Source organism: Vigna umbellata, chromosome 1 (assembly GCF_029865625.1).
Source record: "Vigna umbellata cultivar VRB3 chromosome 1, Vumbellata_1.0, whole genome shotgun sequence".
NCBI lineage: Eukaryota > Viridiplantae > Streptophyta > Magnoliopsida > Fabales > Fabaceae > Vigna > Vigna umbellata.
Window position 1 is genome coordinate 51164744 of NC_142165.1, and position 144179 is coordinate 51308922.

The 144179-nt window shown below is 33.1% G+C and overlaps 8 protein-coding genes and 1 long non-coding RNA gene across 14 annotated transcripts in view; 2 read left to right on the top strand and 7 right to left on the bottom strand.

Annotated features, from left to right (window-relative positions):
• Positions 1-2165: 2165 nt before the first annotated feature.
• On the bottom strand, positions 2166-3628 carry LOC124841570 (non-specific lipid transfer protein GPI-anchored 14-like). The gene is made up of 3 exons (XM_047317863.2): positions 3123-3628; positions 2918-3016; positions 2166-2565 (listed from the first exon to the last, which is right to left on the bottom strand). Exons 1-3 carry the CDS (start codon positions 3448-3450, stop codon positions 2429-2431), a joined length of 564 nt encoding a protein of 187 aa, XP_047173819.2. The 5' UTR covers positions 3451-3628; the 3' UTR covers positions 2166-2428.
• Positions 3629-3886: 258 nt separating this feature from the next.
• Positions 3887-5059, top strand: LOC148205687 (uncharacterized). The gene is made up of 2 exons (XR_015783312.1): positions 3887-4482; positions 4781-5059. It is a non-coding gene; the product is annotated as an uncharacterized LOC148205687 (long non-coding RNA).
• Positions 5060-15951: 10892 nt separating this feature from the next.
• On the bottom strand, positions 15952-19292 carry LOC124842134 (FHA domain-containing protein At4g14490-like). 3 transcript variants are annotated; one of them, XR_015783313.1, is made up of 3 exons: positions 17837-19292; positions 17572-17664; positions 15952-16312 (listed from the first exon to the last, which is right to left on the bottom strand). XR_015783313.1 is itself a non-coding variant. In XM_088103676.1 (2 exons), the coding sequence occupies exon 1, from the start codon at positions 19210-19212 to the stop codon at positions 17845-17847; it is 1368 nt and encodes a 455-aa protein (XP_087959802.1). In that variant the 5' UTR covers positions 19213-19292; the 3' UTR covers positions 15952-16312; positions 17837-17844. The 3 variants fall into 3 exon arrangements, 2 of the variants coding, with proteins under 2 accessions (XP_087959802.1, XP_087959801.1); XM_088103676.1 differs by lacking the exon at positions 17572-17664; XM_088103675.1 differs by lacking the exon at positions 15952-16312 and having other exon boundaries at positions 16329-17718.
• A 3984-nt stretch (positions 19293-23276) lies between these two features.
• On the top strand, positions 23277-81279 carry LOC124842130 (vacuolar protein sorting-associated protein, putative (DUF1162)). 3 transcript variants are annotated; one of them, XM_088103677.1, is made up of 47 exons: positions 23277-23698; positions 24887-24964; positions 25189-25298; positions 25495-25588; positions 27365-27408; positions 28887-28955; positions 29071-29129; positions 32573-32780; positions 34047-34115; positions 34228-34307; positions 36629-36778; positions 38809-38872; positions 41015-41116; positions 43535-43726; positions 44105-44232; positions 44831-44981; positions 45369-45464; positions 45577-45678; positions 48646-48704; positions 48793-48895; positions 51710-51895; positions 51997-52113; positions 52549-52829; positions 64585-66152; positions 66272-67431; positions 67668-67796; positions 67893-68048; positions 68578-69150; positions 69252-69323; positions 69420-69824; positions 69939-70122; positions 70202-70934; positions 71280-71396; positions 71929-72202; positions 73835-73948; positions 74022-74105; positions 75213-75263; positions 75351-75530; positions 75606-75925; positions 76036-76392; positions 76486-76549; positions 76805-76951; positions 77328-77432; positions 77520-77630; positions 77719-77823; positions 79937-80006; positions 80154-81279. In XM_088103677.1, the coding sequence occupies exons 1-47, from the start codon at positions 23608-23610 to the stop codon at positions 80855-80857; spliced, it is 10416 nt and encodes a 3471-aa protein (XP_087959803.1). In that variant the 5' UTR covers positions 23277-23607; the 3' UTR covers positions 80858-81279. The 3 variants fall into 3 exon arrangements, with proteins under 3 accessions (XP_087959803.1, XP_087959805.1, XP_087959806.1); XM_088103679.1 differs by lacking the exons at positions 23277-23698; positions 24887-24964; positions 25189-25298; ... (3 more) ...; positions 29071-29129; positions 32573-32780 and having other exon boundaries at positions 34089-34156; XM_088103680.1 differs by lacking the exons at positions 23277-23698; positions 24887-24964; positions 25189-25298; ... (5 more) ...; positions 34047-34115; positions 34228-34307 and having other exon boundaries at positions 36652-36778; positions 38751-38872.
• A 12545-nt stretch (positions 81280-93824) lies between these two features.
• LOC124822340 (NAC domain-containing protein 73-like) lies at positions 93825-97087 on the bottom strand. 2 transcript variants are annotated; one of them, XM_088103681.1, is made up of 4 exons: positions 96905-97087; positions 96544-96779; positions 96183-96372; positions 93825-94646 (listed from the first exon to the last, which is right to left on the bottom strand). In XM_088103681.1, exons 2-4 carry the CDS (start codon positions 96703-96705, stop codon positions 94048-94050), a joined length of 951 nt encoding a protein of 316 aa, XP_087959807.1. In that variant the 5' UTR covers positions 96706-96779; positions 96905-97087; the 3' UTR covers positions 93825-94047. The 2 variants fall into 2 exon arrangements, with proteins under 2 accessions (XP_087959807.1, XP_087959808.1); XM_088103682.1 differs by having other exon boundaries at positions 96869-97087.
• A 9028-nt stretch (positions 97088-106115) lies between these two features.
• On the bottom strand, positions 106116-107433 carry LOC124822348 (serine/threonine-protein kinase-like protein ACR4). Its single transcript, XM_047294343.2, has one exon. It carries the CDS (start codon positions 107273-107275, stop codon positions 106268-106270), a length of 1008 nt encoding a protein of 335 aa, XP_047150299.1. The 5' UTR covers positions 107276-107433; the 3' UTR covers positions 106116-106267.
• Positions 107434-115209: 7776 nt separating this feature from the next.
• LOC124822341 (receptor-like protein kinase HSL1) lies at positions 115210-119511 on the bottom strand. The gene is made up of 2 exons (XM_047294335.2): positions 116351-119511; positions 115210-115900 (listed from the first exon to the last, which is right to left on the bottom strand). The coding sequence occupies exons 1-2, from the start codon at positions 118959-118961 to the stop codon at positions 115509-115511; spliced, it is 3003 nt and encodes a 1000-aa protein (XP_047150291.1). The 5' UTR covers positions 118962-119511; the 3' UTR covers positions 115210-115508.
• A 14460-nt stretch (positions 119512-133971) lies between these two features.
• Positions 133972-135248, bottom strand: LOC148205688 (serine/threonine-protein kinase-like protein ACR4). The gene has a single exon (XM_088111670.1). The coding sequence runs from the start codon at positions 135088-135090 to the stop codon at positions 134083-134085; it is 1008 nt and encodes a 335-aa protein (XP_087967796.1). The 5' UTR covers positions 135091-135248; the 3' UTR covers positions 133972-134082.
• Positions 135249-143019: 7771 nt separating this feature from the next.
• The window catches only part of LOC148205689 (receptor-like protein kinase HSL1), a 4299-nt gene continuing 3139 nt past the window's right edge, over positions 143020-144179 (bottom strand). Inside the window, exons 1-2 of the mRNA XM_088103683.1 lie at positions 144158-144179; positions 143020-143710 (exon numbers count right to left, since the gene is read on the bottom strand). The exon at positions 144158-144179 is cut by the window's right edge and continues 3139 nt beyond it. Of these exons, the coding sequence (XP_087959809.1) occupies positions 143319-143710; positions 144158-144179 (414 nt within the window). The 3' untranslated portion in view covers positions 143020-143318. The remainder of the gene's footprint in view (positions 143711-144157) is intronic.

Here is a 144179-nt window from a genome sequence, read left to right on the forward strand (position 1 = left end):
AGAGACTTCTATCAATATACTTATGAATAATGATCATAACTTTTCAATTCAGAAGCTCTCATTCTTTTTCAACATTCTTCATTAGCTTCATGTTAAATGATCTTCAATAATGGATTTTCAACGTAGCAATAATCAATCAACATGAACATATTTTCATTGTGTGAAATGACTCATTTCATGTAAATGCCATAAACATGCTCTCTAGTACCAAGAGAGTTTTGATACCACTATGGGAAAATGGGAAACAAAAGTTTCTCACTATTTATATAGCTTAAAACAAACTTATAATATAATGAGGACGATAATAATAATAACAACAACCATGATGATAATTTTAAGAGAATAAATAACATTTTTTTAATGTGAAAAACTTACTTAATGAGATAAAAATAAATCATGAAACCAATAACTAAATGTAAAAGTAGAATCATGAAATGATATCTTTAAATAGTACAATTTGATACAGATTTATCTTTCATTATTAATTTTTTTACTCATAAGATTATTTATTAATTTATGAATGTCTAATATACGTTAAAAATATATATTTTAAGATAAAATATATTTATTGCATCTTACTTCAATTATCCTTAAACTGATTTATTAGAAAAATAGAAATTTATTTGAATATCTTATTGTTATTTAATTGGAAGTTGAGAGAATTTGGTTTTGGTGATATAAGGAATGGATGGCTTGGTTGACGGCTAAATATTATGTGAGCAGTTTGGGATAACAACAAAATGAATGATAGGAATTGATAGAGTAAGTAAGACTCTACGATCAGTTGTAGGAAAAAAAAAAACTCTTAAAATATGATAAAGATGAAAAAGAAAATTATAACACAAATAAAATCAGAATTATTATCATTTTGTCCATCATTTCATACCAGAACGAAATTATTCTATTTTAGCTTCTTTCACATTTGAAAAGCTTAAATAGGTTAATGTGGACTAAATCGTATACAAGTTGCGGGCTAATAAATCTGATTTCTTCCATATCATTTGAGACCTCGAAAACAAGTCTATTAACTGACAACGTGAATTTTAAAAAAAATGAAAAAAAAAATTCTACTATTTTAATCCTAAATTTGACCATTTGATATAAACAACGATTTAGTATAATTTAACAATTATAAGAAAAAATTAAATATTAATGATTCAAACATATAAAATAATAATATATTAAAATGAATTACGAAATAAAATTTAGATTTGTATTTCTAAATATATGATATTAAAGAAATAATGAATAAAAAATTTAATAATATTCAACATATAAATAATAAAAATTAAATAAAAATGTAAGGTAGGTCTGTATGGACTCACGGACTTAAATGTCTAGCTCTTTTCACATTTTTTCACGGCGATTTTCAAGTCGACCGAGACCGATACGACGTGTCTTGTATTATAAATTGTATCGATTCATAGATTTATAAATTAGTCTATTATATAAAATAACATTTATATTTTAAAAAATATTATAACAAAATCTTAAAAAATATATTTACTTAAAAGCATGTCAAAATGATTCGACCCATATTTCCTACATAAAACCGATTTAAAAGTTACTATCCAAGAAATATAAACTATTTACCACCTCTAAACATGATTAATATATCAATTTATGCCTAATGTTTAGAGTTTAGACATCATAAAGTTCACTCTAAAATGTCAAAATCATAAAAACTAGGCAAAAGATTATTGGTCGATTTATATTTAAAATAAATAATTTAAACTCTCAAAATACACCCTAAAATGTCTAAATCCAATTTAAACACGGAACACAACAGGACCATGTCTTCGCAAGTAGGTAAAGCTCACTCTTAAGCTTTAGAAATTATGAAGCTTAAAATTTCCAACACTTATCCTCATTTTCTTTGGACACACACACACACATATATATACCATTTATATTTTAAATCACAAAAGTAAAATAATAAATTAGAAAAAAATTAAAAAAAAAAAAAAAATATATATATATATATATATATATATATATATATATATAATTATATTATGCTTTAAGTTTGTTATTTAATTATTATCACCACTATTTAAAGCATTTGACTAGTAAAATGATTAAACGTCTTTTGTAGCATTAAGGGGTGCTAACAAAAGTGTCAACATTGATTAGTCGATGGTTGCAATGACGTGAACAGAAGGTGGTAGCAGAAAGATATTTAAAACATACATGTTATGGAGGTTAAATAAGAGGTCCCTCTGAATGCTTCCATTAGTTGGAAAATTAATCACTGAGAAACAAAAGAGGATGGGCACACCGAAGATGATAACTAGAGGAAAAAGACAACACACGACCTAGCTAGCTACTAGAACCAACAAATTACATAGTGCATCCTCAACATATCTATGCACAACACATGAAACCAGAACATTAAAAGACACAACCACCAACCTTCCATCTTCATCCTTCAAACCATCAACAACACCAAATTGGATACAAACACTAAGGGTAAAATTCCACATACCACTTCTGTCACCACCCACTTCTTTCCCCACCCTCCATATTTCTTGTTCGCACCACTTGATGGTGTTCCCGTTGCAGAACCTGCAGACAATTTTCAATCCCCCCACATCGTTAAAATCAATCAAAATTATATTTTTTCAATGATTCCATGATTTTGATCCCCGTTTTATGTAATCGGATTCCAAAACTCCACACCCCAATTAATGCAATCAGTTTACTGTGAGGGTATCTCTAGTCTACATGGATCGCTAACACAGCAACAGCAAAAGCTAAGTTTTTTTATGAGTATTTTCTATTGTAATTGTGGTTGTGTTGACTGATTTTGTCTGTATATAAAGAATGCAGAAAACTGTATTCACAACAGCAACTACAGAAGAATGGGATCAAAACTGGATTATGCATAATAAAAGTGAATGAAATAGTATATATTTACCAGCAGGGCCCGAAGAAGGGCTAGTTTTGTTGGTCTGGGCTTTGTCAAAGCCTTCAAACACCTTAGCGTCGGGGGAGTTAGGTTGCAAATGCAAAAGATCTGAAACAAGAAATAAAGTTTCAAAATTTGGCAGGGGCACGTAAGAAATGAAGGGTGATTCATAGATTACAATACGTATGCACAAAAAAAAAGCGTAAAAACTGACCGACACACTGAGTTATGTTAGTGGGTGTTTTGCAAACTTCTGGGAGTTTAAGAGCGAGGGTAACGTTGATCTTGAGGCCAAGACTTGGGTCATCACGATCCTTGATGAGGACGCAGAGGCACCTCTTGCTCTTGTCGATAACTTGTTTGAGACCAGAGCAACAATCCATGGTGGGGGCTGAGGCTTCGCCACTGGCGTAGGTGAGACAACCAACGAGACCAACGAGTTTGTCCGTACAATCTGCTCTGTCTTGGTTAATATCGGAGGTTGCAAAACCGACCAAAAGGAGCAACAGGGTTGAGGAGAGTATTAGATTGGTTGAAGCCATGATTTTTTTTCTTGGAGATGCAAAAAGGAAGAAAGAAAAAACCAAAAAGAACACAGAAAAATGGGTTTGTGGTTCTCCCGTTCTTTCTAATGCTGGTGAGCTTGCTCACTGCTCTGCTCTGCTTGCTTCACTGTTGCAACTTTATCGCACCTTCGTATTACATAGCTTTGCACCCATTTACTAAAATTGAATAGCTATGCCATGTTTAATTCAGGTAATAAATGCCAACAGATACTTCTTGCGTTTAAAAATAACCCAGTAGTTTTTTTAGGTTAAGTAGGGTACATGAATGGTTGAGGATTTTTTAGTATTTTATTTGTGTTTTTTTTTTAAGTTTTGAGTATTTAAAATGTTTTGTATTCTTATATAAATAATTACCAATTGTTTTTGTTGTTAATAAAATCATCTTATTGTTATTTTTGCCTTTTATTTTTAACTCATGGATTCGTCTTTTTTTTTAATTTAATTTGTTTTTTCAACTTGTTGATCATTTTACCACTTTTTTTTTTCTTTAAAGACTAGTTAATTGATGAATTTGGTGATCATTTTACTATTTTTTCTTCCACGACTTGTTAATTCATGAATTTGGAGATATTAGAATAAAAATATATGTAAAGATATAGAAATAAAATTTGATTATTTTAATATTAAATATTTTAATATAAATAATTTTATTATTTTAAAACACATAATTTTTCTAGAAATATTTTTTTAGAGTTTTCTTACTTTTCTTTCTCTAAGTTTTTTCTCTTTATTTGTCTGATTGAAGAATCAATATCATAACATTGATTTTTGCGACGAATTCTTCAATTTAAACCAATCAATTTCTTCATTTGTGGAAGTTGAGTTTCAGTCTTTTTTCTTGGTATTTTTTGTTATTTGTTGCACATGAGTCTTCTTCTACTAACATGCATTTTTTAAGTCTTCTATATGAGTCTTTGTTGATCAGTGGTTCTAATGGTGTGCCCTAATCGTATTTGTGTTGTTCGTAAGGGATTTGGGATTTCATGCGCAATTTCATCGGTCTTTCAAGTAAGGAAAGCTAATTACATTGTTTTTAAGTAATAAATACCTTAAAATGTCTAATTTTATGATTGTATGGTGAATTTGAATGATTGATCTGTGTATGAGTGTGATGTGTTGAATTATAGTTAGGTTCTTAAATTGCATGAATTGATTGTACGATGAAATTTAGGAATGTTGTCTTATTGGTATGACATATGAGATTATTCGAGTTAACGAAGGTTGTGTAATTCGAATTTATATGTTTATTATTGGATTGAATTTATAAGGTTGAAATGACATAAATATGGAGAATTGTGTTCTGCAGATATATGCAAATTCGTTGGGCAAAGCCAAAGTCAGAGAGTTATTTGACTTGGTGGTTGTTGAACGAGAATATACTTCTTGGATGAAGTCAAAGTCAATTACTGATTTGGTGGTTGTCAAGTATATACTTGTTGGGCGTTAAGAGAGTCTGATACTATTTATATGTACTTTTCTAGTATGTTTAATGTAGGACTGTGTGATGTTAAAATGATAGTTGGTTTATCTGAGAACAGTTAGTAAATTTATGAATAAATATGCATGCGAATAATGATGTGTGAAATTGTGATGACGATGAGTTTATCAATGGATATGAGCATTATATGTGTTTGACATAATTTTATGGTGGCGTTTCTTTAGTGTACGCATTGATGCGGGAGTCTAAATGTTAGAGGTTATCTTGTTGCTCTAATAACCACTCAAGCTTAGATAGGGTAGAATGTAGTATGTGGTGAGAGGTGTAGGAGGTCCTAGTCTAAGGAGTTTTTACCTTGGTAAAAAATGATAATAAACTAGCTTTGTGTGTGGTAAGATGAAACTCATTAGCTGAAGAGTAGTAGAAGTCACCATAAGTGCAAGACGCCCAAAAATTTCACCTCAATGTTTGTATTCAAAAATTAAGTCTAGTATGAGTCTTTAGATGTGATATGATTCTTTTTCTCAATGAGTGATGTATGATAATATCTCTATATTTGTTTTATGAAAACTTTTTTGCACATTAATTTACATTGTTGTTTCTTTTAATTTTTCTTGTGTTTTTGTTTGTTTTTATTTTATAATCACTTATTAGTGTGGGCATGTGAGGGATAGGTGTTGAAACATTTATGATGAAAAACGATGCGTTATATATTTTTTTTATCATTTAATGGTTTTCTTTAATTATTTTAGATATATTTTATTATTAAGATTTTTTAAAATAATTATATTAATATTATATATATTCCAAGATAATATGTTTTTTTATCAATTTTATAATATCTTATTTTATTTTATCAACAGTAAACTACTAAAATATTACAATACACAAGTTGAAGACAAGAAAGCAAAACTAACAACTAACTTTGATAAAGAAATCAAACCATACAGTACTTGGACAAAAACAATAAATATTTCAACTAATCATTACAAATTTGTTAATAAAAACTCAATTAAAAGAATATAAATTTATAAAATATTAAAAAATTAGTTAAATTTATTAAAATTATTAAAATCTAAAATTTAAATAATTTCACATTTATTAAGTAGAGATGAGAAAGTTAAATACATGCAAGAAACAAATTCCAAAAATTGATTCAAAATTTTGAATTAAAGTATTTTACATCTAAAGTATTTTATTAACAAATTGAGACATGGGGAAAATACTTTGACACTTGATGAATTTTACATAAAAGCTGATCAATTCTATCAAAATCAATAAATAATAAGAAAGGTTATTGTACCTTAAAAATCTAGACATTGGTTGGCAATTAATATTAGATAATGAAACAGCATTTCAGCATTAAAGACGAACAAGAATAATGAAACAATAAATAAATTTAAACTCAATCGGTGCAGTGAAGGTCTAGAGAACCTCCGTCTTCTTTCCTTGTTGATCACAATCATCACCGAAAGATGTTCTTGACAAAAGGATATTAATTATGATTATAAATATCAGATTAATAACTATAATTTTATTAATTTTCTTTTCTACCTATAACTTTTAAACTCTGTTGTACAATAAAAAATTATCCGAATTTAAAATACAGAATGTTTAATTTGAGTGGGTATATTTCCAAAATGAAGTCCGTATTAATTAAAGTATGCCACAGTACAGCTACGGCATACAGATTCACTGCTGTAATACCTGTTATAATAAATGGTTGTCAACTGTAAATTACTTTACTCGCCAATATCCAGCATGTGCAGCTTTAATTGTAATTTTATACTATATATATTACTTAATTTTTATTCATGTCTAATTGTATTCAATTTTTATTTAAATATTTATAATTTGGCTTGTTATTTTGCAATTTATATAAATATTAACTCTATGATTGCATATATGTGAAGTTATTTCTTAAATGGCATGAGTTGTCATACTAGTCACCAAATCTTAGAATTTTAGAATTTGTTTAAAAAATGTCTAATGATGACTTAGGTGACTATATGTTGCTTAAATAATGAGAGTTTCTCATAAGAGAAAATTGATGTTATGTTTGTTTTGTTTTAATCCTTGACTTCGGCTTGAGTGTCTAAACTGTATCTCTAAAATACCAAAAATATCCTTAAAATTGGTTAATAAATTTTTTTTTAATAAATTTAGAAGATTTTGTGTGAGTTACTTTGGTAATTAATAGAGATATAAAATTCAATTGTTTTTTTGAATCTGATTCCTTTAATAGGTTTGAAAAGCCCTTTAACATGGAATTCACATTAATCACAAGATAGGTGGTGACATTAAAGCATGAGTGCTGTTTAATAAATATATGATCCATTCAGTTGGGTGTTAAGTTGAGCGGTGGATTACGCAAATGACTCAGAGAGATATGTATCATTCATTCATAATAAAAATGGTACCTTATGTCCACCACTGTCCCAGTTTCATTTAAGTAATTTCTTTCACTTAAATATAACAAATAAACAATTATTATATTTAATGAAGGTAGATATAAATAAATTAATTTCAATTACTTTACTTTTATTTAATATTACTGCTGTATCCCCATTTTTTTTATTATACTTTCTTATAATTTTTATAAAAATAATAAATATAGAGAGAGAACTTTTATTTTGTGTGTAAAAAAGTAAAATAATTAAATATATTATTTATTGTATATTTTTATTAAAGCTATGTTGAAATTAAAAAGTAATTATATGAAATAAAGCATTTTAAACACTTGTAGTTTAATTATGTATTTGTTTAAAATGTAAGCAGTTAAGTATTATTTTTCTAATATATGGAGAAGTTTCTTCTCTTATGCACTTTTTGTTGCTTAGTTTAATATTTTTTATTTGGTGTCTTTCATAGTTTTATATAGGAATTTCACAATATCAAAAGAAAAATTGTTATATATTATTTTTAAATTGTTCTATTAATTTTATATAATTTCATTTATATATATATATATATATATATATATATATATAGAGAGAGAGAGAATAAATATAATATATAAAATTTTAGAAAATGGTATGTTAAAAATGGTAATAGTTTAAAAATAGTGAGACTCAATTATTTTAGTGTTAAATAGTTTATTTATAAATAGTTTTGTTATAATCGAGTTTCATTATTTTAAAACGCATCATCTCTCTAGAAACTACTTTTTTAGAGTTATCTACCTTCTCTTTGAGAGTTCTAACTTTTGAGTCATCTTTTTGACGATCAGGAGGTACCTAATTGACTATGGCAACGAGGTCTACGTTTCTACCCGATCAGTTTCTTTAATAGAGCAAATAAGTTTAAGCTCATTTTTCTCTTTTCATTCTTAATTGAGATCATGCTTAATTATCTCTTGTTGCATGTGAGTTGTAATGTCCTTTCTTAGTTTCTTGTTGATCAGAGGTCCTAAAGACTCTCTCTCTGATCTTTGTTTAGTGTTTTGTAGGCGTTTCTAGAGTTTCTTGAAATCTAAGCAAGGGTTTGGTGTTTATAGAGCTCCATTACTTCGGTGTAAGGTAAGGGAAGCTAGATGTTTTATCATTAACTATAATTGTCTTGCAAGTTTAGTGGTTGTTTGCTTATTAACTTGATTGAGTATTAATTTGAGTAATTATGTTATTCTAGTTCAACTATATGTTTATGTTATTATATTGTATGATCTATGTTTGATATAATGAAATTGGATGTCTTTGTTGTCTTGAATGATGTAATATGAATTTTTTTTATGTTGGAAATTTAATTCAAAGTGTTTGAAGGGAAGATGGATCAAATACTTGGGTGATGAAGTTAAAAAGATAGGTTTTGATAGGTGAGTTTGAGGAATAGTTGTCAGGGTGAAGAAGCAATTGTTTTAGGGCTGTTATTTGGTCATTTGTAACTTGTTTGGGATGAGAATTAGTTGATATGTGTGTTAGAATGGAGTTATAATTATTTTGGAGTATTTATAAAGTTGTTTAAGTGTATTTTTGGGAGTTTGAACTAGTGAGATTTTGAATTTTAAGTCTTGTGTCAAAATGGTAATTTTAGACAGTATTGGTAAGTCATTTATGACTTGTTAGAGTCTTTACGTTAATAAAAAAATGAGCTAGAACTTGTAGAATTAAATTTTAGTCTCTAAAGTGAGGTTTAGGTTAATTTAGATTGAAATATTGTGGTAAAATAGTTTAAATACATTTGTTTAAGTCCATTTGAGTTTAGAATACAATTTATGAGTGTTAGAAGTTGAGAAAGATACATAGAATAGGTCATGAGTGGTTGAAGGGTGCAAATTATGTAGTTTTAGTGTTGCATAATTATGCAGTCTAGCTGAAGGAGTGTATTCTAGCTGAGCGAATGTAGTCACTGAGCAAGCAGAATCCATTGTTTATGTATTCACTGAGCGAGTCATGGTGGCTGAGCGAAAATATTAGATTCTCAACTAAGTTTTTATATATTTTCTTAAAGTGTGTTTAATGTATGTGAGTGTTTGAATGACTGATTAATAATACTTATGGTGAAGTATGAATTGATTTATAATATGAATTGGAAACAAGATTATGTATATGATTATGAGAGGGATATGATGATGATGAATATGTGGTTGATTGTGTGAATGGTATTGATGGACGTAATTCCATGATTTTCGTGGAGGGATTTCATGTTAGTGCCATGTATTGTTGTTGTATGAATGTATGGAGTTTTGAACTGGTGGTCTATTTCGACACTCTAATGATCATCAATTCTCAAGTAGAGAGGGGTGATACATGTGGTGAGAGTAGCGGGAGGTCCTTATCTCTAGACACCGGTCAGGACCATAGGCAACTGAAATGGATTAGCCTTGTATGGTAGCTTGGTGTCAGCCAACTATATTATCATTACAAGTGCCTAAGCTACCAATAGTTCGACATTCATACTGTATCCGGATGGTCAAGTCTAAGTTTGTGACATGTTTAGGATGCATGTTTATCTTGTGTGTGTAATATAATGTATGATGGAATTTTCTTTGATTAAGATGAATTGTTTATCCACTAGCTTACCCTTGCTTTTGTGTTGTTTGTCTTTGGGTATGTTTTCTCTTTTGCAATGATCATCTAAATGATGTGAGCTTAGGATGACATCTTTTAGAAAATTCAGAGTTTAGTTGAGAGAAAAGCAACATGATAAATAGTCTTTGGTCCATTTAGGATAAGATCTCTTGTTCTAGTAGCCTCAAGTTTTTTTGTAAGTTCCTATCTAAGTACACCTTATTTTAGTAGTTTTATACTACTAAATTGGGATGTTACATAATATTTTGGTTAAACCACTTCCGCAGTCCCTATTTATGTTGGGTTTTTCCAAATAGACCCCTTTCTTAATTTTTTTCCTCAATTGGGTCCTTAAAAGTGAAAATTTGACTCAATTGACTCCGGCCGTTAAATTGAGTTAACGGGGTAAAGTTTTTTATGACCTGACAGCTTGACATGGTAAAATTTTAATATGTGGCATTAGCACAGGTTGTTACGTGGAGTTTCAGGCATGACGTTGCTACTAATCAATGATTATTGTGTGTTCTCGATCTGGTTCCTTGCAGATGGTGATGGACATGGCTTCGTGACGCGATTTGAAGGTTCAAATGGGGTTCGCGAAAAAGGGTTCATGATTCGCGGCAACGCTCGCGAGTTGAGGTTTTTGGTTTTCGGGTTTTGTTGTGTGTAGGTTTCATGGCGACGAATGGAAGCGGTTCTTGAGGAAGATGATTCGAATGTCCGCGAATTGTTGTGGCTGCTGACGACAATGATTTGCGATGAAGAAGTTGCTATTAGAGGTTTGGTGCGTTTTGCGATTCTTGTGAGAGAACATAATTTGCTCGGGATTTAACCTCGTCTCTCTGGTTCGCGATTAGGGTTTGAAAATTTTAGAGGACGAGATGTTGATGGCAGCCTGAAAGAGATTTTGTGGCGTCCTTAGCACAAACGCAATTTAGGGTTCATTTGCGTTTGATTTGGAGTTTTTTTATTCTGCAGGTTTTTCACGAAGATGATGATTTGTGGTTGCAGTAGCGACAACATGGTGTTTGGTGGCGTCATGAAGGTTGTGCGATGGCAATGGAGCATTTACAGCTGACAGCACATTCGCGACTGACGACGAGGTGGATGAGGAATGGCGGTGAAATTCCACATAACAACCCACGTATTAAACATTTACCGCATCAAGCTGTCACGTCATCCAAAACTTAACCCTGTTAACCCAATTTAACGGTAGGAAGCTAATTGAGTCAATTTTTCACTTTTAAGGACTTAATTGGGAAAAAAATTAAGAAAGGGATCTATGTGGGAAACCCAACATAAATATAGAGTACAAAAGTGGTTTAACCTAATATTTTTAGACAATTTCAATAAAATATTCTGATTTTTATAATAAGTATATTATGTAGAAAATAGAAATTTTACTTTTTTATTTTATAAAATATAAAATGTTATAAATTTAACTAAAAATTTTAGTGAGTGTGAAATTATGTAATTTTTCTTATATTTAAGTCTACGTAAATTAGGAAAATTTGCGATGTTTTTTAATTGTAAACTTTAAAAGTCATTTTTCAGTTAAGTTCAATTTTTATATTTAAAAACGGTTTTTATTTTAAATAAATTAGTTTAGAAATGTATATAGTGTCTATATAAAATTCACAGCAATAGTAGTAATATTGTAATAATAATTGTACGGTATACGTTCAAGACCGGACGATTAACACTAAGTACCATTCGGTCCATGTGCTATATCAGTTTTGGGTCATAATTGGGTCGATGTTTAAGTTATTACTATTTAAATCATTATTGGACCAAAAGTCCAGCGGACGGTTAAAATAACCAAAGATATCTAATTAGAGATATTGATAAAGTTGTTTATGAGTAACTAATTGAATCTCTAGGTAAGCTTGTTTTTATTTGGTCTATGAAACACTTATAAATACAATGACAGGGCCAAAAGTCAGGTACGTTCAACTCACACTCTACGAGACTCAAATACTCAATTGTGATAAACAGTTCATTAAACCGCTCCTAACTTGAGCATCGGAGTGCCTTTTGTAGGTACCTCCCCCCACTGATCAAGTATACAACCGAGCGGAGCAGGCGACAATCGAGCGGAGTAGGTGACAACCGAGTAGTCCAGACTGACAGTGAGCGGTTCAGACGATCCAAGCGTTCAGAAATAAGGTGGATAGGTCGAAAAGGTTAGTCTCTCGGTCCTGAACTAATCCCTACTGAAACATTTTGGCGCCCACCGTGTGAACAGTTTTAAAGTTCCTTAATTTCCTTCTGCAGGCTGAAGACGAGGATCCTTCTCCTGCAAAGCTTCCAGATATAGTATTGATATGTTCACGAACCGAGCGGTCATGTTCATAACTCCGACTGCAGCTACGATAGTGCCTCTGATACGACCGTTCGGGGCTTCTGCACCGGGATTTTTCTCTGAGGGGCTTCTTGTTCGGTCTCTCTCTTTCTACATACTTTTGGAGGAGGCCCGCTCGGACGAGTCTCTCTATTTCATCCTTTAATCCATCGCATCCTTCAATCAACGTTTTTGGGCGTATGATTTTTTTGGACTGTAAGAAGTTTGGTATTAAGGGCTTCCTCGATAACTTTTGTCCTAGGTGCACTAAGGGTGGTATAATGATCATACCTGAGCGTCCGTTTGGAATCCCTCTAAGGAGGACCTCCATTTTTTTCATTATTGTTGAACAATCGTTTTCCTTCTTTTTTGTTCCCGTTCGCAAAAGCTTCTTGTTGTTGCTTTTTCCTCGAGCATCTTATATCTTCAATACGAATAAACTCAGCCACCCTCTCCTGGAGCTCGTCCATAGTTTTAGAGGGTCTCGCATACAAATTTTCTGAGAAGTATCCCGCTCTCAGACACAAAGGTAAATTTCTAATGATGAAAGTATGGTTAATGTCTTTGACCCGTCGAGCGGTTTTGTTATACCTTTTCATAAAGGCTCTCAGAGATTCATCCTGCTCCTGCTTGGTATTTACTAGTTTTGCGGGTGTTAGCTCTTGTATTCGACTGAATGCATACTGTCTCTCAAAAAGGGATTGCATAGTGGCAAAACAATCCACTGTATTTGGAGGAAGGGTGTTATACCATGACAATGTCTCTCCCTTGAGAGATAATGAAAAGGCTCTGCACATAACTGGATCACTGCTCGTGTAAAATGCCATTGCATTGACAAATGTCCTGATATGATCATTCGGGTCTGTTGAACCATCATACTTATCCACTGCGGGAGGATTTCTTTCCGGCATAGGAGTTTGCATGATTGCTGTTGTGAATGTCAATAGACTGGTCAGTCTTACGGTTTGCAGAGGTGTCGGTTCTCAGCCGTTCCGATTTCCATTTGGGTTACCATTTGGATTTCCGTTCGGATTATCGTTCGTGTAGTCGTTTAGATTGTCGTTCAGGTTTCCGTTCGTGTAGCCGTTCGGATTATCGTTCGGGTTGGTATGGTGGGATTGCTCTTGGTTTTGGCGAGTTTCATTATTGTTTTCGCCATTGTGGCCCCGTTGGGCCGACGACGCTGAGTGCGGTTCGGACTGTTCTTGTTGAGTTCGTTTGAATCTCAGTATCACAATCTCCTCTTCGTGTTTTTGCTGCATCTCCTACTGAGCCCGGGTTTGTGCTGCTTGCAAGGCTCGTGTCTGTGTTTGCATTTGGGCTTGCAATTGTGTTATCAGATCTCTGGTGGTCTGCTACTCCTCCATGTTTCTCGTGGTCACTATTGGGTTTCTTCAGCTGCTCTCGGCCCCACGGTGGGCGCCAAAATGTTTCGGTAGGGATTAGTTCAGGACCGAGAGACTAACCTTTCCGACCTGTCCTCCTTACTTCTGAACGCTTGGATCGTTTGAACCGCTCGCTATCAGTCTGGACCGCTCGGTTGTCACCTGCTCCGCTCGGTTCTATTCTTGACCAGTGGGAGAGGTACCTACAAAAGACACTCTAACGGTCAAGTTATGAGCGATTTAATGAATTGTTTATTACAGTTGAATATTTGAGTATTATAGAATTATAAGGAAAACTTTTCTAGCAAAGTAGTTAAAATGTTAAACGAAACTATAGGAGGAGTATTAGGACATATATGAGAATGGAGACAAGACACATAAGTACAAATTTATCTATGTCTTTATACTCAATTAAAAAAATTGGATATTATTCATGCACATACTTACTCATTCAATACGTGAATTGTTTTATTAAAATTGGAAGGAGTTCAAATAATACTCACAAAAATGAATTTATTTTTCATCCCTAATTTCACATGTCTAGAAATATTTTAATGGAATATTCTTTTAAAATATTTTAAGAATATGTTTTAGAAAATTTTCTAAAAGTTCTATTTTTTTCCAAATGTTCTAAAATGAGAAAGAGTTTTATAGCATTCTACAAAAATAATTTATTCTTGTCTATTTTGGCGTAGGCTTTTATCAAGTTCCTCTTCTATCTCATTAACTTTAGACCTTACATCCTATACGTCATTCCTTAAAAGTTTTAATTATAGAGGTGACTCAAAATAAGCATAACAGATTTATAATATGAATAGACATTTTGCTGATTTTTCGTGTCGAGATGAAGCTTCCTACTCGTATGAAAATAAAATTTAAAATTTAATCTTTTGAAAAAAACTTTAATTTTATATGTTTCAATAAAAAATATAAATATATAGAATTAGATTTTAAATAATTTTCAGCTATTAATATTTTTTATAATAATTTAATTTTAATTACTTAATATTTAAATATTTAAATATTTAAATCACTAATAATAAAGTACAGTAGAAACAGGACTGCAGGGGTTTTGGCAGTTGTATCAAAAACTGCTGTAGAGTACACATGGGTGAAGTAATAATGAACGCTGAAACTAAAAGGCGTTTTAGTAAGAAGTTTTATTATAGTATGACTCCTATTACATTATAGTGAAGAGTTTTTCATGGATATTCTAGATCTTGTTTGTAGGATCTTGTTGAAGGATCCAAAGCTTCTAAATGCAGAAAACTTGCCATAAAAATCCATCACCATGGCCTCATCAGAACCTCATAATCCTACTGCTTAGTATGTTATAGCCTTCCATTGTATACAAGATTTGGTGTATAAAACCTTGGGCACTCTTAAATGATACGCTTATATATATTGTTTTGTACTGATTAGAAGTATATAAATCAATTTTAAAGTTACCAATGTATTTTATTCTTCTACATAGCATAAAAATATGAAAGAATGAGATATTCGTTATACTAATTTCGAATCAAATAATATATTTTAGTCTTTTGCATGATTTACCAAAAGGTGTGAAATATTGTTAAGATTTTTTTAAGGGGATAATGTATTTAAACTTCAATTATAATTCACAATGAATTAAAATAGTTAATAGAATATTATCCGCTATTTTCCTTAGGCATGCTTAAAAAATCTTTTTCATTTAGGAGATAAAAATAAGAAAAAAAACTAAAATTAACTTCTTTTATCTTAAAATTAATTTATACATAATTAATTTATAACAAAACTCATTTTAATTAAGATATAAGTTAATTTTAACATTTTTGAAAAAAAAAAACTATTTTTCTCTCTACTGTTCTTCTAAACATAAAAGTTAACAACTTTCAATGCAATTTCCTCAAACATGTTTTCGAAATAAAAATCAAAATTCCAAAATGATTTTTCCGAAAAAGTTCAGTCATTTCTAACATATGAACCAAAGAAGAATAACTTTCAAGAGACTCAATGGAACTTTTAAAACAAGAACCAAAACAAAACTATAAGATGGAGCGAGAAAGTGATGACAAGAAAAAATTTAAGTTACTTCGTAAAATCTTAAAATAGCTCATGATATAACAATTCAAATGCTTAATATCATATAGATTTAAAAAGGGAAATATAAAACGGAAATAAGAGGATTCTTCAAGTTAACACTCAAGAAAGCAAAATAAATTTAAAATACGACCTGAACCAGAAAAAGAAAGGAGTATCAAAACAGGAAATTCAAAACTGATCACAAACAAACTAGAAATAAACTATAAATCATCAAATTGTACATCTAAAAAATGTAAGGTTCTTCATTTATAACAATCATCAAGCTATAACAAAATGATCGTTTAAGTTTTGCATACTCCTCTAAAACCATGATGCATAAAACACTTGACACTAAAATTTCATGGAGTCTCGGTCTCAACAGCATCTGTATTATCTATCAAAGTAAAGGGTCATCTGAATTATGCAGAACGCTACAAGACTGCAATGGCATGATAATCTTCCACCTGGTGGGTGGTGGGTATGATTACACAACAAATCCTCTGCATCATAACTCGAGCATTACCCGATGCTTCCAGTCCATCATATCTTTGGACAACTTGAGAATGAGAAATGATAAGGATTTTGTATAACTCCAAAAATTAGACTGTATCAAAGTATAAATACACATACACAAATCAGATCACTAAATAATTACACTCTAAAAAGCAATATAATATGATTCAAAATCAACAAAGAAGAATTTTAATGAATACAAAGTCTTGTAGCCAGACTTTCATATAAGTGGTGGTAGAATTTTCCACAAAACACGTATTAGTCATATCTCAGCAACTCAGTATATTTAGACTTCATCAATTGTAACTAAAATAATAAAAATAACTGGAGAGAACACACTTGCCATAGCTTCTTCGAACAACCCCTTGACTATATCAAACAAAAATGTAGTTCAGTAAAACAATAAAAGAAAGATGGAAATGGTATTAGTTATCATTAACACTCTGTCAGTGGTGTTTCAGAGTAAGCTTGGAGCATAAGAAACTAAAATTTATTATAAATTAATTTACTAACCATAACTTCTTAGTATCTCAGCAAATTACATTTACAATCAATCACGTTGAATAAATGACAGATATAGATGTGGAATGTTTTTTCTTACTACTCCGCACGCACCACTAGCATACAGTTACCGTACTTCTATGACAAATAAGTTTGCACACAACTGGTTTAGTTACAAATTACAACCTCCAAGCAATTTTGACTAAAGAAACAGGTTACAATAAATTATCGTGTAAGCAATGAAAATAGTTCACGATACAAATCAAACACGCCATAGAAAATGCTTATGATATGATAGGAAAGGAATAGGGACATCAAAAGTATCATAATATGCAGTTTAAAAGCTTTTAGTTGGTCCTGAATAACACAAGGTAATATTTTAAGGATTAAAACAAATATATGCAATAAAGCAAACCTACCATTATTGAAATGTTGGAATTTATATATAAAACCCAAATTCAAGTATTTTAGATCAGCATACACTTCTTTTTCACCGAATAAAAAATGTACAACTAAACATACATGTTTAGTCTGCTGCAGATATAGGATTTCATTTCACTGTACCAAACATTTTGCAACTCATCAAATGTATACGAAAAGCAATATATGAAGTTGTAGGTCTCAATCAACAGATAATTTGTGCCTCCGTAATGCAAAGACACTGAAACTAGAGCACAGGGACAAAATTCACTCAACTCTCTAGATAAATAAAAATATAGTAGGCAGTTGAGCAAGTCTATTTGATTTGTTGAGAACATAGTTGCAATTTGATATTTATAATAACATAGTATACAACACTGATACAAATTAATATAGAGATCTCACTCTTCCCAAGAAATAGCATTCTACCTGGTTCAAGAAAAGCTGCTCCATAACTAAAACCCTACACAAGTTAGATCCTCAGCCAGTGCAGATCATGCAATAGCAGTCCTCAAACCGTATCTAAGAATAGATACAAAATTCCATTAAGCAGCTTGAAACGTAATAGATATGTCTCTGTGACACAAAACCGCCAATGCAATAGGAACTAAACTTATGAAGACCATGCCCTATGTAAGCATACTTACAAATAAAACAAGTTAAACAAACTAGTAAAGTCGACAAGGAAACTAACATTTTGGCCTATCTCTCAAGTGCCATTTTATCCTTGGCATTTTGTCGTTGCCTCTCTGCGATGTACTCGAGGAGTCTCTCAGCTGTTTGAGTCATCGAATCAAACATTTCTTCTGTTTCATCTATTATCTGTTTGGGGAAGTGAATTTCCAAGAAGTCAAGCCACTCACCAAGTGTCATCTTATTCAAATCAGGCCAATTCCTATCATCTTCATTCGAATTCCCCTTTTCTTTCCCATCACAAGCCTCTTTCCCACCATTCCCATCTTCACCTTCTTCATCCAATTCCCTCTCTCCAGCAACAACCATATTTGTCTTCTTCTCAACATTCCCAGTTTTCGCAGTCACTCCACGCGTGTTCTTCGAATTCCGTGTCCCGCGCGCTTTCTTCGGTTCCTCCACCACCGGATCATCCAAATTATCATCACCGGAAACAGAAACCAGAACCAAACTCGGATTCCGCGTACTCTTCTGCTCCTCCACCTTCTCCGCAAGAATCAAAATATCAACACTCGATTCCTTATCCAATTCCCTCTTTCCAGCAACACCCATCTTCGTCTTCTTCTCAACATTCTCAATTTTCGCAGTCACTCCACGCGTGTTCTTCGAATTCCGTGTCCGACGCGCTTGCTTCGGTTCCTCCACCACCGGATTATCCAAATCATCATCACTGGAAACAGAAACCACAACCAATCTCGGATTCCGCGTATCCTTCTGTTCCTCCACCTTCTCCGCAAGAATCAAATTATCAACACTCAATTCTTTAAGCACACTCCGTCCTCTGTTCGACTTCCGCGTAACCCTCGCGGGAGGATCCACGCACTCAGATTCCACGTCCACTACACTCGCCTCGTTTTCATCAACGCTCTGAACCTGACTCTTATTCCCATCCTTCACTCCCCAACCTTTTTTGCGGCCGCGTTTCTTAACCGGCTGAGAAGGAGCCGGAACCGGAACCGGAACCGGAGCCGGAGCCGGAGCTGGAGCCGGATCGGTTCGACCGCGGCGCGTGGGGTTCCGTCTGGGGGGTAGAGCGTGTTGTTGTTGTTGGGAAGGGAGAAAGATGACGTGGATGGAGGTGAATTCTCCGATCTTGATGGTGGAGTCGTGGTGGAGAGCGAAGGGAGTGTTCGGGGGAATATGTGAAGTGTCCAAAACGGTGCCGTTTGAGGAGTCTAGGTCGCGGAGCATCCATTTGCCGGATTCGTTGAGAATGGAGAGGTGTTTGGAGGAGATACCAGGGTCCTTAATGGGGAGGGTGTTGCCCTTCACGATCCGCCCAATTCGGACAGCGGATCCGGGATTGAAGTCTAGGGTTTCGCCTTGGCGAGGGCCTTGCAGAATTTCCAGTCGCAGAATCGGAGCTTCTTCGTCCATTTCAAAGTGACTAAGCGATTTGAGTGAATCTGCACAAACAAAACACTCACCACACTCTTCTCCCGCCCACGCAAACTTCAAAATTATTCAAACCATTGTTTTAAACATTCTATATTTACATGCATATAATTAATATTAAGATTAAAAAATAACATGTAAATATGAAAATGTTTGTAGTAAAATATAAAATTAATATAATAATTAGTTAGTGTTCGTAAATCAAACAATATTTTTATATGATTAAAATTTAAAATTAAACTTTTAACTTATATATTATAAAGTATGTATATATTTTTTATGATAATATAATAATTAATATTATTAATGTAAACAAAATCGTTGTTAATTAGCATGTATATTTGTATTTTTTAAATCTTTGTAAATTAATTAAATTAATGTATAAGAGAAAAATAATGAAAATAATAAAAAATAATTAATTGTTATTATTAGAAACAAACTATAAATATAATAAAAAGGTAAAAAGAGAAAATAAAGAGAAACCGCAACAGTTTTATATAAAATATTTTAAAATAATAATTTTATTTAAAAAAATCAGTTAATAATTATAAAAAATAAAATCTAAACAAAAGTGAAGTAACATTTCATTTTAATAGTATAAAACTATTAAAACAAAACGTTACAAAAATGATAATAGAATAACTCGGTAAAATAAGTCTACTACAAAGAAGATGTCCACACATGTAGAACCATGTAATTATATATATATATATATATATATATATATATATATATATATATATATATATATATATATATATATATATATGTTTCATCCATTGGAACAACTGAAACCATGCCCTCTCTAAGACCAGTTAGAGTGATCATTGTAAAAGAAAAAACACAAATAGGCAAGCAATACAAAAGCAAGGGTAAACTAATATACAAAGAAATCAACATATTACAATTTAATATAAGAAATCATATATCAACATTCACAACATCCCATCACACACTTGATCATATCACAACTTAACCTTTCCACTCAATGATCCAAATCCAATTGTTGAAGGATTACACTCATGGTAGTATTTATATCTCTACAAAGTCATAAACAAGGGTCACACGACCTACTTACCCATGAGGTTAATCTTCCCTTACACGACCCAAATGGCTAGGTTAAGACCTCCTGTCATTCTCTTTGCTACCATATTCACTCAACATGAGTTAAATGGTTGGTAGAATACAAGGATACCTTCTCTCCAAATTATCAAGCATTCACCACACTTTCTTTACCATATAATCTTTCCTTGAGATTCTTCTCACAACACCCATATTTCATTCTCACAACATACTCATCATCATCATATCTATCCACCATAAACATACATATAAACATGTTCACAAATCATAAATATATGTATACACATCTCCATTAATCACCTTATAACAATCATCACATACTCAAGGTATTATAAGAGTAAAATCATTTATAATAATATGGAAATAATAATCACACAATAATACAATTTTCTTCATAGTAGTTTGATACACTCACTAGATACAGAAAATAGTCTAGAAACCCTCACCAACAGCTCTGGAAGGATCCAAAACCCCCAAAACGACTTAAAGAACATCCAAAATGGATGTTTAGAACCCCAAATTCGAGATTCCCCACAACTTAGTTATTGTTAGACAACTCCTCACCATATGACTCTTACCCATACGATCTCTTACAAGATGATCCCCTATCCTAGACGATCTCTTACCCAAACGACTCATTGTTAGACGATCCCTCACCAGATGACTCCTCACCAGACAAATTTTACCCAAATGATCTCTTACCAGACGACACTTACTTAGACGATCTGTTACCAGACGACTCCTCACCAAACAACTTTTACCCAAATGATCTATTATACCTAGACGATCTTTTACCAGATGATCCCTTACCCAGATGATCTCTTACCAGACGATTTATCAGATTTTTATACAATAAGAAACCAACTAAGCCCTAAACGACCCCAAAACAATTCCCAAAACTACAAACTTTCCCTTAAACCATGATCTTAGAATCTTACTTGTTAAAACTTTCATTTTTATGCCTATTAGCTCAAACTCACTAAATTTACATTTACAAATTCATCAATAAACAAATTTTAACAACGGCAAACCAGACACCCAACATGCATCAATTTTCAATTCAATACACCACCTTTCTTATGCACCTAATGATACCAAATTTCACAATTTAATTAAAATTCGCAACTCAATCATCACATCATCATACAAACATTAAATATTACATGCATACCAAATCCAAACCAAACAAACTAACTTCCCTTACCTAGTTGACGCTCAAACGATTTTAAGAATTCTAAAATTTCTTCAACAACTCAAAGATCTCTATTTGCTCCTACAATTCATGATAATTTGATCAGAATATACCCTCAATACTACTAATCAATAAAGAATCTTTAGAGAAGACTCAAACCCTAAAAAAAGTGAAGAAATTTAAGGAAGAATGGTAGAAACCAACTTACTCTATAACTGAAATCAATCGGCTAGAAAGGAAGATCTCGTCCCAAGGAACCCTCAAGCGATCTATGATCTTCTGATAGATGAATATGGAGTTAAGATTTCTAAAGAGAAGGTAGAAACAAATTTTAAAGAAGGGAGTTTTAGAGAGATAAAACTTCTTACATAATGAAACTCTTGATTAGAAAATTATATTTATACCTTTGATATTTTTGAAATAAAATAATGAAGTATGATTATTTAAAACACTCTACCACATCTAATATTCAATTTTTTAGGGTTTTACATTATTTCCAACAACAAAAATTTTCGTACTCAAAAATTCACTCACCAGGTATAAAGAAAAGATGCTTCCCACATCCCTTCTTATAACAAGCACCTAAATGTGACTGAGATACTACTCCAAAACAACCTGACGAACTAAAAACATTGTCTCTGCGTTAAATGCCCTAGTGTTCGATATTGTCAATTGATTTAGCCATTTAAAAATGTGGATCATTGGTTAAATGAAACACAAACATAAAATAAGATGCCATTTAATTTTACTATTAAATTGTCTAATTATTTCTTAAAATTTAATTTATTACCTAAAGTAAAATTATAAAATCACTTATTCTATATATCACATTTTTTAATTATGATAAAAAAAATATTTTTATGAACACGTGTTATTTTTTTAAATTTCATTAATTAAGAGGTTTTGTTTTGTAACCTCCTCACGTTTGTTTTGTTTTTTTGTCTAAATTTTGTTTATCGATTTTATCCTTATTAATATAAATTATTTTATCGTAGATAATTGTTATTTATTTTGTAAATAATATTTTATTAAAAATAGTTATATATATATATATATATATATATATATATATATATATATATATATATATATATATATATATATATACTCTTGAAGTATGAATACAATGTATAATATTTTATTGTATTAAAATGAAATGTGTATAATATATTATGAAATATGATCCGTGTACAAAATTAAAACAACATGAATTTAACCTTAAAGTTTTTAAATAAAAGTATATGCGCATATAGAAAACTTAAAAGGCAATGATACATTGAAATGTATTAACATATGGAATTATAAAAAAAATGAAGTTAAACTTAAAATATTATAAATAAAACTAACTTGTACATATGAATAATTAGATTAAAGTAAAATGCAAATATTGTAAAATGTAATCTCTAAAAAGAATATGAGTAATATGAAATTGAGGTAAAAAATTTTAAACAGAAAATATTGTTTTTCATTGCACATGTTATTTAAAATGTAAATAGTAAAATACTTTGTGACATTTCCTGCTACGCGGTTTAATCTATTTTTAAGAAACTAATGACAAGCCGTTTTGTCATCTAATTTTACCATAGCATTCCTTTATTTATTAACAACAATTAACAAATGTGAAACAATAACTACATATTTGGTTAGATTAAAAATTATTCATACGAATTTCAATACAAATTAGCTAAAAAAACAAAACTTATTTATCGAATAAAAGTACATTTTAAAACTTCTCTCAGTTGAATCCAATCACATAGAATGTAAATTGTTGAAATATTTAACCATTTCCCTACCCGCCTCCACCAACGCGGGGTTCCAGCACCAACGACATGTCACTCCTACCATGAAAACCCAAAAAAACCCTACAGAAAAGAAAAAGAAAAAAGAAAAGAAAAGAAAAAAAAGTAGCGTATTCCATTCTATTCTATTCCATTCGAAACTCGCACTGGCTTCGCTCCCCCTCTTTTCTCTCCCTGCTGCCTTCCTCTGCCCACAACGATATCAAACGAGAAAATCTATAATACGATATTCGATTTGTGTTTGATATGAGTGAAATCAAACTAAGGTATTAATGTTGCAACTGCCAAGATAATTCTCCCGCAATGTTTGAAGGATTGGTTCATCAGTTGCTTCTGGGTTACCTGGGACGATATTTCAAAGATATCCAGAAAGAGCAACTGAAGATTAGGCTCGGTACGTGATTTACTCCTTGTGCTTCTTCAGTAATTATATTTCCTATTGTTTTGATACTAACCTTTTAGGAGTATGTTAGTGCGTGTTAGAATTACCCTAGTGTTTACGTTGACGCCATTGCTGCTGCCCCTCATTCTTGTGAACTTGATTTCAGTGGAAACTCAGTTTGGACTTCCAATAATATTTATTTGGTCCTCTAACAATATTTTCAACAAAATATTGCCTCAGTGTATAACTTTGACACCAAATTGCCCTTTTGAAAAGCTGAATTTCTGTTTTTAAGGTTGTTGAAGGACCTCTTTGATTTTAAAAATTGGTACTGATGAGTCTTTATGATGCGCTGAGCTGTTCAAACTGATAGGACTTGTATCTTTGAAAGGCCAAAATGGAGGTTTAGTTGTTGATTCTGTCAGTCTGTGAATCAAAGTTAGCGCTATTGCATAGTGCCAGTCTCTCAGTGGCGAAAGGATGTAAACTTTCCTATATGTAAATGCTTTTTTGTGAGATTTTTCAACTTCACAGGCATTTTGAATTTCAGTAGTTATGCATGTTTGATTAAGGAGAAAGGTCAGCGTACTTACGGTGCATGAATATTTGCATCTTGATACGAATCAACGATTCATCACCTTTTCTTTTTTACTTTTCGTTCAGCTATTCTCATGAAAGAAATTGAATAGTCATGTAAACTTAAATTGTTAAATGAAAAGGAATTGAAGGAGCACAATTAAATTTTAATTAGTCCACTTTCCACTACTTCATTTGTCACTCATTCGTTCATTCAATTGGTGCACTTTATTTGGCTGTTAATTGCTTCGTTTCCGTTCTTTCAAAATAGAGGATATAACAACTCAGATATAGCTAATAATTTTGTTTTATGAGACTTAAGTTTAAGTATTTTCCATTTATTTATAGTCTAAATTTATTACATCGAACACTGTATCATCTAAATAATATACTTGAAGTTGGTTTTTATTGTCATTCGTCTTATGATTGAATACAAATTATGATACATAATGTAAAAAATTAGCATGGGGATTCACAGTTTGATAACTAAGATTGACTAAATGCATGATGTGCTTCCATTTGGCTATACTATTGCATTTTACTAATCCTTTTAATCATAAATGCTTGCACTTTAAATTAAGAATTTTGGAGAACTGATTTGAGCTGACATTTATTATTGCTCAGAGGAAGTACTACTGGAGAATGTAGAGCTGATACTTGATGCATTTGATTATCTCCAGCTTCCCTTTGCACTAAAACAAGGTATAGCAAACTCATCCTTCTACAAATATATAATAAACAAATGCAGCTCATTTCGATAAAAAATCTGGACCTGTTTTACTATTCCATTATCTTTGTCTTCTATTTATAATTATGCGGTTCTGTTTTTTATTTTTTCTGATAAAGTGGTTGATTGAAATAAGTGGGTAGGAAAATCCTTGTCGGAACTATTTTTCTTTCCTAACATAGCTTGAAAATTTGGCTAGGTCGAGTTGGAAAGTTAAGCATAAAAATTCCATGGAAAAAGCCTTGGGACCCCATTATAATAATTTTAGAGGATGTCTTTATTTCTGCATCACAGCGAGGTGATCAAGAGGTACGTCTTAATTCCAGCATTCTGTGTTCAAGCTTCTTTTTTCAAAAGCAACCTATAACCAATGACTTGTAACCATTAATGAAAAAAACATAGTAAAGGAATTTTTGATTATTAGTTGTGTCATTTGTAGCCAAACATTTTTTTATATACTTTATTTATTGTAGTCTTTATTAGCTATTCTATGCTGTTGTAATAGTGGAGTGCTGATGCTGTTGAAAAAAGAGAATTTGCTGGAAAAAAGGCGAAGCTAGCAGCAGCAGAGTTGGGAAAATTGTCCAGACGTGTGTGCGGTAAGCCATTTAACTATGATTTGAAGCATTTATGTTCAAATATATTTTATTTATTTTCTATGTAAGAAGGCAAACTATTTGTCAGGCTCCAATAAGGATTTGGATTGTATCAAACCTTGATTTGAGAGATAGGGAATTTATTTATAAGTTGAATGGAAGGCCTCAAGAAGTGTTTGCGGCTTTTTCCAAAGAAGTAAAAACTGAAATTTTCTTCTGTATGATATCAATTCTTAAGGTCTAACTTCTTGATAAGCTCTTTCTCCCTCTGCCTGTGGCTACACTGCCTTTACATATATTGAAGCCTAATTTTTTATCTGTTGGGATTTTTTTTTTCATATTCATTACATAACATAAGTTCGGTTGAGCCTTTGAGACCTGACTCATGGGTTCATATCCTGCAAACAACCTTTCTGCTTCTTGGGCTAAGGTTACGTATATCTACCATTGTGCTCGTTTTTATTGTTTACTTAATAAATAACAATAACATTGACATCCTTTTCCATTTTTCCGTGGTAAGTTTCCTTCTTAATTCCAACATATCTTACTAATGAATATTTTTAAGGACTTTTATTAAGCTTAGGTTCTCATGTTAGTGAATGAATTTCAATTTCTTCATTTATACAAAAATCATCTTGGGCTTTCAAAAATATTTGAGCTGAACTAAATGAATTCTGAATTTACTTGTATTAAAAAACTGAATTGTTTAAAATAACTAAACGGAATTGTTATACTAGTTTGATTTTTAACGATTAAATTGTTCCTAAATAGAACTGTTTGAACTAAATTGGACTGTAACTTATGAGATTGGAAAATCTATTCTAAATTAAGATGTGCATTGGTAATAATTCAAACAATTCAGATAGTTCAAGCAATTCTAAAACAATTTAGATTGATTTAATTTGATTCAATTCACTCAAACCATGATGTTATTACCATTATACTATTTAGTTCAGTTCTGTTGATTCCTCTTTAAAATTCAATTTCAGAATAATTCAATTCATGCATTTGCTTAGCCCTAAACTTAGCAGGGAGGGATGCGTAGTGATCAATTGATAGAATGGAGAATAAGGAGAGGGCGTGGAGAGTGTACTGTTGAAGGAAAAGTAGAAATTAATGTAGTTGAGTTGTTTGGTAGCTGTAGGACAGCTGTTTCAGTTGGGAACAGAGGTTGCAGTTAGGGGAACACCTGTTGTGGTTAGTGGGACAGTCCTAGTGGAAAACCTTTATATTCAGTTGTTTGAAGGGGAGAGAAATTGTAGGTTTTTTAGAACATGGTAAGCCCTGTGAGAAAGGAAGTAATTTCCTTTGTTTTTCTTGTATGCTTGGAAGATTACGGAGAAATAATATTTCTTACAAAAAATTGTTTTGTTTTGTTTTTTTTTCTTTTTTCATTTCTTTCGTGTTTCACACCTTCAATTGAAGGTTTCCTATCACTAATACATATGTTATATAGACAAGATTGAGACCATGAATTTTTATTATTTATTGGCGAATCTGTTTGTGTGGTTTTCAATCCCGATAAAACAATGATTTGGGAGCAAATGTTTTTCTGTTGTTGCATATTTTGCTACAGAGGACACTAGGATACAGTATCCTCCAATGGTTTTTTACTTTCCTCTCTTCTTTCTAACAAACATTTGAGAATTTAATAATCTTCCACACGATTAAATTTCAACTTTTGACCTGTTTTCTTGTGCTAATCCATGATCTGGTCAACCTAATATTTGGGTGAAGTATTTGTATATTTGGATTTTATTAATAGTTTTTTTTCTGCAGGTAGTCAAGCTGGACAATCGTTCATTTCTCATGTCACTACAAAGGTACCATATTTCTTTTTTCTCTAGGTATTATTGTTGTTTCTGCCTAGGCTAGTCTGTTCATATCAATCTAGTCTAGTTTGTCCTAGGTGTCAAGGACCAAGCTCCTGTAAGGTTGTGTTATTTAGTACATGCCAGGAATGATTTTCATTTGTAATGTGCCCCTCATTCAATTTTCTTAAAGTGTGGATAGAGCATTTTTTGAACCATTGGGCCCACCAGTCAAACTAGGAACCAGTTTGGTTATGCCCTCGACAGTTGGCTATTGCGAAGGAGTGTTGGTGGCAGCAATTGGAGTTTTGGTTAAGTTGATGGGAGCTTCAATGATGTCAGACGGAATGTGAGCTTCAACGACAAGGATGGTAATGGGAGAATTAACAATAATGATGGGTGTGTTTGGAGAGTAATGGGAGGGTCAGTGAGGGTGATATGAGTGTTGACGATGGCCTGCGACAGTGATATAAGGGTTGTTGGTGGCCATCAGCGGCAACTGGAGAGCAATGGTGGATGTTGCGGTTGTGTTTGCAGAGATGTAGATACGGTTCTGATTCACGTTTACGATCCCTATCAGAAATAGGCTTGTGTTTTTTAAACTCTAAAGTTGGGTAACTGAACCCAACCCGAAAAGCCGAATATGATTTGATTATTTATTTCTGTGTTAAAAAAACCAGGTCCACACAGACTCAGTTCATTATCAATTTTACTGACAATCATCCAATTTTGCAAGCAAAATCATGATCTAGCGACAGTTTGCGAAATCTCTGTATTGGCCCCCAAGTTTGCTCGCTTGGTCACCAAAACTCCCAATATCATGCCAGTTTAGGAGTATACTTGCGAATTTGACAACATTGGTTTAACCATTAAACCTTGATCTAGTGCCTTTACCAGTAAAATTTCTGGTTTATTTTTCAAAATATTGGAATAGAGAATATGTATATATATGTAGAATCATATCTGTTTTTAAACTTGATTTTTTAAGAATAATGTAGGTAGCAAGAACCAAAATACTTGGTCACATGATGTACCATGTCAATGACTACCTCTATTTGAAGCACTGTTGTTGCTAGGAAAGGGCGTAGGAATGGTTTCTAAGTTTATCTTCTAGTATTAATAAACTTCTTATGGCTGTATTGGCTAAGACTTCTGTTTTGCTTTTTTTTTTGTTGTATGCATGGTTGATTCCATTTTTTAAGTTTCTTTTCTGGAACTTGGTACTGAATAATTTAAAAAAAACAAAGGAAGAAGAAAGAGTACAATTCAAATTTATATGAAGATTTGTGCCATGATAGTTGCTATTGAGTTCTGTTTTTGTGGTTTTCTGTTTTAGTAGTCTACTTGTGGAAGATATTTTATTCTCCTATTTGTGTAATATTTTATATCTCTTCTTATCAAGTATCTTTTTCTATCTAATAAGACACTCATACTTGGTGCGACTAATGTTCTATGCCAATATTGTTTATGCCTTATTGCTTTTCTTTCAGATCCTTGACAGCATTCAAGTAGACATAAGGAATTTTCACGTATTATACAGTGATATGCAGAATGATATGGTATGTTTATGTTGCAAATATTCCCTTTCAGACCCAGGTCTTGCATGTTGCTTTCAAATCTACATATTTTAAGGATTTGCTTGACTGACAGTTGTTTGTTTTTAATGTTTTTCAGGGGCATGTTATGTTTGGTTTAAAGTTTACTAGCTTGACCATGAAGCAAAATCTTATTGGGTAATGCTCTTTTATTTTCGTCTTACTTTTATAATTAGACCTTTTCTTTTTTTGAAGATTTGTAGACAGGTTTTTTCTGGATCTATTTCGGGGCTGTGGAATATTTAGTCTTAATGTTTTCATGATTGTATTCTCGAGTTTGTCATGATATCTCTGGAATATTTGGTTTGAAAGTTGACTTCATTTATGGTGCCGTACAAAATATACAAGAGAAATTACGGTATATAAAGAATTCTGTGTTTTGTACATGTGAGTATTGTTATTTATAATGGAAAAGAGATACAATAAGAAACAAAATTAATATCTAATAATAGGAAAATATTTGGTAAGTTATTTCCCTATCAAATCATACCATATCTTCCTAGTTATTATAATCAAATCATATCTCTAATACCTCCTTTCACGCTAAAGCATATGTATCATATAATAAAAAACTTGTTACAAATGTCATTACCTCAAGGTTACTGCTTGAGAGAACCATGTAAGCCCTTTGGTTGTTAGAGCTAATGAGGTAAATAATATCTTTGACACCCAACTCAAGTTGGAGCATATGTATCATGAGTCAAACTTGTAACAAATGTTGGAGGGCATGACATTTGCATTTGAGCAAAACTTGCTTCGATATCTTCAAATCATACCACATCTTTCTATTTAATGTAGTCAAATCATAGCTAATGACATAGTGGGAGAAGCTATGCAAGAATCGTGACGAGTGAGTGAATCTTCTTTTTGCTGCAATACCTCAAACTTTTGGTTTCCTTGATGAGCCGAGTTGTATCACTAGATGAGACTTTCAAAAACCTCAGTAATTTGTAGTGGATAAATGGTATGGGCAGCACAACAAGGATGATAATGCCAGGCATCTCACATGGATCAAGAATTGGAGGGAATGAAACCACTGCATTGAAAAATAAAGGAATTAGAAACTTGCCATGTTTGGAATATGTGAGGTGAAGAGAAGAAAGGTGTTTTCATTATGGAGGGGTGTACTGCCCAGGGCACTGTTTCCCAGAAAAAAATTGAGTTATCATCTTGACTTAAGATGATGAATTGGGGGACATGACGGATGAAAAATCAAATGAGGTTAAGGAGTATTTGGAGAAAAATCAGGAGAACTTTGATCATGAATTTCAACGGTTGGACTTGTCCATCGTTTTGTGTAGGAGGTATGACCCAATCCCACACTATGAAGCTATAGGGAAGAGTGAGGGAAGACTCGTGTTGGTCCTAATTGATTGTGGGGCTAGTCACAACTTTATTTTGGTAGGTTAGTGAAGTCACTCAGCATGCAAGTGGAAACCATGCCACCCTACATCATAAGATTGGGAGATGGAGACAGAAAACAAATGCAAGGATGTTTCAGGGATGTGAAAGTACAACTGGAAGAATACAAGGTGAGAGAGGTGTTCTTTTTGTTTGAATTAGGAGGGGTGGATCTGATCCTAGGTGTAACACGGCTAGCAAAGTTGTGAAGTAGGTAAGTTGGAAAACTCTAACAACTAATTTCTGCAAACAAGGTTGACCAATTAAGATTAAGGGTGACCCAACTTTGGCTAAATCTCTTGTGACTCCACAATCTTTGAAGAAAGAAACATAAATTGAGGTTGTTTCAATCATATGGAGAATGAAGAATGTCGAGTTGCAGTCTAGGGATGAAGGGACAAACCACTTGATTGAGAAACAACAGAGTGAGTTGGGAAAGATTCTAAAGGATTGTAAGGGAGTTTTTTTTTGAACCAAAGTTGGTCATAAGATTCCGATCAAAGTTGGTGTGGATCCTATTAATGTGAGACCTTATCTATACCTATAAATGCTAAATATGAAAATAGAAAAGCTAGGTGGGGAGATGTTGTAATCAAGAATCATACGACCCAACAACAATGCTTATTCCAGTCTTGTCATCTTAATCAAGAACATAGATGGAAGCTGGAGATTTTTTGTGGACTATTGTGCCTTGAATAAAGCAAATATTCTAGACAAGTTTCCAATTCCGATCATAGAAGAGTTATAAGATGAGTTACACAAGTCACAATTCTTCTCAAAGGTAGATTTGAGGGTTGGATATCATCAAGTCTGCATGTATGAATCTGATATCCAGAAAACTACCTTTCAAACTAATCAGGGGCATTATGAATCTTTAATCATGCCGTTTGGTTTTACAAATGCTCCATCCACATTTCAATGAGCCATGAACAGCATAAGTTAACCATATCTTCGGAGGTTTATCTTAGTTTTTTTATGACATCTTGATTTACAGTAAAATGTAGGAGGATCATTTGGCATAGCTTAGACAGGTTTTCATGACACTACAACAACATCGGTTTTATGTTAATTGGAAAAATGTGAAGTTGGAAAGCTACAAATCCAATATTTGGAGCATGTCATCTCTCACAAGGGAGGGGAAACAGATTCCCAAACGATATTCGCCATCCTTCAATGGCCTATTTTGAACACCATAATGGCTTTGAGTGGGTTTTTAGGTCTTACACGCTGCTATAGAAGGTCTATATTCAATTATGGGATGATAGCAAGACCTTTGACACAATTGCTTAAAAAGGGGAATTTTTTTTTGTCTGAAGAAAGTAATTTGGTTCTGCAGCAACTTAAAGGGGTGATCACCACAACTCTTATGTTGTTACTGCCAGATTTCAGCCAACCTATCTGTATTGAATGTGATGCTTTTGGGAAAGGCGTGGGAGCAGTGTTGTCCGTAAGCAAGAAATCAATATCTTTTTTTAGCAAAGCCTTGGGTGAAGCTTCTTTGACGAAGTCAATTTATGAATGAGAGTTTATGCCTATGGTGATTGTCAATAGCGTGATGGTAGCCTCACCCGGACGATCTGATTGGGGTGGTTGCTGACCTGAACAGTGGCTTCGACGGTGGAAATGGCAGTGCCAACAACGAAAATGACGACGGAGACATCGGAAACAACGATGAAGACGGTACAAATGATGTGAAAAAAAATGTATAAATGGTTATCAAGGTACCCTGACTTTAGTTACCATATTTAATATAGTGAAAACTAGGTTTAGGGTTAATCTCCCTGGTGTAGAAAATACTCATAGGATAATATATTTTAATAATGAGAATGTGGACTAAAGCCCAAATACAAATGAATATGTAAAAATAACAAAATTAACATAAGGACTATGTTTTCTTAATTAACATAAAATGGAATATACCTAACAACGATAAATAACGGAATCAATATCTAATAATGAGAAATTTTTGGTAAGATATTTCCCTATCAAATCTTATCATACCTTCCTATTTAATGAAATCAAATCATAATTCTGACAATCAAATCATATATCTAACCTCCTTTAAAGTTCAAATTAAATTGTAACATTCTGTTGGTATGGTTAATGTTATTGTTTGAAATGTTGTCCTGTTGCAAATGATTTGACTTAGAGGTGACTTGTTTTTTCTTCCTATATGTCAGGTCTGTAAATGGAAGGATGAGAGTGGGCCAAGAACATAAGATTGTAGAAGTCAAGGGGCTGGAGTTTTATTCCAGATTGTTTCATGGCTCCTTGGACTTGGTAACTATGAACAGTACGGGTGACTCCTACTCAGCAAGCAATATTAGGTTGGAAGGAAAACATTACTATTCTATATTGGCACCATGTGATGCAACCTTAATTCTTTCGGTATGGACATCTTTAGTAGAACCCTCATTCTCCATAATTCCATGTTAACTTTGTATCTTACTAATTGTTGTTTTATTTATGATTTTAAATCACTATTAGAAAATGAACTGTACTTTATATATCTATATCTATTACAGCGAAAGAGAGACAATGTGTATGATGTCCTGCTTATGGTCGCTTTAATTGTTTTTCTTAGTTAGCAATGCAAAGTAGTTGGCATGCCCTGTTACATGATTCAATATCTTAAGTTCTAGCTGTTTTCTTTTGTAATTTACTTGTCCGGATGTTTTATCCCCATGTACTTTTCGGTCAGTAAAATTTCCTATTCTATAGTAATTGTAATCAATGTTGTTTATATTGAGATCCTACCAAGGACTGAGATGGGGTGAAATATTGTAAATTTCAGAATCCTAACACATGGATTGTAGGATCCTATTCAAAATGCAAAATTATATGCATGAAAAACGATGGAGTTAACAAAAATAACATCTAAATTACAACATTTAACTAAAATTCAAAAACTCATTATAAAAGGATCTCATGCATCGCACAACGAATTGTTATGATAACACAATTATAAATACTAAAACACAATAAAATGGTTCCAATGTACCCAAGCATCAAAACTTGAGGACATTTTTTGGCATGACAAGTTAACTCAGAATATAGATTGAGCTGAGATATAGAAACCAGATCAACATAAGTCAGAACAGCAGGTGGGAGATCAGAATGCTGATGGCCAAAATTTTAATGCAACAGCAGAAGACTGACCTGGAGAGATCAACAAGGGAGAGAGTGAGATAGATTTATGTGTGAAGAAACAGATAGTAGGGAACTTTATCTGTAACGGAACTAGAAGTATAGTTTATTTTTGCAACCTGAATTGTCGAAACCAAACACAAAACCAAGTTATTCAAATTGGTATTGGAAAGCAAAACTTGTTGATTCTATGTTCTAACAAGCAAGATCAGTGATTTCACTCTGACCCAGCATGGACAGCCTCCAAAACACGTAAGATTGTGCAATTTTATGACCTTAGCCACAATTTTGACAACCACTAACTTCATTTCTTGCAATTTTTTGCAAACACTCCAACCTTCTTTTGTATTTACTGTATATTTCCATTAATTGTGCAGTGGAGGTGTTTGCATTCCCCCCCTTATTATTTTTATGCATAACCTTCTGGTCAGTATTTGTTTAATTTATATGAAGACCATGAGAAGCCTTTCTTCCTACTTACGCTTTGCTTTTTATTTTCTTTTCCAGGACAACAGATTGCAAAAGCTTGATGACAATACTCCTCAGTATTCTGTCACTGCCGAATTGAGTGGCTTGGTTGGTACTCATGTTGTGAACTTTGTCAATTTAACTAAGATGTTGGTATTTATCTTTTTCTGTTCTGCCTGCATTGCTTATATGTAGTTCTAATATTGTCCCCATTTATCAGGTTATATCCTTAGACGAGGTTCAGTTACAGCACATGTGTCTTGTGTGGGATTATATTTGCACTTGTAGATTAAGAGAAAAGTAAGTTCCTTGCCAGAAGCTTGACTTGAAAATATGAGGATAAACATTTGTGTCATAATTGAGTCTGATTACAACAAATAAGAAAATCTCACCTAGTCAATTCTTGTAAGGAATAACTCAATCTTCATAAAGGAAAAAGGAAATAGACACATTAAGCTCATGCTGCACATGTTACAATAGCATGCAATAGTTGTTTTTGTACTTTCACATGATGCATAAATGGTTATTTTTTATAGAAACAAAATAACATTTGTCGAATATAATGAAAAACTATGTATGGATTAATCTTCCTTGTGTTGAATATATACATAGGGTACTCTATTTGTAATAGAAAAAATATTAGCTAAGTCCAAAATAAAAATAAGGAATAATAACAAACTAGGTAAAGATAAAATATAAAGATAAGATAAAAATAATATATCTAACACTCCCCCTCAAGCTTGTGCATACAAATTGTATGTACCAAGCTTGTTAATAATATAATCAATAAAGACTTATTGAAAATATCTGTTTCTGCACTTGAGTGACATTAAATTGTTAAGGTTTGGAAAAACGACATAGAAGACGAAGTACCAACTCAAAAGACTCCCCTGAGCAACAAATTTGGGAGGTTGTTCCATGTAAATCTCTTCTTGAAAATCGTTGTTAAGGAATGCATTGTTGACATCCAATGGATAAATAGGTCATTGTTGAAGAGCCACAATGATTATAAATAAACTAAAAAAAGCCATCTTTGCCACGGGAGAAAAAACATATATGGATGGGTCAAACACAATGGTGATAGAAGGGAGGTCAGAAGAGATAGCAGCGGAAGAAGTCATTGACGAATGAGAGAGAGAAACCTTAAAAATCCTACATTCTCCAATCAAGGCACCTGAAAAAGGAAAAAGAGCAACCTCGATGCTCTGAATAGCTGCCTAAGAGGAGACGGGACGTGTGACTATGCACGATGAACCTGATAGAGGAAAAAGAGCGACCTTGACACTCTAAATCGCTGCCTAAAAGGAGACGATACTTGCCACCACGCATGACGGAAAAAGGAGCAGATCCACAACTTCAAAAGGCATCGAGAGTGCGTAGGAGCTCCGATGAAGCCTTTGTTGACAGCACTGTGGTCGCCTGGCCAAGACGATCAAAACCGTGTGATTGTTGGTCGAAACTAAAATTCCGGTAGTGGCAGCGGTAGACGATAGCGGTAGATGATGGCACCACTGACAGTAGTAGATGATAGAGGCAACAAAATTTTTTCCTCAAAAGAACTTGGCTCTAGATACCATGTTGAATATAATGAAAAACTATGTATGGATTAATCTCTCTTGTGTTGAATATACACATTGGATACTCTATTTATAATAGAAGAAATATGGACTAAGCTCAAAATAAAAATAAGGAATAATAACAAACTAGTTAAAGATAAAATATAAAGATAAGATAAAGATAATATATCTAACAACATTGATATATATGAAGTGAAACACGAGGCAAGGTTAAAACACTGACAATTATTTACTGTTCACTTAATTTTTCTAAAACAATTTTAATTTTGGAAAAAGATTGTAGAAACTCTTCAGCTGATCAGAAAGGTTTGTGAATCTAATATTAAAGTAAAAAATTGTCAGTCTGTCAATTTTTCTTATTGCAGTAGTTGGAATCAGATCAGTGGATGTGAAAATATTTGCAGTTATTGACTGCTCACTTATTCTAGTATTATATCAACAGTACAATTCTCTTTTATGAATTCCGAGTATATTCATTGATTTATTCTTTTCATCTATTGTTAATTGCGAAAAGATTTATCTAGGAAGACACGTGGTTCCACCAATTGTATAATTTTCGTGTTCTGCATAAAAGCTAGATCTAACTTCAGCACTAACCATGCACTTTTCATTATACACATTGGTTATCTGAGTTAAAGCTAAAACTGGTTTCAGACTTCCATTCTTATGCGGAATAGTGTATCACAAGGATAAAAAATGAATACTTGTTTAGTGACTCAGGAGTTGTAATTTCTTGACAGGCTAAACTGGTTTCAGACTTTCAGTTGTTACATTTGATAACAGAAGTATTGTGTAAATACTTGGTACTTGCAGCAATTACTCTATGGCTCCTTCAAATCTTTGATTATCCAAATGTAATTAATTTGTTGTTTTCCCTTCCGTGAGCATTAAGTGGGGAAAATCACCTTTCTGGGATCATCCTAATAGCATTATTCTAATTTTATGTTTCCTTTTCGTTCAGTTCTTGCTTCTCCAATGATGTTGTCTCTTATGTAAAAAGTACAGCTTTATGTTTTTAAAATTTTTAATCTTTATATTATATAGGTATGGACGCTTTCGCCCTTGGCATTGTCTTTTACCAAGAAAATGTGCAGGCTGGCAAATATTTTGGTGGCACTATGCACAGCAATCAGTTCTTTATGATGTTCGTAGGAAATTGAAGAAAACATCATGGAGATACTTTGGTGATCGATTGTAAGTTCATGTATTATAGTTTTGTTCTGAATAAGGGTTGTGTTTGATTTCGTTGTGATTGGAGACCATTTTATGTCTCTCCTCCCTTGTGTGGACTCTCTCTCTCCCGTTCTAGTTTTCTCTCTCCTCCACGTTAATATGGTAACTTCAGGAATTGCTTCTTGATCTGAATTTGCTATCTTTACTTTGTCGATGTCATCCTCTGTATTGGCAAGTTAGATGGCAATAATTATGACACCTTGGCCTCTCATATCAAGGTATGGCATCAAGGACAAGATTATGGTAATCCTCATTTCCAGAAAAGATGTTTATGATGATATTATTCATAGAGGAGCAATTGCTCTTAAATACAATACATAGACATAATAACTTAAAATCCTAATTTATAATGGATATAATCAAAGATCTTGTACAATAAATATATAATATGCTGCCAGCCTATTAATTTTCCTAATTATGAAATGTAATTAAATTTCTTAGTTATGCAATTAAAATTGTACACCGAAATATTAAATGCAGCATAAATCAAGGGATTTTGGCACTGCCCTCAAGTTGGTGAGTGGATGTTATCCATTCCCAACTTGCCAACAATAGATTGAAATGTAGCACTGGTTTTCCCTTTTGTCAATACATATGCAAGTTGATTTCCTGGGGAGTGGTGTTTATATTGACTCATTATCCAATTCTGCTTGAAGAAGTGTTTGTCTACTTCAACATGTTTAGTTCTATCATGTTGCACAATATTTATCGTGGACTTTTTATCACAATACAGTCTCATAGGCTTCTTCCAATAAATCTTAAGTCTTTAAAATTATCTTTAAACTTAGTATTTCACAAATCAATAACGCCATAGCTCTAAGCTATGCTTATGCTCTTGATCTCGTCACAACATTTTGTTTCTTGCTCTTCCATGCGACTAAATTTTCTCCAAGGAAAGTGTAATATCCAGAGGTTGATCTTCTATTGTCTATAGAGCTTGCATAGTCAGCGTTTGTCTAGGCTTCAAAGATCATCTCATTGCCCTTTGTAAATAGAAGGAGTTCCTTTCAAGTATTGTAGAATGTGATAAACATATGTGGGATGAGTCTCCTTTGGATTATGCATGAACTGACTTACAACCCCTACAACATAGGTAATGTCTGCCCTAGTGTGAGGGAAGTAGACCAATTTCTCGACCAAAACTTTGATAAGATTGTCTATCCACAACTATATCATCAATTGATTTACCAAGTTTGTGATTATAATGAATAGGTGTCTCTATTGGTTTGCATCCTAATATACCTGTTTTAGCAACACACTTTTATCGGGAGATGAAAATTAACACACATACAAATATATATATATATATATATATATATATATATATATATATATGTATATGTGTGTATGTATGTATGGGATTAGTAGAGAACTTCCAAGTGAAAATAGTGAAAACATGGTATAGAGTTAACTCTCCTTGTGTAGAAAATACACATAGTGGAATATTTTTATAATGAAGAATAAGAAAAATATGGGCTAAGCCCAAATACACATTATTGTAACTAAAATAAGATATTGTAACCAACAATATCTAACAAATAGAAAGAGAGAAGATTACACTAAGATGGAGAGTAAGGAATCATTAGACCAGTAAAAAGAAAGGAAAGAGTTTGTAAAAGCAAAGCTTTAAAACCTATCAGTAAAAGGGCTGGTCACTTTACATAACAGAAATACTGATACCCTGAAATAGACCAACATTGTATCATTTGCAAATTATAAGTGTGAAAAGTAATTTCCTCAGTTCTAATATTTAGAACCTTGATTAAACCCCTTTGTATAGCTCTGGACAACATTGTCTGTCAAATTTGTTTGTTGTTCTTATTATGTAGAGTACTTGTATCTTTAAATTTATGTCTTCCTTTTCCTACTTAGAGGGCACAAATAGGAGAAATGTAGTATACCTGATTTCTTTATGATTTGTGTTGTTATGCAGTCTCTCCTTCACATTCATCTACCTCGTCTTAGTAATTCTTTAAGTTTCCTGGATGCAGAAGTTTTCGACGGAAATATATGAACTTGTACAAGATTAAGTTGGATTTTCTCCAACAAGAACAGGTGGTTTCTTTTCCTTCTTCTTTCTTTGAAAACATATTGGTGGGAACCAAATATATGTTTATAATATAACCAAACTATTTTTTTGGTATTTGGAAATATAATTTATTTTGGTTTTATTTGGTATATATATTTTTCAATCTATTGTCCTTAACAATTATGAAAAGCACGTTTTTAGTCCCTAGTGAAGAATTAAAATCATGAGTTTATTAGATGGACTAAAATGGAAATGACTTTTCAGAGTTACTGACAAAGAATTGTCATATTTTCATTTACAAGTAAATGACCTACCTTTTTAATCTCTGAAACTGTCACTCACTGTCACTTTTGCTGTTAGATTGTGAAGAAAGTCTCTGGAATTAATTCATTTAATCTAAGTCCCAAAGTTTAATCGCTTATTGTCATTTAGGTTCCAAAAATATGGTAATATTGTTACTCAAGTCACGTGTTAGACTGCTGTGATTTACATGAAAAATTTCTTTGGTTGAGGGACTATGTGATAGCACCCACCAACTTCGGAGACAAAATTGTAGAGATGCATTTAATTGCATGAAATACATTTAGGATGATGATGGTTTGACACCTCCATTTTTCTTTTACACTCATGTTACAACTTCATAAGTTATTATTTTATTTAGGTTTATATTATTATTTTACTATAATATTTTATTATAAAAGTTAGTTGTCAAATGAATGTAGATAAAAAAGATTGGTGTCCAAAAATATTTTTCCATACATTTAATTTGCGTACAATACATTTAGTGTTTGAGTGTGCTTTGAGAGTATGTAAGTAGTGTCTTAATTCACAATGTAGGATAAATCATGATTCATGGAAACACTTTTTTCCTTATCTGAATAATTCAGCATCATGACACATGGGTTTCACCCTAAGTCTTGTGTTAACATTTTCTTTTTAAATGGTATTAGTGCTTGATGCAGACTAACTTATTTAGTGGTAGGTCCTTTATTTTTAAACCATGCTTCAACTTTGGTCTCTTGTTCATGATGCTATGCAGTCATTGCAGCAGCTTGAGACACTTTTTGATCTTCATCTTTGGTTGTTTCTGGCCACAATGAACTTTCATTTGTCAAAATTTCAGGCTCACAACACCTCTGACTAATGAACCTTGTCTAGACCAGCTCTCATTTCAAATCTTTAGAGACAGGCCGAAAAAAGCATAAATATGGAAAGAAACCCTCCCCTTACGAGTACAAAACCCATCCTAGATCCATTAAAAGGGCCACCTACCTATTACCCTGGCAAAAGCCAAATAGGCTTGGACATTGGGGGTGTATTAGGAAAAAGACCATGTCATTGACTAGGGAAAGAATCTGAAAAGATTATATATGTGAGGGACAACTTTTTCCAAACAAGCCATTTTTGTTGAGTTGAGTTAGTCCCAAATCATAATTCTAACATACTTTTGGTTACAAGTTCTACTCACTTATCCCCATGGTCTGTAAGAACTCCATTTATCCTGGCACGTGCAACCAATTCATAACCTGTATCAAAGACTTCATATTTGTTATCACTTGCATTGATGGGCTTCTTTGCTCTCTATCTCAACAGGTTGGATATTTTATTTAGCTGTCCATCTTTATAGCAACCAATATCTTTGTTTTACAAGTAACTGAAAAAGCTGTAGTCAGCTGTCACCTGGCAGCTGGCAAGTCTAAACCTAATAATAAGTAGCCAAATATATTTTTCACATTCCTATACTAAAACAGAAAAAAAATTGTTCGTGTTGGGACGGCAGCTGATTGTTTAGGTATAGTTTCTAAAATGAAAAATTGGCACAGCGATAAAGACTGAATGACTGATTAAACCTTGTTTATTTAAATTATTTGTTGGATGTGTTTTAATGAAATCTTTTGGATTGGGTGGTCCTTTAATAAATTACAGATAAACAACCTTGGTAAAAATGACTTGTATTAATTGCAAATGCTAATGGAATGATGTAATTTTGATAATTAGGATAAGTTTGATATTTGCCTTATAGTTTTTCTCTAATAATTCAGCTCTGCTGTGTAGTTTAGCCACATACGGTTCTCATTACATTTCTCATTTTCTCTTTTGAACTTATGTTTTAGATTAGGAGCTTTGTAGTGTTTCCTGTTAATGATGATTAGATTTGTGTTTATTAGCTAGTTGATGATGACGTTCTTCAAGATTTGGAGCAAATGGAAAAGGAATCAGATTTAGATGACATACTGAATTATCGATCTGCTGCAGAATCTGAGATGCAGGTGAACTCCAAGTTATTTAATGAAAACTCAGCGTTCATTTGGTGGTGTTATTTTCCTTATTTGACTTGCATATTTTATTCAACTTTGAAATCTGAGGAGTGTTTGTTCTTGGGATGTTCTCTATTTCACAAGGGTTAAGTGTCTATCACCAAGTGGCAGAGTAGATGTTCTGTTTAATGAACATGGTTTTCCTTGTGTAGATTCTTTTCCAAATGCTTCCAATTCTGTTAAAGATCTTAATTTGTATTTCAGCATAGCTCTCACTCTTACACCACCTCAAAATTCTCCAGCTCCTTCACAACAACTTCTGTTGCGCTTGAGTCTTTTAATATGCTATCTATCACCTCTAACTCATCGTCTTCTGAGTCTGTTTCTGTTCCTAATACAACTACAATAGTTAAAACTCATCTTATGCAGACTACACCTATATCTGGTATTCTACAATCTAGAATTCATCCCTCATTGTTTCTCTCTCATTCTGTACCTAAAAATTTTAAGCAAGCACTTGAGGTTGCTAATTGGTTGGCTTGATGCAGCAGGAGTACAGTGCAGTCATGCAGCAAAATACATAGGACTTAGTATCTCTACCTCTTCGTAGACAAGTTGTTTTGGCTTTAAGTAGGTTTTAGAGTCAGGGAAAATGAAGATGACTCTATAAATAAATATAAATTAAGATTGGTGGTAGGGGATTACTTGAAAAGGAGAATGATTTTTATTCTTATCATTCATGTCTTTTACATTTTCTTTACACTTATTTGTAACAATCTAATCTTCCAAAAGAGGAAATAAGAAAAAAAAATATGCTGAAAAATAAACTAGAAGATTCTACAAATATTTTCTTTAACTAGGAAGGTTTTATTCTAATTACAACACTCTCTCTCAAGTTGGTAAATGAATATCAATCATTCCCAACTTGCCTACAAAATCTTGAAATCTACCCTGAGGGAGCCCTTTTGTAAAAATATTTGTTATTTGAAGTTTTGTAAGAACATGAGTTGTAATCACAAATCCTCAGTCTAAATTATCTTTGATGAAATGTCTGTCAATCTTAGTGGGTTTGGTCCTGTCATGTTGTACTGGATTATTGGCAATTCTCATGGCAAACTTATTGTCACAGTATAGTTTCACAGGGTTGTCCACCTTGACTTTAAGGTCATCTAAAATGATTTTTATCCAGAGTCCTTCACACATTCCTTGAGCAAGAGCTCGAAATTTAGCTTCTGCACTAGAACAAAATACTCTATCTTGCTTTTTGCTCCTCTACGTTACCATACTATCTCCAAAAAACACACAATACCTAGGAATAGGTTTTTTGTGACCTGAATAGTCAGCATCAGTAGTATATATTTTCATAGTCAATGTGTCTTTCCTTTTGAATAATAACCCCTTTCATAGATTTGACTTCAAGTACTGGAGAGTTTTGTCAACTGCTTGCATGTGTCTCTCTCTTGGATCATGTATAAATTGGCTCACTACACTAACTGCATAAGCAATGTGATAGGGTTTTAAAAGTATATGAAAGGAGGAAAAGAAATTAATTAGGAGGTTGTAGGCTGTTGGCCGGTTAGGAGGCTTAGAAAGTTTGTTGGATAGTTAGAGGTTGGTTAGCAAGATGAGGTGGCTTTATAAGAGGGCAGGGGTGTCTGGTGACGGACATGTTTTTGTTGCTTGATTGTATAGATAGGACCATTGTGTCCTATGTGAAGGGAGAGTGTACCCTTGATAGTGTTTGACATTGTACTCTGTATTCTTTGGTCTCAAGGTTAATAAACAAAATCTTTTCCAGTATTTTGGGTGCGTGTGAGTGTGTTTTAGTGTGGTTGATTTCTTGCTTAAAGAAATCTATCACAATGTTTGGTTTTGCGTGTGATAGATAAATAAATTTTCCTATAAATCTGTGATATTGGGTCTTCTCTACCGTAACACTTTCTTCATTTCCAATTTTGTGATTCTATTCTATAGGAACTGTTAAGGTTCTACATCCCAACTTTCCTATTTCTTTGAGGAAATCAAGTACATTCCTTTGGGAGAGGAAAATTTCATTCTTGGAATAAGCAAACTCTATTCCAAGAAAATATTAGCTCTTTATCTATCATATTCTTGTTCTTGATCAATGGGGAGATGTGCTGACCAGGCCTTAGGGGGAGAGGGAGGGAGGGAGGTTGTGTTAGAGTAAATACTGTGAGGTTGAATAATTAGTAATTGTTACATCTGTTAGCTTTTATACATGTCAGCTACTACTAAAATTAGCTTTTATTGTAAGCGGTTGCCTATGTTAATCTTCTAAGCTTCTTATTTTGTCAGAGTGAAAATCACAAATAGTGCAGTTTGTTAACTAAGTTTTCTACCATTCACTTTCTTTAAGACATTTTGTGATGTGTGATTTGTTTTCAAATGTTCTCCTTTTTATGTTTACAGGAATTTCTCTCAAGGTGTTCAACTCCTAACAATGGCAAGATTAGCACTGATATTCCCACAGAGAAGTCTTGCAATGATGAACACACTGTTAAATCTCAGGGATGGTTAAACTGGCTTTCTCGTGGTATGCTTGGGGCCGGAGGAACTGATGATTCAAGTCAATTTTCTGGAGTTGTGTCATTTGATGTTAAGGTACATGCATCCTTCAATGCGCTTGCTGTTGTTTGGCCGAAAACTTGTAGAAATAAATACTACAAAAATATGATAGGGACTTGAGTACTATTGGGTACCTAATTTTACTTCTTCTTGTATAAGATGCTTGGTAGAATATTGAAGTGTTTGGTCACCCCCCTTATGCTATTAATATTGGTTGACACTAACTGATTAAAATAAATATCTCAAATAATCAATCATAATTCTTAACAATGAGAAGCTGGGTGTATTTGTTGGCGAGATAATTGTTTTTCTTTGCTATTCTGTTAGGTCAGGGCATTTCTATATCCAAATGAATTGTAAACATCAGAATCACATATTGCATTGTGTAATTTTCTGTTTTCTGTATTTTTGCAGGATATGTCTGAAGCAACTGAATTTCATCCTCTTGTATCGTCCAGTTTTGATTCTGCTGCAAAGCATGAATTATGCATTTTTTCAATGATGTTTGAGATTGATCAGATTTCTGCTACGTTTTGTAGCAAGTATGGCGCTGTATCCTTTGTTCAAAAGCATTTTGAGATACTTTTTTCATCTAAATCCTAGGGGAATGATTTCTATTATCACATGATTCATGTTAGAGTAATGCTTTGTTCAGTTCTGTAGCCAGTCATACCGTTTATGCTGTTTAATGTAATGTTTCTTTCCCAGCTGTTAGGCCTTTAGTTGGAACACAGTCCGGAGTATGAGTGAGATCATTTACTATATTTAAAGTAACCTATTAGGAGTTCATTCTATTTAAATTTTTAAACAGTGAAATCCGTGTTTTATTTGTCTTTAACCCTACTGTTGAAATAAAGAAAGAGAAATTCATTTTCCCTCACTTTCTCCTTGATTTTTATCAATTCAGGTCTTTGTGATTTATATATATATATATATATATATATATATATATATATATATATATATAAAATTATAACATAATCTCAATTTTAGAATGCTACTCATTTTTTCATTTGCTAAACTTTGTCTCTGATATGATTTTTATGTGTGATATGAAATAGAACATGTAGCCATGTCCTTGGACTCTTAAGTTGTCAACTAATTATGTTTATTTTCCCAATCTTTTTTTCATTTTCTAAGGCGGCATGGTAAAGGAATTGCAGAAATAATTGTTGAAGGTGGAACTGTGAAGTCTAAGATCTACAAAGATCGTGGAATTGTTATATCCAAATTCAAATCTGTCAAAATGGTTGATCTAAGCAACAAGAAAGTCGTTGTACATATTGCAGGGGTATCATTCCAACTTCCTTCTGGATACATGGTTCTTTATATTTCCCATTTTTTCTATAGCCACCCAACCTGTAAGCTTTCTATTTGTTTAACAGATATTTTTGGCTGTTGGCTCTTTTACTGCTCAACAGTCATTGCCAGAGAGTAGTGTTACTTTTATGGGCATTGGATAGATTTTTCTCCAGTTTGATATAAACCTTGCCGTGACAATTTTCCTTTTGATGTTTTATTCCAAATTTTACTCACTGGATTCCGAAAATTATTTCATTTCATCTTTCACAATGTAAATAAGATAGAACAAAATGCTAGGAACTTTAACCTGATAGTTATTCGACTTCTCCTATTTCAATTTCTATTACCGACGATGGTTATATACTTTGATTTGCAGCCTGTTGCTGAAAACCATTTACTGGACAATTTGGATGATTGCTGCAGCTTTCGAGTAAAATTTTCATCCCATACAGATATGGACATGTCAGTGAAGGTATCCAACATTGTTGTAAGTGGCGAGCATTGGTATGCTCGTGTAGGTATGCATATTCAAAGCTGAAATGTCCTGCTATATCATATTTTCTTTTCCAATTTTGTGTTAACAGGGAATACTCGAACAACTGGAAGTTACAGTTGATGCAAACATTTTATCAAACTTGTTGGAGTTTTATGACGTCTTTACGTCCATCAAATTTCATAATGAAAGGGTATTAAATATTTTTACCGGTGTCCTGCTTTTATTATTATTGTCCTCATTATTAATTTTGTATACAACATGCTTTTAAACCCTATTCCCATTACGTGTCTTTTTAAAAGTGGGGACATTCTTTGCTAATGTCCAGTGTGTACTAGTCCTTGCTGAATATTTTCATGAATTAAGTGGCAACTGACTTGTGCGTGTTAAGTTGTTAATGAGAAAGGTTTTGAGAATTTTAGAGTTGAAACTGTCTGATTTTCTTGAACAAACAACACTAAGCAGTCTGGATATTTCCGTACGCTAAAAGTCCTTACAACTTGCTAACATGACAATTAAGGATGATGCTAATTCCTAAGTGCTTGAATAAGACTATTTGGGTCGATCAACTAGAAAATTAATTATGGGACTGCTTCGTAAGGGTTTGGATAAGTTTCTTTATTAGCGCTTTTAAAAAAGAAAAATAAGAATGAACTTCTCCATTAGCTAAAATTAACTTATGTATAAGCTACATTGTAGAAACTCTCATATAATTTTCAAAGTATTATTTCAACTTGTGTATAAGCTAAATTTAGTTTATGGAGAAATTATTTTATTTTCACTCCTAGAAGTATTTATTGATAAACTTATCCAACCATGTTTTATATCCAATACTATTTTGGAGCATACATGAAAAATGTACTGGGCTTTGAATAAGTATACTGAATTGAGGGTCCTTGAGAAGCTTTGAGAGGACATTTGCTAGTTTATCATTTAAACTAAAAGAGTTGGTGACGACTCTCTTAGAAAGGACTTTCTCTAGACGTAATGATGATTGATAGGCACCCAAGCACATTGGAACCCGCTCTCAAAAGCTAGCTATTAAGGAGGGAGAACCAAACACTTAAATACTCTACCAAACATCCTATAGTACTTGATGTGGGACTTAGCTACCCCATAATACCCAAGTTCCTAAGTTAGCACGGCTCCTTAGAGCCAACCTCTTGGCGGATTTCATTGAACAAGACTTCACATGGTGACATTTCTTTCAACCTTTCTCTAGTCAGAACCTTCCAATAGTCAGAACCCTCTGTAGGTAGTCCTCTCCAAGGTACTCACAACTAGTTCCAATATGAATTGATAATCACCCAACCATTTGGGGAACCCAGCCTCAAACTCGCAAGGCTGGATATTGCATTCATTGTAAGTTTGGTTGGCCAATTTATAATGTACTGTCCAAGAGAAGTTCATTTAGAAGGCAGTTGTATAATTTTGCAATACCTTGACTGGGTACCAAGAAGAGCAATTTTATATAAAAGAAATGAGAATACTTTATATAAAAGAAATGTGAATACAACTCATGAAGCTTATTTATGGTGACTATGTGGTGTTAGTAAAATTCTTTAGCAAAATTAATGAAACTTTTATTGCAAGCTGTTCAATATAATAAAAACTATGTATGGATTTAATCTTCCTTATGTTGAATATATATATAGGATATTCTATTTATAATAAAAGAAATATGGACTAAGTCCAAAATACAAATAAGGAATAATAACAAACAAATTAAAGATAAAAGATAAAGATAAGATATCTGTTTAAAATATCTAATAATCTAATATATCTAACACAAACAAACGGTGTTAAAACCCTGAACTTTTCTTGTTAGCCATAGACACTTGTATCAATTTGAGCCCTTTAGATATTTACTTTTCAAACTTCCGTTTGATTTCTGTTTATAGGTCATTTAAACTCAAGCAAGCTTTCCTTAAGTTCTTTATCTCATTCATTCTTGGCCATGTTAGATACCGAGTACTATAGATTCACTCACAAGATGTTGAATTAGCCGAAGGCATGTGAAATAATTTAGTGAGGTTTTAGAATTTGGTTTAAGAACTATCTCAGCTTGACAAACCTTTTAGGTTGTCTACCCTTCAAAGTTGGTGTCTTACCACTGCACGGTGTGATGCTTCTCTCAACCTTAGCTTGTTCATGCTTATTGCTCTGGCATTATAAGCTCTAATTATGCTTTCTCTTGAATCAATGCGGGCTCTCAACCTTTTAGACTTGTGGTCTCAGCAACTGCACAATATGATGCCACACTGAACATTTCTGGTAGCCCCCTTCCTAGATAGCCCTTTTTGAGACATTGTCTACCAACACTTATAGGCTTCGAGTATGGCAGTGCAGGTGGCCCAACTATATATAAAGGACACATTTTGATATCATAGAATTTTAAGTTTGGCTGTGTCTAATTCAATCTCATAAAATTAGTTTGTAAGATAATGATTGCTCTAGTTTTATGAGCACTTCTTAAACCTTATCTTCAGTTAATGTAGGATAAGAACAAACTCTCATACACAGTACAATGAAGGTGCTGCAGTTAAGGTTGGCCTGCATTGACCAAAACTAACCAGCTCTCCAGCATGAGACTAACTTTGAATATGTGATGCAGTACACTACCACTTATATAATAGATTTTTAATTTTTAATATTCATTATAAATAATCTTGCTTTATCCACTAGTTTGGATCAAACACATTGTCCAAATGACAATATTGGGCTGTATGTGGTAGTCGGAGCAACATGGAGGGTTGTAGTTTATCGAATCAGTCTTTATGTTTTCTCTATCTCATTGAGTTGAAAATATGAAAATGTTATTGATGATTAATCTGTGTAGGGTTCGTCCTTTTTGTAGAGGATAATTACATTAGGTGAAAGTAGGAAACCAAATTCTAAAGAGGAAAGAAAATATTACAACAATGAATTATCTAAAAATTTGCTAAAGAAAAACTGTAACAGAGTATTCATACAGAAAATTTCATAATTACCAACTATATTGGGAAACAATCAATTTCACAATCAAAATTATTAACTGAAATATTTCAGAGGATCTAGTTTCTCTTTTGTCACCCAGTCGACATATTGTAGTTCCAGTTGAGGATGATATAATTTTTTGTTTGTATTTTGGTCATAAATCTGTGTTTCTGTCAAAATGCAGGTATTATTGTCACTGAATGGGATTGAAAATGACCATACTCGACTCTTGTCCAAAGCAGAGTAAGCTGTGGTGTCATTACTCAAAATCTTTTATGTGAAATCTCTCTCAAACAATGATGGTAACTTCTGGGTTTCTTTCCATCTGCAGATATATTTCTGTAAACAATAAAAAAGTTGTGTGGGATGTTACTATTCTTGATGTTTCTGTTAATTTTCCTTGGAGAAATACAGCATCAGAGTATAGCAACTTGGTAACTTCTCTATATTACCAAACTAAATATATTGTGTCCAATATTGTTTGATGAGATCAGTGGACTAATTAGTTTAACTGTGATATAAAAAGGTATGCAGTCTTTTCTTGCACTGTGAGTAGTAGTGGCAATTGAATCCATATATTCACTAGCCTTCAAACCAACATAAATCCAACAAATCTGCTCAATCATAATCATATAATTTAATAGATTTGACTTTTTGTGGCTATGGTAAGCAAATGTGTGCTCTTCAACTTTGAGGCACTTTTCTTGGTTTGGTATTACATTTGATCATAACGGAGTGATTCAGTGTATTTTTGTTGTTTATGCTGTCAGGTAATGTATTCTGTTGGAATGAAAGGATTTCACTGATATTACTTAAATATCTGATTCCTGTTTCTATTTATCACATATTAGTTTTAGAGGATAAAGGGTATCCTTCATATCCTTAGCAATCTGAGAATTGCAAAAAATCTTATTTGATCTGTAGTTCAGTATTAATGCCTGCTGTTAGCTATTGAAGGGATCATTTATGATAAGAGCGTATATTCAAACAAAGATTTGTAATGAGTTTTAACAATTTCAACTGTAGGATGTTTGAGCAAATGCACTCTGCAGAGAATAAATATTGACTGTCTAATAGACCATTCTTCTTTATTTAATGGCAATTAACAATATTTGTATTCTTTTTCTCCATAGTACCTTACAATATTTTTTCCAGAAAAAAACTGTTTTTTTATATTATTCATAGAGGAGCAATTATTCTTAAACACATAATACACTGACATAAGAACTTAAAATCCTAATTTATGATGGATATAATCTATTCCTAGAATTCAGGATCAATGGTCTTGTACAATAAATATAAATATACTGTTAGTCTATTAATTCTCCTAATTATGAAATGTAATTAAATCTTCTAAAAGGATTCTAACACTCCCCTTCAAGTTGGTGAGTGGATCTCATTAATTGGCCAATGATAGACTAAAATGTAGCACTGGTTAGCCCTTTTGTCAATGCATCTACAAGTTGATTTCTAGACGATACAAATGGCGTACATATTGTTCCATTGTTCAATTTCTCCTTTGTGAAGTGTTTGTCTACTTCAACATGCTTAATTCTATCATGTTGCACAAGATAATGCGCAATATATATTGTTGGCTTGTTATCACAATACAATCTCATAGGCTTCTTCCAATGAATCTTCAGGTCTTTTAAAATTGTCTTTAGCTATAGTATTACACAAATCCCTGTGGCTATCGCTCCAAGCTTTGACTCTACACTTGATCTTGCTACAATATTGTTTTTTGCTCCTCCAAGTGACTAAATATCCTCCAAGAAAAGTGCATTATCGAGAGGTAGGTCTTCTATCGTCTATGGAACCTACATACTACATAGTCAACATTTGTGTAGGCTTCTAAGATCATTTCATTCCCCTTTGTGAAAAGAATTTCTTTTCTAGGAGTTCTTTTTAAGTATCGTAGAATGCGATAAACAACTCTGAGATGATTCTCTTTTGGATTATGCATTAACTGACTTGCATCCCCTAGAACATAGGTAATATTGGGCCTAGTGCCAGACCACTAGATCAATTTCTCGACCAACCTTGATTAGATTTTCTACCCACAACTATGTCTTCAATTGATTCACTAAGTTTGTGATTTTGTTGAATAGTTGTCTCCACTAGGTTGCATCCTAATTTACCAGTTTCAGCCAATAAATCCAGCACATATTTTTGTTGGAAGTTGAAAATGCCATGATGGGAATGAGCCACTTTAAATGCCCAAAGAATATTTTGATCTGGCTAACTTCTTAATTTCAAATTCTGTTGTCAAACATTTTTGTAAGGCTTCCATTCCTTCATGATCATTCCTATTACAACTATATCATCTACGTAAACATAATGCTTGACGTACATGATAATTTGTTGTCCTGAAGTCTGAGAAGATTTGGTGAGTAATTGAATGAGACTGTTATTTGGGGCAATTTTATGAGGAGAGAGGCTTGAGTTATATTTACCCAATTTTTTGTTTTGCCACCCCACTTTGTTGTGGGGTGTTCATGCAAGCTGTTCACGCAAGAAGGTTAATGAATTGTCTCTTGTTCATTGAATAAGGAGGACAATGTTTGGGTGAGAAAAATCTTTTGGCATTATCTCAACAAACTTTTTTAATGGTTGTCTCAAACTAATTTTTAATCATTTGGATGAAGGTTTTGAAAACTGGGCTCACTTTGGTTTTTTGTTTCAAAGAGAAATACCCATGAAACTCAAATGCAATTATCAATAACAAACCAATAAGCCCCAAATAGAGTAGGAATATTGGAGGGTCCCATGCATCACTATGTATTAATGCATAGGGAATAGTCATTGTATTATTACTAGGAGGAAAATTCGTGCTCTGCTAATTCACAAGTATCACAATGAAATAAAATGAGATTCTGGTTTGTGATAATATCTCATTTTCTAACAACTGTAATGAAAGTACTATCTGCAAAAGGAATTTAAGGCATTTGTTGCACAAGAGTAAGGAATATTATCTGCAAATGCTAAGGGGCAATTACCTGAGTAATCAGGTTTTGTTGATGTGGCTTTATAATTTCTTCTGTGCCGATATATGGTGGGTTGAGTTTTCTGAGTATCAGAAATCTGTAATTAAATCTCCTAATTATGCAATTAAAACTGTACAAGGAAATATTAACTACAGCATAAGTCAAGGGATTCTGACAGTTTTAAAGTTAGTAATTTTTGAATTACACTTTGTTTCATAATTATTTTTTCTTTTTATGCTTCTTATTGATGATGTTTTAGCACAGGTAATGAAGTCAAAATCTATATGTTTTAAGTCCACAAATGACCTTGTGTCTTGTTCTTCAAAAGTTGAGGAGCAACCCTATTCTGTGAAGAACTTTTTAACTTCATTATCTACATCTGGGATTTGTATGGGCATCCAACTTCAAGATCTATATCAATTTTTTGATGTTACATTCAATGATTTTATGGTAAGGCTCTTAGTCCGCATGTAGTTCTTGTGCATATTTTTACATTTGTTATCCTTTCTTTTTTAGTGTGGTAACTATTGAATTGCTTCTAATTACTTCAGATCACCATGATAAACTCTGACGAGTCAAAAAGAATTTCTATTCTTGAGAAATTTAATGTTTCGTTCTTCCTGGCATTTTGCATGATCCCAGAAGAGACCATTTTGAAACAATTAGAGGTGATTACCTTTTCAGATATGAAGTATTAGAATTGTATTTAGTTGTTCAGACTTGTATTTTGTTCTTTTCCTTTCTGTTATGTGATGTTCAGTTTACACTTATTTTCTTTTCCGTTTTTTATATAGTTTATAGTTTTCTGTAAGTTGTGGCAGTTCATTTATTTTTTGTAACTGTCCTTAACTGCTCTGTTTTACTGTAGATCAGAGTGTATGTAATATAGACTCATGTATTTTTCGTTTTTCTGTAATGATTTTGACTTAATTAATGAAACACTTTCCTTAAGTTCACATTTCTGATTTTATCAAATTCTATTATGAAGTAAATTAACTCGAACAGGCACTTAATACAAACTTTTCTCCCATGCAGTAATTTTCTGTTCTTTCTTAGTCTTCCGTTCTCCTAATCTCTTGATTTCGTATACTTCTTAATTTCAGGTTTATGTATCTATTGAATCTGTTAAAGCACACTTCTCTCCTTCAATATATGGTTCTTTCATGGAATTGATGAACCATATGAGCACATTACATTTAATGGGTGAATTTGGAGTCTTAAACTCCTCGCATCCTCCCAATACTGTGTTAGTTGAGCCAACAGATTCTACTTTTGGCATATCTATTGTTTCAAAAGTTGATTTGGTTGATCTGGAAGTTGACCTTGAATATGATGGAGATAGCCACTCAGAGATCATGGTTTCCTTACAGAAAATGGTCTTACGGTACGTTCAACATATGCATTCGGTTATCTTTCATGGGGACTGTAGCTTTGACTTCAACTTGCAATTTGAAAAATTACTTGTCATTTTCTGCATAATTTTATATTAAATTGTGACTATTGACAGTTTTACTTTGTTATTTAATACATTTTGTATGGCGGGGCTGTTCTTGTATGTCATTATTGTGTTTGTTTTATTTGAAAGGCTGTTAGGAACCCAAAATTGAAAAGAGAAAGAAGAGTAATATTCTTTATTGTATAGACTGAAAAGAACACAAAATAGAACACTCTCTCCTCCTAGGGTTTCCCCTTCACAAAGACCTAAAGCTCAATCTACAAGATTATTCCCAAAAGTGCCCTGCATACTAGGACCCCCCAACTATATAAAGAAAACCTTACTCACCCTAACAACTTAACTAACAACTACTTCTTAATCTGTTTCCTCCTATCATACACATTATATCCTATCATTACACGCTGCTGTAAAACAACCTTGTCCTCAAGGTTGGAACAGTGAAGCTTGATCCCATGGTAGTGTGATATTGTCTTATCATCGGAAGGGAACCCATTGGCTATTGTTTGCAATTTCAACTCTGGAGGCTTGGGTGGCGGTTGATATGAGAGTGGTTTTTGTATACCAAATTTTGAACCCAGTAATTTGGAATCCCAGAATCCCAAAATTCCAATGTCATTGTGTTGGAAGTCCCACATCGACTAGAGATAAGGCCAATTCATAGTTTATAAGTGGGTGCAAACCTCACCCTACAACCCGGTTTTGTGGGGTTGAGTTAGGTTTAAAGTCCACTTCTAACAGTCATTGATGTTCCGATCATTATCACATCTAAGTTCAATTATGAATTCTTATTCCTATTACACAAATTTGATTTTGGGAAAAATTGTTGCTTGGCTGCATATCCACCTTCAACTCTCTTTAATTTTGCATCCCCTTCCTCCTCCATCATACTATATTTTTCTATTACAAATCTCTCTTTTGTTTTGGTTTTTTCTTCCCTATAGAGGGTGTGATTCTTCATTACCGGCCTTTATCCCACAACTAGAGCAATTTTCATATCTCTAATCAAGTTCTTTAGATCCTGTTGTGGCAATCGATTGTGAATGTTAGATTGTAGCCCTACAAAGAAATATCCTTGCAATTGATCTTTTGGTGTTTTATTTGCTTGTGACACCAATATCTTGAATTCTTGGATGCCAAACTCTCAAGTAAAACTCTCCATGCATTTCCACCCACCGTTGGCGCCAAGAAATCAAATCCATCCTCCTCAAGAATGCGAATAACTTTATGTATATAAAGAATATCCATGTCCCATAAACCATCATGTTGCATTATTACTATGCGGCACATCAATAGCAGAACAAAATTCAGCCCTATTGTTGTTTCGCATTTCAAATTCTTGAATGTAATCTTCTACCCTTTCTTGTTGTTTAATTGTTGCCCATTTTCCAATAATGGCGCTCCATTTTCTACCCCCACACTCTCCAAAAATGGTGCTGCATTCTCTGCCCTGCAACTCCTACAGAGGGCTTTAGAAAGATCTTCGCAAGAAAGATTCTTGGATTTTTGTTGCCAAGTCTTGAACCCTTGGACTGCATTTTCTCCCATGTTATTGATTGTTGGGTGTACCTTTGTTGATCTTTAGATGTTCTGAACTTCAAAAACATTTGTTGCCCTTGTTGTTTGACCTTGGTTGCCATTCCCTTCAAATGTGAACAACTCCACTCCTTCAACCCACAGGAAAAGTGGTTCTTCCTCACCCTTCCTAGTTCCATTATTGTCAATGGTATCCTCTTCTCTTTCCTCCTCCCAATTGATTGAATTTTCTCCTCCATCTAAGGGTTTCTTTGCTTTCTTGATGTCTTGCAGACTTTTTTTCTCAACATCCATACCCATCTTTACCTCTTTCTTTCCTTTCATGATGTCTTGCAAAAAATTCCTCACTCCTTCCCTTTCTTGCTCAGTAAACATATTTCTCACTTTCTTTTGAGCCCCTTTTGTGATTCTTGAATTTCCGCATCATTTCTTTTATTTCTTGAATATCTTTTCTTATCTCTTGAATATTTCCTCTCCATTTTGCCATCACCTTATCGTGTTTGCTGGCCCTCCACTCCAAAGTATTGACTTTTCCTTCCATGCTTCCACTAGTTCTTGATCCGAGAGGTTGGACCAATTTGATAGGAATCCACAATTGAAAAGAGAAAGAAGAGTAATATTCTTTATTATATAGACTGAAAGGAACACAAAATAGAAGAGCACTCTCTCCTCCAAGGGTTTCTCCTTCACAAAGAGTTAAAGCTCAATCTACAAGATTATCCCCAAAAGTCCTCTGCATTCCAGGACCTCCTAACTATATAAAGGAAACTTCAGTCATCCTAACAACTTAACTAACAACTACTTCTTAATTTGCTTCCTCCTATCCTACACATTATATCCTATCAAAAGCTACATTTGATTAGAATTTTGTCAAGGTCCAGATCACCATGAAGAAAGGCATTTTTAATGTCCAACTAGTAAAGTGGCCAATGACGAATGGCAGCCATAGCAAGTAAAATACGAACTGTATTGGTTTTAGCCACAGGAGAAAAGGTATCACAATAATCAATGCCATAAACTTGAGTATATCCCTTAGCTACTAGACGAGCTTTTAGACGATCAATTTCACCAGTAGGACCAACCTTAATAGCATAAACCCATCGGCAGCCAACAGGCTTCTTACCAGGAGGAAGAGGAACAAGGTCCCAAGTTTCATTGTGGTCAAGTGCCTGCATTTCATCAACCATGGCTTGACGCCATCCAGGATGATCAAGTGCCTCATAAATATTATTAGGAGTCTTAAGGGAGGATAAGGAGGAAACAAAAGAGAAATAGGTAGAAGACAAACGATGATAACTCAAAAAATTATAAATAGGATATGGATTACGAGTAGAACGAATACCTTTCCGAAGGGCAATGGGCGAATTATCATCTGAGTCATTAGAAGACGAGGAGGATGAAGGATCCATGGTCTGGTGAGCTGATGGAGGAGGAGATGAGTCTAGAGGATCTTCATTGTTCCGAGCTTGAGATTGTCTTCTACGCTGATATGTGAGAAGAGGTGGAGGAACAATGTCATTCACATTTTGAGTTTGAGGTATAGAAGCAGGAATAACCAAGGGATCACACGATGGTAGAGGAAACATTTGTTGAATAGATGAACGATCCTCCACAGAGGATGAGAAAAACGATGTATCCTCAAAGAATGTGACATCAACAGACATATAATATCTCTTGGTGGAGGGAGAATAACATTTATACCCTTTCTGAAGACGAGAATATCCCAAGAAGACACACTTAATAGCCTTTGCGGATAGCTTATCAAGACCTGGAGAAACATTATGGACAAAACATGTACACCCAAATACACGTGGGGAGATATGATATAGAGTGTCATTTGGAAAAATGACAGAATGAGGAATTTTATTCTCAAGAGAGGAAGAAGGCATCCTATTGATTAGAAAACAGGCAGTAAGGACTGCATCGCCCCAGTGATGTACAGGAATATTAGTATTCAACATCAAGGAGCGTGCAGTTTCAATGAGATGTCTATTCTTCCTCTCTGCAATACCATTTTGTTGTGGAGTGTGAGGACATGTTGACTGATGTAAAATTCCTTGGGAAGATAAGAATGAAGAAAACGTTGAAGAAAAATATTCCTTAGCATTATCACTAAGAAGGATTTTAATTGTCTTCCCAAATTGGTTCTTAATTTCATTAATAAAGGACACAAATATGGACAAAAGTTCAGATCTCTCTTTCATTAAATAAACCCAAGTACATCGAGAGAATTCATCAATGAAGGTTACAAAATAGTTAAAACCAAAAGAAGTAACATGACTTGGTCGCCAAATATCAGAGTGAATAGTTGAGAAAGGAGAATTACATAGTGTCTCAGACTTTTTAGGATGAGAAGATCTAACATGTTTTCCTAATTGACAAGACTCACAATCCAAGACTTCAATGTTCTTGAGACTTGGAACTCATCTTCAATTTGGATAAACTTGGATGGCCCAACCGATCATGCAAAAGTTTTGGGGATGAAGTGGTAAAACAGGAAACTGATGAGCTATGTTTCAAAAAATAAAGTCCTCGAGACTCATGTCCTTCTCCAATCAAGCGACCCGTACCATGTTCCTGTATAACAAAGGAATTAGCAGTAAAGGTTACAGAACAATTTAAGGAACGAGTCAATTGGCTCAAGGAGATTAAATTGTAAGGACAATGAGGAATATACAAAACAAAATTTAAATTTAGCGAAGGGGATAAGGAAACTCTGCCAATTCCCTGAGATGCAACTTTGGATCCATTGGCAATAGTAATGAAATGAGGGATTTTCTGAGAGGACATGGAAGAAAATGAAGAAATAGTACCAGAGATATGGTCTGAGGCACCTGAGGCAAGGATCCATGGATTGTGGCCTTCCACAGATTGAGATACACAGGCAGTTGGCACATTGGACATGGAAGATGATTGGTCAGGATTAGAAGATTTTCCAGACTTATACTTCAAAAATTCTTGGTATTCTTCATTTGAAATTTTGGGTCCGAGATCATCAGATTTCGAAACATGAGCGACTTTGTCTGGATATCCATGTAAGGCATAACATTTCTCTCGAGTATGGCCTATCCTCTTACAATATGTGCACTGAGGAGGCATACCACGACCACCACGTCCTCCTCGGTTGCCTCTGCCTCCTCCTCTTCCTTGTGGTGCTACCATAGCTGATGTTTCAATACCACTAATTGAACTTTCGTCTGTAACTAATGAAAAGGTACCCGAAGAAGTCGAGTAACTAAGCTGTCCATTGATGGAACTTGATCACCAACTAACATTTGATCACGAACATGACCAAAATCTGAATGTAGACCTCTTAAAATTAAGACCATGTAAAACTTATCAAGCTTCTTGTTTAGGCCTTCTAAAGAATCAACCACAAAGAAATTCTTCAATTCTTCTACAGCAGCACGGGCCGTTCCTATGTAAGTAACCATATCATGATTGTTTTGTTTGAGGGAAGTCACTCTTTGAGTTGCATCAAAGAGGCGTTGCACATCGTTAGCAAAGATATCCTGAGCTTTTCTCCAAAAAGAGGAGCACGTTTTGTAAAGTCTCAAAATTTCTAAGACTTCTTGTTCAACAGATTGCCATAGGACAGCACATAGTTGAAAATCAAGCTTCTCCCATTGAGATTTCTCTTCTTCAGGAACGATGGAAACATCTTGTTCAAGATGATCATGGTATCCTTGACCAAGAAACCATAACTCCACGGAAGAAGACCAAGATAGATAGTTTTTCCAATTGAGTTTTGCAGAAGTAATGGTTGGAGTAGCAGAGAGAGACGGTGTTCCAAGACCAGCCATTATAAAGCCAAACAAGAAAAGAGGGGAAAAAGGATTGTGGGAAGAAACCCTAAACGGAGCAACCCTCAACGGAACAGCAAATCAGAGACCACAATACACTCAAGAGACGGAGGCGAAACGACCGGCAGTGGCGCGGTGAAGATCCGACACGGGAGAGGCGGCGCGTGAAGCCCACGTGCCCGAGAGAGGTCGGAAAGAAACGACGCGTGACGGTGCGTCGAGAGAGGGATGAGGCGGCGACCACCAGGGATGGGTCGCGCTCGTTGAGGCGCACCGAACCCTTAACTTCGCCGGAGAAAAGGCTGCGACGACGGCGGCGGAAGCGACGGTGCTAACTGCAAACCCTAACCTGCTCTGGATACCATGTTAAAGTTTAGGAGAGAAAATCTAATGATGAAAATATTATTACATTGTGTCTAGTTTCTATTACACATGGATGTCCTATATAAGGAACAATGGACCAACACCTAAAAGCCCAAACCTAAAAGTCCAATTATACAATACAACATATTTCAACAGACTGCATTACTTTTTCAAAGTTAATGCAAATGATCTCTTAATGGTGTTGCTAAACGTAGCAGTGCATTGTTTTTTATTGTTTGGGGTCTCCCATTCAGTGACCACTTTACCTTTTTATTGGATTACTTAGCAATGTCGATGAGAACAGATCAGATTTGTTGTTGGGGGTTTAAGGCCTAACTCATACCTGGCTAGGCCTAGTTACTAATTAAGTTAGGCCAAGGTTATTTTAAATCCCTATTTAGTTAAACATGCTAGGAATTATAGGCTGGTCTTTTTAAATAAATAGATATAATATATTTGTTTGTGTTTAATGAATTTATGCTTAATGACATGTGCATAATTTTAGACTCATTGGTCTATTTAGAACTAGGTATGTAGGCTTATTTAAAAGGTTTTCAAATAGACCTGGATATGTTCTTTTAAAAAAGGCTGCATCAATAAATTGGTCAGTGTAGTTTAACCCTATGAGAAATAGAGAAGATTGGGAGAAAATATCCCTTATGTGTTTAGCATACACATAGGGTAGTTTATTTATATTGTAAGATATGGGCCAATGCCCTTAACACAGAATAGACTAAGCCCAAATAACAGAAACACACATCTTAACATCTAACACTCCCCCTCAAGCTGGAGCATATAAATCATATGTTCCAAGCTTGTTACAAAGATAATCAATTCTAGGTCCTCGTAAGGACTTAGTGAATATGTCTGCCAACTGGTTGCTTGAGTTAACAAACTCAGTCTTGATATCTCCGGATATGATTTTTTCTCGAATGAAATGACAATCAACTTCAATGTGTTTGGTTCTCTTATGGAAGACAGGGTTAGAGCTAATATGAAGAGCAGCTTGATTATCACATATAAGTATCATGTGAGTGACATCTCCAAATTTCAATTCACTAAGCAATTGTTTAAGCCACACAAGCTCGCAAGTAGCTGATGCCATAGCTCTATATTCTGCTTTTGCACTGGACCTTGCCACAACACTTTGCTTCTTACTTTTCCAGGATATCAAGTTGCTACCAATAGAGACACAATATCCAGAAGTAGACCTCCTATCAGAAGGGGAACCAGCCCAATCAGCATCTGAATAACAAACGATTTTTGTATCGTTGTTAGGGCCATATAGCAAACCTTTTCCAGGTCATCTTTTAATATAATCCAGATGACTCCCCTGAGCAACAAAGCCAGGCGGTTGATCCATATAAATTTCTTCATGCAAATCACCATTGAGGAAAGCATTTTTGACATCAAGTTGGTAAAGAGGCCATTGTCGAAGAGCGGCCATGGCAATGAATAGGCGAATAGAGGTCATTTTTGCCACTGGAGAAAAAGTATCACCATAATCCAAACCAAAAATCTGTGTAGCCTTTGGCAACCAGTAGAGCTTTCAGATGATCAATTGTGCCATCAGGACCAACCTTGATAGCATACACCCACCTGCAACCAACAACAGACTTTCCAGATGGTAATTGGACAAGCTCCCAAGTTCCACTTTCCTGTAAAGCACTTAATTCATCCATCATAGCTTGACGCCAACCAGGATGAGTTAAGGCATCACCCACAGATTTGGGAATTGACACATAAGAAATGGATAAGAGACAAGTATAAAAAGATGGAGATAATCTGTGGTAATTAAGAACAGTATAATGGGGGGAAGGGTTACGGGTAGAGCGTATACCTTTACGGAGGGCAATAGGCAAGTCAGACTCAGTTGCTGGAGCCGGAGGAGACACATGAGGTGGCACCGGAAGTGAGTCACGAGGGAGACAAGTACGGCGACTATAAACCTGAAGGGGTGGAGGTGAAGGATGATCCTGTGGTGAAGGAGAAGACAAAATGGGTGGAGCATCACCAAGAGGATCACAGATAAGAGGAATATCAACAGTAACAGGGAGAGGTACAGAACTAGAAGATAGATGTGAAAAGTAAAAGAAGACTCATCAAAAGTGACATTAGCAGAGATAAAATGACGATTGAGGGAAGGGGAAAAACACTTATAGCCCTTTTGTGACCGTGGAAATCCTAAGAAGACACATTTGTGAGACCTAGGAGATAACTTATCAAGACTAAGACTAAAATCATGAACAAAACATGTAGACTCAAAAACTCGAAGAGGTAATGGATGCAGAGGGTCTTGAGGAAATAAGATAGAATGAGGGATTTTGTTATCTAGGATGAAAGATGGCATGCGGTTGATAAGATAACATGCTGTGAGAACTGCATCACCCCAAAAACGTGAGGGTACTTGACCATGAATCAGAAGTGTACGAGTTGTTTCAATAAGGTGTCTATTCTTGCGCTCAGCCACCCCATTTTGTTGCGGGGTATAAGCACATGAGGTTTGGTGAAGAATGCCATGAGAAGCCATAAACTGTTTAAATGGTTGAGAAAGGTATTCACGACCATTATCACTACGTAAATTTCGAATAGAAACCCCAAACTGTGTTTTTATTTCATTGAAAAAAGATTAGAAAATAGAAAACAACTCAGAACGATTCTTCATTAAAAACAACCAAGTACATCTGGAATAGTCATCATTAAAGGTAACAAAATACTGAAAACCTAAAATGGACTTAACACGACTAGGTCCCCAAATGTCAGAATGAACCAATGAAAAGGGGGACGACGCCCGTTGTGAGACACTACGAGGAAAGGAACTACGAGTATGCTTCCCTAACTGACAAGACTCACACGACAAACTTGATAATGTGGACAACCTCGGGACAAGTTGTTGTAGTTTGGCAAGACTAGGATGACCGAACTGAGCATGAAGAAGGGATGGTGACTCCATGACTACGCCAACATGTGGAGAAGGGCGGAGATGATAAAGGCCATGAGACTCACATCCTGTGCCAATCATGTGTTTCGAACTCCGGTCCTGCAACCAAACAGAATCTTTAGTAAATGAAATAACACAATTAAGAGTACGAGTTAAACGACTAATGGACAATAAGTTGAAGGGAGACCCAGGGACATAAAGTACATGATCAATGGATATGGATGGAAAAATATTAACAGTACCAATACCATGAGATGAGACTCTAGACCCATCAGCTATTGTTACCGAGGGTAAATTATCCGGACATGACAAGGAAGAAAACAAGGACTTGTTACCAGTGATATGATCGGTGGCGCTTGAGTCAAGGACCCAAGGTCCGAGGGAGTGAGTTAGACCAACAAAAGGTGTACCTGTACGTGCAACAGATGCAGATGTAGTGGAACCAGAGTGCTGATGATCCTCATACCATCTGAGAAATTCGTTAAAGATTGCAGGTTTGTCTACGGTATTAGATGAAGTAGGATGGTCTGCAGAGGGTGATCGGGGAGGTGGATCAGAATTTCCAATTGCTACAGGTCGAGGAGGACGTCCATGGAGAGCATAATATCTATCAATCTTGTGGCCTAACTTGCCACAATGGTCACATTTTGGACGTCCTTTACTTGGCTTGCGAGACCGACTTCGATCATCACGTTGAGCAGCCATAACAGAGGAATCATCAGTATGAGGGGATGTCTCAGTGACGGGTTTGCTCGGTATACGCAAAAGAGCAGTGGAAGTAATGTTGGGTATGACAGGAGAACCCAAAATCTGATCACGGACATGAGAAACATCATCAGAGTCCGTATAATGCCAACAACATGAAGAACTTTGATCGTTGTTCCAATTCTTCAGCAGGAGTGGAAGCAGGAGGTAATATATCATTAAAGTCATGAAGAAGGGCATGAATTTTACCCAAATATTTTGCCATGGGACCAGGATTGCACGGACCAATAACAGTTAATAGGTCCTGACAAACACCATAAAGACGCTGAATGTCATTTGTGTATAACAACTTCGCTTGTACCCATACTTCTGAACATGTTTCATAGGATCGAAACATTTGTTTCAGTGAGGAGTGAATGGTGGACTTTATAACAATGCATAACTGAGCATCAATTTTCATCCAGCGAGAAGTGTCATCTATGGGAGCAGTAGTCACATTTTGAGTAAGATGATCTAAGTACCCCTGACTCTTCAACCAAAGTTTGATATCACGCCCATGTTGCATAATTTGTGCCATCTAACTTGTCAATGGATAAGTGTACATTCACATAATTGGTATATATTGAGGGATCAGAAGATGAGCCACCAATAAAGGTGTTTGTAGACGAGGAAGACGCCATAGAGAGGGAGAAACCCTAAAAATTCAAAGTGCTCCGATTGACGCAACGACCACAGATCCAGAAAGAGGGCGAGGAGGCGATAACGGCGGTGCTGATCGGCGGCGGAAAGCTCTGGCAACTCGCCGGCATGCGTGGCGGCAGCGGCGACTCTTGCTGCGGCGCGTGGAGGCGCGTGGGTGGTCCGTTCGCCGCGATCTTCGTACCACGGTGGTCGCCCGACGGAGAAGATTCCGATGGTGTGGTCGCCGGTCGATTCTGGAACTCCGGCGACGGCGGCGGCGGCAGCGGCGGCGACTGCGACGACAGCAGCAGTGATGGGTGCCGGAGACCGTGGAGTTGACTGGAACTATTCCTGTGCTCTAGATACCATATGAGAAATAGAGAAGATTGGGAGAAAATATCCCTTGTGTGTTTAGCATACACATAGGGTAGTTTATTTATATTGTAAGATATGGGCCAATACCCTTAATACAGAATAGACTAAGCCCAAATAACAGAAACACACATCTTAACATCTAACAAACCCTATTAGTAAGATGGTTTATGCCTAACTCAATCCCACAAAATTGATTTGTAAGATGACGTTTGTCAACACTTATATATTGTAAATAGGTCTTCTGTCTAGTCAATGTAGGATTTTCAACGAACTCATTAACAAAAATAACCCAAACGGTTGTTTGTAGGTTTAACAAGGAAAGTAGGATTACATTAGTCCCTTTGAGAATTGATTATAGTAAATTGAATTGATAAATGTTTTGAAAGTTATACTCTGCTTTGCGCTTCCTTGATAGATGAAATGTGTTGCACAGTAGTTTATTTTAGTGTAAATGAACCGCATAATTGTGTGGATGAGTAATAAAGGGAATTTTCAAGGATTTTTCTTCTATTTGTTTGCAACTTTTGATGTCAACACCCTATTGGTGACTTTATGGCTTATTTGTAGCCCATGGGCTTGTAACCTGACAAAACAATCCCCTTCCAAAATCCTGTAGTTGATAGTAAAACTTCAAATGGCATGATGCTCTGAGAGTTATAGAGAACAGAAATGATATTGCTTGAAAGTTGTGTTTTGGAGGGAGAACAGTGTAATTGTGTAATTAAAGATCACGTGCTAAGCATCACTAAGCGAACAGTGTAATTTAAGTATCCCTGAAGAGAGGGAATATAATATACTCTTTAAGAAAAAATATTGGCTAGTTTTGGCTTCAAACAATTTAAATGAACTAGTAATAAGAATGTTCATCAGAATATTTGTACTTATTGTTTGTGCATCAATTTAAGTTGTTCACCTTCACTGTTTATATCAGGCAGGATATGCATGTTTATTGTTGTGAAACTTTTAATACATTTTTGTGTAAAATGGAATGAAGAGAGCATGCAAAGGATTCCTAATGATGGGTTCAATGCCGGGTGGATGAATTTATCCTCTCTGAAAGCAGAGGTGAAGTCCTAATACTTGGATTTGTAATTCCGTTGTAAGAATGTTTGAATCTCGCGTAAGAATGTTTGAATCTCACGGCACTGTTCTGTTTTTAGATTGGTTTGTGTATTTTTTTTGAGTGCATATGGAAATTTGTCTTAACCATTACAGCCCCAACGAAGCAAATTGTAGATGTTCCCAAAATACCAATCTTCACATTTTACTTTACTATGTGCAGGTATGTTTCTACAGAATTTGAAGAGTTTTTGGTCAGTACGAAATCTTTAGTTATTCGTGCTAGCAAAATGAAAGAAGACAGCCATGTGCTTTTATCTGGGAATATATCATCTCCTGGTTCTACAATTGGAGAAGACCGTGTTCCTGAACCAAATATTGAATTCAATCAACACTCAGATATGGCTTTGCTTGCGGATTCATGTTTTATTGTGCATTATGAATCTTCCAAAACTGATGTGGTTTGTCATAGGACTTTTATGTACTTAAGTAATACTGATATCCACTGCTATCCTCATATTACTGGGCTGCTCATTGGATTCTTTCATAGGTTGTCTTCCTATGGTAGCAGTTTTGAGAAATCCCTTGCCAGTAATACTGTTGACTTTGCAAAACTTTTCTCAGGTTTTGGCTTACAGAAGTTTGGCTTCTCAAATTATTTTGATTTTGGTTCTACTGATTCTTCTTGCATTCCAATGGATTCCTTTCCTTTTGTAACAATTCACAATTCTGGTTCTCTTGGTAATCTAGAGAGCACGCTTATACATCCCATTGGTGACTGGAAAAATTATTTTATCGGGAGGGACAGAAAAATAAAAAACTCCAACATAAACATGGGGATAGGGTCCGAATTTTTCCAAGTCTCTCCCTCTAAATCCAAATCTGATTTTGTATATTCTGATGAATCAGGGATTGTGAACGACTTTGATATTTTCCATACTGAATTACACCTATGTGGAATAAGAGCACATTTTCATGACTCATCATGCATTATTGGGACAATCACGGTGCCTACATCTAAGTCTTCTCTATTATTTTGTGAAGAGAGCATGGATATATCCTCTTCTTCTGAAGGATTGATTCTTACATCATCTTGGGGCCCACAAAATTTTCAAGATTATCTTTGGGGTCCCTCTTCACCAAATTTGTCTCCTATTTTAAATATACGGATCAGGAGAGGACAGAATATTTCTTCAACTTCTGATTTGGAAATAACCATTGGCATTCAGCATGTCTACTGCATGTTACCTTCCGAATATCTCTCCATTATTATTGGTTACTTCTCATTATCCGATTGGAATGGTCCTTCTTGTAATCAGTGTTCCTCTGGAGCGCACAAGGATATAGATGATGGAAGTGAAATCAAAATTATGTATAAGCTTGAAATCTTGGACTCTAATATAATTTTTCCAGTGGAAAGTAATGACCATCAGTTTATAAAGATTGAAATGCCACAGCTTTATTGTAGTTTCATTGAGAATTCTGGTGTTGATGATGTATTAAGGAACATCCCTCCTGAATGTTCAGTTCCTATTGATAAGCTTGCTAAAAGAAATGATTGTTTAAATGTGTTTGGGCGAGACTTGTTTGTATCATTCCTTCTTTACAAGAATGATTTTCTCGGATCAGCAACAATTGAACGGAATACAGAATTTCTAACTAGTCCTTTAATTGCACCCATAAATGCAGATGTTTGGGTTAGAATTCCATTGGAAAACAAATCTGATTGCGAAGGCACTTCCTCAATATGTTTCATGACAAGCATTGGCAGTTGTCATATTGTTGCAGAAGGTATTTTTTTCTACTTATTTTTGTCATCCCTCCATCCCTTCCTTTTTTGATTCATGTGCTTCACTACCATATTTTTTAGATCTTGAAATTGTAATAAAGAAGTTTTCTTTCCATAACAGATAGCCACTTTTTTGATGGATGTATGGCCATATGGTATGTTGTTGAGGAGTTTTCCTCAATTGATGATCAATCCAAATATTTTAAATCAGATGTTCTGCAATTCCTTCATTCAAAGAGAAGCATGGTGGCCACACAAAATATTTCTCCAATCCCGATGGCTTCGACTATATCAACAGAAGTTAAATGTTGCACACAATCTTTATTTATAAGCTTCTATCACAGAAAAGAAGATTTTGTGGAGTTAATGGCCAAGTGTGATTTGGGGTTCGTTTGTTCTGCGTGCATATTGAATGATTCATTGGCATGTTTAGATTTGCTTTTCTCCACCTCTGTGTTTTACTCTGCACATGGTTCTGTTTTAGGAAAATGCAACCCAACCTCCTTTTCCCTGTCAGTACTTGGTATCTCTTTTTCTCAATCTATTGATGGGAAAAATGAACTTGGCCTTTGTCTTTCATCTGTTGATATTTGGCTTCATTTGTCTGAGTGGACTGAGGTTGTTAAATTCCTTAATAATTTTCATGCAAATTTGGAAAAAACTCCAGGGCAAGCAATAACAAACAGTTTGCCTATGAATGCTTCTGAAAGCACCTCTGTACCTTTTACTTCAGAAGAGATTAAGAATGATGTCCTAATAATTAATTCAGAAAATGTGTGTATTACATTTCACATCCCTGTTTTGGTTGGCGAAGAAGTTTGTGTGGAATTACAGCATGCTGAAGGTCTCAATGTGAAACCTTCGAGTGTATCTTCTGATATAGTTGAAGCAAAGGATGTGAAACTTGTTAGTGTTTCTTTCAACATGAATGGTTTTGAATTAGTCATAAGAAGTGTAGATATCCAACTGAAGTCTAAAGTGGATAAAATAAGTAGTGTATTAATTATAGTTGAGGACGGAAAGCATATGTCTTGGCCACTTCTAGATGTAATTCAGGTTGATGTGGTTGCTGTACTCTGTAAGAATCATCCTAATGGCATTAAGCTCAATGTGGAGATCATATGTGATATTGCCAATATATGGATTTCACATCCTGCAATTTATTCATGGGATGCTGTAAAATTTGATGTTCTGGAATCTGGATCTTCTCAAAATTCAACTAGCGCCATTACTTTCAAATTCTGCATGAGGAAGGTTTCTATTCTCATAACAGATGGAAGGGTATGCTGATATCAGCATATACTACTTTGCATTTCATTTTACTGACATTTGTTTCATCAATTACTAATTGTTTGATTCTCGTTTGGGTTTATCAGACTAAATTTTTAGTTTATACAATCAAACTCTTAGTTTTTTAACTTTTGCTGACTGGTACTGATTGAAATTGAACCGTGGATCCAAATACAGTTGATGTTGGGCCCAAAAGTCTCTTATTAAGTGTTTTGTGTTCCTTGTAGTGGAGCCATAATGGGCCTGAGCTTGAAGTTCTTGTCAGAAACATCTCGTTTCATATAGCTGCGAGTGGAAAGCAGATGGAATGTTCTGTCAATGGTGTCCTTCAAGTCAACTACAATAACATAGAAAAGGTGTATTTAATAAAAATTCTCTCTCAATACATACCATTGTATTGTTTTAATTATTTTGCATTAACAATTTGCTTGTTGTGCTATGCTAAATTTAAGGTGTCATGGGAGCCTTTTATCGAGCCTTGGCAGTTTCTGTTGACATTAGTCAAGGAACAAGAAATGAGTGTTCTGCCGAACAGGTCTGTTTCGACAAATATTGTTCTCAAATCTACAACTCAGCTGAACATTAATATCACAGAACCCTTAGTTGAGGTATATAATATTTTGTTGTCCGTTTTTAGGAGTTTTTCTAGAAACCTGTTATTTTAAGTCTTTCTAGATCATTTCTTTCCAGCCAGTTTATGGGCCACTATGGAAATAACTAGTTCAGGTTCTTTGTTTTTGGTGACTGATCATTTTGATAGGCTTACAATGTAATTATTTCTGTGACTGGAAAATTAATTTGAAGCATCAGTCCATACATTCTCCCAGTAGTATAATATGTAATACTGTCCACAAATATTAATATATTTTCTTGGCATATCAAATTTATAGTGAACATTTCAGTTCTGTTTGTTTGTGTTTTCTGTTCGTGTTTACTCCAGCTAATTTGTTTCCTTTGAATGGGTGAACAAATTTGACTTAAAAGGATGGTCCTTACATTCTATTTCTAGTATATTGATCATGACAAAAGGATGGTCCTTACATTCTTTGATTACTGTTTCGTCTGATTTTTCTTAATGTCTATTATTTGTCAATAAAAAATAAACTGAATTTAACCTTTGAGTACTTCTTTTTGCAGTGTTTTTCACGTGCTACAGAGATGTTCTTTGATGCTCCAGGTCTAATGGGATTGGATGATCATAAAGGCAACAAACTTTTGCATTCACCATGTGCAGAATATATGTCTGCTAGAAAATGTGGTGCTCCTTATGTTTTGCAAAACTTGACTTCTTTGCCTCTTTCTTACCATGTATATCGTGGGCTTGTCAATCCTGATGAACTTTGTGGTTCTAATGAGAGTCATGCAAAATATGTGCAACCAGGTTCTTCAATTCCGATATACATGGATGAAAATACAGAAAATAAACTTTCTCGTTTCAGGCCTTCTCATTCTTCTGATAGTTTAAGTGAGCAAAGGACAAATGGATTTGCCCATCATTATATTACTGTACAGCTTGAAGGAACTTCAAGGTCATCTGATCCAATTTCAATGGATTTAGTGGGACTAACATGCTTTGAGGTTAATTTCTCCAAGTCTTATAATGAAACTTCCGAGGATGGTAGTCTAAATACAGCCCCTACTTTTGTTGTTCCAGTTGTATTTGACGTTTCAGTGGTGCGCCACAGCAAACTAATACGAATATACTCTACTGTATGTACTAATTGATTAAAAGTTTTCTCTGACTCAATATTTTCTGTTTACAAAATCTCGTCCGTTTTACCATCTTTATTAATTAGCTTTTTGTTATACAGGTTGTTCTTCTAAATGCAACCTCAACACCTCTTGAACTGCGGTTTGATATTCCCTTTGGTGTATCACCAACGGTACACAATTTTCTCCCACTATTTAACAATTTCCACTGTTAGTGTATTGTTACTTTTATATGATTTTTTTTGTGATGTATTATTTCATTAATTCAGCTATTAGGTCCAATAGAACCTGGGCAACAGTTTCCACTTCCACTTCATTTGGCTGAAGCTGGCTGTGTAAGGTGGCGACCATTGGGCAACTCTTACTTGTGGAGTGAAGCTCATAATCTCTCCAATCTACTTTCAGTTAACAGCAAAGTTGGAAATTTTAAATCTTTCATGTGCTATCCATCTCATCCAAGTAGTCTACCATTTCGGTGTTGTCTATCTTTTAAGAATATTAGCTTGACTTCATCTGGATGGCTGAAAAATAAGGTCCCTGCAGATGATGTAAAGAAGCACTATATTCATCACTTGATCTTAAGTGCTCCACTAATAATTAACAATTACCTCCCTAAGGAAATTTTGTTGATCAGTGAGAGTGGTGGTGTAGACTATACTGTGAGAGTTTCAGAGGTTTGTGCTTGTTGTTTTTTATTTTATTTGTTCATTTAATTTGTTTTTGTCCGTGTGTAGCATCTTCATTACAGTGGTGCAAGTCTAAAGACTTCACATATTTTCTTTTTGTAGGTGGGAACTTTTGTATACCATATTGATCCCTCACATGACCTAGGACTGGAGATCTGCATTGATGGATTTAAATGTTCTAATTTTAAATTTCCTCGTTTAGAAACTTTCTGCACAATGGCAAAGTTCAGTGATACCAAGTTTTCATTTTCTGAAACCCTTAAATTGGAACCAAATAATTCTAATGGTAATTGATTTATCTGTAAATTTTTGTCTTGTGTTAGTGTTTTTAGTTCACCCCTAAAAGTATTGTCTTGTTCTTGTAGGTCCAGTATATGTTACTGTAGAGAAAGTGATGGATGCATATTCTGGTAGTAGGGAACTCATCTTTTTCGTTCCCTTTATTTTATATAACTGTATGGGTTTTCCCCTGTGTGTGATGGAACACACTGGTGAAATGAATGAAAGGGGATTTGTCATACCTTCTTATTGTGACATGGGTGAAAATGTAATGTTATCTTATAAAAAGGGTGGTCTTTCCTTGCTATCATCCAACCATGAATTACCTGTGGAACATAATCCAAGGAGTGATATGAAGAATCATATTATTTCTTGTAGAGAGGATGGTAGTACAAATTCTATTGGCAATTACCATAAGAATTTGGGGAGGCATCAGAGGAAAGTTGATTCTATATTTCGAAATCCTTCTTCAGGAAGATTGAAGAGTACTCTGAGCTCAAGTATCCAGTCCACTTGGAAGGATTCAGGTTCTGGTAATCATGAGCATGAAAAGGTTCAGCCCTGCATTTATTCTCCAAGCCCCGATTCATCTGTAAATGATGCTTTTGTTAAAGTCAGTAGATGTTTTCCTGAAGATATTAAGCAACGGATGCCATATTCATTGTGGTCAAATCCATTTTCTTTGCTGCCACCAAGTGGTTCAAGCACTATCCTTGTTCCTCAGTTGACTTTGAATTCTGCATTCATTCTAGCTATGACATCTAACTCGGTTGCTGAACAATATGCTGGGAGGACAAATGCAATCACTTTCCAGCCTAGGTACATATTGGTCTTCATAAATATAATTATTGATGAAATCTGGTAGTTGACCTACCATTGAAGGTGTAAGCTTTTGATGTGGTTGGTTCCTAGACATGCCAGTAAAGCCTCTCTGGTAGTCTGATCTTACCCTTGATCTTTTTGGACCAGTATAGAAAGTTTGTATTGACCAACATTATTCACCCTTTAATTCAAAAAGGATGTTTAAGCTGGGATGTGTGTTGTAGTTGAAAACCATTCTGTTCCCTTGTTGTGAATACCGTTAGGACAACAGCTTTCTGGACAATATACATAATTGTTTATATTAGTGTCTTTTCTTGTAATCGTTGTTATCTAAATGTGCAGATATGTAATCAGCAATGCATGTAGCAAGGAAATATCTTACAAGCAGAAAGGCACTGATGTTATGTTTTATTTAGGGATAGGAAAACATGATCATCTTCACTGGACAGATACAACCAGGTACTATCTTGGATAGTTTGTATTGTGCCTTTATTTTGGACAAAGTGTAGTTTGTTTCCACTAGCAGAGATGGTTGCTTTCAAGCTGTTATACAAATACCAAGCCAAATAGTGCTGGATCTAAGAGATGGTATTTAGAAAAGCCAAAGTGGCATACTGGCTAAAGATAATTTCATAATATAGTATATCAGTGTGGGCAATTGTCACCTTGTAAATTGGTTTTGTAGGATTGAATTAGGTTTAAATTACTTCATAGGAAGGTATCATAGCCTATCTTGGATTCATTAAAAGGATCATTCATCATGTTATTCAGCCTAATAGTTCGGGAAATGAGAGTGTATTGGGAAAAACTCAAATCGGGGAGTGCCAAAATACAGTATATAAGTGAGGCAAATTTTATAAGCCAGTTTTGTAGGTTTAGTTAGACCTGAACCATTTTAAAACAGGCATACTGTGTGCACTCTGTATGTTGTCTTTTCTTTATCTCATTCTTCAACCTGTTCAAACTATTTGTATTCTGACATATGACACAGGGAGCTGCTTGTTTCAATTTGTTATAATGAATCTGGATGGCAGTGGTCTGGAAGCTTTTTACCAGATCATCTGGGTGATACACAACTGAAAATGAGGAACTTTGTTTTTGGGACATCAAACATGATACGGGTTGAAGTGCAGAATGCTGACATATCCATGGGAGATGAAAAAATAATTGGAAATATCAAGGGAAACTCAGGAACCAATTTGATTCTTTTGTCAGATGATGACACTGGGTATATGCCATACAGAATTGATAATTTCTCAAAAGAGGTCTGTCTCTAGTTTTGAAGTTGCATTACTGCTCTCTAGTTCCCCCTTTTTTATATGCATGTTGAGTCTTGTCTAGATTTTCATCTGAATGCATCAATTTTAATACAAGGCTAGAGTGTTATATATATCGCACGGGCCATTTGGTTCTGTTAACAATCACTGCTTTAGGAATATTCATTTATGTTAGGGTTCTTGGTGACAAGAAACCCAGATTGTCCTCTGGATTGGACAAAACAGAATGAATACACACACAACTCATAAACGACGAAGTTTCTTTATTGCTGGTAACACAAACATGAAAACAACCAGGGAAGCAATCCTTCCTTCACAGGATGTAATGTTCCTGTTCACACTCTCTACAATACAAAACGTGTCTCCCACAAACACTTATTTCCCCTTATATATAAGGTACCAAAACTAACTAACAACTGTCTAACCAACATCCCCCACCCCTCCCCCCTCTAACCGTTATGCCTTGTTTTTATCCCCTTTTTTCCTTAGATAAACCCTTAAGATCCTATCATTACTTGCCCATCCTTGAACAACCTTGTGCTCAAGGTGAATGTTTGGGAATTAATCCTTCATGGTTGTCTCATCCTCCTAGGTAGCCGCCTCTGGTCCTCTTTCCCGCCACTCAATAAGAACCTGTGGCACTATTTCTCCTTGTATCTGCACTGTCGTTCTTTCCAGCACCCTGAGGGGACAACAAACTAACCCTCCCCCTTGTAGGTCCTTCGGCAATGCTTTGTCTACAACAAACTAACAACAAACTTCTAGGAGATGATGGTATTTGTTTGGGGCGAATTTTCTTAAGACATTTATGCTCTCGGTGTGATGCTAGTGTTGGGCTCACCCCTTTGGCCCAACCCCGACCTATGGTAGCAACGATGATGTGTTCATGTTTTGTTGTTTTGTGTGCACTAGAAACTGAACTCGCAAGATTGGGAGCTCTGAAATCAACATGAACTACACAGGGAAACAAAATAATTTTACCGATAACTATCACAACAATTACAAACTAAGGACTTGGGTCTTCTTAGGTATTTCTCCAATATTGAAGTTGCTCAATCATTAATGACATTGTCATTTCTTAGCGAAAGTATGCCTTAGACATCCTCATTGAATCTGGCATGCTTAATTACCACCCAAGTGTCACTCCCAAGAAACATTATTTTATTGTATTAATGATGCATAAATAAAGAATATTTTGTTCCTTCTAAACTATTATTTCAATAAATATAAAATGTTGTATTGTGATTATCGACTTAAGAATTTTATCATTCTATCAGTTCATTGATGTATGTTTAGTTGAAAAATTTATCCTTTCAATGAAATATACTTCTTGAAAAATGAAACAAATTATTGAGTTTGGAAATTATTTTTACTCATAAATACAAAGGTCACTATTGGATCATTATTACATATTCATTGTAATTTTTTTTATATTTACATTCAAATTCAAAAGTCATTCCAAATAATTTATAATTATTGTCAATGCCACTTTATATTTCATTAATGGACGAAACAGTATGAATTTACTGGCTGGAATTTGTACTTACTGAAGATATGCACTGAAAAAGATTCTTAATCTGTTGTCAATTGAAATCTTTTTGTTCTTTTGGTACTTTTTAGAGATTGCGAATATATCAGCAGAGGTGTGAAATGTTTGACACAGTCATTCACTCCTATACTTCTTACCTGTACACCTGGGATGAACCCTGCTATCCTCGTCGACTTATTGTGGAGGTAATTATTTTTTTCTTTTTGCACAATGGAAACATCAAATTACTTTACCTTAAAGGGATAACCAAAATTGAAGGTACCTGGAGAGCGAGTTTTGGGATCATATGACCTTGATGAAGTTAAAGAATATATGCCTGTCTGCCTACCTTCAACCTCTGAGGTAAACCATTTAAGATTTACTGAGTAAGTCATTTTTTCAAACCAACTGAGAAGTAAACTTCATGTTCTGTAGGCAATTCACAAAGCACTATACGTACACTCTTGCTATCCTAATTAAATAGGGAAATAAATTATTATTTGGAAATGTGGATCTCAGATGTCATGTTCAACTATTTTGTGGTGTATGTAAAGGATGTGATTGGATAGTAAATAGGGAAATACGTTCAACTGATAAATTGGGATGGTCTCCAAGATTTCCCTATAATGCTTTGAATGATTATAACATAAAAGGTTTACACGTGTTACTAAACACACAATTCACAAAATTAGAGAAACTTTTTATGAGATATCATTCAAATATTCTAACATCCTATTTTCTAGTTATGCTATTTGGTACAGCAGTAATTAGGGTATCACCTTCTATTCTCTTTGTGCTTGTCAGCTCTTAATATGTAATGCATTCATTCCTTGTGATTTACATAGTGTAAAGTTCTACATTTAGAATTTTTTATATTGTTAGATATTTTAATTTTGGTAATTATGCAATTCTATCATTTACATAATTATTTGTTGTAATTAGAGAAGATATCCTTAGAATCTTCCTAATTAGAGAAAATAGATATATAATCTTCTATTTTATTTTGTTTACCTAGTTTTTCTATTTTCCTGTTTAGGAGAATTAGATTATTACAAATAGAGGATATGAGAATGTATTTTTTCATGATTGAGAATAATAAAATCATTCCTATTTTCAACTTTATGGTAGCTAGGTGATTTGGATACCTGTAATTATAACACATTTTTTTAATTTCTATTAAATAAGTGCATTACCTATGCTAAAACACCAGATTTTTAGTCTTTTTCTCCTACTTTGTGGTATCTTTTATCAACAAAAAAAACAACAAACAATCGTTCGTAAGAAAATCCATTTTCAATAATTATAAGAGGTTTTGGCAGTTGATTTAACAAGCTGATCAGAGCTATTTTGTTGACATGAACGATTTCTTTAGTTGGTATGTAGATTTTACAGATACAAAATTCTTGAACTCAAGTGTAGGTTCTACAATATCGATTTTCTTACCTTAGCTTATGCAAATATTGATTTCAGAAGCCCGAGAGGACTTTCTATTTATCAGTACACGCAGAGGGAGCAACAAAGGTGACTAGAGTGTAGTTAGATTTGGTCTTATCTGACCTGAAAAAAATACATTTACTGACCTCATGGTTATATATACATATATTTTAGGTCCTTAGTGTTCTGGATTCAAATTACCATATCTTTAATGACACGAAGAAGTCAAGTGTTGGGCATGCTACAGGGAAAAGGTTGTATGATCACAATGTAGTAAGGGCTTCAGAATACATGGAGAAAATATCAATTTTTATTCCATATATTGGGATTTCATTGATTGATTCATACCCACAGGTAACCGAACTGACATTTATTTTCAGGATCTCTTCTATTCCACTATCTCTGTTAATCATACTTTTATTTCTGTAGGAATTGCTTTTTGCCTGTATTAAGGATGTTCAAATGAATCTACTGCAAAGTTTGGATAGGCAATGTCTTTCCTTGCTAATATCATCCTTACAAATTGACAACCAATTGCGCTTTACTCCATATCCAGTATTGTTATCCTTCGATGGTGGATATAGATCTGGCCAAGTTGATAATTTGAAATCTAGGGATGATGGTACAAGAACAAGAATCGAAAATTTAAGTCAAATGAGCAGCTCTTCTGTTCCTGTGTTATGCCTAGAAATATCAAAGTGGAGGAAGAAAGACATTTCATTTATTTCATATGAATACGTAAAATTGAGGTTCCTCTTTTCTAACTTTGTTGCATCTTTGCATTTTACTGTTGCTGCTTTTGATTTTTTGTTGATATACTTTGAAGTCAATTCTTATGTATTATGCTTAATTCTTGCAGGATTGAAGATTTCCGTCTTGAGATTGAACAAGAAGTCATATTGAGCTTGTTTGAATTTTTCACAAATGTCTGTTCAGTGCTGAAATATGGAATAATGCCATCTTCAGATCACTATGATGGGGCATCACTAGAGAATTCATCCTCATTTGTTCAAACTAGTGAGAAATTCAGATTAAGTGCTGATCAATGTCGTCCAACAATTGCTCCGATGTTCAGTGGAAAACATAAAAGGATTGCATCTTTGCCTTCCATTGTTCCAATTGGAGCCCCATGGCAGGAAATCTATCTGTTGGCCAGAACCCAGAAGAAAATTTATATTGAAATGCTTGAAGTAGCACCAATCAAGTTGACTTTAAGGTCACTAGCTCATTTTAGGTTTTTTTTCAACTGCAGTATTCAGTTTCTACGTGTACTATTTCTGAAACAATGATACAAATTATACAAATGCAGTTTTTCTAGTGCCCCATGGATGCTTCGAAATAGGATCCTGTCACCCAAGGAATTTCTCATCCATGTAAGTCGATATCCATTTTTCTTTTGGAAGAAATATTGCACTGGTAGAGTACCAATGAAAGTCGAGGTCTTTAGGAAAAGTCTAGGAATATATGACTAAAGTAATTCTTATTAGTTTTGGGCAATGCTTTCCCCTGGCCACTAAGAAATGTCTAGTTCTGCAAACATGTACCAAATATTTAGTCCTGGGCATGGGGGAGGATGTTGGACATATAAAGTGGTTTATTTTTTAACAGCTTATTTTTAATAATTACAGAGAGGTCTTATGGCTCTTGCTGATGTTGAGGGAGCACATATTTATTTGAAGGATTTGATCATTTCACATCATATGGCTAGTTTGGAATCCATTCAGGAGATTCTGATTAGGCATTACAACCGCCAACTACTTCATGAGACTTACAAGGTATAAAAATGATTTATATTTCAAAATCGTGTATCTTCATTATTCAGGTTAGAAATGCTAATTATGCATGAATTCCCGAAATTAATAAAATCTTGTCAATTATCTGTTGAGTTTTGTAGCTTGTTCGTTCTTTCTACTCATTTATATCGTGTATTGATAAATTTGAATGGGGATTGAAACTTTTTTGTTGAAATATTTTAGTCTGCTTCGATTGGAAGGATTAATATCCTTATAATTGAATTGTAAGATTACAAGGAAACATACGGAGCTAATCTTTGTTAAATTATTACTTACTACTATGGCTTAATGTATTGCATTAAACAATCCAGTTTCATATCTGTATAACACGATGTTCCACTGTTTGGTAAATTTTAAGTTGTTTGGTTCGGCTGGTGTCATTGGTAATCCCCTGGGCTTTGCACGGAGCATGGGCCTTGGCATTAGAGATTTCTTGTCTGTGCCTGCAAAGAGCATTGTGAGGGTAAATGTCTTATATGCTGCCCCTTTTTATTTACTTATGATATTATTGCATAACAAACTATTTTAGCACTATTGGATCAATTTACAGAGCCCCACTGGACTTATCATGGGCATGGCTCAAGGCACCACTAGTCTTTTAAGCAACACAGTGTATGCTATTAGTGATGCAGCTTCTCAATTCAGTAAAGCTGCACGCAAGGTGTTTCTTGGTTTGAATTAATCAATGTTTGACTTGTAAGATTTAGTGATTTACTTTCTTGTAATCACTGCTAGCCTATTTTGTCTAGGGTATTGTTGCAATTACGTACGATGACCAAGCAGTTTCAAGGATGGAAAAACACCAGACAACTGTAGCTTCTGACAGTAAAGGTGTAATTAATGAAGTTTTAGAGGTATGTCAATAATTTCATGTTTAATCCTTCGCAAAAATGTGTTGTCCATTATCTTATCTCTCCACCTAACCTCTCATACTTGTACTGAAGTTCTTCAAGATATACTCCACTACCTCCTGGAATTAACCTATTTAAGATCCACTCGCCTGAATCGAGTGTGTGTGTGTGAACCCTAAAAATATTAATAAAGGCAATATTAACTTATATTTTCAATTAAAATAAATGAAAAATTAAATACAATCCTATTCAATTAGAATAAATTAAAAAATTAAATTAATTTTTTATTATAATTTTCTGTTATAAAAATATAACAAACAAATTTGTATTTTGATTAAAATTACATATTAAATAAATATTTAAATATATTTATATTATTTAGATTACATGCTGAATAGAAATCAAAATTATGCATTAAAAATTAATGGTACAAATATATCTTATTATTTATTATATAATTATCTATTAAAAGTAATTAATATTTTAAATAAATAAAATTTATATCATTAAAAAAATAAATTATTAAAATATAATTAAATATTAAAGAAGTTAATAATTTTAATAAATTCGCAATATTATATTAAATTTTTATATTAAATTATTATATATATGTCCATTATAGTGTTAATGTTATCAATAGGTATATCCAAATATATTTAATTAGAATATTATTATAATTAAATTTAAAAATAATTATAATGTAACTATATCATATATATATATATATATATATATATATATATATATATATATATATATATATATATATATATGTATGTATATATATATAAGAAAGTATGATCTTTCGTGAAGGTAAATTTTTGTTTTCTGTCCATTTCTGAGTAAGGAAGATTTTCATTTTCATACCACTCAAAATAGTTATTAAATACCTATTACGAAGAGGAAAGAGAGAGAATTTTGCAGAAGAGATATATTAAGGATTTCCTATGAAAGAATGAACTGCAGCTATTATCTAACTAATCTAAAGAGTCCATTTAAAATAAAATGAAAGGCTAATATCAAGAGTAAGTGGATTCCTATTCTCTATCCATATATAGTATGAGCAAAATGTAAAAGCATATCTTGGATTTGGAGGGATTATGTTTCTGGATTTCTTAATAGAGGATTTTCAGAGATTGATTTGCTCTACATTGTCATAGGTTTGTTTCATAATGAATTTTTGCTGTGGTCCCCTTCTTTTTTTTCTGTTTTTGTTTTCTTCTATAATATTTTGCCGTGCTTCAAATGATTTATGGTGTCAACATAGTTGGGATGACAAACAACATAGTGATCAATATCTACCATCTTTAGTATATAAAGTGGGAAGAAACCAATTTGCAATTTCTCTAATATCGAACTTGAATAAAATTTGAAGAAAAAACTCAAATACACCTATTTCCCTTTAGAAAAGTCCAAAATTATAAACAAAAAATATGAGCATGATATCACTTTGCCAAAATTCAATTTGAAATGTTCATATTATAATTGAAATGGAGAAACAATAAAACTAAAGCCTTTTATCAGCTACTAGCAAGAGCCATTTTATTTTTAGTGTGGTGCTTATCCTAACCACCATCTCTTTGTAATTGAGTTTAGACTTAACTTAATCTTATAAACCAGTCTGTAAAGTGAGGTTTGTATTTACTTATAATTTGTAATTTAGTTATATCTCTAGTTTAACTTTTGTAATTTGGCTATATTTCTTGCTGACATGAAATTTTTGATACATTTTCTTATGTTGAGAACTGGATATTTCTAACATGAAACTAGATATGATTGTAGATAATTTGGTTACTGTTTCGATGACTCGATAAATGTAACAAACTTCTTTAGTGTAACTTATTATACCATCTAAAAACTCTGGGTTTGGAGGGTTGAGTAATCGTACAATACAAATTATATGTATTAACAATTTAACTTAATGTAAGAAAGTGTGACACTTGTTATACGTATCATCTTCTGCCTGTGCAATTTTGATATTCTGCATTTCCACTACTATATCTATTCCTGTTTTCCATGTACTCTTCTTGTTGTTATTGTTCTTAATGTTATTTATCTGAAATATTTTTTATAAGATTTTATTATTGATGTTTCTGCTCACCTATGTTGTTGATAGGGACTCACTGGTCTTCTCCAGTTTCCTGTAACAGGAGCTGAGAGGCATGGTCTTCCTGGTGTCCTCTCTGGTGAATCAATTTGAATGAGTTGTTTACAAGTTCCTTAAACATTTCAAGTAACATTAAGAATTGCCGGTAGCAATTGTTGCTTGAGATGGAATATTCTCTGTACTTGGCTACTGACCGTGTTTTCTTTTTCTTCTTTTTCTATTGAAGGAGTTGCATTAGGGATTACAGGACTTGTGGCTAAACCTGCAGCTAGTATACTTGAAGTAACGGGAAAAACTGCTCTCAGTATTAGAAACCGTAGTAAACCCAGTCAATTAAGACCTCAACATTATAGGGTTCGTCTTCGAAGGCCACTGTGCCATGAATATCCACTAAAACCTTATTCGTGGGAAGAAGCAGTTGGAACATCCGTCCTTGTGGAAGCTGATGATGGTTTGAAGTTTAAAGATGAGAAGTTAGTGCATTGCAAAGGCCTTAAAGAAGCTGGTAAATTTGTTGTCTTAACAGAAAGATTTGTACTGATTGTTTTCAGTGCAAGTTTGATAAACTTAGGCAAGCCTGAATTTTGTGGCGTCCCTGTTGATTTGGAGTGGATAATTGAATGGGAGATTGGATTGGAGAATATAATACATGTGGACAGTACTGAAGAGGTTGTACACATAGTTGGTAGCAGACCAGAGTCCTTATTGAGGCAAAATCAGCATTCTCCCAAGGGAGGTAGTGGTGGCAGAACAAGATCCGTACGTTGGAACCAATATGCCACTCATCTTCCATTTCCTCAGACAAACTTGGAACTGGCAACTAAGGAAGATGCAGCCAATTTGTTACAGATTTTATTGTCTGCTATCGAAAAAGAGAAAGGTAAAGCATGGGACTGTGGGCGTATTCTGCATCGTGCTAGAATGAAATAGGTTTAAGTTTAGTTATGTTTGTATTATGGAAATATAGTTTCTACCACTACAATGCAAATCTAGATTAGCATGCCTCTATAAATTGGAATCACCAAGCTTTCTGGCTTTGGGGAGGAAATAAGATCAGCACTTACATATTGCATTTCAAAGATGTATACATTTCTTTGCGGCTCTTTACGGTATTAGGTTCAGAGTACCTTACCTACCTACATGGATGTGAAGAGAGGTAAATTTTAATGTAGAAAATCAAAGCATTGAGCAGACAACTTAGTATGTTTTGTCCGAGTTATGCATTTGTATAGAAAATAATTGTGTATATTTTGTCCTTGCCATTTTTTTCGGCGATGTTAATATTACCAACGATTGCGTAAATATTATTGTTTTGATTTTTCTTGTGTAAGAAGATTTGTGCTTAGCTACTATTGACCGTTGTTGTGACGATTGTGATCACATGTTGGTAGTTATTGACGCAACATTTTAAAGTTAAGATAAATATATATTCATAGTAATTGTGTTTGTTATATTACTAATATTTATCCAGTAAACCTTACAAAATAAACAATAATTATATATATAAACAATGTTATTAATAGTATTATAAATATATTATTTTTATTGTTTATAACATATAACATAATATATAATACATAGTATTTTCAGAATCATTTGTATATGTACATCCATTTTTAGAACTTGATTGATGGAGAATGATGCAATGCAATAAAATTGAAATCTCAAAGAAAAAGAAATTATTCAAAATAAAATATAATACTTTATTTAAAGAAGAATGTGAACTTTGAATATTTTTGTCAACAATATAAACGTTGAAATAAAATTCACATCAAATATATTCATAAATTATCCTAAACACAAACATAACATTGAAAAAAAAACGTTACATCATATCAATATGAATCAATAAGAATAAAAATTAAAACAATAGAAGTTATAAAAAAAATTGAACTCCTTACACATATTATAACAATATAATTTGAAATAAAATTACAAAAAATTACAAATTAGCAAAACAAAATTACAAATTAGCAAAGTGAAATTATTAATGAAAAAAAATTAAAACTATTACACATGTATAGGTACAGATAAATTTTTGGTTCCAATATCACACATGCACAAGGTATTCACGCAAGGAGTGAAGTGCAAAAAGTTGAAGTTAGACTCGTGATTTCAAAATTTATTAATTCTATTATAACTCAAACCATACTCAAACTATATCTCTAATCATTTATCTTTAACCCATTTTAATTTTAAGTTTAAATGTCGTATGAGAATCTCAGTTGGATTCTCATATTTGTTACTGTCTCAATTGGATCATAATATTTGTAAAATTGAGTCAATTTTATCCTACCCATTAATAAAAGTAAAATGCATCAAATTCAATTGACAAGCACGAAAATGAAAAAGAATCGAAAGTAGTTAACATTATGTAGTTAACATTGTTCCTGCTCTTGGTGTGAGGAGTGAGTGAAAAATTTTCTGGTCAAAATTTGAACACACATGCAAACCCAATTAGCAGCTATTTCTTATACTTATAGTTGTATTCGGGTAGAGTGGGTTTCGAATCTGATTTTTCCAAATTGGGGCTGCGCGATTCTAGGGTTTCCTCGTGATTGGTGTTTCGAATCTATGTATAGGTTTCGAATGGAGGCGTCGGCAAAGCTCCGCGATCGGTAGCTGGCGACCGACGACGAGGTTCGTGGGGGATTGACCAAATCTGGATGAGCTCTGTGAGGATCGATTAGGAACAAATTCAGGAATAAATTTTCACACGTCAAAAGTTCTTAATTAAAAAAAATCCACCTAATAAAACACTTTTACATCAGCTTGCACCATGTCAGCTCAAGTTAACGCCGACAACTTAACGAATAGGGTAAAATTGACTCAATTTTACAAATATTAGAACCAATTAAGACAATTACAAATACGAGGACTCACTTGAAATTTTCATACAAATATGAGATCATCCGAGAGTTTAAACCTTAATTTTAATAATATATATAATATCTCTAATCTTTTATCTTCAGTCTATTTAAATTTAAATATGTGTACGTAAATTTTTCATATCTCCAATAATATTTTATGTGAAATCTTGGTATATTTTCTCCTAGTTAAGCATTTGTATATAAAAGAATTATGTATATTTTTCTATTTTCATTTTGTTATTCACTTGATAAATAATAACTATAAATAAATAAAAATAATGTTATAAACACATTATTAATAAAATCAAAAAAATAAATAAATTAATATGTGGTTATCAATCCCTTACAAATAAAATAATAATAATAAATAATAAAATATATAAATAATAAAAGTTAAAAATTGTACAATTATAATTGAAAAAAATTTAATTAAATCGTAATATTTAATCTTCAAATATTTATTTGTAATTAAAGTTCAATCTCCATCAAAATAAAATTGTATTTGTCAGTATTTCCTCAAATAGTTTTACACATTTTGCATACTAATCAAATATTTTGTTCTTGTTACAATACGTTTTAAATATATGAAATCACTCTTAGATAATTTAATTGAATTGAAATATTTCAGAAGGTTAAAATATAAAAAAAAATTCAATATAGTAATTTTAAAATAAAATTAAAATCACGTTAATTTGAAATTAGGAGTGTTTCCGAGGGATTGTTTCCTTTTTGTAGCAAACACGTTTGAGTTGAAGAATCTTAGAAAGGTTGCTAAGTATCAAGAGTGTTCAAATATTCAAGGAAATATTGGCTAGGGTTGCTCAGTATCAAGAATGATGTTAATACTCAAAGGAAAGCTCGGCTAGGGTTGTTGAGTACCAAAAGTAGTGAGAATACTCAAAGGAAATCTCGGCTAGGGTTGCTGAGTACCAAGAGTGATGCTAATACTCATTTGTAATCTGTGAAGATTATAGTGGAACCCTAGAGGAGATTGGACGCAGCTTAGTTTAAGCGAACTAGTATAAAATCACTTGTGCAATTATCTCTTATCTAGTTTAAACGATTCTCTTACAAAGACATGCAGTTGCACTTTATTTCGTAACACAAGAATCTTCCAAGCTAAACGATCATTTTTTTCACAAAGGAAATTCTTACAAAATGCTACAATATATATTCTGAATAGCACATCAAAAATTACTATCGTTCATACATATTTATCAAGTCAAGTGTTTAAGCATTTAAAGGAAAATTTCAAGAGCTCGACAACGTTCTATATCAAGAGGGTTGCGAAAAGTTTTCCATTAACACTATTCATCCCCTCTTTTAGTGTTTTTTAGGTACTTCATCCTTGCCTCTGTTACCTCCTTCTGCTCTCCCTAATCCTTTCTCTCCATCCCTTTTAATGTTTATCAAATAAAGGGGAGAATAGAGAAAGAGTAGACACGTCAACATCTAGGAGCATGTATTCAAGGGGAGTACACCAGAAGTTAGGATAATATAGAATCAGGGGGAGTTTCTCCTGATTCTTAGAGTTCATCTTAGGAGTCCATATTTATATCATTTAATTTGTTTTGTGTTAATAAAATCTTGTCATGTAATCTGTTTTGTGTTAATAAAATCTTGTTGGTTGTTGTTTATTCTTTAATTTTTGTTGATTGTTGTTTATCTTGTTGCTAGTTGTTTATTCTTTTAATTTTTGTTAATTGTTGTTTATCGTTTCTTACGCTTACATGTTATTTGTTGTTTAGTGTGTTATAATTTTTATATACGCCATATTATTTTTCAACTGCATTCACTAACCACATGCAAAAGATAAAAACAATAAAAGACGTAAAACACACAAAAATTAAAACTAAATGCTAAAGTAAGAAAGATTATATCATTTAAATGTGTATTTGTTAAACATAAAAAAAAGGGGGAGATTGTTAACACAAAATCGTCTATGCGCCAAAATGGTGTCATGTTTTAAAGTTTAATCAAATAACATTAAAACGGGATAATAATCTGAAGACAACTTAGGGTGAAAACACAAGACCTAGAACCTGAATCCCCAAACAAAGAAAACCTACACAAAAACTTAGAACTACAATCCACAATATAGAAAAGCTTAGGAAAACACTTAGGATCTTAGGTAATAGAAAAGCATCTAGGTTAAAACACCTAGACGCATGGCTAAACGCTATTGTGCCTAAAGCGTCTAAGAGAGTTAATGTTAAATGCTGGATTTTATCATACCTGAAAGAGGTATTCAACATAACTCTCGAAAACAAAACAGTTAAGACGATGTCTCTGAAAAAAACACATTAAAAGACATTAAATATTAAAATATAAAAAGAAAGCTTAAACAAGTTAAACGCTATCTGTCTAAGAAGAGACAAAATCCAAAGAAGCGTTTACTTGACTAAACGATACCACGAGCTTAAACAATACTTTGTCCAACGATGAAGTCTCTTTACAACGCTTGGTATCTTTAGAAAATAGCTTAATTGTAAAATGTTACCTAACGATAGAAAATCAAAAAACACTTTTTTGTTCTGAGAGAGTATGAAATGAAATTAAATGTTCAACGTTCAAAAACAACAAAAGTGATAAGAAAAAACATATATGCTACATGAATAACTTACTCTACTCTTTGCAGATAAGTTATTCTACACGCATCCACAAAGCTACAAATCAAATATCAAAAGTGGATGTTAGAGACAAAGGACATATTCACAGGAGTACTCAAAGGAAATCTCAACTAGGGTTGTTGAGTACCAGGAGTGGTGTGAATACTCAAAGGAAATCCGACTAGGGTTGCTGAGTGCTGGGAGTCATGCTAATACTCAGAGACAAGGAGTGGTATGAATACTCATTTGTAATCGTGTGAAGATTATAATGGAACCCTCTGCGAAGGAGACTAGACGTAGCTCAATTGGAGCGAATTAGCATAAAAACACTTGTACAATTATCTCTTCTCTTATCTCAACGATCCTGTTACAGAAACCTTCAATTGCGCTTTACTTCCAAACACAAGAATCTTCCAAGCTAAACGACCATTTTTCATAAAAGAAGTTCTTACAAAACACTATAGAATATAGTTTATATAGCACGTCAAAGACTACCATCGTTTATTCATATTTATCAAGTCGAACGTCTAAGCTTTTAAAAGAAAATTTCAGATCTCGATAACGTGTTATATCGAAAGGGTTGCGAAAAGTTTTCCCTTAATACTATTCACCCCTCTCCCTTTTAGTGTTTTTCAGGTACTTCAATGGCCACTCTTCGTCAATTGGTCCACTATGACCTAGATAACATCGTGATCTCTAACTGATCATGGCAAATGGGTAACAAAGCTCATAAAAATGTTATCACATTTCCACTTGACTATCTCCACCTGCTATAATAACCCACTAGGTCTCTGATTCTCAACGTTAGCTTTCTGGAAGGTTAAACAGGCTGCCACAAACTGCATCGCATCCCTCTTCATACTATACCACCAAAAAGACTCATTGAGATCTTTTGATACATTTTAGTGATGCTTGAATGGATGTTAAAACAAATTTGACCCTCTTAAAGGATTAACCCCTTCAACTCTAAATTACCTTTTATTAAAATTATAATAAACAGGTAAAAGTTACCCTTGCATATGATGTTTTTAAAATTTAATTCAGATTATATAATCTGAAATATTTATCCAACAAATATTTTCAGATTTTGGAAATTATTTTCAAATTTGAAAAATATTTCTAGATCAAAACTATGTTCTAGAATATGTATTTTAAAAAAAAAAATACATTTGATAATCCAAAACACATGTTTATGTTTAGATACCAAAATATTTTTTAAATTACACAATTCAATATGTATTTTATATAATAACATTTCAGAATGTATTTCTATGTCATCCTAGAAATATAGTATTAAAATTATAGAGGGATCATCACATAGTTAATAAAGTAGATCAATTAACAGACAAGAATATAAAGTTAATTTACAGTCATCTAACATAACCATAAAAACAAACTTTATATACAAAATACTAAGATCAAAACTATTTACAAACAACTAGTCTAGAATAACTAAACATATGTTATTCCTCTGTCCAATGCTTGCTCCATCAAATGATCATAGACGATGTACAAACAAACCATACAATACAAGCACAAATAAAACAAGCAGGGTAAATTAGTGTAAACAGAATTATTCTAGAACAATTATTACATCAACACAAAACATAATTCCAATCCAATTAATCACACATCCTATTCATTTAAAAAACCTAGACTTGATTCATCCGAATATAGTATGAATGTTGAACTATGGTAGTTTATGCACTTATAGTGGTGATACTACTGGCCCACCCCAAGCTACTATACAAGGTTAGTCCTTTAGTAATGTCTTTGGCCAAGGTAAAGCCCCTAGACACCGTCTTTGACTAAGGTAAAGCCCCTACATGAGGACCTCCTACTACTTTCACCACATACATCACCCCCTTTCTACTTAAGAATGGATGATTATTAGAGTGTCAGGATAAACTCCACTACTTAGCTCCATACATTCATACACACAATACTTGGTAACCATCAATAAGAAGTTCTTCCTTGGAACTCTTTTCCACAAATTTTCATTCAGAGAGATAACATCATATAAACATCACATACAAACACATGAAACTACTAAATCTCCATCAAAGGATAAAAAAAATCCATCAAGTGATCACAAACATACTCATCATCGTCATCATATTCATTAACCATAATCATACACATAAACATGTTCACTAACCATAAATATACATATACACATCTCAATTAATCACCCTATAAAATTATCATTATCATCACATACTCAAAGTATTTCAAGTATATAAAAAAATCATTTATAATAGTGTGGAAATAATAATCACACAATAACACAATTTTCTTCATAGTAGCTTGATACACACATTAGATAAGGAAAACAGCTTGGAAACCCTCACCAATAGCTTCGGAAGGGACCAAAACCTCCAAAATGACCTAAAGAATGTCCAAAACTGATATCCATAACCCTGAAGTTGAGATCCTAAACCACATAGTCATTTACTAGACAACTCATATCACCCTACAACTCCTTATTAGACGACTCCTGATGAGTGCATATTTATGCCTTCATTTAACCTTTAATATTGGATTCTTAATTGGTTTTTGTACTTTAATAAAATATTTTAATTAGGATTTGTTATAATTGGGTTTATTTAGCATGAGATACAAAAACATGTTAAAAATAGCTTTTTAGTTGCATAAATGTTCTTTGGATATTTTGATGTATGTTAGTGTAGCTGCAGCTAAGTTAAGCTCATTAAGGTGTGAAAATAATTGATTCAATTTTCATGATACCTTAAAAATAAATCCAAGAATGACAAATAATCAAGACCACAAGGAGTCAATCCAAGTATAGTATGAAAAAGTGAAGAAATTTGGTTAAACCAATAAGAGGAAAGATGCAACAAAAATTGGATCTTATGGTTTTCTTTATTTTTTTCTACTAAAAGGGCTTTGATAATTGATAAATGTTTATGATTAAAATAATTTGAGAAAAATATATTAAGATATTTAATTTGATATTGTAAATTACCTTATTTAACTATATCAATAAATATCAAAAGATAATATTTACCAATTTTTTTTAATCTAGCATATATCTTCTCAAATAATTTTATATCTCCACAATAATCAAATATATTTTGAAGATATTGGATTATTTAGAACATAATTGGAGGAGATTACATTATCATAAAGAGGATTACAACAACAAAAAAGTTGAAACAAAGCTCAATCCAATTTCTATATAAAGAGACTTAGACAAACACATTAACGGAGCCGAGGAACCCTTTGGGGGTTCAAATTTCGTCCACCCTCTCTTCTCTCATGTTTTCCACCCCCTCTTCTTATCTTTTCATATTATTTTTACATTTCATGTCGTGCTAGTTGATTCTGCTGTAATTTCTTACTTGGATTCTGAGTTTAGATGAATAAATTTGTTTATTCTTGTTGTGATTTATTTTTATCTATGTCTTTTACTTCTTAATAAAGTAAAAGTAATGATTTTTACATTATATCAAGTTCACATGGTGTTAAATCTACATAACATATCAATGTATGAGTCCAAGAGTTTTTATTTTTAATTGAGAATTTACTTTGATTAAAGTTAGAAACTTTCATGTGATTGAATGAAATTTTGCAATAATTGAGAATGTAGTTTGATTAGTGGTTAAAACTTTAACAAGAATTAATCAAGAATGTACTTTGGTTAATTAGCTTTTTACTTGATATAGAGGTAAGAGAATATACATGATTAGACATAATAATATTTAATTGTGAATGTACATTGGTTAAATTTACTATGATTAATGTTTTTAATTAAGAATGTACTTTGGTTAAGAGTGAGAACACCAACAAAGTGAGAGAGAAAGTAGAATGCGCTTATGAAGGACAAGAACACGAAAATAATCGGTCAAAACAAACAAAAATTATACATAAAGTAATTAATTAACATGCATTTGTATCAAATGAAAGAAAGATTACATATGATGGTCGTCAAACTTCGTTCGAGAAAAGTTTGAAAAAAGAAGAGGGTCTCACGCGCTAAGATAAAGTGAATGAATTTTCAATCTCCCACTCAAATTAAAAAAGGGAAACTTTTGGCTGACAAATAATATGTCGAAGCTCCTACAAAATTCGACGTCTTATATGTGGTTTAAAAGAAAAAAGAAAAAAAGAATTAAAAAGCGGTTACTTTTTGGCTTCTGGTTAACAAATAATCGTCGAAGCCGTTACAGAACTCGACGTATTAGTTGTTGTTTAAAATAAAAAAAATAATTAAAAAGGGTGACTCTTTGGCTTCTGACGGACAAATATTACGTCGAACCCCTACAGGATTCGACGTACTATTGGTGGTTTAAAAGAAAGAAGAAAGAGAATGACACACTGGTTTAAATAATTACCATCATAGAACGTCGAATTGAATGGGGCTTCGACGTTCTACAATTTCATTTATTTACAAAAATGTCACCGGTCATTTTTAACGTTGGTTATTTCGTTGTTGGACATTGAACGTGTGACGTTATACGCTGTTTTTGCAGTAGTGAAATTTTTTTCTTTCTATCTTTTGTTATTTTGTTCTATCTTTTTTTACTTCGTTCTTTAATCTTTTCTTTATCTTTATCTTCTTTATTATTTTACTAACACTTTTGTATATAGTTTTGATAAAAATTAATTTGTTAATAATCAATTTCATGTTCGTTAGGAGATGACTTAGTGTTAAATTTACCCTTTCTGTTTTGTTGGCTATTATCTTAGCAATACCGAGGTTGTTATAATTTAGTAGTATTAATTTGTGTAGGAACAATCGGTACCGTTATAGAGTCGCGCAGCGGAATAAAATATAGATAGCGGAAAGCGTGTAACGATCACAACACAAGTTAAAATAGTTGGTTTCAAAAATTAATTTTCTTAACGAACTTTTATCGAACAGTTGATGATGTGCTAAGAGTTTAGGGATCAAGAAAATCAACACAGAATTTTTATCCTGGTTCGAATCAAAAGATTATACGTCGAGTCGTTAATCACTATGAATAGTGATTAACCTTTTTTCACTAAAATATGGTTTACAGATTACAATCAGATAACCAAAATAAGCAAAGAATAGAAAACACCTTCCTTCGACAAACGAACGGAAGAACCTGCTCAGCCAACTTGAAGAGAACCGCTCCGACCTTTGACACACAAAACGCGAGCTTCTCCTATTCACAAGACCAGACAAGAGCACTCTATCACTTTGAGAACTTCCTCAGACAAACTGTATTCTCAAAATGGCATAGATCCTTTTCACTCACAGAGAGCTTCCCTTAGGCACAAAGCTCTAATACTCTCAATTGAAAAGTTACTTCAAAGAGTTGTGAAGACTTCTATTTATAAGCCTAGTTTCGTGCAGGGTCAAAAACTGAAAAGACATCTCCCAACTACCACTGATAATCGATTATCATAAGTGATAATCGATTATCATAAGTGATAATCGATTATCATAAGTGATAATCGATTATCATAAGTGATAATCGATTATCATAAGTGATAATCGATTATCATAAGTGATAATCGATTATTTGTGTCCGTTATGGGGTTTTCAAAATGGTGATAATCGATTATCCTGAGTAATAATCGATTATTCCAGAGACTTGGACAAAATTAAATGAAACAGTGATAATCGATTATTCTGTGTAATAATCGATTATTTGCGCAAGCAACTCTCTTCTAAACTGGCTCGTGATAATCGATTATACCTCTTGATAATCGATTATTTGTGCAATGACTCACTACATACGAAAACTTCTAAGAGTTTTTACATCATTACATTTTATCCTATACATTTGTTTCTACAAAATGCGTTTAACAAAGATGCATTTAGAGTCTTCAATTCTTCAGCTTTTATCATCATCAAAACTTTACAGTAGCTTTCAAGATACCAATGCTCCTCATTGGTAACAATTTGAGCATGTCAACGACAACATTATCAACGCCTTATCAAACGACTCCTCACTAAACGACTCCTTACCAGATGACTCCACACCAGATGACTCCTTACTAGAAGATCTACTAGATTTTTGGTACAATAAGAGACCAACTAAGCCCTAAATTGCACCAAGACAGTTCCCAAAACTCCAGGCTTTCCCCAAAGCCATGATCTTAAAATTTAACCCGTCAAAACTCCCATTTTTATGCCCAAACTCACCCTTCTTCTAATTTATTCCAAACCCAAGTTTAGTAAAAATATATCAGCTTAAAATCACTAAATCTACACTATTAAATTCATCAATAAACAACTTTTTACATCGACAAACCAACTACACACCACCCTTTTTAAGCACCCAACTTACCAAATTTCATGATTTAACTAAACTTCACAAATTAATCATCACATCATTATACAAACATCAAATATTACATGCATACTAAATCCAAACCAAATAAACTAGCTTCCTTACTTGATTGATGCTCCGACGATTCTAAGAACTCTAAAATTCCACCTATGGCTCCAAGATCTCTATTTGCTCCTAAAATTTATGACAATTTGATCAGAGTATACCCTCAATACCACTGATCAAGAGAGAGTCTTAAAGAAGACTCAAACCCAAAAATGTGAAGAAAACCCCTACATGCAAAGACACCAAAATTTAAAGAAGAAGGGTAGAAACCAACTTACTCTATAGCTGAAATCAATTGGCTATAAATGAAGATCTCGCCTAAAAGAACCCTCAGGCGGTCTCTGATCATCCGATATATGAGTATGGAGTTAAAATTTCTAGAGAGAAGGCATAGAAAATTTTAAAGAATAAAGTTTTAGAGAAATAAAGCTTCTTAGATAATGAAACTCCTTATTAGAAAGTTCTATTTATAGTGTTGATATTTTTTGAAATAAAAATAATGAAATATCATTATTTAAAACACTCTACTACATCTAATACTCTATATAGGTCTTACAATTTTTGAATCTAAAAATAATTTTCAAATTGTGTAATCTAGCATGTGTTTAGAAAAAGTACTCTGAAGTGTATATTTTGAAAGATATTTTTAAATCCAAAAATATATTTAGATTATACGATCTTGAAATATATTTTGAAAAGAAAAATGATGGAATATATACTCTAATAAAAAAATAAAGAAAAAATCTAAATAAATTTCAAAACAAAATAAATTAGATTTTAATATGAAAACTTTCAAACAATATTGAAGTCAAATTTAATAAAAGAAATTAAAAAACTCCATTAATAAAAGTAAATCATAAACTTAAATATAATAACTAAATTATTAACTAAGCTAAAAAATTAAAATAAATATTTATATTAAGTAATCCAAATAGAAAAGAAATATACACTAAAACTATTGATTGTACAATTTATAATGTTACATTTTCATAATCCATATTAACACTCGATGAACGGATTATATATAGTGGCAGTTGTTCCCTACACCACCACGGACCACAAGGGACTGCTTCCAGCATTTCCTCATTCCTGTTTTGTCTTCCAATAAACGAATGTTGACATTCGCTGATACTTACATCTGTAATATTTTTTTACTTCCGTTTTTATCACACCAAAACCAAGCTCCTCTACAAAGTAATGCATATATGCACTTTATCACACCAAAATCATTAGACATGATAACAACAAGTATGTTTTTGGGTTCTTTTCCTTAAAGATTTTTAAAAAGGTGATGAAGAAGTAGAAGTGGTAGGTGGTGGAGAAGTAGAAGGGGTATAGGTGGTGGAGAAATAGAAGGAGAAGTAGAAGTAGAATGAACCGACGTTGGTGGAGGAGGAAAATTCTCCGGTGTCGACGAAGGAGATTTTTTCGGCAGAGATACGGTAGGTGGAGGAGAAGAGATTTCTATGAATGGTGGCGACGTTGACGGTGATGGTAAAGGCGATGACAAAAAAGTACTTTTGTAATTAAAAAAGTTGTCGAAAAGTGTAGGGAGGGTTTGGTGGTGGTGGAAGGAACACCCTTAGTGTAGAATAAATAATCCAAATTGATGGATTTCACAGTACGCCATACAAAATTGTATGTTTAACTTAATCTTATGAATTATTTAATGCGTAACTTATTGTCGATACCAAAAAGCATATTTCAATATTTCACTTCTAAGTTGTTTAATCCGAAAAGATATCCGAATACATAGTCCGACAAAAAAACTTTGAAATTATAATTATCAAATGATAATAGTAGTTATTTGAGATAAGAGACTTGAGTTTATAAAAGATTTATATAAGGACACAATATCAAATGAGATCTAATCTCAATTACATAAATCTCAATTACATAAGATATTGGTTCCATTGTTTATAAAAACTTTATAAGACAAGTGATTAATAAGTTTTCAGCTTCTTATTTGTATTTAATCTAAGATTTAGACTCATATTTCAACTTAGATTATAAAAAATGAACTTAGATTATTAACCTGATATCCATCAACCTAAGTAGTTATTGGAAATAGAGAAGGAGAAAAAGGTTTAAAAGCATTATAAAACAGTAATAGTTTGACATAGAAAAATACAATTGAACGGTTTTACAAGTTTAATTACCTGTACATTAAACTTATAGTAAAACAAGAGTCAAACCAGGGTCAAATGGTTTATCCTTCTCGAAATATGTATAGAATAAATACATTATATATAATAAAAAAAGCATCAACATATCAATTATATTATCTAGCAAGAAAGTTTCTGAGAAAGCTATTTTGTGTTCAGCCTGGCTTTGGTGGCATCCATTGCTAAGCGAATGAAAGAAGAGCTATCACCTTGCATAACCAAATTTGGAATAAGTTGAGGTGAAGTTTCCCTATTATTGCGACCACCCACATGCTCATAATTTATGAAAGAAGGGTTGTTGTAGTAGTCCATTAGAGTTGCACTTCTAGGTACTATATTATCATCATCGACAACACTCTGGTTAGTCAATCTTTCTTCATCGTACAGATCCTGCTTTATGATCGAAGTACCACATTGTCGAGGCTGTGTTTGGTAGAACACCTTTGAAACCACTAATTCTCCATCTTTCTCTTCTTCATTGCTGCCAAGATGGTACTGATGCATCACCCAGTTCGTCTTCTCCGGCTTCTTTTGCCTCCCGTAGTTGGTGTACAGGACCAGTATTTTCTTGAAACCCTTCACAGAACCACCGACAAAAACTGGTCTGGTTTTTCCTGTTTTGTGCCACCTTGTCTCGCTTCCCTCTTCATCAGTGTGAACCTTTCTTCTCTTCCTTGTTCCGGTTGTGTATGCTTTCGACGGCCTATGAAAGAAATGCCGGATCTGTCCATCTTTGCTTACACCTGCAACTCTTCATGGAATGTATATGTTTCATTTATCTTGTATTTGCACGTATATGAGATTTATGCATAACGACAAACATAACAGATTCAAACCAGGAACGCAAAACAACCTTACAATTTAATTTGAGGATATATCAATAGGGAAAGATAAGGTAATTAAGGACAACATAATGGAGAGCGTACGTAATAGACTCGTTGTGAGTGTAAGAAAAGGTGGTGTTACCAATCCCAAAATCGTTCTTCCACGTGCATGAGCATATATAATGCATGGGGATTGCAATCTTTAGATTGAGGACATATAATATGGCTTTTTGGTGAAGATATGAAAAGCTAAGTTACTTCTCCACGACTTGGTTTTTCTTTTTTCTTTTACTTCTTGTCTTTATTAACATCATCAAGTCATTAATCAAAATAAATTGTTTCCCTTTCTTGTCCCTTATCCCCAAATTAAAAAAGTACACTATAGCATTAAAAATTAACAATAAGAAATTAAAGGGTGTTAGTTACATTTAATCAGTTCCAAATAGGTCTTATTATCTATTTATTTATCTGGTAAGCCTAATAGAAACTCACCCAATAAATAAAGAATATGTTGGAAAGAAACATCAATGAGCGTATCAATTGCTAGCATTTTTTTTTCTAGAAGTATTGAATTTAAGAAAAGAATATATACATTCACTTATGCCACTTGGGTAATGTAAGATGAGATGCCACCATTGAGTTTGGTGGTCATTGACAACACAAATAAATTATTTTTCCTTGTGACATACTTGAAGAAGTTGGTTTACAGATTTGGTTTACTCCTCCCATTTGTTCTCGATTTCTTCGAAGAAAAAAGACTGACACATATATACTCCTAAAGAGTGAAATTTTGTATTGCTACGTTATAAATTCAAGAAAAGCAAAGGCAGAAATAGTTTTTTAGTCGACTGGTAAAGTATCTTATTCAAGGGTATCTGTTCATTTTCGCCCCTAATTTTCACGAAAATAGCCTCCTATATATATTACTTTTAGAATATCTTCCATGACAAGCATAGAATTTCAACAATAATAAGCAGATTTCTGCATAATTAGTGGAGTATAAACGAATTGGCATGCTTTCTCCATCAACCTAAGCTTCTTTTTTTTTCTAGCAAACTTATTTTCATCACTAGAACCTTATTTCATGAATGATAAAACAACACTAAATATGCATCAAACCTCTACACCGTGGTTTGAAACCGTAGGCAACCGCGTATATCAAGGCTTTTGGAGTTACTTTAACCGTATTTATTGGTTACGAGGAATCACAAATGAATTCCATCCTAACCGTAACCACAACTTTTGTCACAAACCATCCGAAAAATTGTAAACTTTTACCCTATTTTATGGTAGATTATGGTGAAGAGAAGATAGAGATGATGAGACGAGAAAAATTAGGGAAATTACTATAGATATGATAGAGGAAAAAACTAAATGAAAGCTTATAACTAGAAGCATCAAACACACGGCAAAATAAACAAAAAAAGTAGAAAGCAAAATAAAAATATCAAACACCTGGAAGCTTTTCTGGGTGTGTGTAACAGATCCCGTTCTCCCCTTCAAGCGTTGGTATGAACTCATCAATGAGGGGATGGAGCTTGGGAACATCAGAAAGTACCTTTGCTTCCAAATGCTCTAATATCTCTTGGTCATTCGGATCAAATTTCACACCAGATGGTAACCCCGGCAAGTCATTGATTCCTGTCTATTGATTCATATGCAGCCCAAAGACATTAATAATAACAATAAATTAAAGTTTGTAGCATAAACAAAGGCAAGTTTTCTTCACCAAAAACAAAACAGGCAAGGTTTTATAAAATAAAAAACACAGCACATATGATGGTGAATGATAAGATCAAAACCTCTTCTTCAGTACCTGATCTTGGAATTCAATGTTATGGCCACATGAGGGGCAAGTTATGGTGCGATTTTCGGTTTGTTTTGTGTCAGTAACAAGAGTGTTGTTAGTTGCAGGAGTAACAGTGGGCGCAACCAGTTCAATTCCCCTCTCCTCATCTGAGTCATTGCACCATGTCATCTCTTTCTCCTATATGCCCATATATCCAAAAACAGATCCTTGATTTCCTTCACACCTCCTTACAAATCACCTCCCTAATAATATAACCAAGAAAGAAAAAGTAAACACAAAAAGAATAGCAGAGAATGAGCAACACAAAAAGGAAAAGATAAAGCTCATATACCCTTGTCTCTTTCGAGACAAGTTTTTCCCGATTCACCTCTTGTTTTTGGTAGGGAGAAAATCAATTCTATTGGTATCCCACTTTTGCTTCTCCTACATGTATTCTCTATGTATAATTGAGCTAGGTTTGGTTTTCCAAACTGTTTGCACTGTACCAACTTCTTGAGAGAGAGAGAGAGAGGGGGAGCAAAGGGTATAACCGATAAAAGAAAGGTGGGACTCAAAAGTGGGTTCTACATATAGAAAAGGATGCTTGGACGCCAAGTTTGCTTGTGCCCGTATATACGTTTGGATCAGGGACTAAATTATGAGCTTTAACTCTTGTCTTAGTGAGTTAAAAAGTTACTATTGTTATACATGAAAGATTAATTACACTGGCTAAGGAAAGAAAATTAACTATAATTGTGTGAACAATGAGAAAACTAAATAGGAGAAAGAAAAATAAAAAGGTAGAAAACGGTGGTGGGTAAGAGTGGAGATGGGGCAACCTGATTCTTCGTAGGACGTTTCACCTTTTTAGCAAGAACATGTGTGCGTGTTATTAGGAGTTCAGCTGCAGTGTCAAATTAGAGTGTCCTTAAAGCTTTATAAAATTCACAGACATATCAGACATCTACATACGAACCGACAAAGAATGTAACACGAACAATATATACGTTTATGATTAATGTATACATCTTTGCAACAACCAACAAAACTGCTGTATATATAGTGTATATACCCTTTTATCCCCTTTCTCCACGTAGACTTTCTCAAGTATAACGAACTTTCTCTTTCTCTGTTTTCTCATTCACATTCGAGCGCATAGAGTATTATAATTAGTATTATTCAAACTTCTCACTTAGTATGAACCTTCATGTTTTTTTCTACGTGATTCTGTTGATCTGATATGGGTTAATGAATATCAGAATCAGCTAAGCATATTATTATTTAAAAAATTAATTCAAGCGATGCTAATGCGGTGTGTGACGCTTGCTGCTTAAGTTGTTGAACATTTTCATGATGCCACACCTTGTTGCGGCGTTTTTGTCAATTAACTTTGAAATTTATGTGACGTGGAATGATGAAACCCAATGGTTGAGTATCGAAGTACCAAGACATATTGGCATAACATATATAACTATTCACTTAGAATTGTAAGTTGATATTTTTATATATAACCCGACACGTCTTTTTCAGCTTCTCAAAGAAGCTACGTAACACGAAACTTGGGCATTAAGCTTCAGCTCAGCTCGTATTTGTTTTTTTATGAAAACTTCAACGTCTGGATTTAGGGTTTTATGGCTTTTTGGTAATGTTGTTTTTTCCAGATATGAGGGCATGGTGACTTTGAGGTGTGAAAAATGTTCAGTTGCCTTTCAGTTACTGTAGATAAGGGTTGTTTGTTTGGAGAAAGAGGTAGTGAGAAAAAGAAGGAAAAAAACATACCAAAACGTGATATGTGCCATGGCATGGATACGAACGTAGAAGCACCACGTTGACATGCGATTTGCCCTAAGCTACACGTTTCCATTTTCTATATATATATATATATATATATATATATATATATATATATATATATATATATATATATATATATATAATGAACTCTCTCAATAAATTATATAAATACATTAACGTTATATTTTAAAGTATTATGTACTGTTTTCGTGTTCAAATTGGATTCACAAGATGAAATTTACTCGTACAGCTCCATGTAGCATTCATAAAAGACTCTGATTTGTATATGCTTCACGTTACCTTTTCATATTATCTATGTTACTTTAGATAAATACGCTTTTATGAAAGTTTAAGGAGTTAATTATCTCAATGCATGAAAGATTAAAGAGTAAAGCATGAATTGTATGGTTAAACAAAAGGTTATGTTTAAAGTTCATGCATTAGCAAGAGAATGATCATAAAAAAAGGCGTGTTCTTTGATTATACCAATCTTTTGTAAGCGAACCTTCTAGTTCAAATTAGAAAAAGGATAATAAATGAAGCAAATTAGAATCAAGAACATTAATCCTAAAACATGCTTTAAAGGAAGGAAGATGTATTTAAGAGAACCAAGCTCGTCCATCTTGAAATCTTAGGAGATGATTTATTGACCTACACATGTGACACCATCCTCTCACATAGAAAAAAGATTTTATATACCGATTAAAAAAACTTTTTATACCAGTTTTAAAATTGGTATAGAAGCATGGACAGTTCTAGAACTTGTATAAAACTAACACCTTTTATATAGGTTAAATGTAAAACATGTATAAAAAAACTATTTCAAACAATGAACCCATCATCGAATCACCTCGTGACACTAATGTTCAACGCATCACCATTGCCCAAACACCACTCCATTGTGAACCTGAACACTGAAGCAGCTTCTTTCCTTCATCACTTCGCGCCACCGTAGTTACCTAGCATAGATCGAAACAGAAAGAGGATGCACCACCCTTTCACATATATACACATCGCGAGTTCTCCCTTGCAAAAATCTCGTCGTTACCACGACAACTAAAGAACACAACCAAGCACCAACAATTAGTTGTGAGTTTATGTATACACAAATCTAAAAGTATTGTGTGGTCGAGTTGAGAAGCATGCAATTGGAAGGAAACTGAATAATAATATATATACATACAACAATTCTTTATGCATGTTTATTTCACTATTTACTTCCAATTTTATATTGTTAATTACTTGAAAGCCATATAACCAACATAGACGTGTTGATTCCACAAATTAATAAAAGAGCAATGGTTTCAGTTTTATTTGGTACATACCTGAATAAGAAATGTAAGATTACACATATGTACTTATATGACAATAAAGCTCCTTGATAAGTTTTTACATGTATGAAGGTTGTTAAAAAGTGTAATCTCATCCATCTTTTCAACACAAAAAGTTAGTAACAATTACACGAGTTGGGATTGTCAATTATTTCATTGTTTTTTTTTAAGGTATTGATGTCAATCACGATCTTCAAGAAGTTATTTTTAAGGGCTTATCAAATTTTGATAAATGGACTTTACTGATTTCAGAGGTTGATAAATTATATCCGGAAGTTTGATTGTAATAACCTAAATACAATTATGATACTTTACAAACTTTAACTTATAGTGTTAATGTCAACAGGGGAGCTTTAAGTATAGATATTATGTCATGAGACACGTTCAGAAAAGTATATCCACAAATATCGTTGATGTTAAGATATGTCAAATATTCTATTAACGGATATTAGGTAATCAAATATTGTGTTAGTTATAATTTAGATATTATTATATTTTGTGCAAATTTGTGCACTTGTCATTACTTTAATAGATGAAGAATTATAGGATCCTTATATGTATATACATGGTACACTACTCTTTAAAATAATACATCAGAATTATTCTTTAAACATCTTAATAGTTGACTCATGAAATTTGGTAACGTAAACATTTTATAAGTAACATCTCATTGTGTAGATACTTAATGATATGTCTCTAAAGGAGCAATATGTCATAAAAGATGTTCGGGAGCATTGGGTTGCATTTCTTTAAAATGTTTGTAGATGATTCGATGTATTCAATAATAGATTTTGAGTTTACGAACTATTTTATGTGTAACTATGTTAACTAAATATATTTAGGAACCTTGTTAGGTAAATATGACATTGAATGCAGGAATTATTTTGATGTTTTAATAATACAAATAATGTTGATTATTTTGCTCGTTATTGATTATTTATACTATTTTCTAATATTGAATTTTCTGCAACCTAGATATGGATAGTAACAAAAACAAATCAATAGGTATAAAAAATTGAGACTTCTTATACCTATTACTAGCACCAAGTATAAAAATAATATTTTTTTTAAATGTAAAATGAGTTTCTTTATACCTGTTCGAAAAAATATCAAGTGTAAAATCAGTATTTTTACCTTTTTTGGGGGCGGAACCGATATATATAAAAAGTTTGTTTCTATGCCGACTCTGAAACCGGTATAAAAGGTTGAAAAAATTTTATACCATATGTTTTTATACTTGCTCAAAAATCGATAAAAAAATCTTTTTTAATTGGTATAAAAAACTTTTTTGTATAGTGGTTATTTATCATTTTCTTAATAAAAAAATGTTGCACTATAAATTATCTTACTCCCTTATTTCTTTTAACTCTAATGTTTCCTTTATCTTTACTCCAATCACATGTGCAATCAAGGGAAATGACATCGGTTATTTTTGCTTATAGGCACCAGTTCTGCAACCGATGCATATATAGGCAAGGTAAAAACGGATAAGCTTTATGCCTCAGTTCTGAACCGAGTCAAAAAGGGGTAGGTTTTCGCCTCGGTTCCTTCTTAACCGAGGCAGTATCTTAGACTCTACTGCCTCGGTTGGGACCTTAACCGAGACAGTAGAGTATTTTTTATTTTATTTTTTTAACGTTCGGTTTTGCCAGCTTTTCTGCCTCTTGCGAGACCGATCGGTTGTTACCTGTGTCCACCTTTTCCGCCTCTCGTGAGACCGATTGGTTGTGACCTGCGTCCACCATCTAGGTTGCTTTTTCGCTTGCACTATCGAGAAGCTTGATAACAAGTGCCCATCAATCTTCAACACTTCATTCTCACATCGAACCACCACCCAAAAACCATGCCACCTTTACTGGACCACCACAGGCTACCACGCAAAGTCTTCTTCTCCAATTGGAGCAACCATCAACAACCCTCATGGACTAGAATAGCGCGAACGGATCCTCAAAAAGAAATTCCCCAAACTCAAAACCCTAAGATTCTCAATCTGAACTTTAACCCCAATATCGCAACAATACTAGGCCAACAAGAACAGCAGCACCAATGGCAGATGAAGAACGGTCCCAACCACGACAGTGGTGCACCTGGCAGTGGCGACGGCGGTAGTGGTGCAGGCTAGAGAGCAATGCAGGCAGCCTAAAAAGAAATGGAGGTGGATGCTTCGTTCACGAAATGCAGGCAGCGAGATGGAAGCACCGACGACACCAATGACGCGACAACAACGGAGGTGGCAGGAATGAACGTCGGTGGCGACGACCCACGGCAACGGAGCGACAAAGGTACAAGGCCAGTAGAACCGCGAGATATGAGCGAGTCCTCGCGAGGGAGGAGCGAAGGAGGCGGTCCGACAACGACCACGGAGGCGGGGCGAGAACGATGAAGGAGGCGCGACGAACGCGGAGGGGGAGGCGCGAGTAGTGGGCAGTGCTGGAGAATAGTGTTTGCTTAGAGGAAGAAGAAAGATCGCGTGAAGAAAACTGTTCGAAAAAGTGGAGGTGTAGTGCTAGAAATGCTCTACTACCTCGGTCGTTCGGTCAACCGATGCATAATAGTTTCAGTGAATGGCATTTTTATAAATAATTTAAACCTATACGCCTCAGTTAGGCGCTCAACTGAGGCTGTTCGGTCAACTACTGCCTCGGTTCTGCAAACAAACGAGGTCGTTCGGTCTGTTCAGTCTGTACGTTAGTAGTAGAGAGGTTGTTCGGTCTCTTCAATCTATACATTACAGTGGTAGCAGAGGGATTTGCAGGGATGACAGGACTAAAGGCCTCGGTTAGGCGCTCAACCGAGGTCGTTCGGTCAACTATTGCCTCGGTTCTGCAAACAAGCGAGGTCGTTTGGTCTGTACAGTCTGTACAATACTAAATGCCTCGATTAGGTGCTCAACCGAGACCGTTCGGTCAACTACTGCCTCGGTTTTACAATTAAGCAAGGTTGTTCGGTCCACCCAGAAAGGGTTATATGCCTCGGTCACTCAAACAATCAAGGCATTATTGTTTTTAGGCATCGGTTCATCAATAACCGAGACATATAAGATGGTTAAAATTGCGATATTACCACCGCGTTTTGATACGCTTCGGCATGTGCGAGTTAAAATACGCTTTTTTACTAGTGAATATGCTTAGTTTGAATTTTGAATTTTGAATCAAATGTATAGAATATTTGTTAACAAAAGTTTATATATATTAAGTAATTCATATGATTGCTACAACCATTATGAATTATCATAAGTTTTTATGTCCTTGAATTGTATTTTAGTTAGCAAATAACAAGTTCTGTGCATCGTATTATGTTCAACAAATATGATTATTATATTGATTATTTAAAAGTGACAATATTTTTCAACATGTTCAAACCATTTTGCAATTACAACATTGGTTTGTCTTTATTCCAAAAATATTTCCCTTCATAATTGTTCTTCTAACAGATTACACATAAAATTTGTCACTCCTAGAAGACTCAACAATATTTGTTTTGTTCATCCTTTTGGAATGATACTATGACTTTATATTGAGATATCTATTTTTCAACATGAGAAGACTATTTGTTCGTATGATCTAAGTTACCCCATCAATCCTTGAAAAGTTATGGTTCACAAAACTTAGTTTCTTCTATATCAATCAACATAGGATCAAATTATATATTCAGTCAAACTAATAAAAAAATTATCAACATCATTGTATTTTCATGGAAATTCATTTAATTCACCAATTTAGACAATTAATTTAAGTATTCATTCAAACTTTGATTTTTATTCATTCTTCCATTCTCAAAATCTCTTTTAAGAGACTGAAGTTTTATCGTTCTCAACTTTGAATCTTCTTTGAACTCTTGTTAAAGATTATCTCTCATGTTTTCTTGCTCTAATGATACTTAAAAATATTAATGTTCTGTTTGTGACCATCCTTCTTCACTTTCATTTACTTTTTGATTGAAAAAAAACACTAAAAAGATAATTTGTAAGCTCAAATTCGTCCATGCATGCATGCTCAGAAGCTATCAATAATCCAAAAGAAAAGATGTTGACCATATGTACGGTTTTATATGTGGTGTAAGAAAGGGTTTCCAAAGGACCAACAGCCATAGTATTTAATTTTTTTTTCTTATGTTACATACTTATCTTATCATCGTGAAATTTCCAATGTTTATTCTTTTATAAATAATAATAAAATAACACATACTTATATTTATTTGACATATATCATAAAAATAAAATAATCATTTAAATTTTTATATTTTAAAAAAATATAAAATAAGAAGAAGATAATTTTAAATAAATATAAAATATTTGTATATATGTGAAAATATTATTTCTCTTATTAGTACCCTTACTAATTAAGGGAATATTGATTTTACAGTAGGGAATTCGCTTTCATTGAGTGTCATTTTCCGAGAGAAAATATCAATTGGACCACGTTCGTATAACGACAACTAAGACGCAATTATTCAGTGTGAATGCAAGACTTTTAAGACTTTTGCTTCAAAAATACTATTAACTACAGTTCAATCATTTATCCAATTTAAAAATATTTACTTTCAGATATTTTATACTTTTAAATAAGTTTCTTTTAGCTATTTTCAATTAAAACGTTAAATAGAACAATCAACACGTCAGTCACTTTTTTAATTAAAAAGTAGTAAAATAAACCGTTCTAAAATGTAAAGTATCAAATAAAAAAAGTTAAAACTTAATGTAACAAAATTAAAAAAAAAAATACAATGGGACAAAGATTGTTTACTTATTCTGTTAATGGTTAGACAATAATAATAACCCTATTTATTATTGTTATTATTATGAAGTTTATTTGAGTTTTGTAGTAATTTTTTTCCCAGAAAATGTTTTTACCTGTAGCGATTCTCCCTTCCCTGCTTAGGTCCGAATATAAATTTTTAATATAGATTTTATGATATTAAATGTTTTTTCTTATAAATTTGTGGATTATATATTCAACTAGATTCACCAAATCCAATTCAATCTTCTTTTTTTCATTGGACGGACTTTTTGTTAAAGAATATACAATTTTAAAAGAGATATTTGAAATGTTCCAATCGGACACAAAATGTATTACGTAAAAAATTAACATAAAATATTAAATCTAACCTAACTAGAGATGGCTACATGGTGGGATGGAAACTGTTTTCACTGTTTCATTTTCATTCTCAAAATAAAAATTCATTCAAATACTTAATGAATATAAAATTTAATAAAAACTCATTCAAACACTTAATGAATATAATTTTTTTATTTCATCTTCATTCCTATCATGTAAGATTTAGTCACTAAGTGTTCGTATGTGTTTTTCTAAAATATTTCCATATCAATTAATTACTTTTTTATAAAAAAATAAAAATCATATTAAAGAAAATATTATATTATTTAATATTAAAATAACGTATTTTTATTTTTAAGTCATAAAAAATGGTTATTTTTATTAATAATTATTAATATAATTTGAAATATATTTGTAAATTTAAAAATGTTAATATATGTTTAGATAAAAAAAATTAGATTTTTATATTACTCAAATTATAATATACTTTTGAATTGGACAATTTAAACTACGCTTTTTAATTACAGATCGTATAATCTAAATAGATTTTCAAATTACAGAATTTAAAATATTTTTCAGAATTTAGACCTTTTTCCACGAGTGCACGAATAAAGTATGGGGTGCCTAAAGAATTTCCCTAGTTGAGTTTGAATAGGCTTGTAAATATTTGATAATTATACTAAATGTTTATACAAATTGGGCCTAATTGAGGCAATCTATTTTAGCACTTGCATTGTTTCTTCCTCTACCTACACGATGTATGCGAGAAAAATCTAAATTACTAATGGATTACAAACATTCATGCATATTTTGGAAATTTTTTTGGATTGAGTCATCTAGAATTTAAAAACATGTTTAAAATTACATAAAAAAAATATTTCAGATTATAAAATTTATAGTACATTCTCAAATCTAAAAATATATTTTAAATTACATAATTTAAAATTTTTGAAATATATTTTTGAATCGAAAATGTATTTCAAATTATGCACTCCAATATTATTTTCAAATGCACTTAAAAATAAATTATGTATACAAGTAATGCGGAATGAATTTCAATGCTAGAACAAAGAATCCTCACTCCAAAGGGGACCATAAATTACCATAAATGACGAAGCCATAGTCCAACTTTCTATTTCAATATGTGAACCTGCCATAGCTTCTGTACAAAGTCCCTCACTTATAGGCAAAACACTAGCGTCTCAAGTCAGTAAAACTTGTATTTTACAATAAATTTTTTTCATTTGATATTATTTTTTTTTTACTTTTTATTTTTTTCTTTTCTAAAAATAAAAATATTTACTTTTTATGACATTTTTTCTTATAACCTCTAATAAATAATGTAAATGTCTCGTTCTACCCTTAGTCTTATCTGAGATGATTTTTATAATAGGAGAATGAAAAATAATGTATGAATTGAGTATAGAAATGTTTAAAGTATATTTTCTCATCTTCTTACAAATAAGAAATGTATACCAATTTTATTTCTGATATGGGTAACGTGTCTCCTTGGGCATTGTCCAAAATTGAAGCTATAAAATTCAGTATTAGACTTGATCGTGAAGTATTTTACAGATCAGAAATGCACACTTCCATCTCCAAATTGTTCAAAATAGTAGCCACTTGTGCTATGGAAGGTCTACACTTTCTTGAATTACCAACACAAGCCGAAGCAACTTTGGCTAATCTAACTACATTCTTCATGTCAGAAGGAATTACCAACCTAGGATCCAAAACTTCACCAAAACCCAATGCCTTTATCAAAGGCAAACCCCACTCTACTATCATTCCTTCATTGCATCCTCTACCACTTATTAGCTCAAGCAATACAACTCCCAAACCATAAACATCACTTTCCTTGCTTCCACCACCCCCTCTTTCATTCCAATACTCATCATCCACATAACCTACTAGCTCTCTCTTTTCTCCTGCTGCCAAAAAGTTGAGACCATAATCACAAATCCTAGGACAAAAGTTGACATCAATTAAAACATTTGAAGACTTGACTCGCCCATGTACGATGTTTGGTGTTGCCACTTCATGCAAATACTGAAGCCCTCTCGCTGTTCCTGCTGCAATTCTGATCCTCTTGTTCCAATCCAAAAGTGATGCCCCATTAACGTTTTGTTGCAAACAGAACTCCAAGCTCATCATGCGCCCAAACTCCATCACTATAACTCTTTCACCCGGTGCTTCTGAGAATCCAATTATAGGAACTATGTTGGGATGTTGCACCGAAGAGAGCCATTTCAACACTGATGAGAATCCTAACCCTGCGTTGCTCAACACAAGCACGGGATGGATCCTTTTCACAGCCACAAGCTCTCCATTCTCTTGCACCCCAACATACACGGTTCCCAGAGGACCCTTTCCCACTACTCTCCTGTGGTTGAAGTTATCAGTGACAGCATCAATGTCCATCAGTGAGTACACTCTAGCACAGTGCTTCACAGCAACAGTTTCTTCACTCTCAACCGGTTTCTTCTTGCATGCAACAAAGAGGACAACACCGAGAATTATGAGGCACAAGGATAGAGTGATCATAACCAAATCATAAACAATGTACCCATGGTTCATCGTTTGAGATCTTTTTTTAACTTGGGGTGGTGCAATATGTTGCAGAAAAGATTAGTTTCTTTTGCTTGTGATGTTGGGCTTATTGAGTAGCCAAGAAGGGTAGAGAGGTGAAGGAAGAAGGTGGGATAAAGGGAGAGATCGGATGGCATGTCAAAGAGAAGTGTGGAAAATAGGTATTAATATATATGATTAGAAGTTGGTGAGAGATGAACGCGTTGAATAGAAGGTGTCAAAGCGAAAATAGTGGATTTGTTTGAAAAAAGGGTTGGATTGGTGAGAAAGTTGAGAGGTTTATAATTGGATTTAGTTGTGGATGTTCATCGTTTGCTGCCAAGCAGCCCTGCTTTAATTACTGAAAGGATACTTTAAAATGACATGACATAACAAGGGTTTTTTGTGTCTACTTCGTTGGGATAAGACTTATATTTCAGATTTCGGTTTCAATTTAATTCTCGTGAAGACCAAGTTAGCGAGTGAGGTCTTTGTAAGTATTGCTTGAGTCAATTTTAATTAATCTCAAGACACAGTTAACCTATATTTTATGTAGGAAAACTACATGATTCCTACAAGACTTGGGAAATTAAATTGTAATTTTAACACGATTGACAGTTTTGGGATTTGTATATTATTTTTTACAAGGGCGAGGTTTTGATGTCCATTTAAGAAAAGAAGTTTTGGTGTCATTGCACGTTAATCCAACCAAAATATATCATTTCTAATCATTTTAAATAATGTAGCACACTTTTAGTTGATAGAAAGATTAAAAAACATGTTAGATATATTAAATTATTATATATATTATATAAGTTTTTTATTTATATTTAAATTTAATTCATATCTCTTTTATTATAAATATAATATCATATATATTTAACTTAATAAAAATTAATTTCATACATAATTTTTACTTATTCACCACTCACTGTCGTTGTCATCACGTCAAATCATCGAAAGCTTCTCTTGCCACATTTTGTACATTCTTTACTACAACAAAGTAAGTAATTTTCGACATCAACCTAGATTTTTAAATTTGCGTGACCACCAAAGACATGACAATTCACACATGACCAAAATATAAACCAAACATCCCTTAATGTTTCCAAAGTTCGCACTATAAGAAAACATGTCATTACTTACAATAAAAATTTGTAGGTAATTCACATAATTTGTAGGTAATTATTACCTACATATTACCTACGAATAAAAATCTATACATAAAGTATCCTAGAGAATGTTATCTATACATAAATTCATATGTAATTACCTACGGTCAGTATACAACGGATATATATCCATAGATAATTACATATGGTTATATTCGTAAGTAATTACATATGAAGATATTTGTAGGTAAATTACATGAATACGAAAGGTTTTACCACTTCTTGAAAGCAACCTTGTATCTTCCAAAATTAAGAATCACATTCTTTACACATTGAGCTGGTACAAAAAGCAGGATACTTTTATGCCTGATTCCTCCCTGGTATAAGGATCAGCACAAAACAACTAAACAAGAAGAAAACAATTTCGACCATCCACTTTGTTACATTTTTTTATTAATAGAAACTCAATTTCCTCCCTGGTATAAGGATCAGCACAAAACAACTAAACAAGAAGAAAACAATTTCGACCATCCACTTTGTTACATTTTTTTATTAATAGAAACTCAATTTCCTGAGTTCTAACAAGAAACAAACTCGGTTTCCCAAGTCATAACCCAAAACAAGGTTAGTTTCCCAAGTTTTAACCTCGAAACAAGGTCGGTTTCCTGAGTTCTAACCCGAAACAAACTTAACTTTTCGAGTGCTTACCCGGAACAAGCTCGGTCTCTCTCACAAGCTCAATCTTTCTAAAGAGGAAAGAATCTATTATTTCCACTAATACAAAAATGAAAATAATAAAATAGGCGTATGAGTAGTCAAATTAAAGCTCTTTGAGTCTAGTTTTCAATAAAAAAATAATCAATTCATTTGGAGTTCCGTAGACAGAGTAAAGAGCAAAATAGTCATAAAAGGTCAAAGCTGAGCATACCAAATCGTGACTAAATTTCCGATTTTATTAATTTTATTGCAACTAGCCCTTCTTTCCAAAAATTACGACTTTGGTGTAAAAAGAAAGATCATTGAGTCTAGTTTTCAACAAAGCAAGAATCAACTCATTTGGAGTTCAGTAGAGAGAGTAATAAGCAAAACAATTAATAAAGGTCAAAGTTGAAAATACCAGAGCATGATTAAATTCTCGATTTCAATAATTTTACTGTAGCTAGCCCTGCTGTCCAAAATTTAAGAGTTTGGTGTCCAAAGAAAGATCTTTGAGTCTAGTTTCCAGCAAAGCAGGAATCAACACATTTGGAGTTATGTATAAAGAGTTATGATCAAAATAGTAAGCAAAGGTCAGTTTTGACAGCATCCTATTTTACAAGAGTACTTAGGTTTTAATTCAAAAGATGAGGTTTTCTCTTCCTTCTAGTGGAAGAAATGATGAATGGGTATGAGACTAAAAGCTAAGAGAAGGGAGGAGAGGTGTTTTAAGGTGAATGAGTTTGATTTTTAAGTAAGGTGTGATGTTGATCTTGAAAACAAAATAGTAGAGAAAAGTAGAAAAATAAGTTAAGAAGAGGATTAGTTGTTTGTAGGTACTGGTATAAAAGTGAGAATGAATTTATGTAAGTCGTGGTGAAAAGAAAGAAGAATGTTTTTGAGTTAGGATTGATAAATGAGAACAGAAGTAAGTGAAGAAGTGTGCATGTGAGTCAAATGAATTTTGAAAAGAAGGGAAATTAAGTGTTGTGAATATATGATAATTGAAATAGAAAAGAAAATGTGAAAGATGATAAAGACGGGTAGAGTTAGTAATTTTAAAAAACTAGAACTTGTGGACCCGCGTGGGCCCACGTTGATGAGAATTAGTTAGTTTTATATATGTTATTGAAAACATGTACGAGTTTGGACTGAGTATAGTTATCTTGTGTGACACACTTTTGGTTGAGTTATACATGTTATTGAGAACATGTATAGGTTCTTGATTTAACACAGTTATTTTGTTAATCCTATTTTTGTTTGGTATTATACATGTTATTGAGAACATGGATGAGTCGTGATTGAGCACGGTTGTCGTGTCTGGAATTGTTGGTTAATTTATTTAACCTACTTTCGGTTAGTTTATACATGTTATTGAGAACATGTATGCGTTTGTGATTGAGCAAGGTTATTTCGTTAGGCTTACTATTGTTGCTTGGTATTGTACATGTTATTGAGAACAATGTATGAGTCGTGATTGAGCACGATTATCTTATCTGGTCTACTCTTAGTTGAATTATACGTGTTATTGAGAACATGTATAAGTTCGTGATTGAGTATAGTTAATTAAGTTGTTGGTGTAGTATACGTAGACTAAGTTAATTGTTAATAGTTTCTTCGAACGCGAGAGTATTTTGTTACGGTTATAGTTTTGAGTTTTCAAGAGAACAAAGATTCGAGTGTCACTTCCTTCTGCGTGAGGAGGTGGATGGCTCGTGCTGATTATAGTGCACTGATGCATGTAGTATCAGTGGTTTTACTCGTTAGTCCTTGAGGAGTCAGGAAAGATAGGTCTAAAGTTACGACGAAGGACGACTCGAATCGCTGCTATTGAGAGTAGGTTGTGATAACGAAACGTAAGAAAGATTGGTCCACTAAAGGGCATTTGATATGTGTGTGAAGAGTTTATGTTGTGTTATATAAGTGATCTTTTGACTAGTTAGTTTGGGTGTAAATTTTATTTTATGCCATGTTATATTATAAGATATTTTCTGGTAGCTCACCCTTGAATATTGTGGCTGAGGTTTCTTCCTGCGATGATCGTACTTGTACGAAAGTAATTGGTGTGCAGATGATGTTGGTTTGGAGTAGCTCGACGAGAGAGAAACAGGAATAATTGTGTGGATTTTTTTGTATGTGAAAGTACAATGTATACTATTTATACTTCAAAGTTTTATTTTTTTATGCAACCTCCTACTGGGGCATTACAGTATTCAACCGTAGCATATGCATTGTTTACTCGTAGTTGACATGTTATCCATATTTTAATTTTTAATTTTTCTCAAATGGAATAAAAAATGTTAAAAACCTTCATGGTCTTACAGTTGCTTTTTCTTCTTCTTCAAAATGAAATCATTAAGTGTTTCCTCCATATTTATTTTTGCAAGGAAAAACAATCAACATGGTCTCTAATCTCTAATCTCTTTCTTTTACAACACCTCCATTCGAAATCCTAAAATGGAATCTGATGGTTACCGCATCCCACCGTCGCTGCTATACCCTTCTTCTCTCTTTTTATAGATTTTTAATAGTTTTGAATGGTATATTTTAAAATATTTTTAAACATGAAAGTTATTATAATATTAAAATATTAGTAATTTATATTTTTTATTAATTAATATATTAAAATATTTTTGGATCAAAGACTTTTTATTTTTTTTTCAATTGATGTCAATAAAAAATATTTTTAATTAACATCAATTGGGACTATTTTTCAGTTTACAAGTATTTTTGTTGATCTCAATTAGTGTTATTTTATGTCTTTGGGACAAAAAATCTTGAATAACTTTAAACTAACGCTTGTACCAAAAACAAAATTGTTAGCACACATCTAGAAAAAACGATACCTACAAACGTCAAACAGAAAGGACAAATGTCTTTATCTAAGTGGTCAAAAAAATTCCAAGTGACATTAATTGAAAAATTAACTTAATATATTAATAGAAAAATAATTTTAATAATATAAAAAATAATCCTTATTATCATCAATTAAAAACATTAATTTAAATTAGTTAAAAGATTATTTTATTAAAGTCAATAAAAATATTGACTAAAATGGAAAAAAATACCTTTATAAATATTTATTAAGTAAATCTTACTTAACACTGTATTTTAAAAAATATTATTAAATTATATGGAATAAATAAATTACTTTGATGATATCAATAACAGATAATTATAATTCATTTTAATATAAAAGAATCTCTTACCTATATCAATTTAAAAGATTATATCGAACTAACCACTTTAATTAAGATTGAACTCGTAATATCTTACAGTGATGGTCAAGATAATAACATTTTCAGGTTTAATAAAAAAAAAGAAATTTCAGCATTCCTACTAATGTCCAACCACAATATTACAATGATTCTGTAATCATAAAAATTCAATTAAACTTGAATTAACTAAATTAAGAGTTTAATTATTCAAATAATCCAATCAATATAATAATGTATTAAAAGATTATCAGAGTGCTTGTGGGGAAATTGAGTGGATAAGATAATAATCACCTTTTTTAAGTTTTAAGTAACAACTACTGTCCATTTACATTATAAAAATTTATTGTATATAATTGTAATTTACAATAGATAAAAAAATGTATTTATATGAATTATTTTTTTAATCTACAATAAATGGTTCATATAAGACTGCTTTTAGTTTTTTATAATTTGTTTTTAAAATAATATTACCAAATTAGTGATAAAAAAAATAATTTTAAGACGAAGAAGAGAAAAATAACCATAGCTAATTCGAGAGATAAGATAACGCACCTTTAAAAAATATCTAAGGGAATAGAAGAGCGGCACTCTATAAATTATATATGTGAATCTTGATTTTAGATATTGTATTATTATTTTTTTTTAGTTTTTTAAAATTAAAGATGTCACTTTTGATCCCTAGCATTATGTGATACAAATTATTGAGTTATGTGTTGAGCCTAAAGTTAAATAAAAATTTCAAGTGATGTAATTAGTGTTGTACTATAATATAAATATAAATGTGAATCAGTTTAAGAAAGATTCTCAGGTTTCGTAAAGTAAATGTCATCTATCTATTTAAAATGAATAATTTCTATTAAAATAAAAAAAAATCACACATTTTATAAGTATTAAAAGAGATCAATTCAATTTTTATAAAATTAAAATATATATATATATTATAATGACCAAAACCAAAGTTCGCTAATTTTAGAATATATTTTAGCCTACTTTCTATCTATTAAATGCTAACGCTTGGTGAATACAATACACACCACACCACTACAAAATATCAGTGCTGAAAAAAAAAACTATGTTTGTATTAAGGTAACGTGAAGCGGGTGTGGAGTAAGGAGCGCATGGGTGTCAGGAAAAATTATGGGAGTGTATAAAGAAAATGAATAAGAAAAACTAAATTGAGCCCAACATGGGCATAGTTGTTTGGATGCCTTAGCAGGAAACGAACCCAACTTCAACAACCTTCTTCCAATTTTGAAGAGAGTGTGATTAAGATTAAAATTCCACCAAGTTGTTGGTACATAAATTCTCACTATTTGGTAAACAAAGAGCATTTGTCTCGTTAAAAAGAGAAGAAATAGATCCTCAAATCGTTATCCACGTTAGATTCAAATTCCATGAGACCAAGCCTTTAAAAGAGAATAAACTGAATTCACATGAATTAGTTCATCCTAAGTTGTTGAAAACTTTCATTTATACATGTTCGGATATTTTTTTTTCAGCAGAAATTTCGCAAAAGAAAAATTTGGAAAATTATTTTTTTTACATAAAATTTCTTAGAGAAACTATATATCTACATATCACACTAATTCATTTGGGTAACAAGTCAAAATTCACAATCCAATAAAAGAATATCATGGAAGGTGAGTCGATTTAAAAAAGATCTTCACGAAAATGCAATAGAAGTTTCACAATAGATATGGACATCATCCACTCATGAGAATGAGAGTGAAAGGATAACCACTTGTTATAATTTTATTTCAATAACCAAACTATTGGATAGAAAATTTGAATTCTATGGTATGGATGAGTAAATTTTGGTAAAACATCGTGGAAAAAAAAATAGCAGAGGTACCTTTGCGAATAATATAGACATATAGTAAACGACTGAACTATCTCATCACAGCATGGTCCTACAACCTAAACATTATTAATGACCCATGCATTTTCAAAACTACATGCATGATTGGCACGTTTCTGGAGTCATTAAACAAGATCCATAAAAAGCTGGGTGAATTGTAATGCATTTGGCAGGAAGTATGGAGCATTGTAGCAACAAGTCATCAGGGAAATTAAGGACACGTACAACAAAGCAAAACACAGCCAAAGAAACTCAACAATCAGTGATAACAACAGTACACATTTCTTAGTTGGGTGCTTTGCTACTCTACAGAGAATTTTAAAAAGGTGGAATGGTTAAAAGATCAATCTTGCAATAATTTAGTTTACCTTCCTTCAGACAGCAAAGTGGCTCTCATAGAAATTACCACTGGATATAATAAGAACTGGCAAAGACTTGTGAAAATCCTGTGCTAGATGCTGCAGCAAAAATATCACTACAACCACGTCTCCAAACGGATATATTTAATAACCAGTCAGCATTAATTATTAACAAATAAAATAGAAGTTAGCCCCAAATGGATGAAACCAGTAATTTAAAGAGAGGGACCAGAGACAAGCCTGCCTAACAACCTCATTGACTCAGATCTTATAGCTGTACCCAGCACATTTGTTTGAGCACCGTGAGAAGTAAATTCTCAAGCTGAGAACTGTCAAAACATTTAATCTGAAACATCTAAAAAATTATAAGCATTTAAGCATGAGCAGGCTATACATTCACCTAACAGGAGGGAACTGAAATAATTATACTGTGTGCTTACAGAATTTCGAAGCTATTAAATGGGGAAACAGTGCTCGGTGCTTAACTGCTTTTGTCCTTTACCTTAATTGTGGTTTCTCATTTCCCCATTTCAGATTCTTCGTAGGTTCAAAAGCACACTCCTAGAACCAAAAGTTTAAAAGTTATAGAAAATATAAACAGGATTTGGAAGTCATTGTCACATTGATGTTGCAATTTTAAAACTTCCCTGGCCCATGCCAGTGTCAGCTAAAAGTCTTTCCAATAAATGTACTCACAAAAGAACTTTTGAAGGATGGAAATATCATTTCTGATTTCTGATACAAGTTTGTAATGCGAAAACGCCAATTTAATTTTGGTAGGGAAGCTTCTTGATATGGACATACTTTTATAGAAACATCAATTTCCTCAAGCCTCTATTTTCCCCCACAAAAAGAAAAATCCTATTCTCTAATTCTCTTTTCTTTAGTCAACTTTGTAAAGCGTGCGCTGAAAACACGGAGGGAAGCTGGCTTAGTAAAAGAGAAGCTTCGAACTCCCCCTTCTGGATCATCAAATACTCCAACCTTTGCAAGTATTCATTAAGCAACACTTCCATGATCCGAGGCATCGTCATAGTAATAAGGGGATAGCTTCCCATCTTTTTTGGCAGGCTTGGTTTGGTTCTCTGTGCCCACCTCTTGCAACATCTTCACTACTCTTCTCATTGAAGGCCGGTTAATAGGAAGAGGACTAGTGCACATGAGTCCAATGTTGAAGACCTTGCAAATTTCTTCTTTGAAACAAGAATCAAGCCTTGAGTCAATTAGATGGTCCACGCCTTTCTGGTCCAAGGTAGTGCACACCCACTTAACTACGTCTTTCTCTCCAAATTCAGGGTCCACCGGGCGTCTTCCAGTAACCAACTCGAGTATGACAACCCCAAAGCTGTATATGTCGCTCTTCTCATTCACTCTAAGCGTGTATGCATATTCTGCAGTAGGAGAAAAGGATCATGTTTGGCTCCAAAGAAATAGTTTCAATGTTTGATTGTAAAAGAAATTCAGAAGATGATAGACAACCTGTTTCTAAAGCATGTAATATCCTATACCTATATTATAATCACAATATCAGTACAAAGATCTATAATGCCAACAAAAAAGCAAACAAAAGCAAACAACTTGTCACTAAGCAACAAAAACATTAAAAACAATTGCCATGCAGGAAACTACCGTCGTGATTTGTAAGGCGTGAGGAGGATAAGACGCACACTTCTAGTTCTAGAAGTAATGGACCAACAATCAAACTACTAGTGACCCGCCACGCCATATACTACGAGTTAAGCCCCAAATGCAGAAGTAATCACTACTAAACTAAATGCATCTCAAATTCATCAACAACAACAAAAAATTAAAAAAAAAATGTATGTATTCTGCTAACTAACCTGGTGCAATATAGCCACAAGAGCCAGCTATGACGGACATGGATTTAGTTCCTTTTGCTGTGGTTTCAACCGCCTTAGCTACTCCAAAATCAGCCACCCTCGCACCAAAGTCCCCATCCAATAGAATGTTGTTTGATTTCACATCTCTATGAACAATTGGGGGAACACAGTCATGATGCAGATAAGACAGGCCTTCTGCCGCATCCACAGCTATCTTATACCTTGTTGGCCAATCCAACAACCCTCCTTTACTACTATGCAGTAAATCACCAAGACTTCCATTAGGCATATATTCATAAACCAAGAGCTTGCAATCCCTTGTGGTGCAGCAACACCACAGCTTGACTATATTCTTGTGCCTGATCTTGCCCAAAGTCTCAACCTCCGCGTCAAAAGCATTGTCCTGAACCCTACCCTTTTCAACATCCCCACTCTCTACCTCCTTCCTAACCCCTCCCCATATCTTCTTCACAGCAACAACCTCCCCACTGCTAAGCACAACCTTGTAAACCTTACCCGAGGAACCACTTCCTATCACATTATCCTCATCAAGACAATTCAAAATCTCATCTTCACTAAAACCCAGTTTATGAAACGACATCAACGTCCACTTTGACTTATCAATCGCCCTCTTGGCGTCCTGGAAATTCTTATACCTAAAGTAAAACCAAACCACGCCTACAAGGAAAACCAAAGTGGCTACAACAAAAATCGCTCGAAGCAGCCAAACATAACCTACATTCTTTGCCTCACCCCTACCATCACACAAGCCCTTCAAATCTCCACACAAGCCAGGATTACCAAGGAAACTAGACCTATACATATCCTTAGCCAAGAGAGGGGGAAGTTCACCCGTCAGACGATTATAAGACAAGTTAAGCTGATTCAGCTTGAGATTCTGCAACCCGTGGGGGACTTTCCCGGAAAAGCGGTTGCTAGAAATATCTAGAAAGTTCAGCACGGACAAACCCCCAATCTCATCAGGAATCGTACCACCAATCTCATTGTTGGCCAAATTCAAATCGTTGAGCTTCTTCCACGAACGAATCCCTTTCGGCAACTCGCCAGAGAGTCTGTTATTATGAAAATCGAGAATCCCAAGCTGCCCAAGATTCACAATGCTATCAGGAAGCGAGCCAGTGAACTTATTATCACTGGCGGAAAACTGCACGAGATTCTCCAACCACCCAACCTCATCGGGAATCGTTCCCGAGAAGTTATTCTTCGACAAAATCAACAGCGACAAGTTCCCGGCACCCGCAATGGTCCTCGCAATGGAACCCGAAAACGAGTTGTCGACAAGCTCGAGAAGATACACGTGCGGAAGCCCCCAGATGCCGGCGGGAACCTCGCCGGACAACCGGTTAAATCCTAGTCTCACACGTGTCAAGCTCTGGCACGTGCCTAAGCTCGCCGGAATCTCCCCAGAGAAAAGATTATAAATCACCAGAAGCTCCTCAAGAACACCATTATCACAGAGCGTCGCCGGAATAGGCCCCCAGAACTGGTTGCTCGAAACGTCCAGCCACCGGAGCGGCGAATTCTTGCCAAGATTCGCCGGTAACCTGCCGGTGAGGCGGTTACCGAAGAGTCGAAGCTCGTAAAGATTCTCGGAATCCGCAATGCTGGCCGGTAACTCTCCCTCGAAACGGTTTTCATACAAATTAAGACTCTCCAACGGCAAAGAACAAAGCTCGTCGGGAATCTTCCCCGTTAAGTGGTTCATGGAGGCGTCGAGGAGCCTCAAGCGGGTGAGATTCCCCATTCCCCGAGGGAACTCCCCGGAGAGCGAGTTGTTGTACAACTCGATCTGCGTGAGGCTGGTTAACTGAGTGAGCGAACTCGGGATGGAGCCGTAGAGGTCATTGAGCGCGAGGTCGAGGTCCTGGAGCTTGTTGAGGTTCCCGAGGGAGGTCGGAATGACGCCGACAAGGTTGCATTGGGTGAGCCAGAGAACCTCGAGGTTGGTGAGGTTGCCGAGCTCCGGAGGGATCCGACCCGGGAAGAAGGGGTTGTAAGAGAGGTTGAGCATTTTCAAAGAGGAGACGTTGCCCAACGAGGGGGGGATGGTACCTTCTAGAAGATTGGAGACGAGGGAGAGCACCTGGAGGTTCTGGAAGGTTCCGAAGGAGTCGGGGATTGGGCCGGAGAAGTTATTGCCGGTGAGGTCGAGGTAGCGGAGGTTGGGGAGAAGCGGGAGCGTGGCGGGGAGGGGACCGGTGAGGAGGTTCTGGGAGAGGTCGAGGTGGCGGAGAGAGCGGCAGAGGGAGATGTCGAGAGGGAGGGTTTGGTTGATGGAGTTGTTGAAGAAGTTAATGGAGAGGAGGTTGGGGAGACGACAGAGGATGTTGGCAGGGAATGGGCCTCCGATGTTGGTGTCGGAAAGGTCCAATTCTGTAACAGTGGTGTTGGAGGCATCGCCGGCGCAGGTTACACCATACCAGTTGCAAGGGGTGGCGTCCCTGGGGTTCCAGGAGGAGGAGAGAGTAGAATCAGGGTCGTCGAGAGACAGCTTGAGTTGGTAAAGGTAAAGCCCCTCTTGGTTGAGACACGATACGAAAGCTACTACCGATAACAGAACGTAAACGACGATGGGGAGTGGTTGGGTCATTCTTGGCTTGCCTCTCCGACACAGAGTAGTGTGGTGAGTGTGGGAGTGGAGTGGAGTGAAGTGAGACCTCAATTTATTCGAATGGGAAACGGTGAAAGGGAGAGGTGCTACTTGCTGAGTTGGCACCAAAGATGACACTTGTGAGACCCCGACCAAATCACACTGTCTACTACTTATTCTATCCTTGTTACGACACGACACACACTACTCACATTCTTTCCGGCGGCTTCCACTATTTTCCACTCATAAATTCTTAACCCAAGATTAACCAACCTAAGTACAAACACATGGTGTGCGGTGGTTGTAATTTCAGTACAGAATGGTGCAGGAAGCAAAATGGAGGAGACTTATAGATAGATGATCACGCAAGTGGTGGTAAAAAGTATGTAACTAACAACCATTAGAAGGTAGTTTGGGACAGATAAGAAGAAGATACGCTATTGGTGTTTGTTGTTTGTTTCAACATACATCTTGTGTTGTTGATGATGCTAGAAGCCAAAATTTGCTCCCTTTGGAATCATATCATTCTTGTATTGAGCTATTTAGGTATCACCTTTTGGTGTTGAGTTAATGCACATGAGTTGGACGCCAATCTTTGTAGATTCCAAGTTCCCCTATCTATGCATCATCTACGTTACTACTGGTGAATATTTTTTGAGTGCCAAAAACTGAAAACTCTGTTTTTATGTCTTTACGTTGAATTAATAGGTTGACTGTTTTGTTATTTAGTGTATGGGAAGAGAGCAATAAAAAACTTTAAATTCTGGTAAACATCTTACGAGCATACTCTCCAACAGGATGTTCTTTTCCACCAAAATGAAAACACATTAATGTCATTATCTTGAAGTCGATCGCAACTATATACTATAAACCTATACGAAAAAGTAACTAGTGAATGGTGTAATAGTTCGTCAATTTTATACGTGCATCATCCACATTCAATACTCTACTCCAACATACGATCATTTTTCATGGGTCCGTAGTCCACACTTTTAATAGCAGATTTAATAAAAAAAAAAAAACTCATAATTTGTTGTCTATTTCATTTATTTTAATAATTGTTTGCTTCGTATTTCTCTATTAATTTTAATTATATTCTATTTATCTTATTCTTCTACTTTTTGTAGAGTATTTTATCTTTAAAATTATAAGAGTTCTAAACAAATTTAAAATATAAAACTAACTATTTAAAGTATACTTTATCTACAAATTAAACTATCGCTTATGTGATTTTATATTTACAAAAAGGATAAATAAATAATTTAATTCGATAAATTAAAATCTTTTAACTTCCCAGAAAAATGTTAAAACATATTTTTTTTTACATGTAACTAGTTTATCGGTTTTTTTTATTGCATACAAAGGTTCCTTCAATATGGACTAACCTTTAAAATCACAAACTTTTGAAAAAGACAAAATTAACATTAAAATAAATCTGAAATACTAACAAAAATATGTCGACAAAATAAAATCACTGTCAATTAAAAGTTTGTTGATAAAATATCAACAAATAAAAAATTTATTTAATAATTATTGATGGTTAAAAATTTATGAATAATTTATAAACAATCTAAATTTGTTAGTATTTATATATCAGTAAATATTTATGAATAATTACTGATAAAAAAATTTCATTAATAAATATTGTAATTTGGTTTCTTTTTTCCTTCTCTTCTTTTCTTTATTTCCTTTCTTTTTTTTCTTTTTTTTCTTTTTTTTTTCTTTATCTTCTTCTTACACATCGTTTTTATCTGTCCATTGACGTTGTTACTTTCAGCATTTTGATGTAAGACTCTAGAAAATTATAATAATTAGGAAAAGGTAATTTATTATTTAATTTAAAAAATATTTTATTTAAAATATTTTGATAAGTGGTAAAATAATTTACTAAATAATTTAATAATTATTATTGGTGTCAATACCACTATCTCTTCCTTTTCTTTCTCCTCCTCCTCTGTTTCTCTACCTTCCTCTCTCAATTGTCTCCATTTTTAATTTTCCTTCGTCCTTATCTCAATTATCTTCATTTGTACAACACATTTTTCATCAAATTTAACAAAAAAAAAATAATATATGCTTTATCAACAAATTTATTGACAGAATCACTAATATATTCTGAAAAACATAACTAATGATTTTATTGATGAATTTTTAAAAATTAAATTATTATCAGGTTTTCAAAAAATTTAATTATCAATAAATTTATTAACGAATTTAAAAAAAAAAAATCATTAGCAACAAATTTAGTCTATATAGTCTCCATAAAAGTTTGCCCTAGCATGAAAAAAAAAAAGCTCACAAACCTATTTGAAATATGGTCTATATAGGAAGATTGAATTTTATTGCTATATAGGAAGATTGACAAGAGAATTAATATTAATTAAATAAAATAATGTTTATGTATTAAAATATAATATTTTTATGCATTAAAACTTTATAATAATTTTTAATTTATCAAATATATTATATTATTCACTAACTTTCATCTCAAATATTTGTATTCAAAAATAGTTTTCTTTAAAGTATTTTATTTCATTTAAAGTAAATAAGCTCTTCTCAACTTTATTTTTTCTCAAATTGATTTTTCCAAATTGATTCTTCAAAACAAACACAACCTTAATTGAGTCTACGACTCTAAGTATACAATTTTAACATTAATATCTTCAAAATATATCAGGTATTAGTTTTTTAACATTCTTCAAATCAGATAAGTGAGTTTGTTTATGAAAAAGAGTTGTGATGTTGGTGGTTAAGTGTTGTGAAAGTATGTAAAGAGATGGAAAATTGGAAGGTTGTTTGCGTCCTACCAAACATCCAAAATCCACGTTATAATAGAAAGTTTGCGTGCAATGTGTATAAAAAACTTAGTGGAAATGCCACACTGAGGAAGCAATGTGCATCAGATTGCAGACTGTGATACGGTAAGGCTCCTGCCATGGTTGCCAATGTTTTGAATGTAAATTAATCAAGTTGGTAGAGTTGCAAATGGTTTCCACCAAATGCTTAAAATTTATATGCAGAGTTTGCAGGGGTAGGTGAATCCAATATAAATATTTTTCAGAAATCAATTCCCTCGTGACTTCCATTTAATTTCTTCTCACAGAGACAACCCCTCTCTATCACTCATGCACAACCATAACCCCAACATGCATTTAAAAACATGGACCGACTTCTTTCTTTCAAATAAATAATCACCAAATTCATAACATATTATCATCAATATCAAAATAAATTTATTTTTATTTTTCTAATATTTAATTCGAAAACCTCTATTTAGAGTTATTTAGAATTTAAGGTTTGAAGTTTAGGACTTAAATTTACTTTTTAGACAAAGGGGAAAGAAAGAAACCTTTAGAGATAATTTGATCAAGAAGTGGAAGAAGAAAAATATTCAATGTTTATAAGAGAAAACGTTCTTCAAACACTTTGTATGGTTACTGGAAAGTTCTTGCATCTTTTTAAATAAATAATTAAAGATATGAAACAACAGAATAACAAATATGTTATTCATGATCTCCATCTCACAATATAGTTTCTTAGAAAACTAAATGAACATTGTATATAAGAATAATTTAATTATCTAACTGTAATTATATTTATTTATTAGAATTTAATATAAATAACTGAATAAAATTTATTGTAGTGACAAAATTAGCATGATAGTTTACATATTTCATCATTGATAAAAATAATTTTATTGTTACCACTAATGTAAGTGATGACGACAGTTGTTAAAGATTATATTTGTGATTATTTTGTATCTTTATTTTGAAATAGGAATTTTATACAGAACATATGATACTTAAATTTAAGAAGTTTTAAACCCACTTACATTGAAAAAGACATTGAATATAATGGGATAAAACGACAGCAATTTAGTCATGCCTCTGGTTATTGCTCGTCGGTGGTTTGGTTTTGTTAATGCACCACCACCGAACACAATAAGTAAAACCCACCTACCTTCAAATATACTTCTTACAAGAATTTATGCAATTAAACAACATTAAATTGTAATATGGTAGATTCAAAATTATTCTTATATTTAAGGTGCACCATAATTCCTAAGTGGGTTGTTGCTTCATAACTAGAATAATACAGTACCCATTCTTAAGGGGTCCCACTGCAGTACTGTCATCTTGCACATAACATTACAGAGTGAAGCATAAGGGTGCAGTTAAAGATCTTACTTTCATTACATAGATAAACATTTTTTAAGGTACAATTGAAGTATAGTCTACATTGTACATTAGATTATATGTATGGTATATAATAGACTAAAGAGATTTATATGATGTATTCTTTAATTAAAGATAATTATTTTTTTGACTGGATTTGTCAAATAATAATAAACATATCTTTATTATGGAACGATTTAAATTTATGTTTATTTGAAATCTTAATTTATGTTTATTTAAATTATAAAACATATCTTGTACTTTATGTTAATTTTATAAATATAACTAGTATTTTTTTTTTAAGAAATATATTATTCATACCTATTTTATAAAGTTTATAAATTTTTTTATTAACTTAAGTATTGAAAGTCTTTTACAAATAGATTTCCTACCAGAATCTTGTTGTCTGTTTACAAATTCGTATTCAAATATCTTGATAAAATCAATGAATATAAATGCTATTTGTTATTTTTCAAAGTATATTATGATGTCCTTTTAACATTTATAAAGTTCTAAAAATGAAATATGCCATATTGGATCACAAACCATAAAATAAAATAAAATAAAATAAAAAACTATGAACATAAAGCGTAGATAAAAGCTTAATATCAAAATACGTGACTTAAATGATACAATATCTAACATGTTAATACTCTAATGTTGATTTGGTCCTTCCTTTAGAAGAAAATATGAGAGGACAAATTTGTTCCAATTTTTATAAGAGGTACTCTTATTCTCACAACGTATATTATCTATATGTATGCATTAACTGAAACTTCTATGATCTGATTCTAATTCTTTTTTCATAATAATGTAATTTATTTCAATTACTTAAGAAAAAATTAGTGGTTAATTGAGTGTGCCCAATGTGATAAATATATAGAGGAGCTTACAATTTTTTTTTGTGGAGAACGTATCTCATCAATGTGTTGCTCAAATGCTTTATTCTTCAAGTCAAATTACTTGAATTCATAATAAACTTTAATTATCTTAAATAATATCATATTTGTAATGGTTGGCATAGTTGTCATTTTTAAAACATTATATACTACAAAGAAAAGAGATCGTTATTCAATAAAAATCTCAACTTAACATTTAATTAAATTTATATTCCATCAAGTAATTACTTATAAATAATATTTAAACATTGAGTTAGGGTACTTTATTAGTTTCCACTAAAAACATGTTTGGTCCAAAAAAGGCTGCTGCAGAGGACACCAGAGTATTTCTTTTTGACCTATGACACTTTTGGTTGGGTGAAAGATAACTCTTGCACATATATTTGCACTACTGTGTTTATTTGTATCTAACTATGTACACATTTTAATGAAGTTGTTCAAATAATTTGAGTAATAAACTTATGTGTCTTATTTCAATTAACTTACTTCATAATTTAATTGTGATTGCTCATTATGAAAATAAATTATTATAGCTGGTGAATTCATTTACAAATATGAAACCAACCCAATTTATTAGGCATTTATTTAAGTCAACACCATCACCCAAATCTAGGTTTTGTTTTACCTACAAATTGTAAAACGCATATAGACACTGAGTAAAGTTATCCTATCGAGTACACCAAAACATAAGAGTATTATCATGTCAAGAGATTCAACACAAGCTATATATTATAGAGGCAAACACAATTAATGTCATAATATTAAATAAACATGAAATATGATTGTGATTAAGGTGAAAGTAACATTAATTAAACATGTTTATTCATTGCTTCTCCATTTCATTAAAGTAAAACCTTATTATTTATACACTTTACACGTCATCCAACAAAGAACACACTCAAATCATCGAAACAATTATAGAGTTTGGATAAAATAAATTTCATGAGTAACCCCAACCCTATTTTTTAATCAAAACTCACATGCAACATTAAAGTCTATCACTATTAATTACTTCTTTTATTTCATCTTATAAAAATAAAAAAACAACGTGCTTTTACAGAATAAAAGATAAGGTAATGCATTAATTCAAATAATAGACATGGCGAAGGTTTACCACATCATAAAAGTAAAAGATGCACAAAAGTGACTAAAATGAAGTTTCTTTTCATGCACAGCTCTTACTTTCATGAACATGAATGGTTAGGTAAAACACTGTTTTGCAGATGAATCATGGCATGTCACTAGCCAGAAAACATCAAAGAAACTTCAAGTCACCACCTTGTGACTCTTGGCTTTGGCCCACCAGCGTGCATTTGACCACGAGCTAGTAGCTAGCTACATATAAGCCCCAAAATAGGTTTGAAAGAAATTAATACATAATAATGGAGTTTATTATATGTGTATTTTAAATTGATTTTTTTTCTTCTAATAAAATATTTAAATTAAAATATATGAATTTTTTTTTGGAACAGATTCTCTTCCTGATTGGACGGATCTTTTTAGATTAATTATGATCATTTGATTATACCAATTTTAGATTTCAGATATTTTTACGATAACAGAAGCATTTGGAGAAGTGATGTCTGGTTCTGAAAACATGTTTATTTGTGAGGAGCTTGAGTCTATGTAACATGCACAGCAAAGGTTGTCTGCTTCGGTCTCTGTATTCGACTTGATGCTACTTGTCTACCTTAGGTGTGAAAACTTGAGCCTCTTTTGTTTGGTCCAAAGACAAGATATGATTTTGTGTACCAATGTATGAAGAAGAATAATAAAAAATTATGACTCAAGTAAACGCCTTCTTACACTTTATACAACATGCTTCTCTTCAAGAAACACAAAAGGTATTTACTTTTCACACTCTGACACGTTCTTCTATGGAACTCAATACAATTTTCAACTTCAAGTTTCTCCCGTATGAATTTTTAATACTAGTTTTATTTTTAAAATTTCTTTTAAATATCGTGAAAATTATATATGAGATTAATCTTCCTTGTGTTCAACACACGTAGGGTTCTCTATTTATAATAGAAGAAATATGGGTTAAGCCCAAAATACAAATAAGAAATAATAACAAACTAATTGAAAGATAAAAGATAAAGATAAAAGATATAATATTTTTAACACTCCCCCTCAAGCTGGAGCATACAAATTGTATGAACCAAACTTGAAATAATTGAACTTGGTTTTGAACTAGATGATTTGTCTTCAAGAGTGTGAGGCAAACAGATATGGGTTATCACATGTCAATGAACAAACAACAGCTTGTGAAACTTCAACTTCAGAAGTGGATGAAGGAGAGCAGCAGAGAAGGAGGCAATAAACACTTCAACTTCAGAAGTGGATGAAGGAGAGCAGCAGAGAATGAGGCAATAAACACTTCAACTTCAGAAGTGGATGAAGGAAAGCAGCGGAGAAGGAGGCAATAAACGCAGCAGATCTGTGCGGCAGATACAATAAGAAAGGAAGAACAAGGCAAGAACAGCAACACAGAGGCGAAACCCTCTACGGCAGATACAATGAGAAAGGAAAAACAAGGCAAGAACAGCAACATAGAGGCGAAACCCTCTACGGCAGAGCTGGAGGATGTATTAAGCGAAAAAGATACCATTAGACGTTGGTGCATCAACGGCGGAGACGAAGCACAAGAAAACGCAGAACGAAGAAGGAGGTCCGAAGATGAGGAAGCATGCGGCGAGAAGAAGACAGACGTCGATGGCAGCAATGGCTGCTCTGGAAGGTCTGAACAGAGAGAGGGAGGTTCGGTGAGACGACTGGCAGCGGCGCGGTTTGATACTGACGCCGAGAAGGCGGCGCGTGATGAACACGCGTTCGAGATCTACTTCCGGAGAGTGGAGGCGCGTGACAACGCATGCAGACGAGATAAAGACGGCGACCACCAGGGTTAGGTCGCGCTTGAAGAGACGGTCCAGATCCACTGGTCACCGGTCGAAACTGTGACGGTGGCCGGTGAGAAGGCGGCGACTGGTTCAGAGGAGGCAGTGGTTCCCATGAGACTTGTCTATTTGATTCTGGGTGCTGAGATTTAAGAAGAAGAGAAAATGAATCTTATGAAATTTTTAGGGGCTGCCGGCGGCCATGACGGCCGGCTGCCGGCAGACAGCAAAGACCACCGAAAGAGATCAGAAAACCTGCTCTAATACCATGTTAAATATCATGAAAATTATATATGGGATTAATCTCCCTTGTGTTCAACACACATAGGGTTCTCTATTTATAATAGAAGAAATATGGGCTAAGCCCAAAATACAAATAAGAAATAATAACAAACTAACTGAAAGATAAAAGATAAAGATAAAAAATATAATATTTCTAACATATATGATGTGCTTTTTTCTGAACAATCAGAAGGAAAATAACCTAATGAAATAATTTTTTTATATATCTAATTTAATTTATGTACAGATTAAAAAATAAAATTTGCAAATAGTATATGTTTTTTTTTAAATTAATTAAAATTTTATTTCAAATTTTTTATATTTTAGAAAAAAAATGGATGACGTCCATGTAAAATAAGGGAATATGAATTTGTTTAATCTAACGGTCAACATTTTTTCTAGAGTACTACTTGCTTTGATTCACGTAAGTATGATATAAATTTGATTTGGTGAAGTTTTTTTTTTGTTTGTGTTTATTTCTGTATATACATTGTTTTTTATGTGTAAAGAAACAAATTTGTGATTAATTCATGCGTTTGTTTTTATTGATTTGTGGTGATTTAAAAATATAGATTTTCAAGAGAGATTATTCATCCACGTACGTTAGAACAAATTTCTCATAATGTATTGGACATGATTCACTTAAAGACAAAAATATATTTATCTTTTATTTAAATTTACATAGTTATCACGTATGTGAAAGATGTCAAAGTTTTGCATGAACAATGGAGATTTCTGATGTAACACCGTGAAGACTCTCATGGTTGATGATAGTCTTTGATTAGGAGGGGTTGTGTTTATTTTAAAACACCATCAATGTTATTGTTGGGAGGTAAAGGTGCAACATTCAATTGAATATAAGCTTCAAACCTAAACTTGTGTGAGATTTGTACTTGTGTTGCCTTTGAGGCTGTGTTTGTTTATGCGTGTGTAAGAACAAACATTCTTGTTCTCTTTAAGGTAAACCTTAGTTATGATAACCTCATTGGATTATGATGAAATCACTATTTTTATACAAAAACATCGTCCAAATTGGACATTATTAATGATGAGAACATTTGACAACATGGAAGGGTAAAGTATCCAAGTGATGATGATGATGATGACACTTCAAATATTCTAGAAGATGTTGGTGACATTTGACCACAACCCCAAATGCAACAAGTTGTACAATCGGATATATAAAGTCTTGACTCAAGATGACAAGTTTACACAAATAATCCAAATAATTGATAACATTCAAGATAATCTTTTCAATTTGACATTGATTGTGAGGTAAGGATTTGAAAACACTTGGGCAAGATTGCAAGATTTGGAAGATCAAATTTATGCATTCTATTAAATTTATTTTCATCATTTTAAGTTTAATTTATTGAATTTGTATTAACGAATTGTAGTTTATGTTCAAAACTTATTTCAATTTACTATAAATGTGGACAATTTTTTTTACTATGTTAAATTTAATATATTTTTCATTAACAATTTAAATGATAATATACAAATTATTATTTAAGAAAATATATTTGAAATTTATTCATACCCTTTTACAAAATTTCCTTTTATTTTTACAATTTTTTTTTATCATTAACAATTTCAATTTCTTTTTAATATAATTTTCACTACATAAATTTAAATTTATATCAAATTTCTACACTAAAACAAATTAGTAATAATCTATTTTATCCATTAGAACATTCTTTTAATTTATCACATTATTCAAAAACTTTTTCTTCAAACCCCATACATCATTCAAACAACACCTCGGTCTCACGTCCCATTCCTAATCCAAACACTACCTAAATCTTTATATCAAGAAGACCGTATTCCTTAAGAAATTTTAAATAATAATATTTATGTTTTGAGTAAATCAACAAATTAATACTGCAATTTTATTTATCTAAAACTTTTATATAGACACTTAAAACATAAAAATAAACAAATTTAACGTATATAATTACTTAAGCTTTTCTATAACATTTTCTGAGGAAAAATATTTTATCATGTCAAAATAAATTAATTTCATATAAAACTTTATTTTTATTCCTCTTTTTATTTTTCCTCACAGATAAAATGAAAATAAAGTGTACAATACCTGTTTGACCCCCTATTTATAATACTTAAATGTGAGTGTGTTAAATGTTATATTAATACTTTGTAGCACAAAGTATAACGTCCTAGTCATTTAACTTTCCATAAAAAGTGTTCAAGTATATTTGGATTAAAATTAAGTGAAACTAAAATCTGAATTAATAACTTTTATGTGTATTAAGAAGTGTATTTTAACCCAATTTAATCTTACAATTCATTTCTACATTCATGCAACATGAAATTTATATTCATCTATATATTAAATTTGTTTTATCATCTTTGGTATATTTTTTCATGCCAAATTATATATATTTCAAGCATTATCTTATTATCTCCAATACGTCTCCTTTTATGATAAAATATTTTTTTTATTATTTAGCTTATGTAAACAAATTATAATTAAATTGTTGTTTGTATTATTTTATGACAGAATAAAGTTCAATTTTATGGTCAAAAATTTGCGTATTTTTCTTAATACAATTTTTTTTTAAGTTGTAACAGATTATTCTCAATTGGATTTATATGGTTTACATTATTAAATAATTTTGAAAATAAAAATCAATTCAAATTTATTATTCTTTGGAAATATCATATTAGTTAGAGACAATATATATTTATAGTATATAATGGAATGTAAATTTACTTTGTAAATAGGTTTTATATAATTGAATTATATTTAAAATTCATTTTTTAAAATAATATCAGAACTATTTCAAATTATATTTTAATGAAATTTGTTATTTATTAAATTTTTCATACCACTACCATATAAATATTTATATTTTAGTGAAATTTATTATTTGTTAAATTTTTCATACTACTATCAGAACACTATAAATATTTAGTATCACACGAAGTATATACATACATAATCTTAATTGAATTTTATTATTTTAGTTTGAATTTGACTAAGATAAATTCAAAACTAAAATTAATTTAATTGATTTGATTTTTGTCCCGATGATTGAAATTTAATATCTATCATATAATTTTTATTATTTAAAATCTTTCTTTTATAATTTTTTTAATAAAACTGCATATTATATTTAAGATTTAAGATTTAGTTATTTTTTTAAGATTTAAGATTTAGTTATTTTTTATGATAAGAGTAAATTTTAAATTTAATTCAATTTTACAAAACTAATTTATAAAATATGATTTATATTATATATTTTAAATTAATTTTATCTTTAATTAACATGAAACTTTCCATTTATAAATATTTCAATTGTTTTAGTTATTTGTTTTAGTTTTTATTATCTCTATAAATTTTGACATTATAACATTGAGTTTATAAATATTTCAATTGTTTTAGTTATTTTCTCAGTGTGTATTGTCTTTATAAATTTTGACGTTATAACATTTTTTTATGTGACACATCATGATCCTAATTATTTGGTATATTTTTGAAAGAATTAGACAACATATATTACATAATTTGAAACTTGTAAAAATGACTATAAATCCTCTACCAAAAAAAAGTTAAAAAATATTAAATTACATACGACAAACGTAATTAAAGCTTATAAAAACTTAAGAAAGATCACAAAAGTAAAAAAGAGATGAGCTCATGCTACAAAATGTTCATCTTCCTAAAAGAAAAAAGAACAAAAAAGAATAACACAGCATAAGAAAAAGAAAAAATAATATATATTTATATATATATATATTACATCCGTTGGTCCGACTTTCCGAAATCACAAAATTCACACTTTATGTAAACTTTGATCAGGCTTTTGTACGGCACTATTCTCCACTGACTTCTAGTTTTCCTCAAATCTAGTTGTAACTTGTGGTCCACACCAAATAATAAACTACATAAAAAATATCTCTTTAATGATAACTTAAAATCTGCTTTTGATACAATTATAATACCAAAAAAAAAGTTTCATTTTTGATTTTCTCTATCTGATGAAAAATATTTGAGTGGTCCAACCAGCAGAAATCAAGCAAACACTTGACTGATTCGAAGACGAACCTTCCTTACAATTTGATATCAGAAAAACAAGTTATACGAAAATTTAGTGTAAGGCCCTTCTGAAGGGCACACAGCAAGCAGCTTGACTAAAAGTATCAGCAGCTAGATGGTGCAGACTATAGATTATATGGTATAGACCCCAGGAAAAGGATCTGTGGGACCAATAACAAAGGTTTTACAAATTCTGGGAAGTGTGACCGATAAAACTATATATTAAGATAGAGAAAAGGTAATGGTGGATCCAACCCATTTGAGTTTGTTCCAAACCACATACATTATTGTCGTCTTACACTTCAACTCTACCTAGCTTTTCCTCATGGCACCACCTCCTACTTTTCTCAGTGTCACACACAATACTTTCTCTTTCTAAACTGTGTGAAAAGGAGTACTTTGCAGCCACTTTGGGGGAAAATATTTTCCCACTCTGGATGTGGCTTTCTTCTCAGCTTTTGGTGCAAACCCTCTACTTCCTACTGTCGTGAATCATTAGTGAAAGGAGATTTCGGGAAGATCCCAGTGCATGTTTATTAGCTGTATAATAATAATGTACATATCCCAAGCATGACCTTTAACAAATCTTTTTAAACATAAATCATGATTAGTGGGAAACCATTCATATTCCAAGAACCACCACCCTCTTGATTTCTTTTTCAGTTCATGATTCTTTCACATACCAAGCACCAACCAATCAGGATTGTTTTGACAAGTGTGGAACAGGCAAGAAGTTTCAATTGCTCACAGAATTAATTAGCCAGCTAACATCTCTGCATGACTTGTCATTTTTGTTTCTCATTCATGAAAAACCAAAGACTGTCATTTTTGACAATCATTGTGAAATCAAGAGAGTTATTATCTTGATGCTATTTTGATGGGCCAAGACCATGAATTATTTCATCATTGAATGGCCTACCTGCTGTGTAAAAATTATATAGTCAACAGAATGTTAAATTGGATTGTATTATTGCGTAAATAGTCGAGCATCGTCACAAATTGGCGAAGGAAATAAAGCCTATTTCAATGGCTCGAGTGGTACGTACGTAGCACTGGCACATGACATGAATAATTTTACTCTGTGACTCAGAATGGTTAGAGAGTTAGTGTGCCATAACTCAATGTTGCTTCAGCCACTTGGCATTTGTAAAGTAGGAGTCTATGCTAGTTGGTTGATCACAGTGGCAGACTACAAAATCAACTTTTCGTAAAAAAAATATATATGAAAGACATTAGCCTAACACATAGGTACAAATGAGAAAACGATGAATAAGATGATAAATTTTGATCCATGAAAAGAGCCAATGGACATTAGGGAGAGAGATGATTAGTTTATAATAAGATGGTTTGAACAAGATGGACAAGTGATTGATAGATGGATACCCTACGCATGTGTTCTTTGTTACTTGCGTTTTGCAACCATCTATCTTTCTATTTATCTATCATGTCCATCATCCAGTCACATGAGCTGGGCAGAATAAGAGAAAGTGGAATTGGGTGGTAGGGGCATGACATGATACAGAGGTGGCCAATGCAAAACCCCAAGGTTAAATAAAAAGCACTTATCCTTCTTCTTAAAAGAAACACAAGGCCAAATCAACAAGTGTTGGAATTTGGAAACACACAGAAATACAAGTGTTAAATGGTATTGATTCCCTTTAAGTCATTTCTATTTGACAATTCCCCATAAATTGTAGCAGGTCTTCTTCACCTTTTGACATGTATATATGTACTAGGATTATAGGACATAACAATAGGGGCTTCTACACCATTCATACACAAACCTTTTGACCTGTTTAGGACATTTTTACATGTCAAAGTTTAAGACATTGCCATGTGAACTAGTTCTTTTCTCCTTCGTTAAAGTTTATCCCTTTCGATCAAAAGAAAAAAATATATTTTTTCTAAGAAAATATGAGTATGAAACTGTGTAAAAATCAGGTGCTGTGAAGAAAATAGAACAGGTGATATGATTTTAAGCATGGAAGCTCTGTTCATGTTATGTGGTACAGATACTGCATACCATGTATCGGCGTGCATATGCAATCAAATAGGGTTACTTTTTTTTGTTCTTCCAACCCTGAAATTGAGGGAAAAGGTGAGAAAAAAACTAATCGGTAGAAGAAACAGAAAGAGAAACCTATTGAACAAAAAGTTGAGGATGGCAATAATTAGGGTGGTGAAAAGCCTTATCTTTCATGATTTTGAGGACTGTTGCTCTATCAACATGCTTGTTTGTGCTCCCTAACGTAAAATACTGGCCAAGTTCTTCACAGTTCATGCAACCCATCATCACTTCTCTCTCTACTAAAATAATTCAAGTTGAAACATCGATTGCAAGGTGAATAGTAAAAGGCTTTTGGTTTATGGAATGGTGCATATAGTTTAGTCAAAGTCCTTGACGAGAAGCAAGGGTTCACCATAAGGGTCATTGACATAATTCTTGAGTATTAATTAAGGATATTTAGTAATAATTATAAAATCGCTCAACTTTGTTTTTGACGCAGTTATTTTCCGTCAACTTACATCATTAATATCAGAGTTCATTACCTTACATATATTATGTTTGTGTTTTTCTTAAGAATTGTGCATTTGGCAAAAGCAAATATAAAAGATATGATTTNTTTTATAATAGGAGAATGAAAAATAATGTATGAATTGAGTATAGAAATGTTTAAAGTATATTTTCTCATCTTCTTACAAATAAGAAATGTATACCAATTTTATTTCTGATATGGGTAACGTGTCTCCTTGGGCATTGTCCAAAATTGAAGCTATAAAATTCAGTATTAGACTTGATCGTGAAGTATTTTACAGATCAGAAATGCACACTTCCATCTCCAAATTGTTCAAAATAGTAGCCACTTGTGCTATGGAAGGTCTACACTTTCTTGAATTACCAACACAAGCCGAAGCAACTTTGGCTAATCTAACTACATTCTTCATGTCAGAAGGAATTACCAACCTAGGATCCAAAACTTCACCAAAACCCAATGCCTTTATCAAAGGCAAACCCCACTCTACTATCATTCCTTCATTGCATCCTCTACCACTTATTAGCTCAAGCAATACAACTCCCAAACCATAAACATCACTTTCCTTGCTTCCACCACCCCCTCTTTCATTCCAATACTCATCATCCACATAACCTACTAGCTCTCTCTTTTCTCCTGCTGCCAAAAAGTTGAGACCATAATCACAAATCCTAGGACAAAAGTTGACATCAATTAAAACATTTGAAGACTTGACTCGCCCATGTACGATGTTTGGTGTTGCCACTTCATGCAAATACTGAAGCCCTCTCGCTGTTCCTGCTGCAATTCTGATCCTCTTGTTCCAATCCAAAAGTGATGCCCCATTAACGTTTTGTTGCAAACAGAACTCCAAGCTCATCATGCGCCCAAACTCCATCACTATAACTCTTTCACCCGGTGCTTCTGAGAATCCAATTATAGGAACTATGTTGGGATGTTGCACCGAAGAGAGCCATTTCAACACTGATGAGAATCCTAACCCTGCGTTGCTCAACACAAGCACGGGATGGATCCTTTTCACAGCCACAAGCTCTCCATTCTCTTGCACCCCAACATACACGGTTCCCAGAGGACCCTTTCCCACTACTCTCCTGTGGTTGAAGTTATCAGTGACAGCATCAATGTCCATCAGTGAGTACACTCTAGCACAGTGCTTCACAGCAACAGTTTCTTCACTCTCAACCGGTTTCTTCTTGCATGCAACAAAGAGGACAACACCGAGAATTATGAGGCACAAGGATAGAGTGATCATAACCAAATCATAAACAATGTACCCATGGTTCATCGTTTGAGATCTTTTTTTAACTTGGGGTGGTGCAATATGTTGCAGAAAAGATTAGTTTCTTTTGCTTGTGATGTTGGGCTTATTGAGTAGCCAAGAAGGGTAGAGAGGTGAAGGAAGAAGGTGGGATAAAGGGAGAGATCGGATGGCATGTCAAAGAGAAGTGTGGAAAATAGGTATTAATATATATGATTAGAAGTTGGTGAGAGATGAACGCGTTGAATAGAAGGTGTCAAAGCGAAAATAGTGGATTTGTTTGAAAAAAGGGTTGGATTGGTGAGAAAGTTGAGAGGTTTATAATTGGATTTAGTTGTGGATGTTCATCGTTTGCTGCCAAGCAGCCCTGCTTTAATTACTGAAAGGATACTTTAAAATGACATGACATAACAAGGGTTTTTTGTGTCTACTTCGTTGGGATAAGACTTATATTTCAGATTTCGGTTTCAATTTAATTCTCGTGAAGACCAAGTTAGCGAGTGAGGTCTTTGTAAGTATTGCTTGAGTCAATTTTAATTAATCTCAAGACACAGTTAACCTATATTTTATGTAGGAAAACTACATGATTCCTACAAGACTTGGGAAATTAAATTGTAATTTTAACACGATTGACAGTTTTGGGATTTGTATATTATTTTTTACAAGGGCGAGGTTTTGATGTCCATTTAAGAAAAGAAGTTTTGGTGTCATTGCACGTTAATCCAACCAAAATATATCATTTCTAATCATTTTAAATAATGTAGCACACTTTTAGTTGATAGAAAGATTAAAAAACATGTTAGATATATTAAATTATTATATATATTATATAAGTTTTTTATTTATATTTAAATTTAATTCATATCTCTTTTATTATAAATATAATATCATATATATTTAACTTAATAAAAATTAATTTCATACATAATTTTTACTTATTCACCACTCACTGTCGTTGTCATCACGTCAAATCATCGAAAGCTTCTCTTGCCACATTTTGTACATTCTTTACTACAACAAAGTAAGTAATTTTCGACATCAACCTAGATTTTTAAATTTGCGTGACCACCAAAGACATGACAATTCACACATGACCAAAATATAAACCAAACATCCCTTAATGTTTCCAAAGTTCGCACTATAAGAAAACATGTCATTACTTACAATAAAAATTTGTAGGTAATTCACATAATTTGTAGGTAATTATTACCTACATATTACCTACGAATAAAAATCTATACATAAAGTATCCTAGAGAATGTTATCTATACATAAATTCATATGTAATTACCTACGGTCAGTATACAACGGATATATATCCATAGATAATTACATATGGTTATATTCGTAAGTAATTACATATGAAGATATTTGTAGGTAAATTACATGAATACGAAAGGTTTTACCACTTCTTGAAAGCAACCTTGTATCTTCCAAAATTAAGAATCACATTCTTTACACATTGAGCTGGTACAAAAAGCAGGATACTTTTATGCCTGATTCCTCCCTGGTATAAGGATCAGCACAAAACAACTAAACAAGAAGAAAACAATTTCGACCATCCACTTTGTTACATTTTTTTATTAATAGAAACTCAATTTCCTCCCTGGTATAAGGATCAGCACAAAACAACTAAACAAGAAGAAAACAATTTCGACCATCCACTTTGTTACATTTTTTTATTAATAGAAACTCAATTTCCTGAGTTCTAACAAGAAACAAACTCGGTTTCCCAAGTCATAACCCAAAACAAGGTTAGTTTCCCAAGTTTTAACCTCGAAACAAGGTCGGTTTCCTGAGTTCTAACCCGAAACAAACTTAACTTTTCGAGTGCTTACCCGGAACAAGCTCGGTCTCTCTCACAAGCTCAATCTTTCTAAAGAGGAAAGAATCTATTATTTCCACTAATACAAAAATGAAAATAATAAAATAGGCGTATGAGTAGTCAAATTAAAGCTCTTTGAGTCTAGTTTTCAATAAAAAAATAATCAATTCATTTGGAGTTCCGTAGACAGAGTAAAGAGCAAAATAGTCATAAAAGGTCAAAGCTGAGCATACCAAATCGTGACTAAATTTCCGATTTTATTAATTTTATTGCAACTAGCCCTTCTTTCCAAAAATTACGACTTTGGTGTAAAAAGAAAGATCATTGAGTCTAGTTTTCAACAAAGCAAGAATCAACTCATTTGGAGTTCAGTAGAGAGAGTAATAAGCAAAACAATTAATAAAGGTCAAAGTTGAAAATACCAGAGCATGATTAAATTCTCGATTTCAATAATTTTACTGTAGCTAGCCCTGCTGTCCAAAATTTAAGAGTTTGGTGTCCAAAGAAAGATCTTTGAGTCTAGTTTCCAGCAAAGCAGGAATCAACACATTTGGAGTTATGTATAAAGAGTTATGATCAAAATAGTAAGCAAAGGTCAGTTTTGACAGCATCCTATTTTACAAGAGTACTTAGGTTTTAATTCAAAAGATGAGGTTTTCTCTTCCTTCTAGTGGAAGAAATGATGAATGGGTATGAGACTAAAAGCTAAGAGAAGGGAGGAGAGGTGTTTTAAGGTGAATGAGTTTGATTTTTAAGTAAGGTGTGATGTTGATCTTGAAAACAAAATAGTAGAGAAAAGTAGAAAAATAAGTTAAGAAGAGGATTAGTTGTTTGTAGGTACTGGTATAAAAGTGAGAATGAATTTATGTAAGTCGTGGTGAAAAGAAAGAAGAATGTTTTTGAGTTAGGATTGATAAATGAGAACAGAAGTAAGTGAAGAAGTGTGCATGTGAGTCAAATGAATTTTGAAAAGAAGGGAAATTAAGTGTTGTGAATATATGATAATTGAAATAGAAAAGAAAATGTGAAAGATGATAAAGACGGGTAGAGTTAGTAATTTTAAAAAACTAGAACTTGTGGACCCGCGTGGGCCCACGTTGATGAGAATTAGTTAGTTTTATATATGTTATTGAAAACATGTACGAGTTTGGACTGAGTATAGTTATCTTGTGTGACACACTTTTGGTTGAGTTATACATGTTATTGAGAACATGTATAGGTTCTTGATTTAACACAGTTATTTTGTTAATCCTATTTTTGTTTGGTATTATACATGTTATTGAGAACATGGATGAGTCGTGATTGAGCACGGTTGTCGTGTCTGGAATTGTTGGTTAATTTATTTAACCTACTTTCGGTTAGTTTATACATGTTATTGAGAACATGTATGCGTTTGTGATTGAGCAAGGTTATTTCGTTAGGCTTACTATTGTTGCTTGGTATTGTACATGTTATTGAGAACAATGTATGAGTCGTGATTGAGCACGATTATCTTATCTGGTCTACTCTTAGTTGAATTATACGTGTTATTGAGAACATGTATAAGTTCGTGATTGAGTATAGTTAATTAAGTTGTTGGTGTAGTATACGTAGACTAAGTTAATTGTTAATAGTTTCTTCGAACGCGAGAGTATTTTGTTACGGTTATAGTTTTGAGTTTTCAAGAGAACAAAGATTCGAGTGTCACTTCCTTCTGCGTGAGGAGGTGGATGGCTCGTGCTGATTATAGTGCACTGATGCATGTAGTATCAGTGGTTTTACTCGTTAGTCCTTGAGGAGTCAGGAAAGATAGGTCTAAAGTTACGACGAAGGACGACTCGAATCGCTGCTATTGAGAGTAGGTTGTGATAACGAAACGTAAGAAAGATTGGTCCACTAAAGGGCATTTGATATGTGTGTGAAGAGTTTATGTTGTGTTATATAAGTGATCTTTTGACTAGTTAGTTTGGGTGTAAATTTTATTTTATGCCATGTTATATTATAAGATATTTTCTGGTAGCTCACCCTTGAATATTGTGGCTGAGGTTTCTTCCTGCGATGATCGTACTTGTACGAAAGTAATTGGTGTGCAGATGATGTTGGTTTGGAGTAGCTCGACGAGAGAGAAACAGGAATAATTGTGTGGATTTTTTTGTATGTGAAAGTACAATGTATACTATTTATACTTCAAAGTTTTATTTTTTTATGCAACCTCCTACTGGGGCATTACAGTATTCAACCGTAGCATATGCATTGTTTACTCGTAGTTGACATGTTATCCATATTTTAATTTTTAATTTTTCTCAAATGGAATAAAAAATGTTAAAAACCTTCATGGTCTTACAGTTGCTTTTTCTTCTTCTTCAAAATGAAATCATTAAGTGTTTCCTCCATATTTATTTTTGCAAGGAAAAACAATCAACATGGTCTCTAATCTCTAATCTCTTTCTTTTACAACACCTCCATTCGAAATCCTAAAATGGAATCTGATGGTTACCGCATCCCACCGTCGCTGCTATACCCTTCTCTCTTTTTATAGATTTTTAATAGTTTTGAATGGTATATTTTAAAATATTTTTAAACATGAAAGTTATTATAATATTAAAATATTAGTAATTTATATTTTTTATTAATTAATATATTAAAATATTTTTGGATCAAAGACTTTTTATTTTTTTTTCAATTGATGTCAATAAAAAATATTTTTAATTAACATCAATTGGGACTATTTTTCAGTTTACAAGTATTTTTGTTGATCTCAATTAGTGTTATTTTATGTCTTTGGGACAAAAAATCTTGAATAACTTTAAACTAACGCTTGTACCAAAAACAAAATTGTTAGCACACATCTAGAAAAAACGATACCTACAAACGTCAAACAGAAAGGACAAATGTCTTTATCTAAGTGGTCAAAAAAATTCCAAGTGACATTAATTGAAAAATTAACTTAATATATTAATAGAAAAATAATTTTAATAATATAAAAAATAATCCTTATTATCATCAATTAAAAACATTAATTTAAATTAGTTAAAAGATTATTTTATTAAAGTCAATAAAAATATTGACTAAAATGGAAAAAAATACCTTTATAAATATTTATTAAGTAAATCTTACTTAACACTGTATTTTAAAAAATATTATTAAATTATATGGAATAAATAAATTACTTTGATGATATCAATAACAGATAATTATAATTCATTTTAATATAAAAGAATCTCTTACCTATATCAATTTAAAAGATTATATCGAACTAACCACTTTAATTAAGATTGAACTCGTAATATCTTACAGTGATGGTCAAGATAATAACATTTTCAGGTTTAATAAAAAAAAAGAAATTTCAGCATTCCTACTAATGTCCAACCACAATATTACAATGATTCTGTAATCATAAAAATTCAATTAAACTTGAATTAACTAAATTAAGAGTTTAATTATTCAAATAATCCAATCAATATAATAATGTATTAAAAGATTATCAGAGTGCTTGTGGGGAAATTGAGTGGATAAGATAATAATCACCTTTTTTAAGTTTTAAGTAACAACTACTGTCCATTTACATTATAAAAATTTATTGTATATAATTGTAATTTACAATAGATAAAAAAATGTATTTATATGAATTATTTTTTTAATCTACAATAAATGGTTCATATAAGACTGCTTTTAGTTTTTTATAATTTGTTTTTAAAATAATATTACCAAATTAGTGATAAAAAAAATAATTTTAAGACGAAGAAGAGAAAAATAACCATAGCTAATTCGAGAGATAAGATAACGCACCTTTAAAAAATATCTAAGGGAATAGAAGAGCGGCACTCTATAAATTATATATGTGAATCTTGATTTTAGATATTGTATTATTATTTTTTTTTAGTTTTTTAAAATTAAAGATGTCACTTTTGATCCCTAGCATTATGTGATACAAATTATTGAGTTATGTGTTGAGCCTAAAGTTAAATAAAAATTTCAAGTGATGTAATTAGTGTTGTACTATAATATAAATATAAATGTGAATCAGTTTAAGAAAGATTCTCAGGTTTCGTAAAGTAAATGTCATCTATCTATTTAAAATGAATAATTTCTATTAAAATAAAAAAAAATCACACATTTTATAAGTATTAAAAGAGATCAATTCAATTTTTATAAAATTAAAATATATATATATTATAATGACCAAAACCAAAGTTCGCTAATTTTAGAATATATTTTAGCCTACTTTCTATCTATTAAATGCTAACGCTTGGTGAATACAATACACACCACACCACTACAAAATATCAGTGCTGAAAAAAAAAACTATGTTTGTATTAAGGTAACGTGAAGCGGGTGTGGAGTAAGGAGCGCATGGGTGTCAGGAAAAATTATGGGAGTGTATAAAGAAAATGAATAAGAAAAACTAAATTGAGCCCAACATGGGCATAGTTGTTTGGATGCCTTAGCAGGAAACGAACCCAACTTCAACAACCTTCTTCCAATTTTGAAGAGAGTGTGATTAAGATTAAAATTCCACCAAGTTGTTGGTACATAAATTCTCACTATTTGGTAAACAAAGAGCATTTGTCTCGTTAAAAAGAGAAGAAATAGATCCTCAAATCGTTATCCACGTTAGATTCAAATTCCATGAGACCAAGCCTTTAAAAGAGAATAAACTGAATTCACATGAATTAGTTCATCCTAAGTTGTTGAAAACTTTCATTTATACATGTTCGGATATTTTTTTTTCAGCAGAAATTTCGCAAAAGAAAAATTTGGAAAATTATTTTTTTTACATAAAATTTCTTAGAGAAACTATATATCTACATATCACACTAATTCATTTGGGTAACAAGTCAAAATTCACAATCCAATAAAAGAATATCATGGAAGGTGAGTCGATTTAAAAAAGATCTTCACGAAAATGCAATAGAAGTTTCACAATAGATATGGACATCATCCACTCATGAGAATGAGAGTGAAAGGATAACCACTTGTTATAATTTTATTTCAATAACCAAACTATTGGATAGAAAATTTGAATTCTATGGTATGGATGAGTAAATTTTGGTAAAACATCGTGGAAAAAAAAATAGCAGAGGTACCTTTGCGAATAATATAGACATATAGTAAACGACTGAACTATCTCATCACAGCATGGTCCTACAACCTAAACATTATTAATGACCCATGCATTTTCAAAACTACATGCATGATTGGCACGTTTCTGGAGTCATTAAACAAGATCCATAAAAAGCTGGGTGAATTGTAATGCATTTGGCAGGAAGTATGGAGCATTGTAGCAACAAGTCATCAGGGAAATTAAGGACACGTACAACAAAGCAAAACACAGCCAAAGAAACTCAACAATCAGTGATAACAACAGTACACATTTCTTAGTTGGGTGCTTTGCTACTCTACAGAGAATTTTAAAAAGGTGGAATGGTTAAAAGATCAATCTTGCAATAATTTAGTTTACCTTCCTTCAGACAGCAAAGTGGCTCTCATAGAAATTACCACTGGATATAATAAGAACTGGCAAAGACTTGTGAAAATCCTGTGCTAGATGCTGCAGCAAAAATATCACTACAACCACGTCTCCAAACGGATATATTTAATAACCAGTCAGCATTAATTATTAACAAATAAAATAGAAGTTAGCCCCAAATGGATGAAACCAGTAATTTAAAGAGAGGGACCAGAGACAAGCCTGCCTAACAACCTCATTGACTCAGATCTTATAGCTGTACCCAGCACATTTGTTTGAGCACCGTGAGAAGTAAATTCTCAAGCTGAGAACTGTCAAAACATTTAATCTGAAACATCTAAAAAATTATAAGCATTTAAGCATGAGCAGGCTATACATTCACCTAACAGGAGGGAACTGAAATAATTATACTGTGTGCTTACAGAATTTCGAAGCTATTAAATGGGGAAACAGTGCTCGGTGCTTAACTGCTTTTGTCCTTTACCTTAATTGTGGTTTCTCATTTCCCCATTTCAGATTCTTCGTAGGTTCAAAAGCACACTCCTAGAACCAAAAGTTTAAAAGTTATAGAAAATATAAACAGGATTTGGAAGTCATTGTCACATTGATGTTGCAATTTTAAAACTTCCCTGGCCCATGCCAGTGTCAGCTAAAAGTCTTTCCAATAAATGTACTCACAAAAGAACTTTTGAAGGATGGAAATATCATTTCTGATTTCTGATACAAGTTTGTAATGCGAAAACGCCAATTTAATTTTGGTAGGGAAGCTTCTTGATATGGACATACTTTTATAGAAACATCAATTTCCTCAAGCCTCTATTTTCCCCCACAAAAAGAAAAATCCTATTCTCTAATTCTCTTTTCTTTAGTCAACTTTGTAAAGCGTGCGCTGAAAACACGGAGGGAAGCTGGCTTAGTAAAAGAGAAGCTTCGAACTCCCCCTTCTGGATCATCAAATACTCCAACCTTTGCAAGTATTCATTAAGCAACACTTCCATGATCCGAGGCATCGTCATAGTAATAAGGGGATAGCTTCCCATCTTTTTTGGCAGGCTTGGTTTGGTTCTCTGTGCCCACCTCTTGCAACATCTTCACTACTCTTCTCATTGAAGGCCGGTTAATAGGAAGAGGACTAGTGCACATGAGTCCAATGTTGAAGACCTTGCAAATTTCTTCTTTGAAACAAGAATCAAGCCTTGAGTCAATTAGATGGTCCACGCCTTTCTGGTCCAAGGTAGTGCACACCCACTTAACTACGTCTTTCTCTCCAAATTCAGGGTCCACCGGGCGTCTTCCAGTAACCAACTCGAGTATGACAACCCCAAAGCTGTATATGTCGCTCTTCTCATTCACTCTAAGCGTGTATGCATATTCTGCAGTAGGAGAAAAGGATCATGTTTGGCTCCAAAGAAATAGTTTCAATGTTTGATTGTAAAAGAAATTCAGAAGATGATAGACAACCTGTTTCTAAAGCATGTAATATCCTATACCTATATTATAATCACAATATCAGTACAAAGATCTATAATGCCAACAAAAAAGCAAACAAAAGCAAACAACTTGTCACTAAGCAACAAAAACATTAAAAACAATTGCCATGCAGGAAACTACCGTCGTGATTTGTAAGGCGTGAGGAGGATAAGACGCACACTTCTAGTTCTAGAAGTAATGGACCAACAATCAAACTACTAGTGACCCGCCACGCCATATACTACGAGTTAAGCCCCAAATGCAGAAGTAATCACTACTAAACTAAATGCATCTCAAATTCATCAACAACAAAAAATTAAAAAAAAAATGTATGTATTCTGCTAACTAACCTGGTGCAATATAGCCACAAGA

What these genes read in the sequence shown, in the direction of transcription:
- LOC124842130 (XM_088103677.1), top strand. Translation starts at nt 23,608, where the DNA reads ATGTTTGAAGGATTGGTTCATCAGTTGCTTCTGGGTTACCTGGGACGA. An exon ending in CACAGCGAGGTGATCAAGAG is followed by an intron (nt 25,299 to 25,494) that starts GTACGTCTTAAT and finishes CTGTTGTAATAG; the next exon opens with TGGAGTGCTGATGCTGTTGA. An exon ending in GGAACCAAATAATTCTAATG is followed by an intron (nt 70,123 to 70,201) that starts GTAATTGATTTA and finishes TTGTTCTTGTAG; the next exon opens with GTCCAGTATATGTTACTGTA.
- LOC124822340 (XM_088103681.1), bottom strand. Translation starts at nt 96,705, where the DNA reads ATGACATGGTGCAATGACTCAGATGAGGAGAGGGGAATTGAACTGGTT. An exon ending in ACATTGAATTCCAAGATCAG is followed by an intron (nt 96,373 to 96,543) that starts GTACTGAAGAAG and finishes ATGAATCAATAG; the next exon opens with ACAGGAATCAATGACTTGCC. An exon ending in ACACCCAGAAAAGCTTCCAG is followed by an intron (nt 94,647 to 96,182) that starts GTGTTTGATATT and finishes GAAGAGTTGCAG; the next exon opens with GTGTAAGCAAAGATGGACAG.
- LOC124841570 (XM_047317863.2), bottom strand. Translation starts at nt 3,450, where the DNA reads ATGGCTTCAACCAATCTAATACTCTCCTCAACCCTGTTGCTCCTTTTG. An exon ending in TAACATAACTCAGTGTGTCG is followed by an intron (nt 3,017 to 3,122) that starts GTCAGTTTTTAC and finishes TTCTTGTTTCAG; the next exon opens with ATCTTTTGCATTTGCAACCT. An exon ending in CCCTTCTTCGGGCCCTGCTG is followed by an intron (nt 2,566 to 2,917) that starts GTAAATATATAC and finishes AATTGTCTGCAG; the next exon opens with GTTCTGCAACGGGAACACCA.
- LOC124822341 (XM_047294335.2), bottom strand. Translation starts at nt 118,961, where the DNA reads ATGACCCAACCACTCCCCATCGTCGTTTACGTTCTGTTATCGGTAGTA. An exon ending in TTGTGGCTATATTGCACCAG is followed by an intron (nt 115,901 to 116,350) that starts GTTAGTTAGCAG and finishes CTCCTACTGCAG; the next exon opens with AATATGCATACACGCTTAGA.
- LOC124822348 (XM_047294343.2), bottom strand. Translation starts at nt 107,275, where the DNA reads ATGAACCATGGGTACATTGTTTATGATTTGGTTATGATCACTCTATCC.
- LOC124842134 (XM_088103676.1), bottom strand. Translation starts at nt 19,212, where the DNA reads ATGGACGAAGAAGCTCCGATTCTGCGACTGGAAATTCTGCAAGGCCCT.
- LOC148205688 (XM_088111670.1), bottom strand. Translation starts at nt 135,090, where the DNA reads ATGAACCATGGGTACATTGTTTATGATTTGGTTATGATCACTCTATCC.